The following is a 144,179-nucleotide window of genomic DNA, read 5'->3' as shown; positions in this document are numbered from 1 at the left end:
ATGTTGAAAGAACCTTGCCCTGTGAGCTAGAAAAGCTGAGAGTGAGTCCAAATTCTACCTAGTGACATTAGAAAATCATTTTAACTTCTTAGTGCTTCAAGTACCTATTTTTAAAAATAAGACATCAATATCTACACTTTATTCAGTCAATCTTTAAGAACCTACTGCATGCCAGGGGCTTAATAAATGATTCTACTCTTTCATAGCCTTATTATAAAGTTCAAACGAGAATATGAAAGTGATTTACAAATGGTAAGACAGTATACAAATGTTATGATTTGTTACTGGGTTAAGTCAGAGAAACCACCTCATAGGAAAGAAATAAAAATATGTATTTAGGGTTTCAAGTTGGAGACACATCTTGTATATAGCAGACACTAATTTCTGCATTTTTAACATGAAAGAACACGAGAGATCTTAGATGAGAGAGAATATTTTAAAAAGCAAACTACACACAGCCTTTTTGGTTTATGATCACAGAAAGGACTCATTTGTGCAATTAAAGCCAGTTCCCAAGGGAAATAGTAAACCTAAAATCAAAAGCTTAAAGATCAAGAATTTAAATCCCTGAAGTAGAACAGTTGACCCAAAATGAACCAGAAGGAAAAGTTCTAAACAAAAAATAGAGGTAAACCTAGGATTACAATAGGTCAGTTTTATTCTCATTTTAACTTTATTCCAAATGTACAGCAAATTAAAATATGAAATTCTTTAAACAGGAATAATCATAGATTTTTTAAAAATTGTTTAAAGTTAGAAAATGAATGGTTTAGACCTACAGGTCATAGAAGATAAATAGTCCATTACTTTGAAGTGTAAGTAGCTACTTCCGTTCAGCTCTGAACTTTAATTGGAATATCAAATAAGTATGTAAAATGCAAGAAACAAGCCCCAGACGGTGCAAAAATGTCTTAACAAATTCTCCCAAATTTGGCTCTGTGGGACCTAAACTAAGTTTGTAAAATAGTTTCCTCTCTCAAGTTAATTTAATGAACTTTATTTTTTTTTTTTTTTTTTTTTTTTTTTTTTTTTTTATGGACTCTGAAAAACAATCTGAGGATAATGAACTTTATTTTAATGAAGACTCCTTTCCTTTTTCATTCCAATCCTGACAAATATTTTGAATAATTTCAATTAGACATAAGGCAGTGGTGAAGACAGAATTTATTTCAAAATGGAGAGTGGAATTATGGAGGTAGTAGCTCCCCTCCCTGGACTTTGTTTGCTTTCTTCTTATAGTAAATATTTCTAATGTAAATGCAGGTGATAAACCCAACAAGAAGGTACATTATTTGTATTTCTATACATTTAACTGATGTTTAAATATTGTTTTCCAAAAGGGTGGCAATGCCAGGCATGAGATATCCTATGAATTTAGGAAACCAAGAACCATTGAATAAAGATCCAACAGAAATGTCAGCCCACTTATAAAGTTAAAATAAGATAAACTATTAGAAGGTACCCAAAGTCAATGGGACAATACCTCCAATGAGTGTCTTACAGAGAAAGGGGTTCTGGAGAATTCCATTTGAATATTAAATATCCTTATATTGACAATGTAACACAGCTTACAAGCAAAATGGCTGACATAAATAGTTTGAGTCTTTTTCAGAATGATGATAAGGCATAGCTATGTGTTCTGTCAATAAGGAAATACAGGCATATGTTCTTCCTCCAAGACAAAACAAAACAAAGTTGCAACCATCCTAATGGCAAGAAGAGGTTCATAACACCCATGGAAATTCATAAGAGGTATTGCCTTGCCTTTGGGGCTAATTAAGAACCATTCGTAGGGAATCAACCATTATTACTTTTGTTATGAATTTTTGAAATCTATTTCATTGGGTGCATGGATAAAAGTAGGGGGTATATAGAATCATCATGATGGTGATAGTAAGTAGATTAAAGAAAAGTTAGAACTCTATACCCTTAATAGTAATATCTATTTTTTTACTGATGATCTACAACATGCCTACATTTCACATGCTTTATTTTCTTCCCTCCTTACACTAGTTCTCAAGGAATATTTTTATATCTCCATTTAAAGAAAAGAAATAGGCATCCAAACTTTAAGTTACTTTCCTAAAATGAGATAACTACTAAGGGCATAGGGAAGATTTGAACCTAAGTCAGCCAAACTTCAAGACTCATGGTTTGTTGTGTTTTTTACCATATCCAGAACTGAATTCAATTTTTTCACCTATCATGTTTATAGTCTACCCTTTTCCACCTCATAAACAACTCATTATCACAAAGTAAAGGTACCCCATGACACCTTAACCAGCTCTAATGGATTTGGTCATCGATGCATGGCAGTATTTTTCCAAGTGACTGATGGATCACATGTAGCAGGTGACTGAAATGCTCTTCTACCTGCATTTCAACATAATGATTCAAAATGTATATTGTCTTATCTTTCTAATCAAGGCAGCCTCAACTTAAGGTTGAAAAAGAGTCCTGAAATCCAAAAAAGCTGGTTACTATTGAGATAAGACTAGTGAATACATTGTAGACTATCAGGTATACCAAAACACAGATGCTTTCCAAATGTTAAGTTGAAATAAGAAAAATTTTAGTCTGTGGCCATTCTTAGTAATTGGTACAAGTGAGAATAAATGAAAATTAAATATTTTGAATAATGTACTTAGTTGGGTCAGTCTCCGGTAACCAGACATGAGATAGGGCTCCAAGGGGTTTGCTGATACTTTGCTAATTTCCTTCTATATGGCTTTTATTTGGCAACAACAAGACATGGAAACAAACACATCACTTTTAAAGAAACAAAGAGATAGTTTAAACTTAAACAATGAGTAGTTAGTTACTCCACCCTTGTTTTCCATTAAGTGGATTTTTTTTTTATTTCAACATCATGGACATTAAGAGTTAGATTATTTCTCAGAGGGACATGTCCTGTCCTTGCTTATATTAAAATAGTTTTTGGTTCCAGCTAATATTGACTCATCCTCAGCAATCTTTGTGGTTCCATTTTCTAAAAGATGACCAACTATTACTTGTCCGATAACATAGGGAGGTCTATACTCTTTCAAAGAATTTTAGAAATAAGTGAAAACAGGAAATCTTTAAGCAAAAGAATCATATGGGCAAAAATTAATTCAGGGCTCTGTCCCTTCTTTTCCTATCTTTCCTCTTACTCAACTGAAAGGTTCAAATATACTGGCTATTTACGTGTTTCTTAATCCTGCCTGCACAGGAAGCAATCTAATTTGATTTTGTTTGCAAGTTGTCATTTTCCCCAAAAATAATTAGTAAAGGAAGAGGCATTTATAACAGGAGGCCAAAGGGGGATATTTTTTGGACAGAGGGAAAAGGTTGCTGGTGCCCTTCAAATCACACAACATAAAAACATAACCGTGTGAGCTCAGTCCTGAACAAAAAGGAAAATTTCTACCATAATCCTAAACTTTGCAGCTTATGTTTGAATATTAGACATCTAACTACTTGGCTGACATTTAAACATATGGCTAACATATGCCAAATTTGTTTAAAGTTGTGTCCAAAAGTTCAAATGTGGAAGATTAAAAGTCCTTATTGATGTTTTCTTATTATATTTTCCTGAAGATAAATCAGTGCCAGCATGTTCCTATGTGTGGTGGGGTGGAGGTGGGGCAGGAGAAATGAAGGAAATTTAGGTGGGGAGACAATTCTTCTTTGTTTTTCCTCCTTCCTCAGCAAATGGGAAAATAAGGCAGAACACTGAAAGCCTTGCAGTAAAACAGGTCTTTGTGGCCAGTAGAATATGTGTTTTCCATGATAGCTTAAGATAAGAGCACAGTTTATCCAGAAGAATGTAAAACTGCCCAAGTTCCATGAATGGGAGAATAGAATGGGGTGGATTTTAAAAATATATAAACAAATATTTAAAAGTGTGTCAGGTTCATTTAAAGTATTACAGTTATATTTAGCCTGTGTAGGAGCAAGTTTTCGGTAGTAGAAAAAATATTAGAAAACCAAAGATGTCACCTGTACTATAATTACATAATAGTTTGTGTTCCAACTTGTGCCTCACACTTTTTAAGAAGGCATGTATTAATTATTTAACTCTCTCAGAATAACAAGAAAGTAGCTATTTATTATCACCTCCATTTCAGAGGAAAAGATACAGACGCACTGAGAAACTAAATATTTTGACCAAGTCAGTATTGCAGAAAATTGTGGAGCTAGGATTCAAACTAAGGCAACATGGCTCCAGAGTTCATAGTCTTAGCCATATCATATTGATGTTTTGGGCTGAAGAGGGCTGAACTGATCAATCCTGCTACTATTTCTTTGAGAGAGCAGGAAACAAGTTTCATCCTTAGAAATCTAAGGATTATTTTAAATTCTTTCTATATCCTTTTATCCGTCTACCTCCATGCAGTTAAAAGATCTAAAGAACAAGATGCCACATGTAATGTATTACAAAAGAACTATATTTTATCAGCAAAGGGAAGTAGGCAGCCCCATATGAAATACAGAATGAGCTCTCCAGCATCATTAGAAAAACACACAAAAGTAGGTTGATGGAAGCAAACAGTGACTAGTGAAAATATGGTCCTCAGCCTTCTCCATTACCAGAAAAGGACAATTCCAGAAAACAGTATTAACTCATACTATAAACATTTAGCAACAAAAATTAGAGAAGATATGCTCTTAAAGTATACTAAAGAAGCATCTTCAAAATGACTTGTGTCAATGAATAAGATTACATCGTACATTTAATAAGATTACAAAGTACATTTATCAGTGGATTTTTCTTAAAAGGGATCTGAAATTGAACACAAATATTTCCTCCAATTGACATATCAACTTATTATTTGTGATGATATCTAACATTCCTGTGTTAATACCTTTCCTCCTGTCATTACCATATGACAATAATCTTGCCAAAACATCTTCTTCAAGGCTTTTCCTTCAAGCCATTCCTTTCTCCTGAAGACTTATCAGACTATATGTCTATCTTTGAAAATTGTGACATCAAATATTTATACTGCTATGTATATTGTCTGTATTTTATGTGTTACCTTGCTACCTAAAGAATAAATTTATAATGGCCCGATATTCTTACTGACTCAAACTGATATTATAAGCTTATGAAAAAGAGATACTCACATCTGTGATTTTATATCTTTATAATTACTATGAAATATTTTAAAAGGTGACCGAAGTTAGAAAGATTGATTATAAGTTAATAGCTAGAGCCCCAGGTAATGACCTTTGGTGCCACAAAGTAGATTTAAATAATTTTACAAATCACAGGGACACATTGGTACTCTTGCCAAAATACATTTAAAATATTCTCAAGGGGAATTCACATCACTTCGTATTACAGTTCTTGACCTCACATTTACTTTTTAAACCAGCACAAGGAAGCTATAGTACTTGCAATTAATACAACCTATCAGCCACTTCTCGCTGATTTTGCAGGCAGCGATTGGAGTCATGAAGCTGGCCAACAGAGGCTCTGTGGAGACTTTCAAAGACTCTACCTCAAAGCACTGGCATGTGGCCATTACAAGTTTTGAGTTTCTTAAGCCACAATCCTCCCTCAGGGGCAGAGTCACAAATATTCAGCTCATTCCACAAGCAGCAAGAATTTGTTAATCCTGCCAAGGCCCATGAGATTTCACACCTGTAGTCAAATTAGTTTTGGTTTGTGTTCTACTATAAAGTAAAAATATTTGGGTAGCTTTCAATACCTTTAGCCAAGAAAACATTATTTAGGCTACTAGACTTCAACAGCAATGGCCTGAAGGTATTAAAAATGAGAAATGGGGGTAAGGCCAAAGACAGGAGCATAGGTAGATCAGTGGAAAACCTTAGTACACAACATCTAAAATCAGTACCTAAAACCAATAACCCAGTGACACTTAATAGTGTTAATACTTAAACATCATGTGAAAAACACTTAAAGATCATAAATGACTTTTCTCTAAATATTTTAAGCATTATATTGTGTGGAAAAATATTTCCTTCACTTTGCAGTTGGGAAATAATACATCTAGAGTTATGGAAATAATAATATTAGTGCCAGGATTCAACCAAATGCTCAAAAAATGTTAAAACCCCTTTTAAGTCTTTCAGTGAGCAAATCCTTTTAATAGGGGTTAGAATTGACCTATCTTATTGGGTCTTCTACTCTGATGAAGGTCATCAATGTATCAACATGGAACTTTCAGGTGTTACCAGTTCAGATATTACTCATCAAATATTCATCAACACCAAGATAATAGCTGACATTTTGTCAATTAGGACTGTGTTCTCAACCTTTAATTTATATGAATATGTTTAATTTTCAGAACAAAGCAGAAAGTATCCCCACTCTCAGGATGGAGAAATTGAGGCATTAATGCATTAAGTAAACTTCTCAAGGTTACACATATATCAGGGCTAAGGCTTGAAGCAGTGCAATCTGACTCCAAAATGTTTGCTTTTTTAATTACCAGCCTATCCCTCCTCTGGCACTTGGAGGGCTGCAGGTAATAATCACGATAAAATTTCATCCTTGACTTATAACTAAAGATAGTAGTAAAGCCATCTTTAGACATTCCCCTTTCTTAGAACAGCTGCAAATAACAATAATTTCAATAAAGATACAACACTGACATATAAACTTTAAAAACTATGTAGCAAGTAAGTCTGAAAATAAAATAATGCTATAATTCAAACTGACCAGTGTTCTAATCCTATTTTTCTTATCAGTCTTACCAGTGTGGGCTTTTAGGAAATGATTCTACCTTTAGCTTTTGATTCTTCAATAAGATGAAAATACAGCTATTATGGTAAGAATGTAACACCTGAGTCCATGCCCTTTACAGCTCCTGGAACATGTAGAGTCTATAAATTAGTAGTGCCAGTTCTCCCATGAGGACACTAGGGTGAGGGAATGGGAGAAGAAAAAAGAAGCCTTAATTAAAATAGCATTCTTATTACTGAGAAGCCATGTTCCTTGCCTGCTTCAGGTGAAGTAAGAGCACTTGTTGTTCAGGTTCTAATTTTATTTAGGTCTGAACCCTGTTGCATTTTACAAATTCCAAGAACTTTGTAGAAACACTGATGCTAGGACCCCGAAGTCAGTCCAATTAACTCAAATTTCTGGAGAGCAGGGCTGAGCATCAGAATTTTTAAAAATGCCCCAGGAGACTGTAATTGAGGATCAAGCCTCACTTTACCACAGATCCTTCAGGTATGCCCAGGGAAGTTCCTGCAGATGTGCATGGCAGCCACAGGTGCAGTGGCTCAAGTTACTTTTCTAGCTTTGACAAGAAAGGAGTAGTAAGACTCACTGTCCCCATAAGAAAGAATAGGCACAATGATATTATAGCTAGTGGAACTCAACATGTCAGCTTTATTTATGGTTAGTCAGGTGATCATTTCTCTCCTAAAGTGCAGTGTCCTTTGGTAAGACTGACTTTAACAACATGAAAGGCCATTTTTCCCCTAATCTTAAACTGAAGACATCAAAAATACACAGGGCTGGCTTGACTTACTGATCCAGGCTAAGAAACTGAAATAGAGAAAGCAGAGACTTCATTGGCTCTTCCAGGTAAAGCCTTTATCTTTTTTTTTTTTTTTTTTTTTCCTCAAGGGCCCTAGAAGAACAAGATAAGTCAACTGCCTTTTTGACCCAGCAGTGTCATTTTCCTAGTTGTAAAGCAAAGTGCTCTATAAACTAGTAAAAAGCCATGACCCAATAAATGCACAGACTCTCATTACTCATCCTCCATCTGAACAGGAGAACAAGGATGTGAGGTAGAGGTTAACACTCTCCTATTACCCAAGTGTGATGAAAAATTGAAATATCCTCCCTTCTGGGCCAAAATAGCAATGTAGTATCATGCAGTGTCATTAAGATTCCACAAATTTTTGTTTTGTCATAGCCAGCAGACTGTATAGCCAAGCATCTTGTCAACCAAGAGTGTGAATGGCCCTCTTGGCTATCCTTCACAGGGCCATGCCATACCATGTTCAAGGTCCTGATACATTCTCCTGAAATTCATGAAATGGTCACTCAGACGTTCCCCCAAGAATGATCTGATATGGGTCAGAACAAAACATTAACTAATTCGAAGTTATGCTGTCTATACAAAAAGTCAACTTTTTTCTATGTCTCATTTCCAAAATTATGTTCAGTATTTTAATCTATTATAACTCGTGCAAGATTATAGGTGATACCCAATCACAGCATAAATATTATCTCTAAATGATACAATGTGATGAAAATTAATAACATATAGATCTTCCACGTATGAAGTTGCCAGAGAGAATTAAATTTTTAGATAGAATATCTTTCTTATGCACTAAAAAGTCAAAGTTCAAATTCTGTTTTCTCTTTAGCTCAACACAGAGGACACTCATTTAATCTGGGTTTCTTCATCAGCTGTTGCGTCCTGTGCTGTCCCCTACTGGTGCCTCTCAAATTGTTATTTCTACTCGAAAATTGTTGTGTACCTCTCTTTCCAGTCCTACTGAAAATGACATAGGCTATTATATCACTGCCCTCATCTCCATTAAATTTATAACACACAATTTTGTCCCCCATGGCCAAGTTTCTAGGAACAAAATTATTCCAGAACTCAAGACTACCCATACCTATGAAAGTGTACCAAGGCAAAAGCTTGATCCTATCTTGGAAAGAAGGGGAGACAGGAAGTATAAGAGAAAAAAGGAAAAATATATCTTGCCTTCAGTGAATCAGGATGCCATTCATTCTCTGAACAGTAGTCTGAAGCTTGCAATCTGTGAGATGAAACTCATTTCCAAGAAATCTCCCAGTGAGAGGTAAATCATCAAAATACACTTCCCCTATCTGAAGGAAAAAATATATATATATATTTATCATATGCACTGCTTTATCACTCAGAGCATTTAGACATTCCAGTCTCCACGAGCCTTCTTTTTGCCTTTTGATCCTACATATTTAAAAAGTCTTAATTTCCATTTTCCCTTTGAGCTCTATGTACTTAGCACTCTAGGCATGGAATTTGTATAAATTATTTCTCATGCAACCACTGGTGCTTCTTATAAGTAAATCTCCTCTCATCTTTAGCCTGCAGCTTCTCAAACACTGACTGCCCTTCTTTCTTTGCAGGCTTTTAATCTATTTCTGCCTCCCTGTAAGATCCCAAGGCATCCCAGCCCTCTGCTATGTTGCCTATGAATCCAGTATTCTAGGAGCAGTTTCCCCATGGACCCCACATACATGCTAGCTGGAGAAATACTCTCAGCCAATTCTAGAAATGAAGTTGCTGGTGATGCTTCCAAAGCCCATGACCTCAGAGGTGCACTGAGGTTCAGTGCTCTCCCTCCCTTTCTGAAGTTTCTAGATACATTAAAAAACTAAACAAATGAAAAAAAGAGCCAATTGTTAACTCCAGGAGAAATTAAGAGTTATACAAAAAAATGTAATCATAATGCACCAAGTGCCTCAGTGAACGATACGTGCATAGTTCTAATAATCTAAACCTAACACTGATTTAACGAAAATGTGTCCAATAAATACATTGGAATGATGGCAAAGCAGAGGTCATGAGAGCAAGATATAACACAGAGGAGAAAATCACCTCCCCAAGCAGGAAGCCATCACAAAATATCCTAACTTGAAATAAATCAAGAAATAGCCAATAAGCGTACTACTCAGAAATATGAAAGTAAATACTAGGAGCAGTAGCTAAGAATGCTGAAAAACAGTTTTCCCTGGGAAGTAGGGCTCCGGACAAGAGGGTGGATCAGGGGACTGCTCTGTGCCTATATGTATGTATGTATGTGTATGATTTGAGCCCTTGGATCTACTTGAATTTCTAAACCACCTACAGGGACTAAAATGAAAATTGAAAGTTAGGGTACAATATTATACATACCAAATTGAGGGGCCCTGTTTTTCTAATTTTTTAAAAGATTTTATTCATTTATTTATTTGAGAGAGAGAGAGAGAGAATGAGTAGAGGGGAAGGATAGAGGGAGAGGGAGAAGCAGACTCCCTGCTGAGCATGGAGCCCTACATGGGGCTCAATTCCAGGATTCCAGGATCCCATGCCCCAGGATCATGACCTGAGCCAAAGGCAGACACTTAACTGACTGAGCCACCTAGGCACACCTGACTTTTTGTTTTTGTCAAGCCACATCACATTATCACCTCAATACACAAGATGTGGAGCAGGGAGGGTTTGATAGTTAAGACCACACCCCCAAATATGTATACACTGTACATCTTAATTCTAAACAAAATAAGGACAGACTGATTACTTGGCCTCCATCTCTCCCTCATTTTTTCTTCTCTGTTGTGTGTAATTCTTCTAATTCTTGAGCACAAGAAGCTACATACACTTTTCCACTTCCATGGAGCAAAGAAATAAAAGCTATCCTGAAAACCCTATACACTTTGAGGAAACTTTACTCACTTGGGCTTCATAGTACCTTGAAGTTGGAAAGTGTTGGGGCAGGGGGCAAGAAAAAGAGATGAAGATGGGTGGTTGAATGCTCTGTGGTGGAAGATGTTTCTGGATTTGAGCAAATGGAAAACTAGCATGCCATGTTTGGAGTAGAGACGGAGGCTCCACCTTTAGAAGAGCCAAAATGCCATATGCCAACCCAACTGATAAATCATGCTGAGCCTGACAAGGACTTTTCACAAGCAAAAAATGTCTTCTTCAAAATTCTGTGTTCCACATTAAACAAGGGAGGGGAATAAAAGACCATTTCCACCTCTGGATACAGGACATAACGTTGCACCTGTTTCGCACACAACTTTGCTTTGTTGAAAATGCCCATGTTCACTAAGCTACTGCCTTTAGCTGCAGGCTGATTCCACACCCCATCCGTCCATATGACACCTCTGACTTCCATTTAATGTGCACAATTCTTACCCTTTATTGAATTCTTGTATCTATCCTTGAAGCTTTACTGATATTTATATGGTATTTTGCTGTGCCCTGGAATTGAAATTTAGATCAGGAGACTTGAAAAGAAGAAAAAGAAAGGACTGGAAAAATTAAACAGAAGAAAAGTCTAACAGAATCCTAATTTTTGAATTTGAGTGCAGGGTTGAAAAGTAAATTCGTCATGTATTTCAGCATTTAAGAAATTATTAGAAGGTGATAGCATGGGGCGCCTGGGTGGCTCAGTGGGTTAAGCCGCTGCCTTCGGCTCAGGTCATGATCTCAGAGTCCTGGGATCGAGTCCCGCATCGGGCTCTCTCCTCAGCAGAGAGCCTGCTTCCCTCTCTCTCTCTCTGCCTGCCTCTCTGCCTACTTGTGATTTCTCTCTGTCAAATAAATAAATAAAATATTTAAAAAAAAAAAAAAGAAGAAGAAGGTGATAGCATGAAGCACCTGAGCAGCTCAGTCATTAAGTGTCTGCCTTTGGCTCAGGTCCTGGGATCAAGCCCTGCATTGGGCTCTCTGCTCAGCGGGAAGCCTGCTTCTTCCTCTCCCATTCCCTTGCCTGTGTTCCCTCTTGCTCTGTCACATAATTAGAAATCTTTAAAAAAAATAAAATAAAAAAAGAAGGGGATAGCCATCAAAAATGTTTTTGTTTCATTGAATGAATACTAGAAACAACTGTAACTTGCTTTGATCCTAGATTGAATACATAACTGTTTGTTGATTTCATTTTATCTTGAAACAAACAAGGACCAAGCATCATGGTAAGCTTGCCAACATTGTCTTTCTGTCTCCAATTATCTGGTCTGTTGAGACCAGGTTTGGCCTCATTTCCGGTGATAACTTCTGCCTGGAACATTGGCATTCCCCCGTGTTCTGCTGCCTCTTGGCAGCTGGTCTCCTTCAAGCTCTCCCTGCATATATAAAATGCTAGTTATCTGAATACCTCCTAAGGATATTAATACAATTCTGTGCTTTATTCTACAATAGACATACAATATTCTCCAAAGAATAATGTAGTTTTTTGAAATTAACAATAAAATATTCAATAAAGTTAAAGATTTGTTTCAGTTTTTAGTCCTTAAGTTATACATAGCTGACGATTTATAATCACAGTTCTAGGTTCTAAGATCAAGCAGAAAAAAAATCTCTTCTCTGTAAGGTTTTTCCACCAAATTAATATATGGTTATACTCATTTGTTTCTGTTGTTTTCAATTCTCAACAATACCAAAGGATTATTTTTTTTCATTATTTAACTATATTACTATGTAAGCTATTTACATAGTTCTGACTTCAGAACTCAGTGAGGGATCTCGAAGAATTCTTGCCTTAACTCTACATTTCCTTTCATTGTTTCCTTTTGCAAACATGTATATTTTACAAATTATATATATCTTTTCCCTCTGTTTCTCTTTCTTATACAAAAAGCTAACATTCTATACATATTTTTCTGTACTTTCGTGTTTTTTTAACTTAACGATATATTTTGGAGATGAATATAATGTATAGCGATCCCTCTAATATATTTATTCCTTTTTACCACTGCATAGTAGTCCATGGTGTGATTGTGTGATGGTTATTCAACCGGTTGACTATTAATAACCATGCAAGTTGTTTTGGTCTCTCATTATTACAAATAATGCCACAATGAATAATTTTGTATATACGTCACTTTTTATTTTTGAAATTTACATTTGTGATAAATTTCCCAAAGTGAGAATCCTATGTCAAAGGAGAAACTTTAGTGGGAATTCCACTAACTATGGTCAAATTCTCCTCTATAAGAGCTGCCCCATTTTGCATTTTCACTAACAAAGTGTGAGAGTGTCTGTCTTCCTGGATCCACACCAACAGAATATTCTGTGAAACCGATGGTAAGAAACAGTATGTCACTATGGTTTTAATTTGCATTTCTCTTATGATGAGAAAGATGGAGCAACACTTTTTCATATTCATCATTCATCAGGGTCATTGCCATTCTTTTTTGAAAATTGTCTGCATTTTTGTCCATCTTTAAAATCAAGTTGTTTTTTCTTATTGAAACTTAGGATGTTGTTACATATTAGCATTTTTAGTCAACAGTTTCTCCCCAGTGTGTCATTTGTCTTTTTTTTGTTTGCTTGTTTTGCTACAAAGAAGTTTGTTTTTGTTTTAATATGACCGAATGTATCAACACTTATTGCTTCCAAATTTTAAGTCATAATTAAGAATTTTTTCCCTGTACCTTGTCAAAAAAAGGAATTCACATGTGTTTTTTTCTAGACATTGTACAATTCCATTTGTATGGTGCTACTCTTTTTGGAATTTTTCTTAGTTTGCAATCTATAATCTGGATAGAATTTTGTCTTTTTCCAAATGGCTAGCCAGTTATTGCAAAACATTTTATTAAAAAGCCTATCTTTCTGGGGCACCTGGGTGGCTCAGTTGGTTAAGCATCTGCCTTGGGTTCAGGTCATGATCTCAGGGTCCTGGGATTGAGCCCTGCATTGGGCTCCCTGCTGAGCAAAGAGTCTGCTTTTCCCTCTCCTTTTCCCTTTGCCCCTCCCCCCTGTTCCTTGCCAGAGCTCATTTTCTCCCTTACTCTCAAATAAATAAATAAGATCTTTTTTAAAAAGTCTATATTTCCATCCATGAATTTGAGTTTCCATATTTATCTTATACAGAATTACTATATTTGTGGTCTATTTTTTTTAATTTCTTTATCCTATTGCATTAGTTTTCTATGTATTCAATAATATCACACCCCCTTAATTATAGAGGCTTTATATTATGTTTTAGCATATAACAGAACTAGTCTCCCTCAAAGTATTTTTTAGGTATTTGGATTTATATACTCTTCCAAATGAGTTTTTTAATCAATTCATGTGATTTGAGAAAACAAAAACTCATTGACATATTATTAGAACTACATTAAATACATAAGTTAGAGCTGACAACTAAGTGATATTAAATTTTAAACAGGAGCTTGATATATTTGTTTAAGTCAACTTTTATGTTTTTCAGTAATATTTTAAAACTTTCTTCATGAAGAAATGGTTTACTTTCTTTATTATGAGTATAGATGGATTCTTCTCCTGGATTATATTGTCTAACTGGTTATTGTCTGTATATACAAAGGACAGGTAGATATGTGTTGTTTTTATATTCTACTTTAGTAAGTAGTAGTAGTTTTATAGTAGTTTTCCTATTGATGTGGGATTTTCAGATATATATCATCTATAGATACAGTCCGTTTTACCTTTCCTTTTACAAATCTTATGTCTTCAGTAATTTTTAACCGCCTAATTCTGTTAGTAATACTTCTGGTGCAATTTTAAATAGTAGCAAGAATAGAAGAAATTCTGTTTTGTTTCTGACTTTAGGAGGAACACGTTGGGTATTTAAAGCTTTCCTGTCAAATAAAATGCTGGCATCAGAGTGTGAATGTTATATTGTTTTACTTTTTCATCATTGATTTTATTTTAATCAGGAATCGGCATTGACGTTTGTCAAATGCATTTTCAGAATCTATGGAGATTACCATATAATTCTTCTCCTAGAAATATCAATCTACAGTTTAGATTAGTGGAACCCATAATATTAAATCATCCTTGCATTGCTGAAATAAATCTCTCTGAATCCAAAGATAGTGTATATTTAATTCTGTGTGCTTTGTGATTTTATAAGTGATTATTTTGCATCAACATTTATAAGCTAAATTAATTATTCTTTGGTGAAGTTTTCATCTGATATTGGTCTTAGTGTTATATTTACATTACAAAAGAACTTGGAATTTTTTTCCCATGTACTAGAATAGCTTAAAAAACACTGGGGCTATCTGGATTTTCATAGGTTGAGTAGATTTTCCCTATGAAATCATCTGGGTCAGTGATTTTATGTAGGGGAAGCTATTACACAACTTTCTGTATTATTTCAATAGAAATTTGTCTGCTTGGATCTGCTATATCAACTGCATTTTTAATAAAGTCTATTTTCCTAGAGACTTATTCATTTCATTAACATTTATTTGTAAAAGTACACAGAGTCAGTTATATGATAACTTAAAATTATTTAACTTTGCTATTTGTTCCCTTTTGTCAACTTATTATTGTTTTTGTGTATCTGTGCCTACTTTTTTAACTGGACTAAAAAAATACTTTCCATTTTGTTGATAATTTCATAAATATGATATTTTCTTTATTCTGTCATTTTTGTTTTTTTAACTCTTTTTTGTTGTTGTTGTTTTTATCAACCATACCCTTCTGCTTGTGCAAAGTTAATGTTGATGTTCTTCCTCTAAGCTTATGAGTTGGCGGTCTGGTTCACATATTTTTAATGAGCTATGGCTGTCTTCCACCCCAAGTCTTGCAAGAAATGTGCTCAGGAAATTGCTGTAAATTTGCAAATCTTACCTGTTGTATTTTTCTATCTTTGAAGAGTTGATTCCCTTCAACCTACATTTGGTCACTTTCCAGGTCCTTCAAATAGTTGTATTTTATTTAATATACAGATTTTATTAATGTCATCTTAGAAGAGTTCATTTGACCAAACTATTGTGCCAATGCCAAAAGCTAGAATATCTGCCTAGTTTATGGAAAAGATATTGGGAAGACTAAAAATCAAAACAAAACTATTCTGTTTTCTTTATCATACCTCCCTAAATCTCACGGACTCTGAGTTAAGCAGAAGCAAAAAGAAGTAGGTATTCTTTTTTTTTTTTTTTTTTTTTTAAAGATTTTATTTATTTATTTGTCAGAGAGAAAGTGAGTGAGATCGAGCACAGGCAGACAGAGTGGAAGGCAGAGTTAGAGGGAGGAGCAGGCTCCCTGCGGAGCAAGGAGCCGGATGTGGGACTCGATCCCAGGACGCTGGGATCATGACCTGAGCAGAAGGCAGCTGCTTAACCAACTGAGCCACCCAGGCGTCCCAGAAGTAGGTATTCTTAATGTAGTGTGATTTTCATAGGATTTTGAGAGCACATGTGAAATGATAATGGCTTGCTTTCAGGGAAATAAGATTGCCCTCTGAGCCTTAAAAAATAAAGTAAATTTACAATATATTAGAAAGTAAATAAACAAACATCTTTCTGAGAATGAAGCGCCCTGCCATGAGAAAGAAATAACTAATGATAGTAACATATATAAGAAAAATCACATAGATGTAAAAGTCTTACATAAAATAGTAAGTTCCTATTTGAACATGTTTATTATTTAAATTTTTAAAGTTTAAATCTTAAATTTTTATTGTGAACATTTTCAAACTTTTAGAAAAATAGAATACTAGGATCAGTCTCCTTCTACCTCAATGTTTTTTTATCTTTTTAATACATGATGGCAATGTAGGGTTATAACTCAGAAATATGAGGAGGTAAACATCCAAAAAAAATCTCTCAAAGTAATTCAACACATTACAGACTTAAAAGAGAAAAATATCAAAAGATTTTCTAAAATAAAGCCTGCTGTAATGTTCGAGATCTATTAATAATAAAAATTATTAGAAAATTATGGTAGAAGAGAACTTCCTTAATCTTATTATTTTCTCCCAATCATTTTTAAATATATATTTTAAATATATTTATATATTTTTTATTTAAGTATGTATTTAAATATATATAAAAATTTTTGACAAACTTTATATAAATTTAGGAGCTGGACAAGAGTCTTTGCCTTTACAAGTGATTCCTCAAAAAAGTAATGTAGGTCTTCCTAGTGAAAAAAGGCAAAAAAGAAAAACTTAATAACAAGAAGATATTATTTATTAATGATTTCATTTACAGTGAACCCCAAGAAAATTACTATATAATTTACTCTGAATTACTATAAATTACTCTGAATAGAAGTTCAGAGTGTGAACTTCCTAAGTAGAACTTACTTAATAGAAGAACCATATAGAAGAATTAATACTAATCCTCTAGTCCAGTAATAAGCAAATATATAAAATATTTTACAAAATTTGCAACTTTCCTAGTAATTAACAAAGAAAGCATAAGATGTTTATAGAGAAAATTTTTAATATTCTGTTTGAGGATATAAAACAGTATGGATGTCTATATGTGTATGGTTAACAGCAGTTCACCTCTAAAATTATTGATAAATTATACACTCCATGAAATTCTAATCAAAATCTCAGAAACTTCTGAAAGGAGGGACCTTTATAAATTAATTCAAAAGTTAATATTAGTTAATAAAAGATCCCTGCATAGCTAATACATTTTGAAAAAAAGAAGAGCAAAGGTGTTTGTGCTTAAGCAACATTACAAAGACAAATATTCAAAATTGTGGGGTGCTAGAACAAGAATAGAGAAACAGACCAGTAAAACAAGTGGAGAATTCATAAATGGATTTTTGTATACATGTAACTTTTATATGTATCTGAGAGATAACTGATAATTGTGTAGTCAAATATACATACTTATTTTTCCTCTATGGTTTGTACTTTTAGGATGTTAAGAAATAAATATATACATTTGACTACAGCAAAACTGAAATATCTCTTCAATTAAGTACATCTTAGACAAAGCAAACGGTTAGAAGACAAACGGGGGAAAGTATTTGTAATTTTTAAAACTGACAAGCGTTAATACTGAGAATTTATAAGAAACTCCTAAAATGACGAAGAAAAAATACAAAAATCCCAAAATAAAACTTAAGTACATATATTTTTAATGAGCTAGAAAGCCCAATCAAAAGATTGAGGACACCAGAATGTTCACATAGGACTGCTTGTGGTAGCAGAGTTGGAAATAATCTAACATGATCATCACTAGTGGAATGGCCAAGTCACATCTGATATATACACAGGATGGAACTGTTATTGTAGAAGTCAGAAGCCATAACTGGACTTCCTAACTTGTTGGTCATCAAGAACATAATGTTGTATGAAAAACATAAGAAAAAGAATGCAACCATAACTTTTATTTTACAGCATTAAATTTATATGTATATTAAACTGACAAAAATCACACCTCTTATTTTTCAAAGATTAAAACATGTACGGAAGGTGGATTGAAAGAACAAATGCTAAAGTGGGTGCCTACTGAGGGGATAAGGAAATGGAATTGAGCCTGGGGACTGGCAAATGAAAAAATAATAAACATCACAAAATAAACATGAAGTCTTGGAATGCTGACCATAATTATCCTGAAACTGAGGAGTGTGATCAGTTCTATTCTCCTAAAGGAAGAGAAAAATACTATTCAGTGGGTTTTTAGGAAGAGAGTCTGTAGTGGTCAGCAATAACAGCAAAAAGTAAGAAACACTGACTTTATTATTCACTTTCCAGGGATGAGAACATCCTGAAAGACTGACTCAAATGTCCCACAAAAATGCAGACTAGACTGGTACTCAGCAGGAACACACCATTTTGGCAAGGCTGCCTTGGTCTTGAGTATAATTTAAGAATGTTGGTATTAAGGGTACCTGGGTGGCTCAGTCGTTAAGCATCTGCCTTTGGCTCAGGTCATGGTCCCAGGGTCCTGGGATCAAGCGTTATGTCGGGCTCCCTGCTGGGCGGGCATGGGGTGGGGGTGGGGACCCTGCTTCTCCCTCTCCCTCTCCCCCTGCTTGTGTTCCCTCCCTCCCTGTGTCTCTCTCTGTCAAATAAATAAATAAAATCTTTTTAAAAAAGAAGAATGTTGATTTTAGTTAATTTTTTACAATACAATGTCTAAAGACACAAAATTCAGGATGAGAACCTAGATCATGATAAATTCATCAAAATGAGATTCCTTTTATCTTCCCTTATTTCCAAAATTAAGATGCTTGGATTTTTAAGAATGTTTCCTAGTCCCATTTCAATATTTATGAGGAATCTGAATTTGAACAATTAAAAATGGAATTTTCCAATAAGTTTTCATTGTTGAGGGAATCTTCAAATTAACAACAACAACCAAAAAAAGAATTATATTACCTGGATCATTGTCTGAAGTAATTCTAAATTGTTATAAGATAATAATGAAGTTGCCCTAGGAATGGATATATAAAACAAAACATGGCTCCCACCCTTACCTCCAAAATATCTCATAAAAACAAGGCATGGTATTTAAAAATCAAGTGCCTTCTTCCTTTTAATACCTTCTCAGAGTTGACATTTTAATTACACATTTGACCATTTATTATTCAGTCCTGCCAAGAATAATTTATGTGGTTCTTTGTCATTTGACATACTCACAAACTAAGGAGTCGCTGAGTTTGAAATCATCTTTCCCTTTTCCTAGAGAGAATCCCCTTGACCATGTGTGACTTGCCCTCTCAAAGAGAGGTAGAACCAAAGAACGTTCAACCCTTGTTATCTAAAGAGTATCTCCTGGGAAATACGGCACCTCAGTTCCCACCCCAGGTCTGTTGAATTAGAATATCCATTTTAGCTAAAGCCTGAGTGAATCACATGCACTTTAAAGTTTGAAAAGTCCTGGTTTCCCCAAATCTGGGCAATCATCAAAATCACAGTAGAACACTTTGAAAACATTTAGTCTTGGATCTCACCCATGGAAATTCTGATTCACTTAGTTTGGGGTGGGTCTAAATCTGTTTTTAAAACTTCCAAAGCTTGGTCAAATTCAGGAACCACTGTTGAAAATGTTTTCATCAGTAGGGCTCAAAGATTAATTCCACCAAGTGTACATAGCTGTTTGGTTGCACACGGGAAATTGCTGTCCTCTAACATGAGAGATGCCAGTGAAACTCTGAGGCACCTAACAATGTATCCTTTGGAGGTAAATATTTTGTTCGACAGAAAACTTGTAGCTAGAGATATGAAGTGATTTATTCAAAATCACATTGTTAGTTATTCTCAGACCAGGGATTAAACATAAACATCCTGCCTCAAAAATAGAGGAATCTTTCCACTATACAAGAACTCTTCTTCCCTACATATTTTACAATCATGGAGCCTAGATTAAATGTTTTCTTTTACATTTAGCGGAGCCCTAATTGTGACTGCCCTCCAGCGGGGCAGGAGTGTGAGGAGGTGGGCAGAAGACCCCACAATGAGTCTTCTCTGTTTCCTACTAAAGCCAAAAGTATACAATTTACTAAGCTCCACACTCTAAATTTGAATACTATTTTCAAAATTCATGGGGAAATAAAATCCCATAATGTCAATGTCACCACCCTACCACAACTTCTATTGTTAGATTGTCCCTTCTAGGTTTTGTATTATATACATTATATATGACATATAATGTGTGTGTGTATATATGTATATATGTGTGTGTGTATATATGTACGTATATACACACACACACATACACACATATAATACATTATATTATATACATACATATGTAATGTAATATACATATTACATTATATGTATTTACTTAGTGATAAGTACTAAAGTTTGAGCTTTAAAATGCCTCAAAATCTCCCCCACTCCAAAGCAGACTGTGGTGACTCCAAAATCACTGGATTCACACTGGTGCAGGAGGATAGCAGCAAAGGTGAGGAAAGGGAGTCTGGAGCTCACAGAGAGAACTTCCGGTCTTCAGGCAAAACTCAGATGCGGGGCGTGTCTTTCATCACAGTGACGTCAACATAATGTCTGCATAGACATTCTCCTTCTTCAGTCCTGCCCAATATTCTGTTTTACTTTGGTTTTAAAGGTCATTCAAAAGAGGTGATATTAGCATTGATTTTGATTAGTCTTCCATGTCCAGATTTTGAAAACTATGTAAAAAAAAAAAAAAAGAAAAAAAGAAAATTATGTAATTTTAACAAGAATTTGTCTTACTTGAATATTTCCTCACCCCTTCAACAACCAACCTAATATTTTTCAGGAGAAAATGTGTTCAGAAAGTGGTTTTTAAACTGCTGGCAGAGAAAAATGTGTTGGTCTTGAGTCTCCCCCATTCAGCCATCCCACTTTTTCCAGAACAATTCAGATCTATATGTTTTACTTGTGTTACACATCCATGTTAAAATTTAATAAACAGGTTTCTGTGATTTTTAAACATTTGGAGAATTGGTTTGACAATGAGGGTTTGAAGTAGTGTGTGTTAGTAAAGAGTAAGAGATAAGAAATATAGGGATATGGGAGTCTGGGTGGCTCAATGAATTAAGCCTCTGCCTTTGGCTCAAGTCATGATCTCAAGGTCCTGCACTGGGCTCTCTGCTCAGCAGGGAGCCTGCTTCTCCCCCATCTCTGCCTGCCTACTTGTGATCTCTGTGTCAAATAAATAAATAAAATCTTAAAAAAAAAAAAAAAAGAAGAAGAAGAAGAAATACAGGATAATGGGTGGCTAAGAGAAGTGTCAAATACCAGATATTTCTACGTGTTGCCATTCACAGTAACCAAAATTAGAGGTTGTCTATATCACTACTTTTCCCAATTTAAAACCTGCAGATGTATTTTTTCCCATGGGTGTTTTGCATTTTAAACTGTTTATTTCTTTTATTTCTTTTTTTTTTAAGATTTTTATTTATTAGAGAGAGAGATCACAAGTAGGCAGAGAGGCAGGCAGAGAGAGAGGGAAGCAGGATCCCCACTGAACAGAGAGCCTGATGTGAGGCCCAATCCCAAGACCCTAAGATCATGACCTGAGCCAAAGGCAGAGGCTTAACCACTTAGCCACCCAGGTGCCCCTTAAGCTATTTATTCTAATTGTAAAATTAAATAATTTGTTTCCTCATAAAATATTTTAATTATCACCAAGCAAGAGAAAATGTATGGTAAGACTCTTTCCAGTATTCCAAAACTCACATTTCCTCACAGAAGAAGTAAGACTGGCTGGGCCTGAGAGAAAATCATAAAATCTATTTGTCATAGATTCCAAATATCTGAAACTCTCTGATCCTAGTGAGAAGCAGAATTCTGGGAACTCAACAAAATCTTAGCAATCAATTCAAACATTATATAAAAGAAATAGTACATCACCACCAAATAACATTTATTCCACATACATATGCTGGTTCAATATTCAAAATTTAACCAACCTAGTTCACACAACAACTGCTAAAAAAGAGAATATAGTAAAATATCAATTAACACAGAAAAAATATTCAACATAATTCAACTTTCATTTGTAATAAAAAAAATTCCCAGTATACCAGGAATAGAGGAAGAATTTTCTAATCTCATAAAGATCATCTACAAATAACTTACAGCTAACATCATATTTAATAGTGAAAGAATGTGTCCCCATATGATCAGAAAAAAAGCCAGGGATATCCTTCCTCACAACTTTTACTTAACACAGACCTGGAAATTTTAGCCACTCTCATAATTAGGCATGAAAAAGAAACAGAAGATGTACAAATAGGAAGGAAAGAAAATGATGTCTATTTGCAAATGAAAATTCCAAAGAATCTACAAAACAAACCTCCGAAGATAGTCTAGAGAGCACAAGCAGGGGGAGTGGCAGATGGAGAGGGAGAAGGAGAAGCAGGCTCCCTGCTGAGCAAGGAGCTGGATGTGGCCCTTGGTCCCTGAGCTGAAGGCAGCTGCTTAACCAACTGAGCCACCCAGGCGTCCCAACTGTTTTTTCTGTATATTGACAATGAACAAGTAGAAACTGGAATAAAGCATGTAGTACCATTTGTAATTGCTCAAAAGAAAGTGAAATAGATAAAAATGTTACAAAATATAGTCAATCTGTAAAAATTATAAAACGCTATTTTAAAAAAATCAGGCTTAAACACTTGGAGAGGGACACCTGGGTGGCTCAGTGGGTTGAGACACTGCCTTCGGATCAGGTCATGATCCTAGGGTCCTGGGATCAAGTCCCGCATCGGGCTCCTTGCTCAGCAGGAAGCCTGCCTCTCTCTCGGCTTCTGCCTGCCTCTCTGCCTGCTTGTATGCATTCTCTCTCTCTCTTTCTAACAAATAAATAAATAAAATCTTAAAAAAAAAAACTTGGAGAGACTCTACCATGATTATGGGTTGGAATATGCCACATAGCAAATATATCAGTTCTCCACAAATTTATCTGTTTATCAACATGCTACTAAAACTTTTAATTTCATGTAGACATAGACAAATTTATTCTAAAATTTATATGGGAAGGGAAAAAGTTCTAGGCCTTTGTTTTTCAAAATAATTTTGAAAATTAGAAATAAAGTAGAGGAATCATTTTTCCTAATGTTCAGGCTTTCTACATAGCTGAAATAATTAAGAGAGTACAGTACTAACAGAAGGATACAAAGATCACTAGAATAGAGTAAAGAGCCCAGAAACTGACCTACACAAATATGTCCAATTAAATTTTGATAAATGAACAAAAACAATTCAATGCAGGAAAGATTGCTTTTTCAATAAACAGTGCTGGAACAATTGAATATTCATTGGTAAACAAATAAAGAAAAAAAACCCTTGATCTCTATCTCACATATTATACAAAAATTAACTTATATAAAAATTTAACTTATACATGGATGGGTTATGGACTTAATGTAAAATTATAAATTTTTTTCAGCTTAACTGTACTCATTATTTTTGCACCACATCCAGTGCTCCATGCAATTTGTGCCCTCTCTAATACCCACCACCTGGTTCCCCCAACCTCCCACCCCCCACCGCTTCAAATTTTTAGAAAAGAACATAGGATAATACATTTGGGACTTAGGACTACTCAAAGTGTTCTTAGACTGGACGCCAAAACACAATTCATAAGAGGAAAAAAATTGTTAAATTGGATCTAATCAAAAGAAAGAAATTTGACCTGCAAAATATCCTGTTAGAAATTAGAAGACAAAAAAAAAAAAAAATTAGAGACTAGAAATATATTTGTTAAATCCCATATTTGACAGAGGCCCTATATTCAGAAGCATATGAAAATATGCTCTACATCACTAGCAAGCAGTGAAATAAACATTAAAACCACAATGAGCTATCACCAGACACCTATTGGAATGGCTACAGTGAAAAATGGTGACAACACCAAATGCTGGTGAAGATGCGAAGAAACTGGATCTCTTAAATTTTACTGATGTGGCTAGGCAGTGATAAAGCCACTCTAGAAAGCCATCTGGCAATTGAGGGGGGAAAAGTTGAACATGAAACTGCCAAAAAGCTCAACAGTTATCTCCGGGGCATTTATTTCAGAGAAGTTAAAACTTATGTTCACATATAAACCTATGCACAAATTGGTCATAGCAGTTTTATGCATGATAGGAGAAACTAGCAAAATTCTAGTGTCTTCCAACAGCTGAATGGTTAAACAAACTGCATTACATTCATACCAAACTACTTAGAAATGAAAAGGAATGAACTATAGATACATGCAATTTGAATAAATTTCCAGAGAATTATGCTGATTAAAAAAGATCCAATTCCAAAAGGTTCATACTATGTGATTACATTTGTATAACATTCTTAAAATGGCCAAACTGTAGAGACAGAAAACAGATCGGTAGTTGCCAGGGGTTAAGAAAGAGGGAGGAGGGAGGTTAATTTCAACAAACCTTTCAACAAAGGTTAATTAAATTTTTAAAAAGAGGTCTTCTGATATGACCTCTGATGCTGAAAAATGCAACCGATTACCACACTAGGCTTCTCCATCCAAGAATAAGCATTTTCTAAGCCTACTCTTTGAGTACTTCTCTCCCACTCTTGACCTTTGCTGGAGATACTGTGAGGCAGACTGTCAGCACTCACCCACGCCCCGTATGATTGTATCACTGGAGTGAAAACCAACTAATTTCCAACTAGCTGTGGGTTTTCTCTACGGGCTAGAACCTGCATGAATCTGGCCTGAAGTGCTGAGGAATCAGTTTCCCCTTTGCACAATCTCTGCAGCCTCCCCAACCCTCACCCCTTGGAGGAGCTGACTATGAAGGACATTTTCCTCACACTCCTTGGCTAATGTGCTGCAGAACTCCTGAAATGAAGGAGAGCTTAAGGGTCAAGAAATGAGATACGTTTGGTGGGTCCAGTTCTAAGAAGTGAGGCCGTCAGAGCTTTTTCCCAATTCCAAATCCCAGGGAGTTCCCCACTAGAATTAAGATCCGGTAGCAAACAGTGGTAACTGGCTTTGATCATGCATCCTTTACTGGCTGGCTTCCCTTCCCTTTCTCAGTTTCCCACCCTCTGTTTTCTTCTGGAAAACACCACCTCCCAGTCAGACTTCTTGCACTTAAATCCTTCTGCACTTCAATCCTTGTTTGGGTCTGTTTCGGAAAAACCCCAAAACCAGGCACTTCAGTTCACAATTCTAGGAGTGAATGTTGGTGGGCTTGAGATGGTCTTTCTCCTCCGGTTTCTGCACTTCTCACTTCTGCACTTACCTGGACCCTGAACATGTGTGATATCTGAGGTCCCACTCTTTTCTTCTACTTGCTTTGGATTATGAGCCATGAGTAGAGTAGCTGTCCGAGCATTCCCGGTTCCAGTACCGTTCTCACTCCTGGATTATTAGCTCCCTGAATTTAGCCAAGACAAAGAACTTCGCTGGGTCTTGTTTTTCTTTTTTTCTTGGATAAATAAGGATAACAGTATTTGCCTTAATGCTGTCACAAATTCGTCATGAGGATAAAATGTGAAAGTAGCTGGGAAAGAATAGAGCATAATGAAATGCGAAGTCAGAACATTTGCACCTTTCTTTTCACAGGGAGACTACTCTTTGAAATCCCACTGCCCTGGTGTGACTGCTAGGAAGGAGAGAGGCGCTGAGTCATCCATTTAACCTTCTCCTTCAAGGCTTTCTCTGCCTGCCACCAACACCAAATGGCTTTTGTTAGCATTGTCAGTCTGGTTGAGTTCTATCTTGTTAGGAACATCAAGATACCGAATTCCGTTTGCACAAATCCTGGTCCAATGTCCTATCAGGTTCTGCCTGAGCCGGCAAAGGAGCTTCGGTTCTGTAAAAAGCACTTGTCTGTTCAGTTCGTTGTTTTGTGTGAATCTCTAACAAAGCCATCTGAGTTTTATGCTTTTTTCCCCTCCCCACAGTCATAACAGGGATATGTTATTTTCCCTCTTTTTTTAAATGCAGAGAGATGGGGTTGCCCAAGGCAGAGAATACTTACCAGATACCCATGTAGCTTTCCTCCTGCTGTGGCTTTAATGTAGACATAAGGAAGCTAAAGCTCTCATATAATCTGGGTTTTAAATAACTGCGACAGAAGTCTCTCACACTCCTTGGCTAATGTGCTGCAGAGCTCCTGAAATGAAGGAAAGCTTAAGGGTCAAGAAATGAGATACGTTTGGTGGGTCCGGTTCTAAGAAGTGAGGCCTTCAGAGCTTTTTCCCAATTCCAAATCCTCTGTTTCTACATTCTCTTAGAATCAGTAGTACCTATAATACCAAAGAGGCTTTTACATTATACTCTTCTTTTATAGCTGCAAGCCTTCAACAAGAGATTTAACCTTGCGAGCCTTCCTATGAAAAATGGGGCCAGTAATGATGTGCCTACCTCTTTGGCCAAATATTTAGTTCCTAGATCATAGTGGGCTTCCGGCAAATGGTCACTGCTGTTATCATTATCAGCATCATCGGTAATATTAATACTATTTTTTCAATAGTAGTTCTATGATCATTTAGGATTTTTTTCTCAGAAGATGTGTAGCTGGTGACTAATATTTTTTCTTTCTTTAAATGGCAGATTACCCATTTGCTTCCAATGACATAGAAGTACTGGCTTGCTTGAGACTCTATCCCACTCCATAGAAAGAAAAAATTTCCACTGGTATCCTGAGAATCACCAGTTCTTCCCCTGTAATGCTTGGCACGAACAGTCAATGATCAGGGAAGGTGTCTGCCTGTCTGCCTGGGTTGCACTAATACCATGTTTACTTTAGTTTCTTAAGGTTTTCGTGCTCAGTACCATCAGGTGTGTGAAAAAGCAGATGTAGATGGTAAATAAGATCATTACTTGTCTGCTTTCAAGCAACTACTTCTTAAATCTATAACTGACTTTATTTCTTTCATTAGAGGTAGTTTCAGGTTAATGGAAAAATTGAGCAGAAAGTAGAGAGTTCCCACATACTTGTGTACCGTTAAAATCAATGAAATAATAAAACAATAGTTATGAGCTACCTACAACTAAGACTCCATATGGCTAAGAAAAGTACATTCTTGGGCACCTGGGTGGCTCAGTCAGTTAAGCAGCTGCCTTCGGCTTGGGTCATGATCCCAGAGTTTCTGGATGGAGTCCCACATCAGGCTCCCAGCTCCACAGGGAGTCTGCTTCTCTCTCTGACCTTCTCCCCTCTCATGTTCTCTCTCTCCCTCTCTCAAATAAGTAAAGTCTTTAAAAGAAAAAAGGAAAAAAGATTATTATTATTATATATTATATATATATTATTATTATTATAAGATTATTATTCTTTTTAAAAAGTACATTCTCTTATTAAAAAGTTTTTAAGGGCTTATTCCAGCCAAAGGAAATAGTAAGCAATGGCACAGAAGTGAAAGCAAGGATGATAGAATCTCAAATTAAAGAGCAAGTTTGCTAAAGGATAGAATCAAAGATACTATAAATAAGAGAAGGTGCTTGAGAAGAGGACCAGGAGAGAACCCAAAAGACCCCGAGAAAGTCCTAAGAATCTAACAACACACGTAAGTCATAAAATTTCCAGTGAAGTAGGAATCACAGAAGTTTGTCCATCCATTTTGTGGATATCCTTAACACAGAAGAAAGCATTATTTTTATCAGGAATCATTCAGTGATAGGAAACCCACTAATTCGGAGGGTGTCCACAGCACTTTTCTATACACCTCTCCATCAAAAGCTACAATACTCTCCTCTCTGTACTAATCTGGGGATACATTTATTAAAATCCTAGAATTTGACAGACATCTAGGAAATATCTAATGCCAGTTTAGAGCACCTTTCTCCCCCCCCCCCCTTAAAACCTCGTAACATTCTCCAAGTCACCTTTGCCTTTCTGGTAACTAGCCATTCTATTCCTTGTATCATTAAACCATGGTTTCTTATTAACCACCCTCCAAGAGATGGCTACAGTAATAATGCTCACATAGGTTATGCTTCCTGGTTTGGGAAAATGAAAAGAGGGAGAAGTATAAAAGGGGAGGGTTAGAATCCATCCCCACAGACCAAAAACAAAGGAAAAGCAGTCTGGCATCTCAGCTGCTACCTCCTACACTACTAGATTTTACTATAATTAAGCTCTCAGCTTCCAACTCAGTATGACTGTAGTTTCCAGCGGCATTTCAGATATAGAAAGCCTAAAACACATTTCCACATATTTTTATTTATAGCTCGGTTGACAGAAAGTTTGAAAATTTGAAATGGTGTCTAACTTTCTACATAAAGAGAAGGTGGGGATAATCCCATCACTGTGCTTGTATCTATACTTTTCTCAATTAGGCACACATGGTATATTCCAATAAGAACTGAGTTAATCTCAGCTGATGTTGTTTTTCCTTTTGGCCTGGTACAAAAGTCTAGACTGCCAAGGGCAAACATGTTTAGTTATTTTTACTAGAGTTGAGCAAATAAACACTAAGTCTTGCTTAAAACTTGAGCTGATCCTCAATAGAACCTTTTAGGAAGTTCCAAGAGGTGTTGTTTTTTGACCTGGTGTTTTCACTTGTTCTCCTGTCTACTAGCCAATCCTAGTCTTAAAAAAAAAAAAAAAAAAAAAAAAATATATATATATATATATATATATATATATATACACACACACACACACATATACACATTTATACTATATATATATATACATACATTATATATAAATACATATGTATGTATGTATATATAAATTTTTTTAAAAAAGATTTTATCTGCTCCCTGTATAAATGAAATATAAGTGAGGGAAAAAAAATCCATGCTTGCTCTGTGTACAGAGTTACTGAAAATATCTATCTAACTTTTTGCCAGCAAGTATTCCTTCCACCATGGAATACAAAGAGTATGGATGTAGAATGATCTTATTACAAGATTTAAGATTTCCTTTTTGGGAAGACCTATACATGTACATCGAGATTAACAGAAATTCCTTTATATGGTAGATGCTAACAGTTGAATTTTACTCTCCAATCTACTCAGATTTAACTGTTGACGCTTGGATGCCCTCCGTAAACTGCTCCCAAGCCAGGAGTCTAGGGCTAGGTTATGAAGCATGACCTTGGTTTTTACGAACCTACATGATTCTCCCATTGGATGGATTTGACTCCCTCTACCCCCAGGTCCTCCACAGTTTTGAGCTACATGCTCTCAGCCTCTCAACTTATAGGTGAAGCACAGCTATGCAAAAATAATAATTCTGGACACTTTCGTAGGAAGCACAGTTACAAGATATATTCTCATGTATTACCTTAACACAACACTGTGAGATAATCAGATCCAGAAACAGAGACACGTTTCAAAGATGAGGAAACTAAGCGTAAAGCCGTGATCTAAAGACTAACAGGTGAGCAGAATGGAGACCAGATTCTAGGTTTTCTGACTGTCCATTGTGGTTTTTGCCTTCTGGTTATCTGTGTAAGCCCCACAGGAAAAGGCACATTGCTCTCAATATTCTGTCTTCCTTTCAGTTGTCTTTCTTTCTGCCCCTCATCCTTGTCTTCTCCTCCTCCAGTCTGCTGTGGTTCTCTGGAAGTTTCCTCTGCCTCATAATAGCCAGTTCACTTTTACTCTGTATAGCCACTTCCTACAGCTGCCTGAGCTGCTGGTTTCCTGAGCTCCAGAACATCTCATTCTCTCAGTTCTCTGCTAGGCTCTTGGAGTCAAGTCCCATGGAATGAGTAAGAGATGAGAGTCCAGTGCAATGGTTCTCAATCAGGGTGATTTTGCCCCACAGGGGAGCTTTAGCAGTGTCTGGAGATATTCTTGTGTCACTGGTTTCTAACTGGTAGAAACCAAGTGCTGCTAAACACCCTGCAATATACAGGCCAGCCCCCAAGACAAGGAATTACCTAGCCAAATGTTACTAGTGCCCCCAACACCAAGGTTGCAGCGCCTTCGCTTAGAGCGATAACACCTCCCATCCCGCCATGTCTATTACAAGCATTTACCCAGAAGAACTAGCCAATGTCAAGTCTTTTTATCACCGTGGTGGTGGGAGAAGATAACAGGCTTCAGCAGAGGAGGTGGGGGTGGTGGAAGGGGACAGTGGTGTTTTCAGTAAGGCCACAGAACCAATAACCTACTTGGACTGTGTTTACTGATAACTCTTGACACCATAAGGCCACATTAGGTTTGCAGATTTGCTCTGTGATAACATAACAGAAACTTGCTGTGAAGAGAAAGAAGAAAAACCAATGACCCCGGAGGTCTCGGTCTCCAAGACAATGAAGGTTTGTTATGGGTATGCCACACACTGGGCCTCCTGCTTCTGAAGGTGGGCTCTTGGCAAATGAGTCCCCAGGAACCATGTGAGATAAGTATGTGATGGTCAATGCCTTGAGCCTTGAGGATTAAAAGACACAAAATATCTTTAATGTAGGATCCCATGGTGAGGAGCACATGACAGACCAATTACAGAGTTTGAGTGTGAGATCCACATTCTGCCCTTACTGGATCTATCAGAGCCATTGGTCATCTAATTCCATTCCATCTGTAGAATAAGACATTAAAAAAATACATTCATTCTGGGACCGGTGCCATGCACGTTTCTAACCAACAGTGCAAAATTCCATTTCATCTCAAGGACAAAGAACAATTCGCTCTCAGCTACAGCTTCCTTTTGTCCTTCTCCGACATCAGCTTTTTTCTTGGTTCCTCCTCTCTGGCCTCACGTGGAACTAGCTTAAAGGACAGAGATGTCCTTTGACCCCACTGTCCCTCCACTTTCATGTTCATGACATACATTTACAATATTTGAGTAGGTAATCATCATTTATCACCCTTTTTTTATGATTTTTATTTTTTTTTAAGATTTTTATTTATTTATTTGACAGACAGATCACAAGTAGGCAGAGAGACAGGCAGAGAGAGAGAGGAGGAAGCAGGCTCCCTGCTGAGCAGAGAGCCCGATGCGGTGCTCTATCCCAGGAGCCTGGGATCATAACCTGAGCCGAAGACAGAGGCTTTAACCCACTGAGCCACCCAGGCGCCCCCTCTACCACATGTTTTGAAAGAACATTTTATTGAAACGTTTTACTTTCCAAGTCCGACTCTCTCAATCTCAAGAATTTCTCCCTTCCCATGGAGCCCCTCTTTGTTATCTACTTTCAGGACCCCAGTCTGAAATTTGACACTTTTCTATGCTCTCTGCTTGACCGCTTTGCAGCCTCAGCTGCTGATGTCCTTGATTTGTATCTAATTGCTTCTGTTTCTTATTGTTTCTTTCTGTATGTAACATTACAGATACCTCATTTCTTTTCCTTCCATGTGTGCTATAGGATTGGAGCTAGATGATAAAGGAAGTTCTAGTTGCCACTACATGTGGATAACTGCATTTATTTTGAACCTTTCCTCCTAATTAATGGTAACCCGCTAGTTACAGGCTAATTCGTCTGCTGAGATAAATGGGCTTGAGCTCTATTAACGTTCCTACTTTCCCCAATCAGTTTTGAGAAAAACTACATGCAGGGTGCGTGCTTGTATGTGTGTCACTATAAGAAAAAGTAGGAAATTATTTTTAGACGTTTAAAGGTGATAGAAGTTCTTTTTCTTAAATAAGATTCTGTCTGTGGGTTACCTGGGTGGATCAGCTGAGTAAGTGTCCGACTCTTAATTTCAGCTCATATCATGACGTTATGGTCCTGAGATCAGTCCCCACATCCAGCTCCACACTCAGTGCAAAGCCTGCTTGAGATTCTTTCTCCCTCTGTCCCCCCATCTTAAAAATTAATAAAACAAAAATAAATAAGATTCTGTCTGTGACATTGGCTAGTGTAGTGCATAGAACATAACACGATTTCCCCTGATTCTTCCATTCAAGATTCAAAGTACCAGGAGCATGCAAAGAAAAGCGGGATTTAGGACTGCATCAGTTTCAGTTCTCTATAGGAGTCTCTGCCAATGGCTGACCCTTATTTTTCCTCTGGCAAGGACAAATTTTTGTTTTTCTTAGAAAATCCTTTGCTGTCAGTAGTGGTAGGTATTTCAAAGAAGGAAGAAATGAAGGAAATGGAAAGAACTATGTGATAGAACATTTTCCTTGAGTTTTTCCCCATCCAAGTAGAAGAATGGGGGGATCATTTAGGATGAGAAAAATATGTGTTTTTACCTCTTTGAAGTAAACACCATGTTATTTTGTCTTCCCACAGAGCCTTGTTAAATTTCTATAACCAGTGAGTGTCAGGAAAGTATTATTATCTAGCTGTTTTTGTCCTAGAAGTCTAATAAAAATACTCTGGGGGCGCCTGGGTGGCTCAGTGGGTTAAAGCCTCTGCCTTCAACTCAGGTCATGATCCCAGGGTCCTGGGATGGAGCCCCACATCAGGCACTCTACTCAGCAGGGAGCCTGCTTCCCTTCCACTCTCTGCCCGCCTCTCTGCCTACTTGTGATCTCTGTCAAATAAAAAAGTAAAATCTTTTTAAAATACTTTGATAAGAATTTCATGTCAGAATACATATTTTTCCCTTCATAATAAATGACTGTTCAGAAAGTTAAATGAATCCACTCCATGAAAGGGTACATATGGCTTTAAACCTTTCGATGTGCTGCCCCCTAGTGAGCATTTGTTAAAAAGACAGCTCTGCCTGAGCCCTATCATGGGCACAAGCAGGGAGACCCCCTGTCAGGGGCCAGATAGGGGATGGCAGTGGCCAAGGTGGTGACCATGTGCAGCGGAGATCAGGAGACAACAGAAATCCACCAAGGGGCCTGAGACAAAAGATCAGAAACATGAAATCCAAGGAGCAAAACTGGGTGTTCAATGACTACTCATCAGAGGCATCTCTGCACTAACATTTTGCAGACTAAGCCAGGCCCAGGCCTCAGCTAGAGAGAGTCCAGTGATGACGTAGGTACTCTCTTGTGCAAACCAGGGACTGATGGAAGAAACTGAGAGGCAAAGTGCAAGAAGTTACAACTCCCCTGAGATTCACATACGCAGTCAGAATCCTGTCTGAAAGAGCTACCTGGGTACTCAAATACTCCAACCGCCCCACCTTACCATCTCCTTGTGAGTGGAATCTTCTCACCTACTTCTGGTCTTCAGACTTGCCCCACCTACACAAAAGAATTATTGCAGTAAAGAAGGAATCTGTGCCATGTTGAGGGAAGGGTTGGATTTGGGTCCCGGCAGTTAGCAGACCCAACACTGGCATTCTGCCAAACATGAGTGTGGGTAAACTGAACCATAGCTTACAAAGGATGAGAACTATGGAGGTTTGACCACCCCAATAAATACGAAATCTTTTGTTTCAGCATTCTATGGTAGCCTACAGTCCCTTTCTTGAGTGTAGAATATAGGATTAACTTCTTTAAGAATATACAAAGGTCAAGTACATTTTAGAAGGCACCTTCTAATATATCAGCACCATTCCCTTTGACATTATTGTTGTTATTATTATTCAAAACATATGAGCTATTATTTTTGAGTACCTACTATGCCTTTTTTAAAAGTTTATTTATTTTTTTAGTAATCTCTAACACCCAACATGTGGCTCAAACTCATGACTCCATCATCAAGAGTCCCCTGCTCTTCGAACTGAGCCAGCCAGGCGCCCCTACTGTGTCTTTTTTTGATCTTAATAATAACTAACCCTGGATGCACACTTAACTGTCCAAGAGACTGCTGCTAAGAGAGTTGCCCATGATTAGGAAACTGGTACATGGCAGTACTGAGAATTAAATGTTTTGTCTGACACTAAAGACACTGTGCTCTAGTTGCTTGCTTGCTTACTTTCTAACAATCATTTCCTTCTGAGACATACTTAATTCTGTTGCTCTTTGGAAGATAATTAGTAAAGTGGATGAATTAATCTGACCAAAACTAACCCTCGTCTTCTCCTGAGTAACATGGGCACTTGTTACAATGGCTTTGGAGATGACATATGGACCCAACAAGGTTGTTGGACATTTCCAATCAGCCATAAAGGAAAACTGAAACTATGACAAAATAGTAGAAGCAGTAATTCTGGGCAGATAAAAACCTTACAACTCCTCTGAAAATAAACCAATATTTATATGGACAAGTAGACCATTCCTCCTTCCTTCTTTTATTGAACCCATTGTACTGGATTAAATAGTGTTCCCCACAATTCACGTCCATCGGGGGCCTCAGAATGTGCCCTTATTTGGAAATAGGGCAATAAAGAGGCATAATTAGTTAAGAGGAGGTCATCCTGGATTAAAGTGACCCTTAGGGGGCACCTGGGTGGCTCAGTGGGTTAAGCCGCTGCCTTCGGCTCAGGTCATGATCTCAGGGTCCTGGGATCGAGTCCCACATCGGGCTCTCTGCTCAGCAGGGAGCCTGCTTCCTCCTCTCTCTCTCTCTCTCTCTCTCTCTCTGCCTGCCTCTCTGCCTACTTGTGATCTCTCTCTGACAAATAAATAAAATCTTTAAAAAAAAATAAAAATAAAATAATAAAGTGACCCTTAGATCCAATGACTGGCGTCTCTGTAAGAGAAGGAGAAGGACAGGCACCCGGGTGGCTCAGTTGGTTAAGCATCCATCCCACTCTTGATTCCAGCAGGTCAAGGTCTCTGGGTCATGAGCTTGAGCCCCTTGGAGCCTTGCACTGGCTCCACTCTGAGTGTGAAGCCTGCTTAAGATTCTCTCTCTCCCTCTGCCCTTCCCCACCAGCTCACACATGCTTGTGCATGCATGCTCTCCGTCTCTCTCTCCCTAAAAAAAGAGAGAGAGAGAGAGAGAGAGAGAGGGAGAGAGCAAGAAGGGAGAAGGAGAGGGAGATTCAGACACGGAGATGTAGAGGAGACATGAGGAACGGAGACTGGAGAGAGGCAGCTGCCTCGCATCCTACAGAGGGAGTGTAACCCTGCCAACACCTTGACTTTGGACTTCTGGCTTCCAGGATGAGAGAGAATAAATTTCCCATTTTGTGGCACTTTGCTATGACAGCCTTAGGAAATGAATCCACCCATGGTCACAAATTGGTTTAATCAGGCAGTTATCTCCTTGAACACTTGAAAAAAAGCATAAAATCTGAAAGAATGAAATAGAAGATAAGGACGTTTCAGTGGCTGTCAAAAGCACAGGAGTGAGACATCCCAAGTGGCTCAAGGACCAAAGTGGCGATCTAGGAGCTGAAAGGACAGCAGATGGAGATGGAGATGACGGGTCAAAAGTCTGATATGGCGGTGGGACCACCTGCTGTTCACTTTTGCCTGAGTTCAGGTTGATGACAGTCAGCTCTGCCCATGTCCTAAAGATCATATAGGAAAATCAGCTTGCTTATTTTACGTAAATAAAGCCAAGTTTCCCAACAAAAACATTGAATGAACTTTGATTGTGATATGCTCAGCCAAAACATACCTTTTTAGATAAATGAGTGATTTTTCAAAATAAATAAACTTCAAAAAACTGATATTCGCATGAAGGCCTTCCTTAAGTCAACATTCAATGTACGTTTATATTAGTTCTAGCCAGAAAACTCTTTCAAAACAGTATTTGTACAAACAGTTCTTTGCTTAAGGTTTCATAAAACCCTTAGTGAATACTTTTCGAGGCTCTTTAGAAAAACAAAGTTGGAGTTAAAGTTGATTGCTTTCTCAGAATAAGCAAGCAGGAGTCTTGGATGGAGTGTGGAAATGCCTTCTAGTCCCATTCATTACTAAGGAAAAAACAAAAAGACTTCATAGTTTAATAAAAGGAGCCTTGTGCCGAGAGTCAGGAGACTTCATTTGAACTACAGCCCAGGCTCTGACATTCATTTACTGTATGACTTGAAGGCAAATATGTCATCTCCTGACATCCCAAGTTCCAACTTAACTTTTTTGCTGTGTAACATTGGACAAGTTCTAACAATGCTCCACCTCGGTTTTCTCATCTATTAAATAAGGCTGACATATTCTGGTGGAGTTACGGTGAAGATAAAATGAGTTCATATGTGTAAAGCACTAAGAACAATGCCTGGCACTGAGTACCTAATATTAGCAACCACAGTAATACACGGCTTCTCGCCCTTCTAAGCCCTAAGCTTCTTGAGACTGGGAATCCTATCTTATTCATCTTGGTACCTCTCAAATACCTAGGAATATATCTCGCACACAGTAGCTGCTCAATAAATATTTGCTACTAAAACTTCAAGGACAAAGACTATATATTATCTAGCTTGTTGGGGTTGAATTCATTAATTCTTTTTTTAACCCAGTTGTCTGGGAAAAGAAAAGAGAGCATCTTTTGGGAAAACATCTGCGAGCAAAGCATTCCCGTGAGAAAATTTCTATCAGGTTGGAAAAATACTTGAAAAAATCTCCTGGTGATGGCAGAAGACTTTAGCTCTTCTAGACACCAGTCTCTGCTCTCTTAGAACAGCCTGGAACATACTCACTGTCTGGAAGAGCCTAGTTTTTCTCTAGATCCCTTCTCTTCTTTCTACTTTCCCCTTCCCAGCCCATGCCTCAACCTAGCCTCTGTCCCATTCTGCTGGTGGCCTCCTACTCCCAGGAGAACTAATAGTAAATTCTTTATTGCTTTGGCTTGTTGCTTTTAGCTCTGGAAATTGTGTGCGTTCAGGCAGTAATTATATTTCATGTGTAAATATTATCTCTAAGAGAAGAGCTAATAGCTTTTTTGTAATGCTATCTGTAATTTTGTAGCTGTTAAATTTATGTGTCAACCAGAATCTTGAAGTAAACAAAGTTTATAAATTGATTCCTTCAGAATGATGTAAGATCTTGCTAGACTCCCCTACAGCTCAGATAAGAACAACTGAATTCATCAGATAAGCCAGCAGTGAAATTAAAGTGCAACTGAACGTTCTCAGCAGTCTGAGAACTGTTAACAAATTACAATAAAACCAAACAAGTGAGTGTCAGTTCCTTTGTAAAGAAGTCAGGTTACAAGTAAGTTATGCAGCGTGGGAAACAGCCTTTAACCTTCACAGCAAAGAGTTCAAGAAGAATATCAATTACAGGGAGTACTACTGACTTCTATATAGGGTCAGTAGATGGAAATCCTTCTGGAGAAGAGGTTAATGTCCACTCTGGTGCTTGGCTGTCAGGACAGTGTCATGGTGAGGACAGGATGGTGGCAGGATCCCGTCCTCACACAGTGGGGCTCCTAAGGAAAACTGTGCAGTGGTCTTCTCGACACTAAGAACTATTAAATGTTAGCAGACATCTGCATACTTTGATAAAATTCACTTTCTCTGGAGAGGTAGCATTGTGTAATGATAAATTTGCGTAAGATCTGAGAACAGAACTTGATGGGTTTATATAAAAAACTGAGCTGGGGGACCCTGGGTGTCTCAGTCATTTGAATATCTGCCTTGGGCTCAGGTCATAATCTCAGTGTCCTGAGATAGAGTCCTTGTGAGCCAGGGACCCCAAGAGCACCACCCTCCACCCCCATAGGTCTCCACGCACACCAAGGAGTCGGCTTGTCCCTCTGTCCCTGCCCCTACTCAGGCACCCATGCACCCGCACTCTCTCTCTCTGTCTCTCTCAAATAAATAAATAAATAAATTCTTAAAAAAAAAAAACCTTGTTGGTCAAGCTGTATTAGGTTTTTGTTTTTTGTTTTCCATTTGTAAAATGGATCGTCGCTGGGAATATTAACTGAGTTAATACAACTCAAGGACCTGGCAGGCTGCAAAAGATCAAAAAGTGTTTGCCATCACATATTACTATTGTTACTATTCAGAACTATTTTATTTACACTAATGATTAGGATGATTCAATTTTGAATTATTACATTATTTAGAATTATTATTTAGCTCTCTCTTCACTCTTGCTATCTTAATTTTAGCTCAGGAACTGCCAAGCGGCCGCCACCGATTTTACTGACCTGAAGAGGCATTCTGACAACCTTCTTTCTACGACAGCCCCAGATAGGATGATTCTAAGTAGCCCTGTCAGAGGGAAAATCTCTTAAAAATAAAAAATAAATAAATAAAAGGAGCAAAGGAGAGTAAAAACAATTATAGTCCAAACAGAAAGATCATACAGTCATTTCTCCTTATCCATGATTTTGCTTTCCAGAATTTCAGTTAACTGCGGTCAGTCATGGTGCGGGAAGCAGATGAGCCTCCTTCTGAAGGTCAAGAGTAGCCCAAGGCTGCTCCCACCGCCTCTGTCACTCACCTCACTTCATCTCATCACAGCAGCCTTGGCGTCAGCTCACGGCATCACAAGAATGGTGAGTACAGGAAGACATTTCGAAAGAGGCAGCATCCACATTCACATAATTTTTATCAGTATATTGTTATACTTGTTCTATTTATTTGTTATTGTTGTTACTTTCTTACTGTGCCTCAGTTGTGTATGTCTAGGAAAAAACCTCGTGTATCTAAGGTTCCGTACTCTCCATGGTTTTAGGCACCGGGTGGGGGTCTTGGCATGAATTCCCTGCAGATAAGGGGGGCCAAGAGCACAGAACACAGCATTTCAAAGTGGCCTCTTACTACTTCAAAGGGAACAGAGGTCCGTGGGAACCCTCTGTAGTCCTTGGGGGCCCTCTATTGTTGGAAGCAGAATAAATTTAGGTCATTTTCCTCTCCTCTGAGCTGGGGCTTCTGTTTTCATCTAGTTGGATGCTTTTTCCTCAAGACTGGTTTCAGAGGGAATCATAATTCTCCCTGACCTTTTCCTCTTTGTGCTTTCTCCCCAAATTAACAAACAATGCTTTTTTATCCAATGATTTTATTACTAATTACCGTACAGTTAAAGAACGGTGCTAAAAATTTTTTTTAACAAAAAATAAAATCAGAAGCTACAGAGTTCCCAAAGTTGTGGGATGTCGGGATTTGGGGGATGTCGGGGATTTTGACTCTGAATGCCTTTCTTGGGTGGAGCACAGACCCCACTGTCCTCCAGTTTTTTCCTAAGTCTTTCCTAAGTCTTTGGAATTTACCGAAATATTATCCATTAATAAGCTTTCACCAAATCCTTCTCTTCTTGAAAACTCTTCCAAATAGGAACAAAGGTAAATAAGTTGGATTAACTAAGCTCTTCTCAAGTGAGTGACTTATACTGCAGATGACCTCCAGGCATACATTTCTCCTCTGGGGCTATCTCCATGTTCCTCCACTTCTGTACATGGAAAGGTCACTGGGTGGAGCTTATTTATTTCATGAGTCTGTTTCCATCTTTTACTCCAGTGGTTCTCAAATTTTAGTGTGTATCACAATGGCTTGGAGGGCTTGTTAAAGCCCAGAGTACTGATCCCTGTTCTCAGAGTTTCATAGTCAACGGGACTTGGGATAGGACCCGAGAAGTTGCATTTCCAACCAGCTTCCAGATGACACTGATTCTTCTGGAAGAACTCTAAGAACTTTTTTTTTTTTTTTCTAATTTGACAGACAGAGATCACAAGTAGGCAGAGAGGCAGGCAAAGAGAGGGGGAAGCAGGCTCCCCGCTGGGCAGAGAGCCTGATGCAGGGCTCGATCCCAGGACCCTGAGATCACGACCCAAGCTGAGGGCAGAGACCTCAATCCACTGAGCCACCCAAGTGCCCCTAAGAACTTTTGAATTACAGTCCTTCGGTCCTTCTCTCCTGGTTTTCCTCTTCAGCCGAATGTGGAGTGTTTTTTTGTAGAATGAAGTCAGAATCAGAGATATGCCCTGATTATTAAAAAATTATTATATATAAACTTATTAAATAACATTATATATAAAAATTTATTAAATAAGTAAAGCATGGTTATAAATAAATAAATAAATAAATAAATAGAAAGGAAGGGCGATTAGGGAGAAATCTAAACAAGACTGTATAGCTCTGTGGTCCATCGGGGTCTGAAGCCAACTTCGACACTCCATTTCCCAGCAATACATTAAAATTTATGAATATTGCTCTTTGCTAAGCTAGTGTCACTTGGATTTATGCCACTTGCCACAAAAAAAGACACAGCCAATATACTCTCAGTAAAATGCATTGTCATAGAAATGTCCACTGGAAAACATTTCTCATTGTTCCTGTAGATAATCAGAGAAGTAATTTCTCCCCATCCCTTAATCAGCTTTGTCACCAACAAATATCCATTAGCAACTTGACAAAGACTCCGTGTTTATTTATGAAGATGCGATGGTGGCCGAAGCAGATGGAAATTCTCCCAGGTGGATACAGGCGGGGAAGGCGAAGTCGAGCATATGTTTGGCAAGCCTAGCATCATCCATCCATTTATTTAATAAATATTTGTTAAACCCCAGTTCCGTGCTCCTTGCTATGCCAAATGCTGGAATGAAAACAGTGAAAAAGACGTCTTCAGGCCCGTCACTCCTCAAGTTGGGGTGACAGAAATAGGCACGACAGAGCTGGATCATTGTTCTATGGGCATCCCACCGTACCCTCGGCTCCGGAGTGAACTAACAGGGCCACCTGGCATCACGCATGCGCTCTGTCAGCCACGGCTCTGACTCAAGTTTTGAGCTGTGGTATGATGCCGCGGACACGGAGGCTCATAGATTTTAGTGCTTCAGGGAACGGGCTTTGGGCTTTGGGTAGATTTGCATTTGAGGAACTGCCCCACCATCTAGTAGTCTAGTTGGTGACACTGAACAATTATCTTCTAAGCTTCGGTGTCTCTTATTTATAAATTGGGCTATTCAGCATTGCCCATTTTAGGTCATTTTGCGGTAAGAATCGCACTGTAGCATCAAACATATACTAAATATTCGTTCAATGTTTGCTAAAGAAAATACCCCCGAATTACATAATTTTAGAAGAACAGGAAAGGAGGCCGCCATCTTCCGCTGGAAAACTATTCACAGAGCAAATGTGAAACCTCAAGTTCTAAGGACCAACGTGATGTTAAAATTAAAGAAGGAATTTTGAGTTATCAATAGCTTCATATCTGAAACTCAGAGGGACATCCTTAGACCAATACAGATGCCATATAATTTATTGAAAAATGTAAGAAATGGCATAATATCTGCTTTTGAAATGGAAAAATAATGCAACTAAAAAAAGAAGTCATGAGAGACATAAGTCCTCTGTGGTCTTCATTAATAAAACCTAGGGGAAAAGCCCCCACTAGATGACATGCAAAGGCACACTATCTGTGCTGGTGAAAGGAGGGAAAATAAAAAGGCACAATGGCAGATTTTAGACTTAGATTTGACCGAGGACTAGCTCCACCACTTTCTACTTGTTGGGAATTAAATTCTGGGCTCAAGAATTATGATAAATTCTGCCATCATAACATTTACAACACAGGTTTGTGGAGAACCAAGAGAGAAAATGTATGAAAAGTGCCTACAGTTATGCTTTGTATCTAAGAGGCACTCGGTCGGCAGAAGGAAGCCATAGAAATTGGAGAAAGAGAGAGAGAGGAATGCTTTATACCCTCTCCACAGGTCAAGCCATTCTCTCTACTGATGGCTGGAACCTTCCCACTGCAAAAAAAGGTAAACATTGCAGAATATAAGGAAATGCTGTTATTAGCCAAGCCCAGGGGCTGCTGGACCTTAGGTGACAATTCTAAGGCACAAAGCCTACTGTGGGTGTAACTGTGAGATGACACAGAATTTCAGCCACTGTAGAAGGCATTTTCTGTCCCTATGCTGGCCCCCTTCCAGGGGTCCTATTGAGCTGTTCGGGAGCTGCTGTGACTCTGACCCAGCAGGAAAGGATGGTTTCCTAGAACTGGCTTCTCAAATTCTATGTACCTGCATCCTTCTAGCCATGAACTGGCTCTAGCAGGAACAAGCAAGAGGTCTGTGGTGATTAGACCCTTCTGAAAATCACTCCAATTGTTCAATCTGAAAAAAAAAAGAAAAAAAGAAAAACTTCCGGTCTGGGGTTAGGATTATGAACCCATAGGAAGTTCTTCTCCCCTCCTATATCGTGGAAAGATATGATGATGATGTCAGAATTTATGGACCATTCATAATTTTTTTTAATGGTGTACTTTTTAAAAAAGCTGTTCTTAAGAGTAAAATATATGTTGATCCAACTGAAATATGTTAAAATGGATAAATAGAATGATGGCATTTATATTGTGTACATGCTTCCATGTATTTTATGTAGTTAAATAACCATCATCAGAAAAATATTTTTGAATTAAAACAAATCCTGCAATTATAATTAAATTGAATTTTTAAAAGTTCTGCAAGTTTGTGGTTAATTGTTAGAGCTTTAAGATACAGAGTTCGTCAGGGGACCTGGGTGGCTTGGTTGGTGGTCGACTCTTGATTTGGGCTTGGGTTACGATCTCAGGGTCCTGGGACCAGTTGTGTCAGGCTCTGCACTCAGTGAGGAGTCTGTTTGTCACTCTCCTCCCCTCTCTGGGCCTCAACCACCCTCCCTGCCCCCTGTCCCCATGTGAGTGCTCTCTCTCTCTCTCTCTCTCAAATAAAGAAAGTCTTTTAAAAAATAAATAAAATATAGAGTTTGTAGAAACACACGTAGCTTTAGGATAAATAACATAATCCATCTCTTTGTCCATTAAAGGGTAGGAAACTGGAAAACATACTAATTATTTAACAGACAGAAATAGTATAAATTAATTATAATCAATTAAGGAATTTCCTAAATAAATGTTAGAGGGTGGAAAGTGCAGAAAGGAGATATTGAGGTAGGGGATACAGAGAAAACTTCCAGAAGTTAGAACCACCGTAGGGAAAGTGCAGTAGAGGGAAGAACACAGGGATAGAGAAAGGGCCCTTGGAGCTCACCAGGCCTCTGCAGAGAAGGCACTGCTTGGCTGGTCCTCACAGCTTTGCAGAGGTAGGGGGAGTGTAGAGCGAGCTGGAGAAGGGAATGCCGCAGTGACTGCTGCCGAGAGAGCAGGGGCTGCTGGGTGTGCAGTTCACAGGAACAGGAACTTTTCTCTTTCTATCTCCTTCTATCTGCCCCAGGGCCTCCTTCTCCAGGCAGCCCCAACTGTGTTTCCCAGCCTCTCTAGCCGGCATCACAAAGCTGAGGATAGAAAGCTGGATCTGGGATAGAGCCTACCTTCATGAATCAACACAGTATCTTCTTAGCAACCTTTTCACGTAAATTGAGGCAGTCGCAAATCACACCAATGGCTTCCATGGGCACCTGAAGTTTGTAAACAAAGAACAGCATTGAGGGATGCCTGGTGGCTCAGGCGGTTAAGAATCTGCCTTCAGCTCAGGTCATGATCCTGGGATCAGGTACCGTATCAGGGTCCTTGCTCAGTGGGGACCCTGCTTCTCCCTTTAGCTGCTGCCCCCCATGCTTGTGCTCTCTCTCCCTCTCTAACAAATAAATAAATCAAATCTGTGAAAAACAAACAAACAAACAAAACCCCAAAAAACAAAAAACAAAAAACATTGCTGTGTCTAAAGTAGGGAAGCCGTTGCTCACGCCATGTTGATCTTCCCGGCCATCCATGCACACAAATAATCATCCCATTCACTTCTTCATGTATTTATTCAACAAGAAGTATTTATTAGATGTCCATTTCTAGGCACTTTTCAAGGTTCTGAGATCGTTGTAACAGTGAGTAAGACAGACAGATTCCCTGTCCCGGGGGAGCTCAAGTTCCAATGGGGTAGATGGACAGCATACACATAACCAATGGCCATAGTGCTAGGACCATGGGGGAAAGGGGTCTTCAATCCACTTCCTTTTGTTATGTGATGAACACATGAAATATTTTATAAAAATAACTCATCCCTCCAGTGCCCCTGGACTGGCATGTTACATTAACTTTCTCTCTCTCCTAAGCGATCATTCCTGCTCTCAGTAGCTCGTATGAAGCCTTCGGGCAGACAACACATCTCTGATAAAACAACAAGACCTAAGCTTTGCTGCCTCCTGGAAAAAGCCAAAGACGCACATGCCAGCTCAAGCCCGCACAGTGTGGGTGGACGCAGGGACACTCTCTTGGAGGATGTTTTAGTGCCCCACAAATACCCCCCAGTGCCTGACACGATCCTCTCCAAGAGATTTAGCTCCTGCACAGCTTATGCAGGAGAATTAACACCCAGAGATGTTTCAGGAACTTTCTTTAAAGCTTCGGTGGCAAATCACCTGTTGGTAGCTTAGTGTACAGTGAGTTGCCTCCCTAAAAGTAATGTAAGATGGTTATTCTAGCTCAGTTATATTATTACTCTGGGCAAAATAAATATTACAGATGTTTTGTTTTGCTTCCTCTAGGCACCATGACTATGAAAATATGGAGAATATTGATCAAATCTGTGTACGTGTGTGTGTGTGTGTGTGTGTTATGGTAGCTTATGTGAGGAAAAGTAACTAAGATTCCAGTATACAGTTACTGGTCCTCAATTAATTTAAACTCTATAAAACATCTGCTGGTTATATATTCTAACTGTTTATTTTAAAGAATTTTTAAGTTTATTTTTATGAGAGAGAGCACAAACAAGAGGGAGAGGGAGAAGCAGGCTCCCCATGGAGCAGGGAGCCCAATGCATGGCTCGATCCCAGGGACCTGGGATCATGACCTGAGCTGAAGGCAGACATCTAACTGATTGAGCCATCCAGATGGCCCATATGCTAACTATTTAAAGTGCTATAAACATAAATTTTATTTCCAGAGGGATTAAAAAACTCTTCTCAACCTATTCCTTCTCACATCTGACACTAACACCCATATTCTGACTCCTCTTCTCTGAGAATCTGGTAACACTAGCACTCGATTTCCTGTGGCCGTCCTTGAAGATGACCTCCAATGTGAGCATGCTGTCCTGGGGCACAACCTCATGACCTCTAGTCCCACTCAACCTGCTGCACCCACTTCCATCACCTACTGGCCTCTGAAGACATTGAGTTTTACAGACTTTATACTCTACTGAATACCTCAGAAGAGATACTAAACATCTTTCAGAACCAAAAAGGTATGGGTAATAGAATGAGGTCCTACAGGCCTCACACAGTGTTAGGTATTAACCCATTGCTTTCTGACTGTGTAGCGAAGAGGCTAAGGAGCAGGGGTGGAGGGATCATGTGAGGAGATCAGGACAGGAGTTACGTACCTGTGTTATGGAAATATCAATATCTGGAGAAGCCATCCAGTCATATTGACTGAATATCAGATTGAGGTGTGCATTCTTTAGCTGAAGGTTCATGAAACTCCTTCATGAGTTTAAGGCAACTATTGAGAGAAGGAAGATACAAAAGGGAAAGAAGACATGGAGTGAAGAAAGAGGTTAAGAGGTGTTCAGGTCATAGAACGGGGAGAAAGGTAGAGAAAAGTATATGTGTGCGTGTATGTGTATGTTTACCAGAAAACCTAGGGCAGGCCTGTAGAGCTTAGACAGAATATTGTTTCTAAGGGCCTAAGCATTGGGTGTACAAGATGTTAGATCTACAGAACGTCTGAGATTCTATTTTAAAATGGATAAGAAGGAGCATCTGGGTAGCTCGGTCATTTAAGCGTCAACTCTTGATTTTGCACAGGTCATGATCTCAGGGTCCTGGGATGGAGCCGTGTGTCACCCTCCATGCTGGGCATGCAGCCTGCTTGAGATTCTCTCTGTCCCTGCCCCCTGCTGCTCCCCCACCCAACTCGTTTTCTCTCTCACTCTCTCGAACAAGTAAAATTAATGGAATAAAATAAAATAAACAAAACAAAATAAAATGGATAAGAAAGCCAATGATTCCTTTGTCCCATAGGCCTAAATAATGGAAGAACTAAGGTGACAGGAGCCTCTATCTGATCCCTTTTCCCACTTATCTGTTTCTTTCCAGTGGACTGAGAGGGTTTTTTGTGTGTGTGTGTTTGTGTTTCCCAGACTTAAGACAGTGGCTGGCACACAACCCCTCCTCCCAGTGCCTTCCAACTTCAAGCTGATTTAAGTGTTCTCCCTTCAGTTCTAGTTTATCTGTCTCATCTGGAAGATCCCCGAGGGAAGACACACACACACACACACATACACACACACACTGTGTGTGTTATTTACTGAACACTGTGCCTAGCGCCTGACTCAGAGGAATACATTTATTGAATAGAGAAACAGACGAATATCAATCAATAGGTGATCTTGGCAAACAGCTGCGGGGAAAATCTGTAATAGGAAGCATTTATTTGTTCAGAGTATGACGCTGATTTTATGACATAATTGGGCAGACTTTGATGACTGACTCCCCAAAAGCCATTCCCCACCCCCTTCATCCTTATGGTTTCTTTGTACAAACCTGGGACTCTTTCTGGCCTCCTTTGCTTAGAGGTAACCATGTCATACAGTTCTGATCTCAAAGCAGGGGTGTGCTGGAGTGCGGACCAGAATAGGTGTTGTACTCTCCGGCTATTTTAGCCTCTTCTCCTATCTCCTTCATCTTCTCGTGAACAAGGATGTGATGACTGGTGCTAAAACATCTTGTAGTTAATGAAAAAAAAAAAAAAAAGGACCTGGAAACCCAGAGGTACCTCCTATGACATGTTTTAGCAACCCTGACATCTTTGAGCAATTGAATTGTCTCTAGCACCTACACACTTTTGATCTCCTTTCTCGTGATTAAAAAAAAAAAAAAGCAAAGGTTTTTAAAAAAAAGGTTTAAGCCAACAGATTTCCTGTTTACTTGCAGCTAATCAATAAATCTCAGGTGTTAAAGTTACCCGATTCCAGAATATAGTTTCTCTGATAAGCATGTTGTGGGGATGGGGACTCTAAATGTATTCAGAGTAACTTGGATCTTAAAGAGTGAAGTGTTAGAAACCAACGTATATTTTTTCAGGGTTCTCTACAGTCTTCAGACAATTTCCCTCCTGGGCACACACTAAGAATTAACCTATCCTGCTGGAAAACTAAAAAAAAAAAAAAGATTTAGACATGTACTTCTTTGTTTTTCTGGAATAGATGTTGAAGTCCCTTATTAAGCTCCTTCCCACTGTAGAGAATGGTCATTAAACTGGGGGGGATTTCCCTCCCTTTCCTGTTTCCCAGGGACCTTTGCATCTGTTTGATCAGCAAACAGTAAGTTTCACCCTGTCCAAAATCCACAGTCCCTCTGTATTTTCACGGTAAGACTGTCTTAGTAGGAAGTGCTTTAATACCTTGTTACAATGTTACAAAACCAATTACAGTGGTGAAAACTTCAATCATTATATTTCTATCCACTAATATCTGTCTTTCAAAAACTAATGAATATTAATAATCTATTCTTGCCATGCAGCCGCAGCAATCTGAGAGCTCCTAGATCTGAAATAGAATAAGTCAACCACTCTAAGCACTTCTCACTATGATTCTTGAATAACAAGTTATAATCCTTGAAAGGAAGCATAGAGAGTCTAACGTCTTTGTTTTACAAATGAGGAGACTGAACGACCTAATGGGAGCTGTCTTTATGTCTGTGTTCACGCTTCTATCAACTGCATCTATTTATATAAACAGAAAGGGGAAAGGATTGCTTTCCCTGCTAGACCCATCCAGTGCCCAACACAATACCTCGCTTGCACAGGAGATGCTTAATTAATGTTTATTGACTAAAGAAGTGATTCCACACATTCGATTGGGTTTTGCCTCATTCATTAGACCAGAACAGGGTGACCTTCACTGGGTCCTCCCGACTGTGCCTTGACCATTCCCATCCGCCCACCTTTCCTCCGACTGTGGTCCCACTCATGCCGGCTCATCTCCCTGCTCCTCTAGGGAGACGTCCATACTGTCTCCAGTCTTCACAGCTCTCACTCGGGCTGAAAGAGCTTAAAAGACATTCGGCTTATTTCATACAATTTGGGATTTAATTATATAATCTCTTTTTTTTTTTTTTTTTTGGATTCTTGTTTTCCTGGAAAGCTTTGTCCCTGCCATTACCATTTATATTCCTAGAAGGCAGCAACAATCTGCTATATTTTTATGTACCAAAGTGCATTTCGTGTTTCAGAACACACAGAGGCCCTCAGCCTGTCCTTGGTTTATTAATTGGAAAGAACAGAGACTATTTCCCAAGTTTCTTTGGAAATCCTTACTCAACAAAATAGTGGTGAAATAATTCCTCTGTCCTGAAACCAATATCATAAACAAATGCAGGGAAGAGCATTTTATTGTTTTGATTTTATTAAAAATCAGGAAAGCACACACTAGCACTAGTAAAATAGAACATTTTAACACCAGAGGGAATCAGGGACACCTGGGTGGTTCAGGCAGTTAAACATCTGCCTCTAGCTCAGGTCCTGATTCCAGGGTCCTGGGATCGAGTCCTGCATCAGGCTCCTTGCTCAATGGGGAGCCTGCTTCTCCCTCTGCCTGTGCTCCCCCTGGGTATTCTCTTTCTCTCTGATAGATAGATAGATAATAAAAATCAAAGGGAATCAAACTGTTCAAGAACACATGCCTTTATCTCCCATATCTCCAGAACAGACTGAAATATTTCAGAAACACACACACACACACACACACACACACACGAAGTCAAGAAAGCAGCAGGGATAGAAGCAAGAATGACCAATAGATGAGAGCTTTCAAGAAATCCCTAGAAAACAGAACATGGGTGGGAGTTTGCTGAGGGACTAGAGCAAAAAGAAGTCATACCCTGGAATGAACCTGGGGTGGGGGATACCCTCTGCCACCCTCTGCCAACCAGAATCTCAGTGGGGCTCAGGTTGAGGGATTGGTCAGGAACCTGGAAACAGACAGGTTTACTGCTGACGTCTGCAAGCTGTCTGGGAAGCTAAGACTTCTAGTGTGAAGTCAGCACCCACAGTAAAGTCTCCTTGCTCTCACTTTTGGAGAAAGTGCACCTGAGAGCCCCCTGCACAGCTTCTGGAAAACCCAGCGTCTGCCTTTGTAAACAGAACTCCCTCTCAGAATTTCCACTCAGTGGAGCCGCTATCTGAGAGCCAGTATTGGAAACCAAAATAACAATAGATGCTTTTACCAATTCCCATCCTTCGTTCTTATATATGAAGAAACAAATCTTAAGTGACCCGATATGTGAGGGGGAAAAAAGCCCAGCAGCATAAAGAAAAAAAAAAGATCAACAACAACAACAAAATCACGAAGGGGATAAAACAGAGCCCTGGTGTACAAAAAGATTTGATATCCGTGAACGGGATGGGAAGAAGCAGCAGAGACCGGTAAAGAGATTAAAAATAGGAGAGAAAAACAAACTAACAAAAAGCAAAACAACAACAACAAAACACAATAAAATGATAGGAAAAATAAAGGACAAAAATATCCAAAAATGTAAGCAAAAATGTAAGCAGAAATACAATATGAGAGAAAACAGAAGAGGACTTTGAATCTCAGAGAGAAAGAGAGCTGAGAAAATGGGGGGGGAAGAAGATTATCAAAGAAACAGCAGGGGGCAGAAAATCCCCCAAATTGAGAAAAAAACGTTTTCAACAGAGAAAGAGTCCGTTCCTGGTTGTTGAGTAGACTAAATGAAAAATCCTTATAAATTTAAGAGCACCAATGATTTAAAAAAAAAAAAAAAAAAACCACAAATGTTTCCAGGAAGGAAAACACAAGTCTGATCTGGAATTTAATCTGTTGTTTGGGACAACACAGCTATGCTACAAGCTTGGAAAACGGCCAGTCCAGATGAGTCCCAGTAGGTCAGACATCCGGTGAGGAAGTAGTCAGAGGACTTGGTCCATTATACAAAATAATCATTAAGCTAGTTAAGCTGTAAGAGTATGACAAAGACATACAGTTTTCTGTCAAAAAAAGAACAAGCAAATAAAAAAGATAATTGGAAAAACAAGAAAGAAATAAACAAAGACTTTACCAGACTTTGAGTAATGCATGACATTTAGGGGAGAGAGTCCTCTTTCTTTTCCTTTTTCTTTCTTCCTTTCTTTTTCTTTTTTCTTTCTTTCTTTCTTCCTTTTTTTTTTTTTTTTTTCCTGTGGGCTCCCCACAGAGGGCTTAGCCCAGCGTGGGGCTTGAACTCAGGACTCTGAGATCAAGAGACACCTAACCAGGGGCACCTGTGTGGCTCAGTGGGCTAAGCCTCTGCCTTCGGCTGGGGTCATGATCCCAGGGTCTTGGGATTGAGCCCCACATGGAGCCCCTCATGGAGCCCCGAATCGGGCTTTCTGCTCAGCAGGGAGCCTGCTTCCTCCTCTCTCTGCCTGCCTCTCTGCCTACTTGTGATCTCTGTCTGTCAAATAAATAAATAAAATCTTAAAAAAAACCAAAAAACAAAAAAAGAGACACCTACCCAGCCAAGCCACCCAGGTGCCCCAAGACTTCTTTTTTGTTGTTGGAAAGATGTTCCACTGAGCAGTCCAGAAACGTAGATACTGAACGAATAGAGAAGAAATGTTTATTAAGCATACTACTTGGCCTTACTTTGCGGGAGAAAAAAACTATATAGTCATAATAATGCGACTGCTGTCGATTAGTCTTGTTTTTAGGGTCAATTAACAGGAAAATATAGAAGGTTTCGTAAGGCTAGTGAACGGAATGTTCATACTAAAAGTCCTGAGAATGTAAAAGAAAAGTTGTGGCCGACAGAATGTGGAAAGGAGGAAAGAAAGTTGGAGAAAGGGGTGAAGGCACTCATCGCCTCATCTTAAATAAGTAAAGATTCAAGATAATGATGAAAGCTGATAGAAGAAATGTCACTCAAACTGTATCGATGAAAGTATAGTGATAATGAATTGAAGATCTAAAAATGTAAGTACTGAACTGAGGGAATGAGACTGCATAGGGAAGTAACCAATGATATAAGTTAGTGTCTCATCTTTTATAGCAAGGACTCTGCAAATATTGTTTAAATAAAGATATAAACTTATAATTTAAAGTTTTACTGTTAACCATGAGAAGATAAAAATAAGAGAAACAGGTGAAGAATTACCCATAGAAAGTGGAGAACAGGGCGTGTGGGTTGCTCAGTGCCTTCAGCTCAGGTCATGATCTCAGGGTCCTGGGATTGAGCCCCACATCCACATGGGCTCTCTGCTCAGCAGGGAGCCTGCTTGCCCCTCGCCCTCTGCCTGCCTCTCTGCCTCTGTGATCTCTCTCTCTCTCTCAAATGTCAAATAAATGGATAAATTCTCTTTAAAAAGACAGGGAGAACAGAAAGGGTATGATGGGCATCTTGCTATTGATAACAAGTTTTTAATTTTATTGAGTATGTATTTTTACACTGATTTTATAACAGTAATTTTGTAATAAAATAATGTGCAAAGAACCATCTCTCAGCCTCGGCCATTTCTGAACCTCATCCTATCTTTATTTACACCCCAGATCTCATCTCTGTCCAACCTGTGCCTTTAACCTGTGCCTCTTACCTCCTCCTGAGCTTGGGCTGAGCACGCCGCTTATGTATCAAAATGGCTCACCAAAAAATAAGGGTGACCCGTCATTTCATGCTCTATGCCTCATGTTGTCCTTTTGTAAGATGAGGTAATGCAGTGAATAATGCAAAGTCTGTTGCCTGTTTAACATTTCCTAAGAATATTTGTGCCCATTTATGCATTTGCTGACACTAGACTATGAAGCTAAATATCCACTAGATGGCAGTCTAAGTCCAGTTCTACAAAGAGTGTGCTTTCTTTTTTAATTCTCTTGCTGGTAGAAATTACAAAGCACAAAGAACTAAGAGCAAGATTTTGAGGAAAGGCTCAATCACGCCATAAATACCATTCAGAGACGGGCACCCTCCCCTCATCACTTCCAGCATCACTAAACCTCTCCCATAGTGAGGAGCTACATTAGAGCAGGTCTTTGACGGTCTGAACGTTAACATAATTTTCGAAATAACAATCCCCAAACTGTGTACCTCTGGTTTGGACTTCCACTCCCACTGTGGGAAATTCAATCTGCTACTCACTACCCTAACCTCTCCAGTTACTTCTGAGATCTCTGGCAGGAGTTTCATCAGCCAAACCTCTTAGCACCTTCCCTTCTGCACCGGTCAGCCTTTTCTGCCAGAGAAACAGAATGAGTAGGTTAGAAACATAAGACATTCTAATTAAGAAATTGTTGTAGGGGCGCCTGGGTGGCTCAGTGGGTTAAAGCCTCTGCCTTTGGCTCAGGTCATGATCCCAGGGTCCTGGGATCGAGCCCCCGCATCGGGCTCTCTGCTCAGCGGGGAGCGTGCTCCCCGCCCCCACACCTGCCTCTCTGCCTACTTGTGATTTCTGTCTGTCAAATGAATAAAATTAAAAATCTTTAAAAAAAAAAAGAAAGAAAGAAAGAAAGAAATTGTTGTATGTGGCTGTGGGGGCTGGCTAGGCAAGCCTGAAATATTAAGGCGGGCTGGGAACTCTGAAGCAGAAATGGGTGCTGTCATCCACAGGCCGAACTCTCCTACAGAGAAACATCAGTTCTGCTCTCAAGGCCTACAACTGACTACATCAGGCTCACCCAGGTCCTGGTGGATAATCTCCTTTATTTTAATCGATCAAATGTAGACCTTAATCACAATTACAGAGTTATCTGCCTAGCCTATTAGCTCATGTTTGATTGAATAAGTATGCACGATAGCCTTGCTCAGTTGATACGTAAAATCGGCCATCACGATTTCTTCGCTATTTTCTCTTTTTCTTGCTCAGGCTTTTTGGGGGCAATGCTGGCTGCCAAAGATGCAGATGCTGCTGGTGCTGCTCTTGCATAGTGTTTCTAGAACACTCTGAACCGCTGAAGAGACAGTTACTAAGGCTTTGAATATCCTCCTGCTCCATTGTGTTCTCAGTGCTTCTCCCAGATTTCAGGGACACCGTCCCTGACTATAGCCTCTCTTGCCTGGGTTCCAGGACACTGGGTAATCTGGGTGGGAAGAACCCAGGACATAATCTGGTACAAGCACACCATCAGCCACTAGCTCTTTTCTTTGGGGTAACCTTGAACCCCTTGCTTTCTCTAATGTTCTCTTAGAATGGGTGAATAAAGGTCTAATTCTTGGCATGGCATACAAGACACGTGGTCTGACTCCCGCTGTCTCTCCAGTCTTGTCCTGTAGTGTGTTTCTCCTGCATTCTCCCTATACTCCTCTTTTCACAGTCTTTGCTCAATTCCTTGAACTTCCAGGCTCACTCCTCCCTGGGCCTTGAAATGTGCTCTACCCTCTGCCTGGTATCTTTCCCCACATCTTTATACCCCATCATCTAGATGATGAGATTTTTTCCTTCACATCTCACTCACTTCAGTTGTCATTTCTTCGAGAATGTCTACTCTGGCTGCCTTACCTGGCTATTTCTCCATTAAATACACTTACAGTTTTATGCAGCACAGATGATCATAAACCAGGCCACAGTTGAAATTGTTTTTCTGTATGTCATCTGGTTTATTATATTTCTCCCCAACTAGAGTGTAAGTGTCACAAAGGCAAGGATCATGTCTGGTTTTGCTCTTTATTATGTCAGAAGCACAGATTATGCCTGTGCAAGAGTACTTGGCACAAATCGGTGCTCAAAATATTTGAGAAATGATGGAGTGCCTGCATGGCACAGTTGGTTAGGCGTTTGACTCTTGATTTTGGCTTAAGTCAGGATCACGGGGTCTTGGGACCAAGCCATGCATCGGGCTCTGTGATCAATGTGGAGTCTGCTTGAGATTCCCTCTCTCTCTCTCTCTGCCCCTCCCCTCACTCAGGTATGCAGTCTCTCTCTAAAATAAATAAATAAATCTTTAAAATAATGGTTAATGAATAAATCATTAGCTTTTGTATCCCTTTTTAAGACCTAACAGAGTGTATTAATTTCCTACTACAAAACTATAACAAGGCCATTAGGGCGGCCATAGCAAAGTATCACAAACAGGATAACTTATTGGGAATCTTTTCTTTCACAATTCTGAAGTCTCATATCTGAAATGAAGGTGCTGGCTAGGCCATTCTCCCTGCAAAGCCTCCAGGGAAGGATCTTTCCTTGTCTAATCCAGCTTCTGATAGTCCCAGGTGTCTCTTGGTTTATGGCAGCCTACCTTCAATCTCCATATTCGTCTATACATGGCCATCCTCCCTGTGTGTCAGTGTCTGTGACCAAAATTCCCTTCTCTTAGAAGGACAGTGGTCATGTTGGGCTATGGACCCACCTTACTTCAATATTATCTCATCTTATATCGATTACATCTACAAAGACCCTATTTTCAAGTAAGGTCACATTCAGAGGTACTGAGAATTAGGACTCTCACCTATCTTTTGGGGGGAGTAAAATTCAACCCATAAAACACAGTTTTAAAAAATAGTTGATCATGAAAATGTTCATTAAACTTGTGTAAATGTCTCCAGATTTCAAGCAGAAATGTCATCACATCATTGAATATGTTCTCTCTTTTTTTTAAAGATTTATTTATTTATTTTGGAGAGAGCAAAAGCACAAGGGGGGGAGAGGCAGAGAGAGATAACCTCAAGCCAACTCGCCCGACTTCATGCCAGTCCCTGAGCCCGGAGCCCAGTGTGGGCCTCGATCCCGCAACTCCGAGATCAATACCTGAACTGAAATCAGCAGTTCAGGCTCAGCCACCTGAGCCACCCAGGTCCCCCACATAACTGAGTATGTTCTAACTGAGGCCATATATATCTTATTCCAAGAATACCTCCAAACTACCAGGGCACTGGTCATTTATACTTGAATGTTCAATGTAGTTTAAGTCCCTTTTCATCCTGTGCTAATAGTAGGTGTAAAGAAAAGAGCTTTTCAATTTGTTAACTCCAGCATCTCAATCACAGTTCTGCTATTTTAAGCATGCTAGATTTACTCTCTTATAGTGTCATATGCTACTAACAAGACATGTATTGTGTTGTTATTCTCAGGACTAAAAGGAGGTAATCTAAATCATCAGATACATAGGAAATATTATATAAATATCCATTTCTTCTTTCATGTGTATGACAATTTTCTATTGCTTCATCTGAACACACACACACACACACACATACGGGTATTATAGGTACAGTATATGTACATGTGCTTATATAGTGTGTATATAAATATATACATTTTCTCTGTCCATGTTTGTTATGAAGAACATGGGAAAATCCATAACAGGAACTAACATCAAACCAGGAGTTATCAGCTCCCAGGTCTTCACTCAAAACCCACTCTTAGATTTTCTGTGATTCTAGTGGACGTTATTCACTGTTTCTGGACATCATATGTAAGATGAGACATCCCACTTCAAAGGGCAGATAATGAGAATAATTGAGCATAATTGGTCATATCAGACACTTAAATGGGAGACAAAATTGGCCACCACAATGTTTTCTTAAGAATGTTTGAGAGTATTAGTAAAAATGTTGAGCAATAGATACATAAAGGCCAAAACCAGAAATTTGGTGAGTTAACTCCACAATTAATTATACCCAATGCCCTTCCCTCTACCACAGATGGAATATTAAATAGAGTTAAAAATAGAGCTAATAATAGAGCCAAAACTGAAAGCTAATGTGCTCCAAAACATTGTGGTCTTTAATAGAAAACAATATGTTCATTTACTCTACGGAGGTGTTTAAAAGCATAGATCAATAGAATTCTGCTAAGCCAGTGAAGGATATGCAAGCAAGGTGCTAGTAGATATGCCTTTAATTGAAATTTCTCAAGAAGTTTCTTGATTTTTAGGAAGAGAGACAGTGTATGTAGAAGTTTCAGCTGAATTTACAACATTGATCCTACAGACATCTAGGTCAGCATAGTATTTTGTCACTTTTGCCAGGTGACCTCTCATGGATACAAGGTGAATGTGAAAGAGACTGCCTTTGGGCTAAGATAGGAATGTTAGGGCCAGAGTATTTTAGTTCATTATTTATTCATTAATTCAACAAATATCTATCGAATGCTGACTGTCTGTCTGACTTCATGCCAGTCACTGAGAACACAGCTGAGAATAATACTTCAAGGTCACTGTCCTCACAGAGTTTACGTGCTAAATTTTGGGGGAAAAGACACTACAGCTGCAGTCTAAAGGATGAGCTGGGAGGGGTGAGAACCGAAGGATTATTTGAAGGTTGTTGTAATAATTCATCCAGAAGATGACGGAAATGAAGAGCAATGGCATATTCACCCAAATTACTACTCTTCCTAACTTCACTTCTCACCCGCTTCATACACATAATCTCCCAGTACTCGTATAGCTGATGACTCCCTTTGGTGTGATCTCCTATCGAACTTTGTCCCTGTGCTAAGCGATAAGCACCTTAAGAGCAAGAGATTCATAATAATAATAACAAAGACAATAACAATCATACTGTGATCACTGAACATTTACTATGAGCTCAATACTACACTCTTATCTCATATGACCTTCAAAAAAACACTCCCATCAAATATCCCATCGAAAAAACACTTCCATCAAATGCAATTTTCTCTTCTTTATAGATGAGAAAGTGCATTTGGAGAGGCAACCCATTTATCTCTGTGGTTCCAGAGCTTTGGGTCTTACCCATAATAAGTCTCCAAAATTGTCAAGAAACGGGTTTATTGAATTGATAGAACCAAAGCATACTACTTGCTTCTGTTTCCGGTTCTGATTCCTCCCGTCCTTGCTTGCATCTTACAACTTTCTACCATGACATCATTGAGGTCAAAAACATTATCTCAAGTTGAGGGGATTGGAAAATAAAAAGATATATACATATATAGATATAGATATATAGATACAGATGTATTCTTTTGGCAAACGTCATCTCATTTTCAAAAAATAACTTAGTCTACTCAAGTTCAGCACTATTTTTGGTCCAACATTTTGTAAACAGACATAATACCTTTCAAGAAATAATAAAGGAAGTCCTTCACTTGAGAACAAAAAGACACTAAACAGCCACACAGAAGCATAAAAAAATATAAAGCTTATTGGTAATAGTAAATATATAGACAAAGAATATTGTAATATTGTAATATTGTAATAGTGGTATGTTAATCACTTTTTAAAAAAGACTTTATTTGAAGAGAGAGAGATCACAAGCAGGGGGAGAAGGGTAGAGGGAAAAGCAGACTCCTCACTGAGCAGGGAGCTCCATGTGGACTCAATCCCAGGACTCTGGCATCATGAAGATCATGACCTGAGCCAAAGGCAGATGCTTACTGCTTACGCAACTGAGTCACCCAGGTGCCCTATGTTAACCACCTTCATTCTAGTTTAGAAGTTAAAAAACAAAAGCAGAAAGAAACTATAACTATAAAAATATATTCAAGGATCCATAATATAAAAAGATGTAATTTGTGACACCAATAACCTAGAAAAGAAGAGCAAAAGTGTAGAGTATTTGTATACCATTGAAATTTTTATCAGCTTAAAATACATTGTTATCATGATAAGATGCTTTATGAAAATAACATACTAACTAGAAAAAAAATTACCTATAGATGATGGGCAGAAGAAAATGAGAAAGGAATCAAAGCATATGACTACGTAAAATTGATGAAATACAAAAGAAGACAGCAAGAGAGGAAGATAGGAACAAAAAAGATACAAGACAGACAAAAAACATTTAATAAAAAAGCAATAATAAGTCCTTCCTTATCAATAATGAAAGTGGATTGAATTCTCCAGCCTAAAGACATAGAGTGACTGAATGGGAAAAAAAAATAAAATATCCTATGTTCATGGATTAGAAAACTTAATATTGTTAAAAGGTATGTAGTATGCAAAGCAACCTATAAATTCAATACAATCTTTATGAAAATCTCAATAGTCTTTTTGACAGAAATATAAAAAATAACCCCAAATTCATAAAGAATCACAAAAGTCCCCAAATAGCCAAAATTATCTTAAAAAAGGGCAAAGCTGGAGACCCCAGACTTCCCGATTTGAAAACATATTTCAAAGCCACAATTATCAAAACAGTGTAGTACTGGCATAACCACAGACATATAGATCAATGGAACAGACTAGAATGTAAAATGTAAACTCATACATATACAGTCAAATGATCAATAAGGGTGTCATGCTTCACAACGCGGAAAAGACAGTCTCTTCAAAACACACAAATGAGATTACTTCATACCTGTTAGAATAACCATTAAAAAAAATAAACAACCAAGTAAAACAAAATAAAACAGAAAATCAGTGTTGGCAAGGTTGTAGAGAAATTGGAAGCCTCGTGCACTTTTGTTGGAATGTAAAATGGTCCATCTCCTATGGAAAACCCTATAACAGTTCCTCAAAAAATAAAAAAAGAAAATGGACCTATCACTGGATCCAGCAATTCCACATCTGGGTATATACCCCAAATATTTGAATCAGGATCTCAAAGAGATATTTGCACCCCCATGTTTATTTGCAGCATTATTCAAAATAGCTAGAAGGTAGAAACAAGCTAAATGTCCATTGATAGATGAATGAAGAAAACAGAGCAGATACATCCAATGAAATATTATTCAGTCATGAAAAAGAAGACAATATTGTCATATGCTACAACATGGATAAAATTTGAGGATATTATGGTAAGTCAAATATGTCAGTCACAGAAAGACAAATACTGCATGATTCCATTTATATTAAATAGAATGGAGGTTACCAGGCGCTGGGGAGAATGGGAAGTTGTTAGTTAATAGGTATAGTTTCAGTCATACAAGGTGAGATGTTTCTAGGGATCTGCTGTACAACATTGTGCTTATAGTTAACAATATTGTACATAAAAATTTAAGAGAGTATATTTCACGTTTTTTTAAAGCCACAATAAAAATAATTCCAAGATAATTTTTCAGAGGGTTCATGTGCAGGATGAGAGTGGGAGGAGCTAGACAAGCTGATTTTTAAATTATAAATGAAAAAATAAATATACAATAATATCCAGAAAATGTATAACAAATAATCATACTGAGACAATGAAAGTTTTGTCAGATCTTACGACATAGTCTGAAGCTGGTATCTGTTTAAAAATGGACAGATCAGTGTAAAATGACAGAAATAGAGCCACTGTGATGAACGTAGAGATTCAATAAAGTAGTGGGAACACAGATTGTGAAATAAATAAATTCTCTTGGGATATATAGCTCTTTACCTGGGAAAAATATTCTCTGCAACAATAACTTTCAAATGAATCTGAGATTTAAAGGAAAGAAATGAAAGAAAAATTGGGAGAAAATGTAAAAGCTTTTTTTTTTTTTTCAAATTTGGAAGGGGAAAACCTAAGTAAAACAAAAATACACAGAAGTCATTAAAATTTATAAATATGACTACATAAAATCTAAAACACCTACATGATAAAAAAATAATATAAATGAATATAAAAAACTAAGAAACCAAATAGGAAAAGAAAATTACTACACATAAAAAACAAGTATTTTCTTTCAGCCAGATAGAGAGATTGACAGTTAGCTAGAGATGAGTATTTTACAGTTCAGTACAAAGATCAAACATCTTATCAGAGAATAGGCAAAGCATATAAGAAGGCAATTCATAAAGATGTAAAATTGATTTTTTCATAAATGTGATTTTAAAACATGAAAACCTGCTCAATCTCAGGCAAAATAAAAATTTAGTAATATTATATGTAGACAAGAGTGTTAGGAAAAGTGTGTGTATATAGATAGGTAGATGGATAGATAGATATCTATTCAGATAGATAGATTTTATATATAGAGAGAGAGAACATAAAAATGTACAGACATGGGGCAATCCCCCGCATAAGAAGGTGACCAAGCGGGGCACCTGGGTGGCTCAGTGTGTTAAAGGCTCTGCCTTCGGCTCAGGTCATGATCTCAGGGTCCTGGGCTGGAGCCCCGCATCAGGCTCTCTGCTCAGCAGGGAACCTGCTTCCCCTTCTCTTCCAGCCTCTCTGCCTACTTGTGATCTCTGTCTGTCAAATAAATAAAAAACTCTTAAAAAAAAAAAAAAGAAAAGAAAAGAAGGAGAATAAGAAGGTGACCAAGCAGGTATGGAACAGTGACTACGGTACGTGATCGTCATGCAAAGGGAAAGATGCATGCACGTAAGATCATCTCTGGCCGTATTCACACCAGACTAGTAACAGGGATTGCCTGAGAATGGGCGGGAGACAGAGGGCAGTGGGTGAAAATGAGATTTACCTTGTTCCCGTGTATATTCTTCTAATGTTTATCTTGAGGCACAAATAAGCATGCACTTAATACACATAAATACCCATGGAGTACAACAACTGAAACAGGTCAGTGAATGGGGACAAATTCAGAACGAGCTCCATGGATTTACAAGTTTTCTGATAGAGATGGTCTTCCAAGGGTCCATGAGGTGCTCGTTCATTACAGCAGGTGGTAGTATTATACGTGAAAAGAACTGGGGACTCAGTGCCTTAGATCTTCTGGCCAGAAAGAGAATGGTTTTTCATGGTTGAAATGTGCTCAGGTCTATTTGGTTTCTAGAATTATATACTGCAAGGAACCTTGCCTCCTTTGGTATTTAGTCCAATATCTTTGCTCTATTTTCAAACACTGAGCCCAAGATGTCCAGCAGATCGTAGGCAACACAGCCGGGCAGAACTCACCCCTCCTGATTGTTTGGCTGTAAAGGCATGGTGAGACTGATGTGGATTTATGTTTTAAGTTTACGATTCTTGTTTTAAACTCGAGTTTCCATCAGTCTGACTCTGCCCTTAAAAAGTAAGAGGAGAGTCAAATAACTCATTTGGAGTTGCAGAAAGCATTATGCTATTTTATACAAGCACGCAATTTTGGTGGCCTATGCCTTTCCCTCTGGCCTCTTCTAAAATATAAGTCCTTTTCGGTTTCTCTCTTTAAAACAATGCAGGGTTATATTTGCTCAGTTGTCATAATATTAGCTGCTGTGCTGATCAGTCTCGAGTGACTGGTTTTCCTCTTGTGCAGAATCTTAGTCTAACTGATTATCTTTCTCTATGTGTGTTTTCCCCTCACTTCTTTAGTTGTTGAGAAAATACTTTCCTTCCTTTCCTCAGTTTATGGTGATTCTTGTTTTTCTCATTGTGCAAAGGAAAAAAAAAATAGAGGCAAACTGCACAGTTTCAATTGTTTAATAACAGCTGCATTTGTTTAGCTGCGGTGGGGCCCTCTGGAGGAGAATTTTCTCCTTACACGTGATTTTCTGCTCCGATGGTAATCTCCTAAACTCTAGAATGAGGGTTGGTGCTTATGTCACCAACACCACCAACCCCAACTTCTATCCAATAATGTGAACAAATAGAAAAGGGGTGGAGAAGGAAGGAAGGACACTGTCTCCCCTGCTGGGACAAAGCTCTCTCCTTCCCCCTCATCCCCCCCCCCCCATTTCAGTCAAAGGAGGAAGATGAGGACAGGGAGAGACATAGGCTACAGAGGAAGGGTGACCACCACTCGAGACAATGGCAAGAGGTTCACCTGGGAGTCATGGTGCCTGTTTGGTTCTACATTTCTTGGAACTGCTTCAGTCTAACACTTACATTCTAAACTCTCTGACATTCTGTGCAATTTAAGAAGCATTTAAACTGGGTTAGGTCTGAAGTCGTGAGGCATGTCTATTCTATCAATCTAAGAGCCGGGACACCCAAATCTTAGTTCCTGTTCTCACATCTATTGCATACGTTATGAGGGGCACATGGACCCTATGTCAGCACCCAGACCCACCCATCGGTCTGGGTGGCAACGGGAATTTTCTAATTCCTAATGTTCCCATCATAGCCTGGGACCACATCTGTGTTTTCAAACTGACACAACTTTAAAAGAATACCCTGGAGCCCCTCTTGTGGAAAATAAAAGATTTGGGATCTCACCCCTGCAGAACTTTATTCAGAAAATCTGGAATGGAACCACATTCTGTGTTTTTCTCAAGAAATCCTCAGTGGTTATTATCATCAAGAAAGTGTCAGAACATTTCCACAAATTCTCCAAACCCTTAAATACTAGAACTTCCTCTTGTGATTGTTCTCTTTTGTCTGTTGTGTTCTCCTATCTGACGTTGCCCTTCCTCTCCCTCCACAGGTTTCACACATGCCCGGGCTTATTTCCCAATTCCAACTAACAATCGCCGGTGGACAAATGACATCCGCTCTTGCTTCCTGTGCCCCTCCGGATCGTCCCCATTTGTCCCTTCGCATCCACTCTCGACCCTTCGCCACCTGATCCCGGCTGTTGGAAGTGAACCGAAGACCAGAGAAATGGGCTCCTTTGTCTTCTGACTTCCAACTGAGTTTATCCAATGGGAGGCATCAACAGGAGAGTAGAGAATGGGAGAAGAAGAACACTGAGTTGTCGATGAGCCTCTTCCCCACCCCCTCCCAATGACTCACAGGATCACTGTGGGCTGATCACTGTGATCACTGTGGCCCTTCTGGGGGCCTTTCTTATAGAGAAGACATACTGGGATTCCAGTCAGGTGTAAGGTTGGAAACATTGTAGCCCCAACAGTGTGGCTAGCCCCAAGTTACTGTCCTACCTTTTATAGATACACTTTAACCTTTCCCAAGTTTCTTTTAGCTTACTCTTTCTTTCTTTCTTTCTTTCTTTCTTTCTTTCTTTCTTTCTTTCTTTCTTTCTTTCTTTCTTTCTTTCTTTCTTTCTTTTTAAGTAAGCTCTATACCCAATGTGGGGCTTGAACTTAAGACCCCAAAGTCAAGGGTCACATGTTCTACTGACTGAGCCAGTGAGGCACCCCTACCCCAAGCCTTTTTAAATAGTCCCTTTGTTGGGGCACCTGGGTGGCTCAGTGGGTTAAGCCTCAGGGTCCTGGGATTGAGCCCTGCATCGGGCTCTCTGCTCAGCAGGGAGCCCGCTTCCCTCTCTGTCTGCCTCTCTGCCTACTTGTGATCTCTGTCTGTCAAATAAATAAATAAATAAATCTTAAAAAAGAAAATAGTCCCTTTGTTTAAACTTCTTCAGTTACTGAGTGTGGCTCTCTGCTGCCAGGACTTTGATGGGGACCATGATTTACCTTTATCTCTTTCCTAGGTGCCATTTATATAAGAAGGGCTTTCTTGTTTCTTATTAGAAATAAAAAAAAAAATGGTAGATGTAGAATTAGAAATGGAAAGAATAGGATTCTGGGATTTGAATAGCTTTCAATTTATCTGTTCCAGTGTACCGCCAAATGCCAGAATACTTCATAAAATATATCTACTTCATCCTGATCATTACAACTTCTCAAATATTTGCTGGTAATGATCATTTCCCCCCTCTAGGCTAAATATTATCCATTCCTTCAACAGTTCTTCATGTAGCAGGGTTTCTAGGTCTTTCTCCAGCCTGGCCATTGAGTATGTTTCTCTGGGTGCATCTTAAAATGTTTAGAGAAACATTTGCAAAGTAAGCCAAATGTGGACCAAAGTCTCACCTAGTTGGACAAGAACCAGGACCTCCATCACCAAGAGGCATATGGGAATGAAAGAGGCTCAACCCAGGGCCCTGGCTATCAAATGGAACCACCACCGGACAGAAAACAGGGACATGGGCAGAGGTTGGAGTCCCTCCTGGAGGGGGAGGCACACGTCCAGGCTTCTCTTCCTGCGCGTCACTGTTCTACTCTTGAATTTATATTTTATTTTTTCTTCTGTACTTTTTCTTTTTGCTAAGAGGTGGGGGTGGGGGGACAGAAATGGAACTCTAATCAGGCGAAGAATTAAAAAAAAAAAAAATAGGAGTGCTTTAAATTCCCATGGTCTGGAAATCCACAGTCTCCTTTCCCCACACTAATCTAGATGCCTTCCTTGGGCTTCTAGTCTTCTGGCTAGAGGTCAGTAGGTCATTTGTGCAAAACGGTGTGGAGCCTATAGCACAAGACATTTTCTTGAGTGTGAGCTCCTTGAATTCTCTTACTTAGACTCTGCAGGCCTCAATACCATGGAATTATCACCACCTCAAACCTTATATTATCTGATTCAGGCAACCTAGAGGATCCAAAGGGAGAAAACTTTGTCCCAAATTACAGAGTAACTTACTGGTCAAGTCAGGATTGGAACCCAGATCTCTTTCCTCTCTATAATCCTGCCTCTCCTTTCAGTTAATTTACTCCATTCTTTCACCACAGATTACAAAACTGAAATGAAGAAATTAATATAGCCGGTACCCAAAGCATCCAAGTCAGACAGAGGCAGGCTTTGAATTGCACAATTGCCTTGAAAGTATTGAGGAAAGATAGCTATGTACACATTACATTTGACACAACCTCCACGGTGAAGCAACCCATCATTTTATCTAGAGGGTTCAACCACCTGTCCTTTGCATCTAAGTTTAAACTTTCTAGCACCTAAATCTTTTCAATCAGCTGAGACAAGGCAGGGAGAGGAAGGCTCACATTATCAGATTCCTGAGTTTGAATCTCCAGTCTTCCATCAAACATAAGGCTGTCCAATTTGTACAAGCTGCTTAGGACCTCAGGGATGACCCAGTTCCATAAAATTAAGACCCAGAACGTGCACGATTCACAAAGTTACAAAGCAGAATCAGGGCTTGACTCTTCCTCCCACGCTCTTTCATATGCCCTGTGCTTGTTTCTTTGTTTAATTGGCTTTCAGAACAGGGTATCAGATATTTGCATACAGCATTTACTATAGCTGCGTCATCAGATTCAAGGTCAGTATGTCCTTTATTAAATGAGAAGGGGAAGGGAGTGACATAAATGTTATCTTTAAAAGCTGCTACTAACTACAGGGAATGACTTTAAATAGATTTGAAGGACTTCACAAATAAACAACATTTAGAGAACTATGGATGAATTCTAAGCAGCTGATAAGAAAAGGTGGTCAAGTTTGAAATGATTGAACAAGTCTATCTGCATCCACTATTCTGAGCTGAACTATATGGCAGGAGAGGGTCTGACGCTAAGAGAGCTCTTTGCAGCAATTTAGGGGAAATGACTGTCAGCGGAAGAAACCACTTCCTAACAGCTGAATTTCAAGACTCTGGCAGATCAATAGGGCAAAAGGAATTAAAACTACAGCAGCTGCTGTTGAGAATGGCAGAACCTCTGGTGCCTCAGATGATCCCAAACTGAGCAAGCTCATGCAGTTCCAAGTGGCTGAATGCCTCCCAGGGACAAATCACCGTGATGTCTGCAAGAGAGGGAAGAAGAGCTTGTAAGCCAGCCTCACTGACCCTGCCCCCCAGAGCCTTGAGAAGCCTTCTTGTGCTCCAGAAGACATCCTTTGGCTGGAGACACCTCACTCCTCTCTCCCATTCATTGTCTCAGTAACCAGAAAGTTACCTATAATTGCCCTTAGCCCAGGAAGGATTAGATGACTGCCTAATTAATCCCTTGCACAGTTCTGATGCCCACCACCCCAGGTAGGTATCTCCATTGGTTTCATTCTGTAGCTCTTTGGAGAGGTGACCCAAGGCTTTTGACTGGAGCTAGCATGAGGGGGTGCAGGTCACTGATCAAACAGGTCTCCTCAAAGCACAATGACTATGGAAAGAACACAAGTGGAATTCTAGTCAGGCCAAGAGTTAAAATGAGAAATAGAAGCATTTTAAATTCCCATGATCTGGAAATCCACTGCCTTCTTACTCCCTGCCCATTCAGATGCATTCCTTGGGCTTCTCTGACTCACTCTTTAGTTCCTTTAGATTTTGAAATGCCTAATATATCCAGTTGCATACTGAGAAGTAATCTCAAGGCATCTACTAATCCAATTTTTTGCTTCAGGCAATAAAATATTATTATCCCTGAATTACAGAGAAGCTGACTGGAACCCAAAGAGATTAAATACCTACCAAAAGAAAAAAAAAATCAGAGTTATAGAGATGGGATTAAAACCAAGCCAAAGATCTCAGATCTCCCCTCAGTATAAAGCTCTTTCTAGTGTTCCAAATACGTTGGCAGAGTTAAGCATATCCTCCAGAGCCCAAAGGAAATCTGCTGGTCTTATGTAGTCTGGCCAAAATACAGAAGCAGTTGATTTAGGAGAATAGCAAATGAGCTTTAGAAAATAGCTGGAAAATGTATTTGAGCTCCCAGGAGTGACATTTGACTGTAAAAAGCAAATACACTAAGAACTGCCTGGTAAGGACACTGATTACTAATCACACCATTTATCAAAAGTGTATTGGACAAGTTGAAAATACCTTCACTCAAAAACCTGCACAATGGGGCACCTGGGTGGCTCCATTGGTTAAGCATCTGCCTTCAGCTCAGGTATTGGAATTGAGTCTCACATCGGGCTCTCTGCTCATTGGGAAGTCTACTTCTCCCTCTCCTCACCACCCTCCTCTCAAGCTCTGTCACTTGCTATTTCTCTAAAAAATAAATAAATAAAAATATTTTAAAAAATACAAAAAATACAAACTCTCACAGTGGTGTTTATAGCAGAATTATTTATACTTGTGAAAATTTGGAAGCAACAAAATGTCTAATTTTTGTTTTAGATTTTATTTATTTATTCGACCTACAGAGGTCACAAGTAGGCAGAGAAGCAGGCAGAGAGAGAGGAGGAAGCAGGCTCCCTGCTGAGCAGAGAGCCTGATGCGGGACTCAATCACGACCTGAGCTGAGGGCAGAGGCTTTAACCCACTGAGCCATCCAGGCGCCCCAACAATTTGTCTTTTAATAGGATAAGCAAATTGTGATACAGCCATAGAATAAAATATTATTCTGTGGTTAAAAAAAAAAAAGAACTATCCAGCCATATAGGACGTGGAGGAAACTTATGTGAATAAATATTGCTAAGTGAAAGAAGCCAGGCTATAAATCTATAGACTGTATACTTCTAACCATATGACAATCTGGAAAAGGCAAAATTTTTTTGAAAGTAAAATGATTTGTGGTTATCAAGAGTTTGTGGAGGGTGGGAGAAAGGATGAGCAGGTAGAACATGGGGGATTTTTAAGACCTCTATTCTATATGTACCTGTAGTTATGGAAACACAACACTGTGCATTTGTCAAAACTGGACGACACAAAGAATGGATCCTAATATAAGCTATGAATGCTCACTAATAATAATGTTCCCAACACCGGCTCATCATTTACAACAAATGCACCACACCAATGCAAGATGCTGATAATAGGGGAAGCTACGTACAGGCGTATGCAGGAGCTCTACACTTCCTGCTTAAGGTCTCTGCAAACTCAAAATAGCTCTATTTTTTAGAGCTATTTTTTAGAGTTTAGTATTTTTAAAGGGAAGAGCCAGTCATTTTCATTCATTATCCAACAAATCCAATTATTCTAGCTAACTGAAAAATCTTGGATTGGGTACATTTGGTGTGTAGGCCCTGTTCTGGGTGCCAGAGCATCTGTGAAAAGAGGACGGTGGTTAGAGAGTGCGTTGTCTGGTAGAGTGAAAAAGTTCTCCAGGCTCCTCCCTTGCTTCCAATACCTCACTCTGCGGCCTCCTACTGTAGCTTCATTCCTCTTTGTCTCAGATTTCTCTTCTGAAGAAATGATGAAGTTGGGATAGACAAACGCTGAGAATCTTTGTACCATGAAAGTCTACAACTTGATGTCCTCAAGCATTGTTTAACAGAACAAGAGGATTTAGTATCTTTGGGCCTTAGCTTGATTTCTATTAGAGTTTTTGCCTCAGGGCACATATGTATTTACTGAGGTGATTAAACTAACCCCCACACTTCTATGTCTTCAAGGATCTGCTTGCTGCCTTAGCTATTTCACTGCCCTTTGAGGCCTAAAGAATGGATAGTGGTGAAATTCCAAGTGAAAGTCCACAGTCTTGGGAGGCTCACCTGTTCCTAGCCCCTCCATGCCTGGAATGTCATCTCCAAACCTATAGAGAGAAAAAGAAAAATTAGCTGACATCAGAGTGAAAGGATCCTGAAATGTCTCCTACTGACAGCTTCCTGACTAAGGGGGCAGGAAGAGGTTTAAGTTTTTGTCTTTGAGAAATATTTTATTTGCATTGACCTAGGGAAAAGACAAAGTGACTCAGGCTGGTTTCAGACAGTGTGTCTCTGTGGTGAGATTTGCCCCTCATAAAAATCTAGTCTAAGACTACTGAGAGCTAACTAGAACTATCCCTGGGGAAATTTAGTCAAGCTCCACTTTTAAAAATAGAAAATAGAATGGAAGCTCCTGGGTGATTCAGTAGGTTGGGTGTCTGCCTTCAGCTCAGGTCATGATCCCAAAGTTCTGGGACAGAGTCTCACATCAGGCTGCCTGCTCAGCAGGGAGCCTGCTTCTCCTTCTTCTGCTGCTTTCCCTGCTTGTGCTCTCTTGAGCTCTCTGTCAAATAAATAAATAAATAAAATCTTAAAAGGAAGAAAGGAAGGAAAGAAGGAAGGAAGGAAGGAAGAAATTGGAATGAAAACACAGTATGAAAGACATTAAAATGATTAATTCATCTATTTGGTTAGCAGTACAAAAGCATTTATCAAGCATTTACTATGTGCCAGGCATTGTATTAAACATAGAGAATTAAGAAAAAAATGAATTTTCTCTGAGGAAGTTCAATCTCAGAGAACAGATGTAAATAAATAAATGTAATGTAAAACAATACAGGTTATCGCAGCTGAATGTATGAAATGCAGACATGGAAGTCATGATCACATTTGTCTAAGAGAGTCAGTAATGGCTTCAAAAGAGAAATTAACATATGAATATATGTTAAAGAATAAATTGGATTTTGCCAAGAAGAGAAAGAGAAAAATAAAGAATTGAAGACTTAACATTTGAAGCCATAAAAATAAACTCTGCGTTCTGGAAATGGCCTGTGTTTTAGTATTCCAAATTAAACCACAGGGTGTACTGGTGAAGAGGAGTGGTCAAGAAAAGTCTGGAAGGTCAAGTCAAAGGTTGCTATGACCGGCTCCATTTGTCGTTTTAAATGTCACCACAGCCTGGGGGGTGAGAGAGAAAGCATCCCGGGGCTAAAAACTAATTGATTCAGTAAAGACTGTGGTAGAGAGGAAAATAGAGGATGGGGTAGAAATCTTTCTAAGTCTATTTAATATTGGGAGCATTAATTTCTCAAAATCAAAGCAGGCTTGTGGGGGAAAAAATAGAAAGTCTTTTTCATTTTGGTCTTACCCTTTAACACCTTTCTTAGGAGGCTTGCTTTTGAATTGGCGAGTCTGTCTCTGCTTAAACTTGGGGGGCCCCTTGCGTGGGGTAGTGGGACCCTGGTTTGAAGCTGGAGGAGCCAGAGTAGTGTTGTCGCTCATTCTGATGTCATTGAGTGTCTGATGGTTCTCTTTCAGGTTCCTTAGATGATGAGAGGGGAAAAAAAAAAGATTCTTCAGGGTACAGGGACCATTGCTTCTTAGACCCTCACTGGAAAAGTCAGAAAAGCTCAGGACTTCATCTTGTCTCAAAAGGGAAGAATCAATCATTTTTTAAAGAGATTTTCAAGAAAATATGGTATAAATCAATCACTCAATGTAGTGGAATGCAGACTGACAACAGATAGATTACAAACGAAAAATCTAGATAGATGTGTTGTTTCAATAAATTATCACGAGCTTTCCATGTGAATCTATTATGATAAGTACTTCCCATTCTGTGATCATCATCTGTGAAGACAGAACAATGGACTGAATGCTATCTATAGTCTTTACAGCACTGATATGTTCTTTAAGTTTAATATATTTTCCACCCTACTACACAATAGCCTGACTCTTAATGTTTATTGCCTCACATTTTATGGGCTTTTTATTTTACAGTACCTAACACTGTTTAAGCCTTGTGTAATCAAGATACTCCTCTCCTAGTTCTGGGAGATAACAAGGAGAGCTCTGAACCAGGGACACTAACACCCGTGTAGTATGAGATACATCCCAGTACACACACACACACAAGAAAATCAATGGAGGATGATTCAGGAGTAGGTTTATGCTTTAACTCCATATTCAGACATGAGGTTCTTTAATCACCCATTTCTCTGAAATATTCAACATTTTCTCCTATCCAAATCATGGACTTATCCAATATGATTTTCACAGACTTTGATTTTAGCCGTAGAAACGTACATTGTCATTCTTCAAGTACAAATAGGGATGTCTTAACAAGATAAATTTTAAAAGTAAATATGCTAAGCTAAAGGATGACTTTTCTTCTTTCTCCTTTCTATCACAAAAGTTGATAATACTTCTCCTAGGAAGGAAGAGTCTAAAAAGCTCCAAAGAACTTCAAAGTACCCCTAATCTCTTACCCTGAGCCAAACACTTCCATGCTCTGCTACCTGGAAGATTTATTTATTTATATGATCTATAAATTATAGACTTATGCTAATATTCTTAGCTTCAACTCTCCCTGACTATCTTGGACCCATGCTAATTATCTTCCTCTTTCTCCACCACACTGAACATGCCTCAAATTTTATATTGTATGACTTCAAGTTCATCAACTTTTTCTTATTACTTTCAAAATCAATTTAAATTATTATCCTGGCCTAAGAGATATTTATTTCCTTTTCATCTTTTCCTCAATTACTATTTTCATTTTCTCCTGCTAGTTCTCAACTTTTTCCATAGAAACGCATTGACTAATCTGTGAGTGGGTACCAGGGATGGCAAACCTGGCCAGGTTTACTTGCTTATGCCACGGATCTTGTCTTATTTCCCCACTGGAATGTGCTCCAGTGGGCTTATTTTTCCATTTTTGTTCATTTCTGTCAAAACCTAGAATAGTGCCTGGCACATAGCAGATGTGCTGTATATATTTGTCTAATCGTTGAATAAATAAATGGAAACATTGAACTACTACCTCGAACTTTGGGTGATGAGAGCCAGACCCTGCGATTTCTCCACCAAACCATAAAGAAGGCATAAGTTGGTCTTCACTTCACAAAGCTCTCAGTGGCTTTAGGAAATGGGCTGCCTGTTTGTCTGTTCACTGAATCCAGTTCTTGTGCTGTGGCCCCTCTCTCGCCCTGGTAAACATGCAAAGATTGTGTCTCTTCCAAGTGTGGTTGGGACCATGGAAACTGCTACTGGGCAGCCAAGAGTAGCATTGTTCTCTGAGTTTATACCAGTAGCTGGCACATCCCGGCTCTGACAAAGCCACAGAGGAAAACTAGAGAATTTCTCTCCAATCAAGATTTTTGGACTTCTCAATTCTTTCAAAATAGTAAGAAAGCCCAAATTTTCCTTCTCTCATCTGGGGAGTTTACTAGATTAGGATTACCATATTTAACAAATAAGAATGCAGGACACCCAGTTAAATTAGAATTTCAGATAAATAACAAATGGGGTTTTATTATAAGTATATTCTAAATAGTTCATGGTACATACTTATACAAGAAAAATGGGGTTTTTATTATAAGTATATTCTAAATAGTTCATGGTACATATTTATACAAGAAAAATTATTTGTTATTTATCTGAAATTCTAATTTTATTGTGTGTCTTCTACTTTGATCTAGCAGTTCTATCTAGGACTCCACTGTGTCAGATCTAGGGTCTATAATATGAGGGTTTAAGGTAAACTAATCAGTCGTATTACCCTGTGGGGGCAATGCAATGTAAAGACTATGTGTTTTAGATTCAAATAGATAGTTTCAAATCCCTGCTCCACAAAAACTGTCTATGTGACCTTGGATAAATTGCATAACTTGTCTGGACCTCATTCCATCTATGAAATTAATCAAATATACCTTCTTTTTAGAGCTATGGAGAAAAGTAAAAGGCATAATATAAATAAGTGTTTGGTGCAAAGTGCTCAAAAAAATAATAACTATGTAATAGACCTTTTAGGAAGCCAACAAACAAATCTGTGATTGGGACACAGGTTCACCTGCCCTTCCTATACACTTTCTCCTGGGCGAACGGTTGAAGAGCCCTTGTCACATACCAGAGAGATGACTGTCACCAGCACTTGCTGGGTCATCTTCTGTATCCCTCCAATACCCTATTAATTTATGACTGGTCTTGAAATTCTGCCGTAAGCTTGGATTCCCTTGACATCCCCAAAAGCAGCCCCAAAGAACTTAAAAATCACACTGGACTTCCATCTTTCCTTGATTATACTTCCCCTTTTCTCTTGTAAATTTCTTTTGCATATTTATATATGTGATTTTGAAGTCGCAGGCTCAGATGACATTCCCGTTCCTCTCTAGGTATGTATGATGCATTATATAAAGGCATTCTCTTACAAAAGCATTATAGAACAGTTGCCTCATTCGTCCCTGGATCCTCCTGATCCTCAGGGTTTGCACCATGGGTAAAAACTTTGTATTTATTATGCATTTCATGTATAATATTTCATTTTTGAGTAGATAGGACAATCTAACTCGTAGAGTGTTTCTGTCATGGATGTGTCCTCCAGTTCTCCCTGTAAAACCATTTGGGAGGAACAGAGCAAATATAACCCTTCCCTGCCTTGGAAGTTAATCTTGTCCATGCTGCATATCACCAGAGACTAAACTTATCCTGGCCATGCTTTCCTAGGAATTAAAAGGGCATCCCCAGGCTAAATAATCCTCCATCCAGTGTCAGACTTGCTTTCAGCTGTAGGAAGAAGATGTTTCCCATTTTTGTCTTCCAAAAGTGCCAAGAAATTCATTCATTCCTTTGTGAGATGGAATGGCTTCCCCTTCCCCTTTTGAAGAGTAGAAACTGTTTTCTGCAGAAGGAAGTGGATTCAGCAGAGCAGTACGTCAAAGCACAGTTTTGTAAGGAATCAGGGTTAGTGTCACCTTGGATGCAAGGCAGCAGAGTTCAGAGTAAGAAGCTAAGGAGGATGATCATCCATAAACCCCAGCTAAGGCAGAGCAGTATCAGAAGGTCCTGAGTCAGGATCTCTGATGCTGGTATCATCACCCCCAGACTTCCAGGTCTCCCCTTCTTGGCATAGATATAGGCAAATAGACAATTCTATTGTTGGGGGGCTAAGAGAAGGGGTGAGGAGGAGATAGGTGCAGGAGTGGTCTCCCTGCACTGATGGGGTTGGGCCAATAAATATCACCAGGGTCCTGCTGAGGCAGAGAGAATCAAATAATCTGGAGAGCCAAGGAAGACCCTAACCAAAGCCATGAAAAGACAAAATATATATCGCAAGTATCTTCATTCGGATTGGAACAAACAGACACTTTGGCCTCAGGGGGAGAAGGCTAAGCCACCCACACAGCACTGGGGTCATTCTGACTGCCTTTTGACTCTCTTTCTCCTTATCCTCACACTCTCATGTCCCCCCTTTTGTATTTTGGTCTCTTTCATGGACATCCTGGGAGTAAAGAACTGTTTGCTCTGTGGTCACTTAGTGCCCCAGATCCCTCCTTTCCCAGAAAACTGGGAGCCACAAAAAAGAAGGAGTCAGTGTGGGGTTCTTTCAAAATGAGTTGAGTAATCAAGTTTTGCAGCAACCTCTCAATAACCAAGTTTCACTTATTAGCTGGCTGCATGACATTATAAGGCAGTTTGGATGTATTTCCTTCATGTTTTTTTCCCAGTTTCATTCCCGGCCCCAGCCCAGGCCCGCTGGTTCAGTGTGCTTTCATCCATTTCTTTATTTTAGAGCCAGATCAACCCTCCACCACCCACAAAGCCTTTCAATTAAAACCTACTTAAACACCAGAAGTTGAGAAATACTCACAGAGTTGAATGTTGCTCCCATAAACCGCCCAGTCACCCTCTTCAAAGCAGTTGAATAAAGGATCTATGCCTCCTGATTTATCTCCCTGTAATACCCACATGCCTCGTAATCCCACTGTTAGGAGCTTAGAGCACCAACCCACGTACAAAGAAGTTCAGAGAATAAAGGGTGAGACTGGGACAGGCTTAGGAGGTTTCCGACAAGTGAAATACTCTCACAAAACTGACTTGGGCACTCTCCTGTCAATCAGTAGGTGTTGAAACTACAAATGCACACAACGTGCTGATATCCAGGGGCATATTCGTGGTTTGTGAATCTCTTGTCTTCCTCCATTCCCACCACTGTCCTTGTTGTCTCCCATTCCATCCGGTTCCCTGACATACACACACCCCACCCCAGGCATAAGTCAATCCCCACCACACAAGCATCATGTCATAATTCTTATGGGAATCTAGATAACTGGAAAGATAAACGAAATCATAGTGTCCCGTGCTGCAGTGGGGACACTGGGATGCTGATTGTGTGAGCAATGACATTGAAAAGTATACGATCTCTCTCCCTAATAAGTTCTGGATATATTTCCTCAGTAAGATAGAACCGCAAATCAAAACTGACACAAAATTCAGTGGTACTTGACAGAGAAAGAGCCCAACGTATAGCTGATAACTATTAACTGATGGCATTTATTTGAAAATTGATTGCTGAATCTTCCATATCAAAGGCTTCAGAGCACAGGGCTCGGCTACAATTCAACTCATTGGTACCCTTGGCTGCAGTCTTTCCATTACGTTGAGCCACTAGTATTAATTTGTACATCACTTTATATAGACCTTAGTCCATAGGCTAGCATCATTAAGTTCTTTTGAAAAATTTGTCATAGAGAAATAAAGTGATTTACTCCAGACTGTGTATAAAGTTAGTAGTGGAGCCAGGATCATGGCCTAAATCTGGAAACACCTTGCATATTCTGCTATCTTTCTATTATATTATAGCAAAGCAGAATAGACCGAGATGCACATGTTGCTGGTCTCTCTCGTGCCTTGCCAGTGAATTGTAATGTGCCCTCCCTAAATTGTTACTTGTTAGAGAATAAGGTTATAGAGGAAGAAGGTCAATTTATCCTTCCCAGGCAAGGATAGATTCTTAACTGACAGCCCCAAGCAGATTATGTGGGCAGCTAAAAAGCTTATTTTTTTTTAATGAAAAAATAATAATAACCTTGGTCTTCACCAAAATTAGAGGAATTTTGAAGCAGCAAATGCAGTGCAGAGCCAGTAGAATATTTAGTGTCTGGATGAGTCTTTCCATTCCCACCTCTGGTCTCCATTACAATTCAGACCTCCTCTACTCTTAGAAGGCACATAGATATTGAGATTCTTATCTGTGAAACCCTCACCCATTCTCTATTTCTTTGCTGAAGGACTACAACTCATACAGGCAGTGAAAAGAGCAATAAGCCAAATGCTCTAGAGTGTTCTTACTCAAAATGTACAAGCGTCCATATCACCCGAGCGCTTGTTAGAAATACAGGACCTCAGGGCCTGCTCCAGACTCACTGACCCAGAAGTTGCATTTTAACAAGGTTTCAAGGTGATTTGTTTGCACAGTACTGTTGTAGACCCATGTGCAGGCTTGATCTCACCACATCTCTGCTATGTGACAAGAATGCCACCTCCTCCAGCCTCAGTTTCTTCATGTCATATACCAAAATGTGCCAAGGTTCTCAATTTTTTCCATCCCAATGCACTTGAGAAAGATAAACCACCTTCATTGGTAACAGGATTTGTAACCAGTGATTCTCACTGAGGAAGGAGGAGGGTGTTGTACCATTACACTTCTTTCCCAGGGAAAGCCAGAAGAATGGAATGTGAGGAATGAGATGTACGACCAAGTATATAGTTGGAAAAACTCTTCTAAAGTGATTTTAGGGGCACCTGGGTTGCTCAGAGGGTTAAGCCTCTGCCTTTGGCTCAGGTCATGATCTCAGGGTCCTGGGATCAAGCCCCGCATTGGGCTCTCTGCTCAGCGGGGAGCCTGTTTCGCCCTCTCTCTCTGCCTGCCTCTCTGCCTACTTGTGATCTCTGTCTGTCAAATAAATAAATAAAAACTTTTAAAAAGATAAAGTGATTCTAATTTAGCTCTCAAGGATTTATGATTAGAAAATCCTCTAATTGCTTTAATGACTTAAAAATTTATTTTCCATCCAGTTTTGGACCAAGATGGAGTAGATATGCTTCTCCCCATTCCTGTGTTAAGTACAGCTAAAATTCCTAAATATTATATATAGAACAAACATAAGAGTATTTTAAAAGGTCAAGAGAAGAAGAGAGACCAAATAGGGAATTTAGTGCTCTAGGAACAATGTGGCAGTAAATTCCTTGAGCTCTCTTTTAGTTTTGTATATCCTGCACTAGAGGGAAGAGAGGCAGCAACCGAGAAACACAAACAGGAGCAGATAAAAAAAAAAATCCTCTCGGGCCCCTGGGTGGCTCAGTGGGTTAAGCCATTGCCTTCAGCTTGGTCATGATCTTAGGGTCCTGGGATCGAGCCCTACATTGGGCTCTCTGCTCAGCGAGGAGCCTCCTTCCCCCTCTCTCTCTGCCAGTGTCTCTGCTTACTTGTGATCTCTGTCTGTCAAATAAATAAATACAATCTTTAAAAAAAAAAAAAAACTCTCAAAAAGCCTAGTCTTTCTAGACAAATGACCAGAAAAAGATGTAATCTAGTAAGACAGAAAAAAATTAGACAAAAATCACCTTATGCCATGGGGAAAAATCCAACATCTTTTTTTGGGAAAAAAAGGCCAGTTTCAAACCCATCAGCATGGGTTGAGCGTCGAGACTTCCATCCAGGCCCAGCTATAATTAGGTAACCCTACCCCACCCCCACCTAAGTAGTATCAGAGAAGGCCACATAGGGATCTTAGACTTTCATTCCAACCAGTGTTAACCAGGCACCCTCTTCCTTCTTACCAGAATGGTGTCAGAAGAAACCAAGTGGGGAATTTTCACCACTATTCAGCAATAACTAGGTACCTAAAGAAGAACAAAATGAACATTTTAGACTAATACAATAACAAACACAAAAATTCAATGAATGGGCTTGACAACAGAAAGAAGACAAAAGAAAGAATCAGTGAACCTGAAACTAGAACAGTAGAAATTACCCCATCTGATTAAAAGAGAGAAAATAAATAGAAAAGAAGGAGGAGGAGGCAGAAAAGGAGAAGAAAGAGAAGAAGAAGACGACGATGATGATGACAACAGAACAACAACAGCCACCCGAGAACTTGGAAACTAAAAGATCTAACATTCATGTCATCAGAGTTCCAGGAGAGGAGAAAAGGATGAGGCTAAAATGTACTTGAAAAAATAGGCTGAAAATTTCCTAAATTTGATGAAAGACAAAAGCCTATGGAATCAAGAAGCTATCGAACCCCAATGGGACAAACCCAAAGAAATCTACGCCAAAGCATATCATAATCAAGTGACGAAACTAACGACAAAACAAATTTTGAAAGCAATTTAAAAATATATATATACTACCTTACCTAGAGGTGAAAAAATGAAATGATGGAGGATTTTTCATCAGAAACCATGGGGCCAGAAGAAAGTAGCACAACATTTTTAAAGTCCTGATAAAAATAGAACTGTCACCTCTGAATTTATCCTTCAGGAGCGAAGGGAAATAAAGACATCCTAATAAAGAAAGACTAAGACAATCTATCACCAGAAAACCTACACTAAAAGAATGACAAAGGAAGTTCTTCAAACAGAAAGGAAATGATAATTTAAAAAAAAGAAATTTTTGAACTTCTAGAAAGAAAAAAAAAATGAAAAAAGAGGAAGTGTGGGATACAAGGGGATGTGTGGAAGACAGGAAACTCAACCACATTCGGCTGGGCTTGTGGAGACCTAAAAATCGTTCAAGACTCTGTGGAGTTCTAGAGATCTGGTCAGTTTGCATCTTCAGGGACTGTACCCATTGTTTTCTGTTCCAAGTGGTTGTTCTTTCTGTTTCTCTACTACTCCTGCTGCCACTGAGTCTTAGAGGATTTGAGTAGCCAGGCTAACCACCAGGAAGTACACACTGCCTCTGGGAGACAGAAGAGTTCTACCAATTTACTTAATTGGTGACTTGCTAGCCTCTTCAGGGCTGACTCTTGATCAGTTATCTATCTCTGATCAGACAACCAGGTAGTGAAGTCACATGGCTCTGAAAAAGATGATTGATGATCAAGAAATTCCTGTGGATGCCCCTTGGTTGCCCTGGACACTCCAAGATTTCAGAGGCATAAGAAATAAAGCCAGCAGAAACATTGCTAGGAAAAGAAAAAGAATTATTGGTATATGTGATGACATCAATGAATAGGAAGCACATTTTACTAAGTGAGAGAATCCAGAGTTGAAAGGCTCTAATGGTATCTGATTTAATTAATGACATTCCAAAAAGGAAAAACTATGAGGTTGGAGAACTAATCGGTGGTGGCCAGGGATTGAGAGAAGTTGACTGCTTGTAAAGGGACAAGGCGAGGGATTTTAAATGGTGGTGGGATTATTTGGTATCATGATTGTAGTGGGAGATCTGTAACTCCCAGGATTTTTACTGTATGCAAATTTAAGAACGAAATATCATAAAAACGCTTCTAAAAATTATGTTTCATATTTCTATAATCCTTGGTTCTTGATACTTTCTGACAGATGGGAAAGTATTATTAATCACATACAGAGAGTTAAAGGGCAGGCACTAAGTAATTAGAAAGTAATCAAAATTTTAGCTGTCCAATAAGCTCCTTACACAAGCACTAATCTCTAATCCTTCTTTAGTGTTTCTTAAAATACCTTTGAGTAGGAAGACACACATCAGAGACACATTTCCTCTACACTTGGATTCTCCTAGACCAGGATTCCCACTCTGATGAAGACACAGTGGACCCCAGAGAGGAATCCCCTAAATGTGAAGAAGGAAGGTACAAGGCTCTCCCCCATCTTCTCCTAATGTCCAGTAATATTTATGCCTTTTCCAGAACAACATTGTTAATCTTGAAAAAAAAATAACCTATTAATTAAAAATACAATACTTCCTTTCAGAAAATAGGAAGTGGGAACAGTACTAAACTCATTTAATTAAGCCAGTTTTACCCTCATAAAATATTTTAACACTAAAACCAAAGACAATAAAAAGGAAAAATACTGACCAATCTCTCATAAATTTAGATGTAAAAATTCTTTTTTTTAAAAGATTTTTTTTAATTTATTTGACAGAGATAGACAACAAGAGAGGGAACACAGGCAGGGAGGAACAGGAGAGGGAGAAACAGGCTTCCTACTGAACAGGTAGCATGATGCGGGGACCCTGAGATCATGACCTGAGCCAAAGGCACAGGCTTAACAACTGAGCCACTCAGGTGTCCCTAGATGTAAAAATCTTTATCTTTAATGAAATAATAGCAAATCAAATACAGGAATGTAAAAAAATAATAATACACCATGATCAAGTGAGATTAATTCCATGTATGCAAGACTATTTAAAGCCTAATCAACTAACATAACGCATTATATCAACAGCCTAAAGAAGAAAAATAACATAACCATATCAATTGATATAGAAATGCACAGAAAATGCATTTTGCAAAAACCAGTGCGCATTTATGATAACTCTCAGCAAACTAGAAATAAAACTCAACTCAAAAAAAAATCTTCAAAATAAACCAGCCAACCAAACAAATAAAAAAACCCCTACAGTTTACTTCATACTTAATTGTAAAAGACTGACTGCTTTTTCTCTAGGTCAGGGACAATTCAAGGATTTGTGCTCTCATCGGTTTTATTCAACATGGTACTGAAAGTTCTGGCCAATGCAATCAGGCATGAAGAAAATAGAAAGCATATAATTTGGAAATGAGGAATGAAGCCACTCCTATTTACAGATGATATGATTATCTACATAGAAAAACCTTAAGGAATCTTCATTTTAAAACTATGCTATAACTAATAAGTGAGTTTAGCAAGGTTGAAGTATATTAGACTAATACAGAAAAATCAATTGCATTTATACATAACAATGAATAAATGAAAACTAAAACTTAAAAAGTAACATCATTCACAATTGCTCTAAAAAAATGAAATACTTGGGTGTAAATCTAACAAAGCATGCACAAGACTTGTATGATTAAAAACTACAAATTCTGATTTCTAAAAACATTTTATGATTTTATTTATTTATTTGACACAGAGAGAGAGATCACAAGTAGGCAGAGAGGCAGGCAGGGAAAGAGGGGGAAGCAGGCTCCCTGCTGAGCAGAGAGCCCAATGTGGGTCTCAATCCCAGGACCCTGGGATCATGACCTGAGCCAAAGGCAGAGGCTTAACCCACTGAGCCACCCAGGTGCCCCTAAAGACATTTTTAAAAGAGAGAATGAGTAAGCACGAGCAGGACGAGCAGCAGGCAAAGAAGCAGGCTCCCCATTGAGCAAGGACCCTGATGCAGGACTCAATCCCTGAACCCTGGAACATGACCTGCGCTGAAGGCAGACACTTTACTGATTGCCACTGAGGCACCCTACAAAATCTAATTCAAAAGAAATCAAAGCAGACCTAAACAGTTGAAAAAACATACCGTGCTTATGGATTACAGCACTCAACATAATAAAGATATCAATTCTCACTAAACTGATCCATATTTATTAAAATTTCTATCAAAATTCCAGCAAGGTTTTCTGTAGACATAGAAAAGTTTATTCTAAAATGCATGGCCAAAACAAATATCAAAAGAAAAAAGTAGGGTGGGAGTGAATGACTCTTCCTAATGTTAAAGCGTACTACATAGCTACGGTAGTCAAAACAGTATGGTATGGACTGAGTAATAGATACACAGACCAGTGAAACAAAGCAAAGAGCTCAAATGGAGATCCACAAAATATGTCCCATTAACTTGTGACAAAGGTACAAACGTAATTAACTGGAAGGGGGTCAGCCTGTTCGACAAATGGTGCTGGAGAATGAACATCTAAATCCTGGACAAATGAGGCTGAGCGTTGACATTTTGTCCATGGACATCAGAAATAAAATAAAACAAAACAAAACGGAACCAAAAAAGTGAATCTTACACCTCACACTTTATGTACCTAAAATTCCACACCTCACTGCCACACACTGCATGAAAACTAGCTTAATGTGTATCACAGACTTAAAGGTGCAAAATAAATCTATAAAGATTTAGGGGAAAAAACTAGGAGAAAATCTTCAGGGCCTAAGTCCTTCAGGACTAAGCAAACATGTCTTAGACGTGCCAGCAAAATTACTTAACAGGGAAATCTGATATACTTGACCTCATCAAAATTAAAACTTTCAGTCTGAAAAACCCTGTTAAGAGAATAAAGAGAACAATATGCTGGGAGCAAATATTTGCAAATTACACACCCAACGAAGGATTTGCCTCTAGAATATACAAAGAACTCTCAAAACTCAATATTCAAAAGGCAAACATGCCAGTTAGAAAATGGGCCAAAAAATACAAATAAACATTTCACTGTAAGAGAATATACAGATGGCAATAAGGACATAAATAGATGTTTTCCATAATCCTCCATTAGGGAAACACAAATTAAAGCCACAATGAGGAAATGAATCAAGTATGGCTCTCCGGGAGGAGAGCATTCCTGTAGAGACAACACCTGCTGAAATGGGAACCTACTTCTCCTGTAAGGATTAGCAGGGGACAGAGAACAAAAGAGAAGGGAGAGGAGTCTGGAGTGGTGCAAGGGGCACCAGTTATCGAATAACATAAAAATTACCTCAAAATTTGGCAGCTTCTAAAAGTAAACATCTGTTACATCCCATGGTTTCTGAGGGTCCATTCAGGAGTCCTGAAGCTAGGTGGTTCCTGGTCCGTCTTTCACGAGGCGACAGCCAGCCTGCTGGGACTGGTGGGAGGATTCACTTCCTACATAGTTCACTCGCACAGCTGTTAGCCGAATCCTCATTTCTCACCATGTAGACCACACTGCATTGTCACTCAGAAGTCACTTTAGTGTCCCTATGCCATGACACCTAGCTTTCCTCAGAACTGCAGATCCAAGAGATCAAGAGAGAAGGCACGATGTCTTTTATAACATAATCTCAGAACTGACATAGCATTCAGTTCATGCCACACTTCTGCCGTGCTCTATTGGTCCCAAAGACCAAGCCTGATACAGTCTGATTAGGGTTGATAGCAGGATCATTGGAGCCATCTTGGAGATTGATTACCATAATGAGCCCACCTACAGACCACAGCAAATGTTTCCATTTTATTGTAGATGGGTTAAAGGTCCCCTAGAAGTTTCAGATGTAAGGAATGATCTGGTCACGAGTGTGCTTCTTACTCTGACTACTCTGAGGAGAGTAAAGCATGGAGCTATTACAAAAGTGGATAGAACAGAGACTGTTCTAAAAGTATCTGAAGGCATGGTGATGGTAGGGCTAGCCTGCTAGCAGAGGAGATGAGAAGTAATCAACAGGTTATATTTGAAAATAGAGCTTGCATAAGATGGAATTTTCCTAGATGTCAGCAACTTCTCTTTTTATACTCTCTTGGGGTGGTCTCATCCATTTATGTGGTTTAAGATGGTGTTTCTCAAACGTCACAACTTACTTGCAGAGTGTTTTAAAGCAGATTCCTGACTCCAGCCCTAGAGATTCTGATAGCGTGGGTCTGGCGCTGTCCTGATAATTTGCATTTCTAACAAATTCCTGTGTGAATTCCATCTGCGGAGCCACAGACCACACTTTGGGAAACCTGGTTGAAACTACTAACCATAACCTGATGATTCAGTAGTTTAGAGTTGAAATTCAGGATTATATATCTTTCTGTCAAAAATCACCTCCTAGAAGGGAGACAAACCATAAGTGACTCTTAATCTCACAAAACAAACTGAGGGTTGCTGGGGGGAGGGGGGTTGGGAGAAGGGGGTGGGATTATGGACATTGGGGAGGGTATGTGCTTTGGTGAGTGCTGTGAAGTGTGTAAACCTGGCGATTTACAGACCTGTACCCCTGGGGATAAAAATATATTATATGTTTATAAAAAATAAAAATTAAAAAAAAAAATCACCTCCTAGAAATGGAATGATTGTTTTCAAACTCAACATGTCCAAACTTGAGTCATAACCTCCCCGAAGACATCTGTCTTTTCTTTCGTATTTTCCAAATCAGTCGGGCATACTACCACGGATCCTGTCATTCTTGCAGAAATCGGTTAAGTCCTCCCTCCGCCCCCTCCTCATTCTTCACATCCCTCCAATCACCAAGTCATGCGGACTCCACCTGAGTATTTCTTAGAGCTGACCCCCTCTGTCTATCCCTACTATGAACGCTGCTCTAGTTCAGGCCTGAACAGTCTCCAAACTGGTTTTGTTGCCATCAAACCCATCAACACAGCTACCAGAGTAAACTATAGAGCAAAACACAAAACTCTGCATGTGTCTCCTTTACTTTCAATAGCTCTCCATCGCTGACAGGATCAAGATCAAGTTCCTTATTTGCATAGCATGAGAGGTCTGCTGTGATGAGGACCCTGTGCCTGTCCTGCTCAGGCACATTTATTATCCTTATCTAATGTTCACTTTGAAGTCCAGCAACCTCGAGATGCTCCTTTGTAATTCCCTGCGCACACCACACCATTGTAGGACACTATGCCCTCGCTCATGGTTTCCCTCTCCTCAAATGCCTTCTCCTCCACCTCCAACCCTTCCCATGTCAAGTAGCTCTCCTTTGTAGACTTAGCGTTGGAATCGCTTCCTCCAAGAAGCCTTTCTTGATGTCCTTACTAACTTCTCTTGATACCTCCTGTACATTTCTTTTCCTAAGCACACACAAAAGATTTAATTTGTTTATTTCTGTCCTCCTCATTACATTGGTAGCAACATTCTAGGACTGTGCCTTGGAAGTGGGTTTATCTCTGACCTTGTGCGCAGGTCCTGGAATATAGCTGGGTGGGAATTCTTAAGAGCTTGTTGAATTTGGAAATGAACCTTTATGCCAAGGCCACGAACCCCATCAGAGTGTAGTTCAATATGTCATATATAGTGTATATATTTACATATATACATTTACATATATACACATATATATGACATATTGAATTACATTTATCATATATATATGATATAGATTCCTTTCTTATATATGACACAGAAAAATTGGTCTCAGTGACCCCTATGGATACATGATTATACTCATGGAATACCATTCGTTCTTCCCCAAGGCAACATACTAACCAGAGGAAAGAGACGGAATGGGGGTGCAGAATGTGGTCATTTCTATCTTATTTAGACAGATACATAACTACTCGAGAACTTTCCTCAATTTCTTGCACTATTCAGCAAAGTATCATGCTAGCTGCTCCAAGGAATATAAGACAATTAAGACACAGCCCTTTCCTCACACATTTTATATTTGGATGGAGAAATAACTCTACTATTCAGAAAATAATCACGTAACACAAAATAGTGCCTACTAAAGTCCTAAATTATATTGTACAAATAGTGCATGCTCTAGCTCAGAAAAAATATAACACCCTTGTCCTGGATCAATGCTGGAAAGAAGAAGAAGGTAGGTGCCTGGGTGGCTCATTTGGCTAAGCGTCTCTTTTTGGCTCAGGGCATGATCCCAGGGTCCTGGGATGGAGCCCCGCATCAGGCTCCCTGCTCTGCAAGGAGCCTACTTCTTCCTCTCATTCTGCCTGCCGCTCTCCCTGCCTGTGCTTGCTCTCTCCCTGTAAAATAAATAAAATCTTAAAAAAGAAAAAGAAGGTACTATATAAGGTATATATGTATTTGAGATGTGTGTAAGCTGATTGTGAGCACATAGATGAAAATAACTCGCTCTTAGTCAATTTCATATGTGGTCTGCAGTAATAAGCATCAGAATATCCTGTGGAATTGATGATGGTGATGCTTTTCTTTTTTCTTTTTTTTTTTTAAAGATTTTATTTATTTATTTGACAGAGAGAAATCACAAGTAGATGGAAAGGCAGGCAGAGAGAGAGAGTGAGAGAGGGAAGCAGGCTCCCTGCTGAGCAGAGAGCTCGATGCGGGACTCGATCCTAGGACCCTGAGATCATGACCTGAGCCGAAGGCAGCGGCTTAACCCACTGAGTCACCCAGGCGCCCTGGTGATGCTTTTCTTAACCTCGATCATTTATTGAGTACTGAGCACCCTGCTGGACACTTACTCATACATCATTTCCAACCCTCTCCGATGCTGAAGGTTGATGTGCCTCTTTTACAGATGGGCAAACTGAGGCTCCAAGAAAAAAAAAAAAAAACCATGGCCCAGGGATACACTGATGGGAAGACACAGAGCCAGGACATCTGTCTAACTGTAGCTCCCCCCTCCCCACCCCCAGCCCGCTTTTGGTGCCCGGTGGATACATTTCAGAATGCACAGCTTTCAGGGTGGAAAGTCTTCTCTGAGAGTTTGTTGTCTCAACTTGGAGCCTCAAAGAAATATGTCTGTGCAAAAAGGGGAAGTGTTAACAGTCGGCTTCGGTCTTTTGTCACTTTTTGAGGTTCACGGCAAAGGCACCGCCCCATGGAAGAGTTGTCCAGAATTTACCTTTCAGTCATATGCTTGTAACAACAAAGATAAACTGGAAAATATTTCAAAGTTTTGATGATTGTTCTGGAAACTCTCATGTAGGTTTCCAAGTACTGTGGCTTTCATTTGGCAGCACAGGACTAAAAGGTCCTTGGAGTAAGAGCTTCCTTGCAACCATGACAGGCATTGTCCTGCATCTGAAGAAGCTTAAATATGAGGGAGTCTGGGGACATAACACATCTTTGTCAGCATGGGCTGGAAGCAGAGTGTCTCTCCTCATGGGTCTCTTCAAAGAGTCTCTTCGTCTGTTCCCTCTGCTGATAAATACAGGTGCACAGTGAATAGTGATGGAGGAAAGATGAGAAATGGGAATTTCGGGGCATCCCTCCCCTGACTGTGATGTCAGGAAGTACTTTAGGAAAACAGGGTAGTTGTCCTCCAACTTATGGAAAGCCCATGGCTGTATCATCAAGAAGAGACTTTCAACGAGCAATTCTTAATCCTTTCGAGGTCATGGACTCCTTTTCCAGAAGTTATGAATGCTCTCCCCTCCCCCAATAAATACACACATACTGCACACATACCTAGCGATGTTACAGACATTTTCCTTCCAGGGTCCGTGCCCAATGCAGTGCATTGAGAAAAATTGTGGAGACACGTTGGGCTTGACAGGAGAAGAGAAAAAAAAAAAAAAAAAAAAGCCTTGTTTGACTAGTGACATCTTCCCTAATAGCATGGGAAAGGGGGAGTGGAATGTGGACTATGAATCTACCATTCCCAATTTTTAAATCCCCTTTGTTCTAAAGAATTTATTTTTACCTATGTTATTTTTTCATTGTCCCCCCTAGAACATAACTGCCACAAGAGAGTTCATATAAATAAGTGTTCATATAAATAAGCTTTTTTTTTTAATTGACAGCAGCTATGGAGTTTATGAAATCAATGTGACTGGACTACTTAGGAACTGCTTGTTCCTTTAAAGTGTTTTGTAGTCTACTGCTGTTTCGCTGGTGCCTAGAACAGTCGCTGAAAAAATAAAGGTGCTCCGCGAATGTTATTGAGAGAAGAAATGCATCCCCTCTTGGGAGCACCAGGTTACAAAATTTACTCTCTCCCATGTGAATTCGTGTTTGCTTTGATTTAAAATATGGCCAGATACATTCAAGGGCTATCTTCTGTCTTAGCATTTTAGGAAATTTACAAACGAAGTCTGTATTGGGTTTTCAGGACTTTTGCTAAATTTAATTATATAGTGTTTTTTTAATTTGCCTAGATTCATCTCTTTTCTCCCACCAAATAACCATACTCTCAACTGTTTCAGTTCCCATGACTAAAGATATATTTGGTGGCATCAATTTACGAAATAAAGGGAACAAGATGCAGCACGTTCAAATGACAGCAAAATAAATGTCAGTTTCTCCAACTATATTTGCTTAATTAGTCAGCTCTACACATATCGAAACAATGTAAATATGAAATATGCAAGTATTCATATAAATAAGCTTTTTTTTTTTAATTGACAGCAGCTATGGAGTTTATGAAATCAATGTGACTGGACTACTTAGGAACTGCTTGTTCCTTTAAAGTGTTTAAATATGGCCCCTGTAACTTGTTCCCATTTAAATGACTTCACAAACCATTTCTCTAAATAGGGTACGAAGTCAGTTTTCGTACTTGTTAAATTACCACAAATTCTGTGTTACAAGACTGTGAATTAATGAAGTCTTAAGCTATTTTGTAATCCTCATCCCTAGGTTTAATTGAAAACAGTGCTTTACTTCTTTTTTAATTAAAAAAGTAGTGAAAACTACAAGTAACATTTGATTGTGCTGCAGTGCAAAGCTACATTTTGAAATCATAACCAACAAAACTCCAAAAAACCTGTTTGAGGGCCAAGATTATGCAGTTAACATTTATAATTCCTTAACACTCTGCATTGGCTGCCAGCAAACTTTCAAGATATCTGGCCGATAAGAAAGCTGGCAGAGACCACATAAGAACAGAAGTCAGTGATACGAAGTAAAGCTCGTGCGAATTTACTGCTGCTGGTTTTCGGCTACTTGCCTCAGTTAAGTTTATGCACTGCAATGACTTAATTTGTTTCAACATATCTGCACAATGATCCTCAATGCTCAGAGGCTATGGCCTCGATGCCCATGCACCAGCACTCGCGCATACCCACGTTCACACTCACACGGGCGGTCGTGCTCACACCTGTGCCATTACTTGACAAGAACACTGTTTAGTTGACTGATCAAGAAATACGCAGTGCAAAGGCACAGGATTTGAGACAGCCCAGGGTTTCCTCTTCTAGTAGGTTTAAAACATTTTTTTTTCCTCACTAACTTCCTTCCTGTTCTAACTGCCAGAACTCAGAAGTCAGAGTGAGAGACAGAGGCACCCCAGAGAGCCGTGAGCCACTGAATGTAAGTTGAAATACCTCGGGGTGGGGGAGGTTATAGGTGGGCACAGGCAAATGCAGGCGATCTCTCAACCAGGCGACGACCCTCTCCAGCTTATTTTTTTAGATTATCTTTGAAATGGATAAAAAAGTACAAAGGAGGCGGTAAGAGCAGTTTGCAAAGAAGGGGAAGTCAGAGCAGGGAATCTTAGCAATGACTCAGGGGAGAGAGCTCAGAGAAGGAGGGGAGGGCGCGCCCTGCAGCAGCCTGGGGATGAGATCCTGAGTGTGTGGGAAAAGGGCCATGAGTGTAACTCCTGAGGAGTGCCCGGAGGGGTTTCCTACAAGGTAGGGGTGGGCATCCAGCCAAGTTCAGAAGTGAAAAGACTGTGGACCCAAACTGGTGTGGAACATGCTAGTAGATGAAGGGTTGCTGCTGGGGTGGAGATATGCGGTTTCCTGTTTTTAAGTAGATGTAAAGAGACTGATTGAAAGGAAAAAAGATAAAGACTCAAAGCTGTCAAACATTAAACTGTTTTCCCCTAAAGAATTTTTCTGGTGGATATAAGAGAAATGCATAGTGAAAGCCTTCCTTCAAGTACTATGGGATTTAACAATCAAAGGGGAGGTAATGGTAGAACACGTTGTTATTTACTCATTTGTCACAGTGGAATCAATTTCTACCACTAACAAAAACCACTTATTAAATTCCTACAGTCAGGGGCATCTGAGTGGCTCAGTCAGTTAAGCATCTGCCTTTGGCTTGGGTCATGATCCCCGGGTCCTGGGATCGAGTCCCGAGCCTGCTTCTCCCTCTGCCTGCTGCTCCCCTTGCTTGTGCTTTTTCTCTCACTCTGTCTCTGTCTCTCCCTCTCTGGCAAATAAATAAATATCTTAAATATATCGGGGCGCCTGGGTGGCTCAGTGGATTAAGCCGCTGCCTTCGGCTCGGGTCATGATCTCAGGGTCCTGGGATCGGGTCCCGCATCGAGCTCTCTGCTCGGCAGGGAGCTTGCTTCCCTCTCTCTCTCTCTCTGGCTGCCTCTCTGTCTACTTGTGATTTCTCTCTGTCAAATAAGTAAATCTTTAAAAAAAATATATCTTAAATATAAATAATAATAATATATATATATATAAATTCCTGCAGTCAGATGGGCAGAAAGTTCATTCCTGTTGTTGCTAAAAAAAAAAAAAAAAAAAAACTTTACATCCAAGAGGACTAAAAGCAGAGAAGGCATCATCAAATAATTTATTAAGAGATAGGTTCTACGAGATAGGTTCTACAAAAATCCAATTAGCCCCGCTAGGATATCTGAACCACGCGCCTTCAAATTGTCAAGGACTGAATTTGGCAACCATTAGAAGTGCCTTAGGCATGATCTGAAATTCTTCCCTTCAGAGGTGGCCCCAGTCAGCATGTTCTATGAAGCTAGTCTGTTATTACACTCTAGACTTAGGGCTACTTGTGGCCTGGGTCCGATCGCGCCCTTGCTGTTCTTCCATGCACAGTCCAGGAAGGCAGACTGCTCTCCCAGAGAGATCCGCCCCATAGTCACCCTTTCACATAGAGACAAAGAGTCACCGAAATCAGCATTAGCATATTGGAGCCTCCCTGGAGGAATCTTCAAGCAAGGGAAATCCAGAGTTTGGTGCCCAGGCAGACATCGCAGATCTTTGCCATCACTTTGTTTTATTAAGTGTACAAGGAAACGTCCCTCCCAAATCCAAATGTGACACCACCGTAGTAATAAGATCATCTTACTCTTTTGTGAGATGGGCAGAGAGTTCTGAGAGAAGAGTTCCTTCTCCATTCAGGATGCTCGGACCTGGCATGTGTGGAATCGCCGTGCTCCAGCTGAACCAAAGCTGATGGACACATTCGGGCACATTCCAGGGATGGGGGTTTAGTCCTTGCTTATTTGGGAGAGCATGAATTGGTCCCTAGGGAAGTAGGCTGGGAGCAACATGGAGGTTCTGTTGTCAGTGGGAGGTCACCACAGTGAAGTCATTCTGATGGGAAGATGAGCCCAGGCCAATTTATGGGAGCACAATACAGTACAAACTTCAGCTAGCAGGGACTAGAAACAAAGCAGATAAAGAAAAAGAACCGACATCCATTGAGTACCTTCTCTATGTCGGGCCTGGTGGTAGAAACTTTTCCAGTTTGAATCCTGAGAGGACAGTAAGGCTCAGAAGTGTTCAATTAGTTGACTAAAGTCACCAAAAAAAGAAAAAAAAAAAAAAAAGAACCAACAGCTTCAATGCCTTAGAAGGACATTTTAAGAAATGTCCCGGGGTGGTGGGGGGGGCGGATTTTCTCTAATGCCACATTCTGGGCGTCCTTATTCATAGGCAGTGTTATGCTGTCCGGGACCCTGGATGAGAGGCCATGCCCAGGGGTGGCTCTCATGTTGAGCCTGCTACTTCAACGTTTATCCCTTTAGTAAGCACTTCCCCAGTTGCTCTGGGCCATGTCACACTCTGGTGTCCACAGCCAGAGCTGGTACAAATTCACCTGAACTTTCTTCTCAGCACACGCGGTTACAAATCGTGTCTTTACCCCTTTTCATGCTGAATTTAAGACTTCTGTGACTGTCTCAAGTTATGGCAGTCTAGTCTTCTGCTTAATAATGGCTTCCTTGCTGCAGTTTTTATCGAGGATTATTTAAAATAAATATTTGTGAAAATACCCAGCATGGTTAACTTCACAGGGCAGACACCCAGCAAGGTTGAATGGGGCCACCGAGTTCTCTCTCCTTTTGCATAGAAATCTGGGTTAGAAGAGTATATTGTGAGTGTGCCAGGAAGAAAGAATGTCTCGTTGCTCCCACCCAGGGAAATGTTGAAGAATTCTGCTTCTAGTCATGTGTATCATTCTCTGGATTGATTTTAATGTCTATTTTATCTAACAAGACACCATCCTCTCAGGCACTGAGTTGGTTCTCCTCATTCAGCTTTGCTCTTTCAGATGGTCTTCACAGAGCTAACAGGGTAGAGAGCAGCCCCAAGGAGCCCAAGAGGCATCAACCCTCCATGTTGCTAAGGAACACTGAGAAACCACAGAGGACTCCAGAACCAAGAAAGCTTCTGGTGTCCCGAGGGATCAACTTGAAGTCCCCAGATAAGCCCAGTCACCAGGCAGGCAGCAAAGGACCCAAATCCTTGACTGGCTCTGACATGTCGGCCATCCTTCAGGGATGGCCCAGCACTCCACAGCCCACTATCTAGAGCTACAGCCCCAGGTTTAGTGAAAGTGGGATGTATCCTTGTCAGCAGGGAGAGGACATTGACAGGATGACAGAGAATACTAATGCTTGCATCAGCACTTCTCTGATGGAAATCCCCCTACTACTGGTACTTCCATATTTTGCTGTCCCTTTGTTATCTCCACCTCTTCTCTCTCATATTCATGACCTGTGCATCTAGAAGGATCATCTAGCAACTTTGGAACATGAGATCGGTCTCCACATAATTTTGCTCCAGAGCCAAAGGATATTCTCTCCATTGGCTGCGCCTGTTGTCTTTTGTCATTTCTCGTCATTCGCGGACTCAACTCTGGCTTCAATTAGGAAAGGGAACAATAAATAGAATCTAAAATTAAGTTGTTCATGAGGAAGCTTTTTAAAGAAACATAATAGTGATATTCCCATTTTAAGCTTGATTCAGTTAATAAACAGTTCTCGCAATTCCCAGAACTTCTTGTGTCTTCCGTACTCCTCAAAGAAACAAAATCTATTTTTAAGATGGAAGGAGTGGACGTTGTCAACACTGCAGCACCAAGGGAAAGCATTCAGTGCCCAGGGAGCCAGTTACCTCACTTCACAGAAGTTGTGCGAAAGGACACTCGTCCCACAGGGCAGGGAGCAGAGGAAGAGAACGGGTAGTTTAGTGAACATCTACTATCGGCCAGCATCGTCTGAGAACTTTTCATGTGTTTCCTCCAACTCTTCAACCCCATGAAGAGAGATCATTATTTCCACATTACTGGTGGAAAATCTGGGGCTCGGGGAGGCAGATCATTTGCTTAGTTAGGTCCTGTAATAAGGCAAAGCAGAACCACATTGTGAATCTCTGGCCCACCAGACTCCAAGTCCAGATCCTAGTAGGCCTTGAAAATCACCTTTCTTTGAAGTAGCCAGGTGATCTGTTTTATCTAAACTCAAGAGTTTCACCTTTTCTTACCCTCCACTTCTTTGGAACTGAATCACTGAGCCAGACAAGGGTGCTCTATCCTGAGATCGGTGCAAATTCTTAAGTTCGGTATCTTGAACATTTCACTGGATTTGCAAGCAAAACCACCATTCTGTACTATGGCATAGTCATGTCACAAGTAACTTGTCCTAATTTAATGTGGCATTTTAATTGAGCCTGAGAGGATTAAGTTCCTATCTCAGCACACCTCGTGCTTACACTGCCTGCCTGCCTAGCAAACAGGAGGGTGTGAGGGGTTCACTGTGAAAATTCATCTGTGGAGGCATCTGTGAAGCAGGAGATAAAGATAATGAGTAGTAAGCACACACACACACACATGCAACCAATATGTACTTTGGGTCTTGATGGAGTGCACACTAACCTTATTCAACACATAATTCTTGAGTCTCCATTTCACTTTTACTGTGTCAAATAACCAATGTCAAAATGACCTCCAAGCAAACAAAACACCTCTGCTCTTTGTGGAACAGTGGGTGAGCTGCAGAGGAAGGTGAGAAAAGGCCAGCTAGAATGTTCTGCACAGATGAACTGGGTTCTCCCCAACCCCACCTCCACTTCCTCTTTTCTTTTCTCATTTCAGAGGCTTCTTTAAATAAAGGAGCATTCGAGTCATTGAATTAGGAAGAGGCCTCAGAGGTCCTTCTAAGGCAATGATTTCATTTTGCAGAGGACAAAACTGGAGTGCAGAGAGGTTCAGGGACTTGTGCAAGGGTACACGGAACAGAGTGGCCCTGAAACCCTTTCTATGTGATGCCTCCCTGCCTCCAAGCCTGCAGAGGCTTGCAAAGAAGCATATTTCCTACTACCTGTGCACCCTCAGGATAGATTCCCAATATGACTAATGGGTTCTATAATTTCATTTTTACTTCTTACTTAAGACAGCTGGAGCAACAGAGCATAGCACCTGCAAGCCAGACAAGATGGCGGAGATGGCAATTCTGCTCCTTATGCAATAGGTCTTCTTCCGCAAGCTTCTCATCTGAGCTTCAGCTTCCTAACCTGTAGAAGAGCATGATGACCCTGCCTGCCCCCAAGGCTGTAGTGAGGAGTGATGAGCTAGTCCTAAGGACAGCATTTAGCGTTATGTATGATAACTATTATAATTATCATCATCATTGCTCTTTGGATGATACTCGAAGGTAGTTGTAGAATTTCCATAAAATGCCCATTCTCCCTTTTCTAGGCATATGCCACTGTAAAATGAGGGGATAAAGAGAGAAGACTGATATGTGTGGTCAGTATACACATAGTTTACATGTATATTTATATATTCACATGTATAACACACACATAGTTTGGGAAATCATTATCAAACTCCGTAAGCCATGATGGCTGAGGCATTGGCAGAATCCATGGTTCCTCAGAGATGAACTGTGAAATTAAAAATGCTGTTCTTTTGGGACTTTAGACAAATTTGAGATAATGAAACAAAAATTGGGTAAGTCTCTTCTGTACACAAGTGAAATAAGGTAATTGAATGCGTGCAACTCAGCTGATGCATGTCCGTAGGGCAGAACGAATCTACAGATGGAGAACTTAGAAAGGGAAAGCACCTAGAGGTGGTCTGCTCCAACCCCCAAACCTCAAGATAAGGAGAATAAGCACTACAGTGGGTAAACCAGTTGCTCAGGGTGTGACAGCTGATTAGTAGCCAAGCCAGAACCAACACCTGTGCATGGTGAGAACTAGTTCAATGAAGAGATAATTATCCAAAATCAGGTAGATTGACCTCAGAACTCTTTCCCTCAAGAGCTGTGCCCTACGCACCTTTGCTACTCTGCCAGGCTGAGTGTTCATATTCTCTCAAATACAGATGTTACCTGATATCTCCTGCTTTTTCATATCTAGCATTTGGGGTTTGATAGACATGATCCTTGGCTGGAAGCTAGTTTGGGTCACTGATGCTGCCAGGCCTCCAAAAGGAAAAAGCTTCCACTGTAACAGTCAACTCTCTGCTTCATGTTTCCAAGAAGTCACAGTTTCAAGGTCATGTTTCTAATCTTGGACTCTAGTAAAGTCTATGAGCCTCTGGATTGCATAAAGCATCTCATGGACATATTCTTTTTTTCCTTTTATGATGATTGTGACTTTCACCAGATCTTTAAAAAGATGTGTAATTTCCAAAAAGATTAAGAATCATCAGTCAAACCATGGTGGTTGTCCATCCCACAGCTCCTTCTCCACTTTGGAGAGTAACTTAATTATCAGTAAGTGGTAAAGCACTGAGCCTTATAAAGAGCAGGTTCTCACCAAGTATTATGCTTTAAAGAAACTTTCCTTGAGAATTGCTTTTCCAGTTCCTTATTTGTTGTATTACTATGTTTTCATCTTTTTCTCATCTGCTTTCCAGATTGAGCTGGTTTGGGGTCATTTGGCTTCATATCATTTTTTCATATGCTATATATTTAAATCAAATTATTTTAATGTGGTCTTGAATTTCCTTCTCTTTACTGCAACAATTTTATATAGAATCTCATGTTATCTTCTGCTTTTACCTGTCTTTTAAATAAATTTATATTTCACTTGTATGAACCAATTATTGTATATCTGTTTCTAATGAATCAAGGAAATTTAGAATTGACAGAAGTCTCAGAATTACTAATAAGCATATCAAGATCTAGATGACTGAGAAATTGACTTGCCAATGATCCCACAGATGTTGTTGAATCCTGTCTTAGATCATGTCTTTGTCTTTTTCTCCCCCTTTTTCTCCCTATCTTTCTCTCTCACTATCCTTTCAAAATTGAAATTTCAGGGTGCAAAATAACAATTTCCTGCAGGTTATGGAAATCACTGTCAACTAGGTAATGGGTGGGTGTGATGTTATCTTCTGATGGTCAGACTTCAAGCAGATGACTTGTTAGAACCAAGCAATATATTCCAGAGAGTCCTAAGAGGGTAAAGACATCCTCATGTACAGATAGGTTTCCTGATGATCTGTTCACACATATTTTTTTGAAGATTTTATTTATTTATTTGAAAGAGAAGTAGGAGGAGGAAGAGAGCAGGAGGGAGAGAGACAAGAAGATTCTGCACTGAACGTGGAGCCAGACGTAAGGCTCGATCCCAGGATCCTGACATCATAATCTGAGCCAAAACTAAGAGTCAGACACTTAACTGAGTCACTCAGGCATCCCTGTCTACATATATGTTGTGTGATGTCCACTCTGGGTATCTGGTCAGATTCCTGGGTGTCACCAAAGGAGAACCTCTCTCTTCTGACTAATCTCATCTGGCTGCTCTTCATCTGCCCCTTAATGATTGTCCTCAAGCTACCCACAACCCATTGCATTCTTTATTATTTCTTCATTATTTTTCCAACCAGTTCATTCACTTTCCCTGAGTGTTGTTTGGAATATGAGTTGAGCTGGTCATGATGTTTATTATGCTGTTCTTGAGAGGCTCAGTTATGAATGGTGTTGAGTTTTCTGCTGAGACAAGAGTTGCCATAGGAACAAACCTGCATGCTTCCTTCCTGCACAGGAAGTGGACCTGGGCATTGCAATGCTATTTGCAGACTTGATCAAGCTCATGGTGTTTGGCTTGTTATTTTGTTAGAAGAGGATTGATGAGCCAAGAGATAGCATTTCTTTTTACTCTCTGTTTTTTCCTTCTTTTTCTGTTAAAATTGTTTTTGTTTGACTTTACTTCCAAATTATTTTTCTTTCTGATGCCAGTGATGGAAACTTTGAAACTCAAAACCACAGCTGATTTTGGCCAGAGATAGCTTCACCCCCTGGGGGACTTGACAGAGGTTTGCAGAGTCATTGAAGATGAGATGTGCTAGATATTGTCTAGAGTTGTGCCACTTAGGAACAATGTAGTCTTTAACCAAAGGCAGGGAGGACACTCTTGAGGGAGGACTACAGGAAATCAGGAAATTATCTCCTTGCCCAAATACCTCCCATGTTTCCCCAAATAGCTCCATTACTGCAAGCCACAGTCCTGAAATTCTTTCAGTAGAGACTTCTTCCTCTTTATTAAGACACTGCAATTCATCCAGCTATGAAAATTTGGGCATTTCTCTTAACCTCTGAGTTTTAGTTTTCTTGATAATTCCATAATGGGTTAGAATATCTCACCTCTATGGTTTCATTCTGCTCTGAAAATCTCTGACTATACATGGCCTAAAATGAGTAATTTTTAAACCCATTATTCAGTCACTAACAAGTGTGAATCATTTTATTAGAATCTCCCCTCAATATTTTAACACACAGCAAGTAAATGTAGATAATGAGAGAAGAAGACAGACTCCAGGGTATGCCAAGGTGAGGACTTAGAGCATAAAATAACTAGTCTTCTGACAAGGGTAGGGAGATACCAAAAGGGAAAGGGACCAGAAAAGGGAAATCAGTGATAGATAAAAGTAAAATAAAGACAGGCTAACGCTTCCCATTTTGTCTGAAGGAATTTAAAGAGTCTTTTGTTATTTTTATGTCATTTCAAAGGAACAGAAGATCTTTAGATATAAAGACAAATAAACCATGAGGGTTTATAAAATTCCTAAACTATTCAATTATGGGAGATTCAAGAGAAGCCCAGAACCTAGTGCCTGCTGCCCTCAGGGATTTATTAGCACTGTTGGATGGGAACCGTTCAGACACCTCAGGCAGGTATCATGGCAGTCTACAGCATTGCATGACTTACCTTTGAAGTATCTCAGGAGTTCAGGGAAGGATTCAGTTAATGGGAAGAAGCCAACCATTTCTTTGGTTCCATGTGTTTTGAGACCATCACAACAGGGATGGTACAATGCTAAGAACTTGGACACTAGAGGAATGGCTGGATTTAGACTGTAGTTATTCCTATAATTGTTTGAACTGGGGCTATCTGTTCATTATTTGGGACTGTTTGTGTTAATGTTGTTTCATTTGTACATTATTCACAAATGAGCTATTTCTTTCTGGTCCGTTTATTCGGTGAATAAGAGTTAATTGGCCACAGTACAGAGAAATTCAGGAAGGTCAGAGAAAAGACTAATGGCATTATATGCTCATTGCATGAAAAATAAAGAGATTAAACTAGGAAAAAATATCCTGGAAAATCACTGACGATTACAGAAGCCCATTATGGCCAGGATGGTGCTACCAGCAGCCCCACAAACCTTTTCCATATCCACTGACTTTTGACTAATGGACTATCATCCTCTCTCTCTCTCTCTCTCTCTCTCTGAAATAGATCACAATGACTGAAAAGGATGCAGAAACACACCTGGAGGAAGATGTTGATGAGCTGGACAGCAAGCTCAATTACAAGCCTCCACCTCAGAAGTCCCTGAAAGAACTACAGGAGATGGACAAAGATGATGAAAGTCTAATCAAGTATAAGAAAACACTCCTGGGGGATGGCCCTGTGGTGGCAGGTGTGTGGAGAGGCATGGGGGGCAGGTGGAAGGCATACATTTCAGCAACTCAGGAGCAGGTGCAGAAGAAAGACTACCCAGGGCTAAGCAAGTGAGGCACAATCTCTATATGCCGCATAAAGTTACAGACCATAGGATGAAGTATTTTGGGGAGATACAGCACAAGTCAGCATGGAAATAGGCAAAAATTACATATGGGGATGATTTAGAGAGAACCCCAGACTCCCACTTAGAATTGTATTCTCTCCACGCTCTCACATTTTCTCTCCTTCCTCTTTCTCTTCCTTACTCCTCCCTTGCCTATCCATTTATCTCTTCCACAGACACAACAACAGACTAAGATAGAGAGGGGCAGTGCCATTGAGCAGAGGAACTTGACCACAGCCACCCAGGAAATGTTTGCTGCTGATAACAAGGTGGACCTCTGAGTCCCAGAAGCAGAACTAGCACTACTCTAATTTATAAGGCCATCGAGACCAGCATGGGGAACCTTTCTATTTCCACTCCAGACAGAGATACCACTTTTCTTCTTATGTTCCCGCTCTCCCACTTAAAATGTCCACATACACTGTACCCACGTGTCTCTTCCCTAGGCTTACATTCTTTTTTGAATCCTGCAGACCCAACAGCTCCCAATGTCACGGTCACCCGGCTTACCCTAGTTTGTGAGAGCGCCCCAGGACCCATCACCATGGACCTCACTGGTAAGTGGGCACAACTGTTCTGTTCCAAGGGGCCTAGTGATATCACAGGGAAAACTTAGTCTCTGCCCCTCTCCTGGCAAAAGGAAGCACTAGTAAGGGGAATCCCAGATACAAAAATGCTGAGACCAGTTCACAAATCATTGCTCTCCTGGTACACAGTATTTACCACACTTGATGAAAAGCCCACTCTCTGTCTTTATTTAACTGAAGACGGGGCAGTCATAAGTAGTGGGTCTATTTACTTGTATCATCAGATTTACCTCTGATTTTTATCTCCATGCAGCAACAGAGGAGTTATTATTCATGTAAAATGACTGTGATGGAAATATTACAAAGCAAGTTGTATACTTCTGAAATGTAATATTTATACATTTTAAACATCAGATACTATTGATCTTATATCAACTAGAGAAATTCTATGAAGGCAAGAAGCCATCTAAAAATATTTTAATTAGTGCTGGGAATTCCACTATTAAATACATACTAGTTTAGCTTAAAGCTCTGATTCTTGTGGAAGGGACTTCCCTCACTAAACATGTACAAATTAAGATGTTATTTCCTGGGGTGCCTGGGTGGCTCAGTCGATTAAGCGTCTGCCTTCGGAGTCCTGGGATTGAGCCCTGTGTGGGGCTCCCTGCTCACCCGGAGCCTGCTCCTCCCTCCCTTCCACTCCCCCTGTTTGTACTCTCTCTCTCTCTGCGCCTCCCCCCCAAAAAAATTTTATTTCTTTTCCCCTTATTGTGACAATGGTCAAGTCCTTTCCTGACACTTGAATCTTGAGGAGATAGAGCTGAGAAGGTGGGAATTATAGGGGAAATCTGTATCCGAGAGGAATGAGGAAAAGGGCCGCAGAGTCAAGAGGTTGGAGGCATCCATGGCAGCAATTCAGGGAAAAAAAAAATGATTTCTGGATTCAAAAGGTGAATTCATGAGACAGAGCGAATGTGACTCCAGAGGGTAAGCTCAGCAGCTAGGTGATTCCCCTCTCACAGCGCACATCCACTCTTTACCTTATATGGCTTTATTTGTCTGAAGAAGGAAATCAGAGGCTGAGAAGACACACTTCCCCTTCAACTGAAATCATTACAGCAGACACAAATTCACCTACCCCCACATTCTAGCATCTCTCTAGGAGAATACCTCTCTCTCTCTCTCTTTCTCTCACCAGGACTCAGGCCTCTTCCTGTGTGAAATTGTGTAACGCTAGCAGGTACAACCGTTAATTTGTGAGATGAGGTCTGAATTAGCGCTCAGGAAATCTAAGGGCCTGACCACATTGCAGGGAAAACTCAGTCTCCTTCACTTTCCTACCATCAGGATGCCCAAATTTGGTTTTCTGTCACCAAGAAGTTCCTGAGGTGAATCCCAGCATAAACACACACACACACACACACACACACACACAATACACATATAGTTTGTGTAGAAAATATATAGTATATATTATAAGTGTATAATATCATACATACTATATGTATATAGTGTGTATATGTACACAAATATGCATTATATATACATATAATAAACATATAATCATATACAAAATATATATTATATACATATAATATACATACATACTATATACATAGTGTGTGCATGTATATATATACACACACAGAATATATGTGTATATAATACACATAATATATACTGTATATAAAAATATATGGCATATTATATACATACTATATGCACATAGTGTATGTGTAGATATATAGATGTAGATATACTTCACACACATATATATGGCATGAAGCACATGCACAGAGCTATACAAAACACACACACATGCAGAAACACACACATACATTCACCCCAGAATGTCAGATGATACAGGATCACACTTGGAGAAGAACAGAGAGTGATTACCTCTCTAAGCAGAATACAAGAATTAGAGTCAGATCCTGGTGGATGGAGCTAGAAAATCCTAAAGCTTTTATCACTTAAGAGACTTTCCTTAAGAAAAATAATATGAGATTACATATGCAAATATAAAGTACAAAAGTGAATATATATTTAGAATGTTAAAAGGGAGCCAAAACAGGTAAATTTTTTAAAGCTAGGAAATGGCACAAACATCACCAAATCTACAAGAACAAATAGCTAGTGCTCTTACATAATATTTTTCTTTATTTATTGAGGGGTAGGGACACATTCTTTAATCATCTTTTTGTTTGGCCATGTATGTCATATCATTTTCAACAGAGTAAATAGAAAGGTAATTTAGATTTTCCTCTAGGGTGGCTGATTAAAACTTGTTTTTATTATTGACAATTTGAAAAGACATTGTCAGGGCGGCTGGTTGAGCACACACCCCTCAGACATGATTTGTCATGATTTCAAGCCCATGCTGGGCATGGAAACTACTTTTTTAAAAAAAGAAAGACATTGTCATGCATAACTCGTTGCTGATAATACCTTGTATATTTTAGGGTTGTCATCAAATTTGGGGGAGAAAGTGCTATCCCAGTTTTTTTCATATATACCTGTAAGATTTCAGGCATTGCAAGTATGTGTGTGTGTGTGTGAGAGTCTGTATGTATGTGTGCGTGTGTGTGCACACGTGTGTGTGTGTGTGTGTGTGTGTGTGTGTGTGTAAACTCTAATATTTTTTGAATTAAGGGCCATGTGGACCATGTTATTCTGACAGGCGCAGCAAACAGCTCTGGAGTTTAAACTCCCATCATCTCCTTGTGTTTCTCCTTCTGAGGAGAATAAACTCTTTCTAAATCTACTTCTACAGGGGATCTTGAAGCTCTCAAAAAAGAAACTTTTGTGCTAAAGGAGGGTGTTGAATACAGAGTCAAAATTCACTTCAAAGTAAGTATCTTGCCACATATGTTTTTATAAAGTCTGCATTCTTCCTATAATCAGAGAAAGAAAAAATCAAACGTCTTGCATTATCATGTTGTCACAGTTTTTGTTTCTTTTTTTTCCTCTGGATCTGGACTGCCCTCTCCCCAACTCTGAGCTCTATCTTTTGAGGCCCACCCCTGCTTCATGCCTTTTCCCTACCAGGACCGTCTCCTGAACTCTCCGTGGATCACTTAGCCAACAGAACCCCTCTTTCTACGAACTCCGAAAGCTCCCAACCATAAGCACACCCTGCTTTATATTGTACCATTTTTGCCATTTCTTCCTTGTACTGCCCAAGTACCCCGAGAAAGGGGAAGATTATATTCTCTTCTTTCCAACATTTTACACAAAACTTTGTAAGTGATATTTTGTGAATATGTGAAATTAACATATTAACATATTAACATTTCATTCCTGTGAAATTAACACAGGAATGAATCGATTAATAGTAAGAAAGAGAACCATTAGAGCCTCAGTTCTAAATGCTCAGTGAGGATATATATCCAGAGAGTGTGGGCCGTGGTCAACAACGGGGAATTACAATTATAGTTTTGGAAAGAGCAAGACTAAACAGGAGATAAATTGACATATAATGAATACACACATACCCCAGTGAGCAGCCAAAAGCAAAAAGAAAAATAATCTTGGCTGAAACCCAGTAAGTCAGAAATGTACTGTTTGCTCTTAATTGCCTGTATTTGCCTTGGTTGCCCTTCTCGGCCATATCCTTCAAGGTGCTTCAGGGCCACCAAGGAAGACCCCATCTGCCCTCTGTGTCTGAACACTGGGCTCTTCTTTGCCCCTAGTGCAGGGTTGATTCAGGATCTAGGAACAATCCCTATATATCACACATAAATAGGCCTCAAAATAATTTCATTCTGAAAATTTTTATTGATGCCTACTCTGTAATACATACTGAGCTACGCTTCACTTGCTTGTTTTCTATATATTTATTATTGAAGCCCCTGAGCGTTTGATGTTGCATCCAAATATGCCTAGAATTATATGCAAGGCATTGTATCTAAATAAGCTTAGAATGCATTACGCATTAGCTGAATTTTTAATTATTAATGCTACTACCTTAATTTATCATTCTGGTAAGCCGGTTTGTACCAAGTGAAACAGAAGAGGTAAATTTTAATGGGAATAAGAACAGAAGGAAATGTCTGGAGCATGGGCTTCAGCTATGGGTGGGAAGGCCGAAGAGAATGCAGTGGTCGGTATTACATGCAGGGTGATGGAGGAGGGGGCACAGAAAGGGGTTTTCAAGTCCTATCTGCTGCAGAGGCTTAACATTTTCTCACACAAGAGAAAAACCACTCTCTCTGTGTAACCCACACAAAGTTTAACCAACCTGTCCCAGCATGGAGCTACCATTAGCAGAAACGCCAACCCCAAACTGGAAATAACTGAGAGGCAATTTAAATCTTTAGTGACATCTGTTGAAAAACACCCAAGAAGGTTTGTTTTATAACCACAGGAACACATTCTAAGATCCTCTTGCATCCTCTCTTTCTGAACTGTGCTCCGTGTTCTTCTCTTTCTCCGCCCCCCTCCTCCAAAAGCTTCATGGTTCTCTCCAAAACCTGGGATGTCCACCTTTCTGGTTTGTTCACCTTTTCCTTCTGCCTCCCAAGGAAATGTAATATCTTTGACTTCCACAGGCTTCTTCCTCCTGGGATGAGGGGAAGCAATGGGGAGGGACTTTCAGATGGAGGAAGAGAATATTCGTATTTTTCTCTTACCCATCTCAAATACATTTATATTAAATGAACCCTCAGGGTACCCAGGTGACTCAATAGATTAAGCATCCAACTCTTGATTTCAGCTCAGATCAGGACCTCAGGGTCCTGAGATCAAGCCCCATGTCAAATCCCAGGCTGGACATGGAGCCTGCTTAAGATTCTCTCCCTCTGATACCACCTTACACCAGTTAGAATGGCAAAAAAATGACAAGGCAATAAACAACAAGTGTTGAAGAGGTGGAGAAAAGAGAAACCTCTTACACTGTTGATGGGAATGCAAGGCGGTACAGCCACTTTGGAAAACAGTGTGGAGGTTTCTCGAAAAGTTAAAAATAGAACTCCCCTATGACCCAGTGATTGTCCTACTGGGTATTTACCCCAAAGATACAGATGTAGTGAAAAGAAGGGCTACATAGACCCCAATGTCCATAACAGCAATGTTCACAATAGCCACACTGTGGAAAGAGACAAGATGCCCTTCAACAGACAAATGGATAAAGATGTGGTCCATATGCATTTGGAATATTACACAGCCATCACAAAGGATGAATACCCAACTTTTGTATCAACATGGACGGGACTGGAGGAGATTATGCTGAGTGAAATAAGTCAAGCAGAGAAAGTCAATTATCATATGGTTCCGCTTTATTTGTGGACCATAAGGAATAGCATGGAGGTCATCAGGAGAAGGAAGGAAAAAATGAAGGGGGGGAATCAGAGGGGGAGATGAATCACAAGAGACTATGGAGTCTGGGAAACAAACTGAGGGTTTTAGAAGGGAGGTGGGTGAAGGGATGGGTATTAAGGAGGGTATGGATTGCACAGAGCACTGGGTATTACACACAAACAATGAATCATAGAACAATACATCAAAAACTAATGATGGACTGTATGGTGACTAACATAATTTAAAAAAAAAAAAAGATTCTTTCCCTCTTCCTCTGCCCCTCCCAATTCTATAAATAAATAAATCCCTCTATGGAACAGCAGAAAAACAGCGGACTCTGATTTGAAGTCCTTATTGCTGAGTAGCAATCACCATTCCTATTTTTCAGACTTTTTGCTACCAGACCACATCTCCCCTGAGGCCCAAAGGAAGAGCTTAGAGACTTCTAGAAAAATGCATTCACTTTTTTCTATAGGCATGAGCCACATCTGGCAGAGCGGTCAAAAAGTTTGGGTGTCATTTTTAGCACCATTTCTTCAATGAAGCTATTTTCATTCTGCTTTTGACAGATGCATACCATAGATTCTATGGAGTGACAGTCTCAAACCTTAGCTGGCCGTGCTCACTGCTGTGACGCCTTATCGCCAACACAATGAAATATAGCACTGAGAAATCGGTTTAATTACTCTGTCCGAGACAAAAAGGCAGCCATAATTACTGTGGGGAGAAATTATTTAAAGATGCTTTCATTCTTCATCTTGGAGAACAATTCACCAGGCTTTCCATCTACTGACACAATGTCCACTTTGTTTGTATAAACACGAGCACTGTATAAAATTAATGGACAACAAGTTCAGTCCTAGGTACAATGAATCATGGAAAAACAAAGTGCTTGGCTGTGTATATTTGAAAGGCTTGGGGAAGTGGTGACATCTCAGAAAACATCTGTAAAGAACAGCCATCCAAAATGCTTGCCAGACACAAGTGGATTTCACCCATTATTTATTTGCAGGGAGGATGTTTCTGTGGGGCAGAACCTCCTCATCTTTAGACTCCAATCTCAGCAACATTAGGGGCACAACCCTCTTGTAGACATGATTTTCCATTACAGCTTTGCTCCTTGTTGTTTGTTTTTCATGCTAGGTGGATCATTTCTGAGGTTAGGGCTTTTGGGCACTCACAGAACATTTTCCATTGGTACCTTTGTAGCTTTTCCTAAAACAGGGATGGTGTTCTGGCCAGTAGTATTGGGAAGGGGAGGCTCAAGACCGTTCTTTGGACCTTTAGAGGAAGGAGAATTGTAATGAAGAATATCGAGACAGTGTTTTATTTAAGCACCCCCTTCCCCCCCCAAGAAAACAGCACAGTATTCAATGATTAAAACCAGGTTGGCAATGTTGACTCTTGGGACCTCCTCTCTCTAATCTCGGTTTCGCTGCCCACACTAAATGATAATAGTAACACTTACTCTGAACTAAATCTTAACCTTCTTTCATCCTCAAAGAAGACTCAGCTAGATAGGGTAAGCATGAAAGAAAAGGGAGAAATGAGAGACCGTTTTTAATCTGAATTGCTTGGATCTTTCCCACCTACAGGTGAACAGGGATATTGTGTCGGGTCTGAAATATGTTCAGCATACCTACCGGACTGGGGTGAAAGGTAAGGGACCCACACTTCACACTGTCCCAAACTCTGTCCCCCACTGATACTTAAACTTCTTCTTTTTAAAAATTTTAGTCACAGACTCATTTAAGAACCTGACAAAAAGCTTTGGACTTTCCCCCTAGGAAAGAGCACACGTATACTTCTGTCTAGACACTAATGGCAAATCCTACATTCAGAGATCTAGTTTAGACTGGGTCAGCCACTAACCTTTAGCCTTAGGCCTCTGTGATTTATTATTCACAAAGGGGAAGAGTAACCAAGATAAATTTGGATAAAAATGGAGTCTATTAAAAAAACTCTCAAAAGTTAAAAAAAAAAAGTAGTTCAGAGGTATAAACCTAAGGGTCAGCAAAATCCAAGACTGGAAGTTTCTATGGTTCTATCCAGTGGTGTGTGTGTTTTGGGGGAATAAGAGTTGGAAGTAGCATGTGGGCAGATGTGGATTGATGATGGGGGAGCAAGGAGCAGCACCTAATTTTTAAAACAAAGAAACAGAATTCTTTCTAAAATTAAGAAAAGCTATGAGGGAGACATAACACAGCATTATCTGGTCGTCAGTTGCTCTTGACAAGTTGTACCTAAACTGTATGTGCCTTGGGGAACTGCCTTCAGTTTCCTTCCAACGCTACGGGCAGAGTCAAATGAAACTTGGAAAGGTGATGGAAGTACTGGTACATTTCCCTTTGACCTTGGGGGCTCTCTTCTTCCAGAGGTGGGAAACAGTGAGGCATAGGTCAGTTCCCCCAAATTAATAAGCAAAGGGTTTGAGGGGAAATTGTTGGACAAATTTGCATGACTTGGGCAACCACTCAATTACTCAAATCCCGCAGAAGGTTGTTGACCTGTAAGATCCTAACCGGTCTTTCCAGGACCAAGTCTCATTGAAAAAAACAGTTCAATTTCCTGTTTTCCTTTGGGTATAGAGATTATGTTGCCTCCCTTAGTCAAGAGGATAATGATATGTCTGTAGCTGTTCCTCCAAACTTACTCACAATATTTAACAGCCAACTACACATTGCCTGCCTGTCCCTCCTCCTGCCCACCTTTAGTTATACTTTCTAATGCCCTCTTTTTCTTAATATATGTCCCAGTTATTCACCTATTAATAACTTTGGTTGGCTATTTTCAACATTCGTCCCAGTTCTTCACTTTTTTTTTTTAAAACCAAATTATCGATTTCCCCTTTCTATGCAATTCTTCCATCCATGATTTCTGTTTATTCTAATCACCGGCTGTTACCTCACCTCCCCAACTGATATGTTCATAGAATGATAGTTTATAGGTAGGAAGTCCTTAACATTCATTATATAGAGAAAGAAACAGAGGCCCAGAAATATCATATCGATGTAAGTGGTTGCAGAGATGAGATCAGAATTCAGGTCTCAATTAATGAGGGATTTTTTAACAAGATTTTTATTTATTTAACAGAGAGAGAGAGAGGAAACAAAAGCAGGGGGAGTGGGAGAGAGAGAAGTAGGCTTCCTGCTGAGCTGGGAGCCCACATGGAGCTGGATCCCAGAACCCTGGGATCATGACCTGAGCGAAAGACAGAAGCCTAACGACTGAGCCACGCAGGTGCCCATAATGAGGAATTTTTTAATGGTATAACCTGCTATAGCTCCATAATAGAAGAGTCTTGATCCCCATAGACTTAAGGTGCTAATTTCCCAACTTTCCTGATAGCAACAGCTGTGAGGCTTCCTAAAAGCACTGATTCTTGGGGCACCTGGTGACCCAGTCGGTGAAGCTCCTGTTTTTAGTTCATGTCATGATCCCTGGGGTCCTGGGATAGAGCCCCTGTATTGGGCTCCCTGCTCAGCGAGGAGTCTGCATCTCCCTCTCCCCCTGACCCTCTGGTTGCTTGTGCTCTTTCTTGCTCACACTCTTTCTCTCTCAAATTAACAAATAAAATCATAAATAAAAAACAAAATAAAATAAAAACACTGACTCTTGACACTGCCTGTAGCGGATTACTGATCCATAGTTTCTGAGAGCGAAACTGTATTATTAAATGGCACGCCAATAAAACACACACACACACACACACACATACATATATATTTTTTTAAAGGTAAAAAAAAAGATGCCCAGATACATCTGTTGTTTAGCCCGGTTTGGAAACTATGGCTTTTAGTTTTGGTCACTGTAGGCTGTGCTCCAAATTTTCCAGTTTTCTGTGTTTGCTTTTCCTCTGTCAGATGCTTACCCTAATGAACTTGTCTTTCTTCCTAGTGGACAAAGCAACATTTATGGTTGGCAGTTACGGGCCTCGGCCAGAGGAGTATGAGTTCCTGACTCCAACTGAGGAGGCTCCCAAGGGCATGCTGGCCCGAGGCACTTACCACAACAAGTCCTTCTTCACCGACGATGACAAGCACGACCACCTTACCTGGGAGTGGAACCTGTCCATTAAGAAGGAGTGGACAGAATGAGCACATCCACCCATCCCTCTCCCTACCTCGCCATCCAGAAGTACCCTCTCAGTCACGTTCACCACCCTGGCCCTCCTCCCTGTTCACAGCTGGATCCCTTCCCCAATGCGCCCCACATTCTATTACCAACACATCTTATCCTGCAGTGTCTCAAGTGGTCCCTAGCACAAGAAGCTTAAAACCCAGGCTTTAATCCTGCCCATTCCTTCTGGGCCCCCATTAAGGCCAGTTCTTCAAAATTCTTCATTTCAATACCTAGTCATTTAATATTTCCTTCTACCTTTCCCATTGGAGCAGCTAGAGGCCAGGAAATAGGCAAACCATCATTAACAATCCTTTTGCCTTGGGTTACAGTAGCTCATTCCCACCCCTGGATTCTTCTGTGGCTGCTGCTGGCTCAGTGAAGGTCCCTAATCATGTTCCCCACCAGTGGAGGTTCTTCTTTTCTGGGAGACTGTAAACAGCATAAGAGAGTAAATAAAACAATTATATGATCTGACTGAGACCCTCTTTTCCCTGCTTTCTTCCTTCGAACAAATATGATAACTAGACTGTTTACCTTTGTGAGTTTCCTAAGAGGGCATGTGGGCTGGACACAGCAGAAAAGGTATTTACATCACTGGAAACAGTGATGAGCAGCAGATATTCAGAATATGAGTAGTAGAAATCTTGAGTTATTTCACCTTGTAATAGTTCCACATGGAACTTTCTCCCAAGCTTGAGACCTCTGTAACCCAAGGCCTATGGAAATCCCAACCCTGATATCCAAGGGCATCTGTGGGCTAAATCAGACACCACCTCTTTCCTGCTTATGATTTTTCAGCGTAATCCCATCACCTGGAGAATAAGATCCTATACTTTTTATATAATACCCCTTACAATCTGGCCTAAATTCAATTACTAATAGTTCTCTCACACATTACATTTCATCTCCATGTTTGGCTCTTTACACAAAACTCTCAGTCCACCTTTGTTGCCTGACAACAGCCTATTTATAGAGGACTTTGCTTACACATCCGCTGTAGGAAGAAAACCTTCACTAAACCCCACCACTGTCTTAAATGTCCTGAAGTCTGTATTCTCATAGTATCCTATGGGTTTCTCAATTTTTAGTCATGTCTTGTTTTATATTTATGATCCACTTGTCCATCTCTCACACTAACAGTCTAAGCTGGGACAGGCTGGATTGGATCTTACTTACCTTTGTATCCCTAGTGCTTAGATCAATACCTGCAAATATTTCCTTTTTTTTTTTTTTTTTAATCCATATGAATAGACTCCACTTTCTTCTTCTGGTTGGTTATGTTTTGAGATCCTGTCACAGAATTTGGTCTTTTATCTCAAAAGTTGAAGGTTCCCAGAGAGCCAGCTGCACAGTTCCCAGAACACTAACAACACCACAGCCAATTACCAGGAGTGGGCTGCCCTGAGTTGGTCTCCCAAAAGACAAAGTCCAGGGCTTGGAGAAGGAGCAGGGAAAGAACAATGGAAGCTGACCAACCCAGACTCCTATTTCTATTATTTCTTTTCACATGGCTACTGTCCCCAGAAGTTGCTGCAGAAGTTCAGGAATCATCAGGTAAAAGAAAAAGCACTTGGGTGACCATACGGTGAAAATGTTATTAGGGGAAGGGAAGGGAACATGGGAGTGCCCTGGGTCCTTTTGCTCCAAACAAAGAACATTTCCAGGAAATGTAAAATGGATAAAGACCTGTGTTGCCCAGTGGAGAAAAAAGAAATCTAGGGTTGTCCTTCAGAGAGAAACCATAAGGTGGGGACACCCTCCATATGTTAGTAAAACAATAAGGCTTTGGGATAATGGCAGTGCCCCCAGAGACCGTCATCTCTTTGGCCTTGGTATAGAGAGAAAAAGTAGAGATGCCCTCAGCATTTAGAACTCCTCCTCTCCCATACCTTCTGCTTCTCTCTCTCTCTTCCCTCTCTAGATGGTTCTGCTGCTTCTCAGAAACCCGTGTCACTCACAGATGTTCCAGCAACCATGGAATTCATTGCTGCTGCTGAGGTGGCCATCATTGGTTTCTTCCAGGTTTGTCCCTGTTTCTGTTCCCATAAAGAACCAGGAGCTTCCTGGCCCAGAGCAGCCATAACAGTCACCTGCTGGCCAGATGATCCTGCACTAGAAGTCAAGGGGTACAGAGTCTGTACCTCTCAATCGAGACCTCTCAATTTCAAGACATTCCCCGCCTCTGAATTATGTCTTTCTCATACTTGCTTCAGGAGTTCTGAGGTTCCTCATTATGGGAGTGCTCTGAATCTTAAATCTGTATCGGGACTGCTGAGGCAGGAATCAGAGTAAATCCAGCTTCTATCCTCAGGCCACACAGTAGCCAATGGTTAATCTCTGTCTAAAGTCTTACCAAATAGGGAGTCCCTCATCCTTCTATCTCTCCATTTGTTCTGAAATGCTGAGAAAGGATGACCTTTTGAATATTGAAGGCATTAGCCGCCATCGGAATTCCAGATGGGCTTCCTGGCTAATGAAAGCAGCCATACATGAAAGGGCACCACTCCGGCATTTTTATCTTTCTTTGAAGGTAATATCTGGTTATTCTCATTGATCAAGCCCTTGCTCTTATTGCAGACCTTCTTATCCATTTCCATTAATTAGGTACAACGCACCATCACCCTAGCGATTTTGGATACACAGCCGGAAATGGCTGCAATGACATGCAGGTGGGGAGGAAGGCGGGGAGCCCATTTCTTAACAATGAGAAATCGGAGCTGGAGACTGCAACAGCCACCCTCGGGAAGGCAATGAAAGTGGGAATGGAGGAATTTGCAATAACTTAAGCAGCCACCAGATGCCGTTGGTCATTTGATCCATGAGTAATTCCACACTAAGGAGAATTAAAAGGGGGGGGGAGGAGCCTAGATTAGCACTAGTTCATAGCCTCGAATGAACTCCATACACCATCTCCAAGGAGCAAGATACCAACTCCCTCTGCTTGACCCCAGAGGCAAGGCTAGTCAGTGTCTTTTCTTTTTTGCACTTCCCCTCCTTGAGGCCAGAAAGATGTCAGGAAAGGATATGCTCCCTCCTGTTCATTGCCTGGAGCTGCTCTGGGCAAAGGTCCTCTGACAGCAGGGAAAATGATGCCAGCTTGTCAAGGAAGGGCTGGAATCCTTACTCAGATGTGGCTTCCCTGCTCCCTCCTGCAGGGCTTTCTAGAGTCGGAACAGCACAGGAATAGTATCTTCACGGGCACTATCTCAGGCTTAATGCAGGGAAAGGTGACTATTCTTCCACATCCCACACAAATCTTTGTTAATAAAACCTCTAGGCTTCCATTTTAATTTCCTTTATGCTTTTTTTTTTTTTTTTTTTCTTCTTCTTCCTTTTTGGCCCTTTGACAGCACCTATTTCTTATTTTTGCATTTCTTCTTTCCTCCACAAATTGTTCCCAAAACTTTTGCCTACTCGGGTGGTCAATGATAATGTAGGCAAACTTTGCAGGCCTATATAATTTGTGGGCCCCTCTCTGCTAATAAATTACAAGCTTTATGATAAGGACAGACAGAAGTTTCAGGCTGAGCTACAGTTTTGTAGCTACCTATTAGCCCACTCAGCCTGGAAAATTCAACAGTCCCACTGTGAATTGAGCCTGCAGTCTTGGAGGTAAGTGCTGTTTCATCTGATTCGAAATCAAGTCTATGATTTTTTTTTTTTATGAGTAAGCACATTTATTCTCTATTTCTCTCCTCTCCAACATAATCCTGTGGGGTTTTTTTTCTTCTTCTTCTTGTTCTTAGGATTTAGAAATACCAGCAGTGTCCCTATTCCATAGTATGGTGCAAAACTTCCAAGACGTGTCCTTTGGAATCAGCACCGATTCTGAAGTTCTGGCCCACTACAACATCACCGGGAACACCATTTCCCTCTTTCGCATGGTAAGTTGGGTGGACTGCTGGAGCTTTCTTTCTGTTTTTCCTTCGGTTATGGATTTATGAACTATTAAGGGCAAAGAGCCCTTAATACTAATGAGGGTGCCAGGGACCAAGGAATCAGGGACAACAATGACAAAGATGGTGGCTCCCCTGAAGTTTCCCAAACAGGTGCTGTCATGAGGTGGAAGGAGGACTAGACTGATTGTCAAGAGGTAGGATTGCAACATGGTTTTGTCACTGACCAGACAAGTGACTTGCACAAGTCACTTGACATTTTTTAGCTTCAATTCCTTCATCTGTAAAATAAAAGAGTTTGACCGTGTCATCTCTAAGGTCATCTTGAGCTCAAAAATTTTATATTTTTATATCCTTGCGTGTTCACATACATTTACCAAACATGTATTAAACAACCACTGTGCCCTCTGCAAGATACTGAAAATAAAACATGTTAAATATGTTCTCTGTTCTCATAGGTCTTAAACTATAGTTGAGAATGTAAACATAGTTTACAAGTATCTACAATGCAAGTCGTTAAAAGGATAAATGAAATGTAGGGATTTTGGCAAAAAAAAAAAATGATGAAGGAGACAACTGAACTGGGATTTAAGGGAAAGATAAAATTTGGACAAAATAGAGAATTCGTGTCCAAGGTGGGAATAACATCAAACTTAGGAAACAGTGATCAAGCCAGTTTGACTGGATCTCAGGGTAAGTGTTTAGAGAAAATAAATATAAGAAGTTTGATTGAAACCATATTATGGAGAAATGTGAATACCAGGTTAGTGGGTTTACATTTAATTTGGTTGGCACTGCAAAGCCCTTAAAGCCTTTGGATCCAGGAGTAACATGAGCAGGAATGTGTTTTAGCAAGATGATTTTGGCAGTGATGGCTAGGATGATGGATTGTTAAGCAAAAACACAGGAGTCTAGAGGACTTTTGTTAGGCTGACAAAATCAACCATGTACTAAAGCTCGGAGCAGTAGAGTGGGGACAAAAGAAAGAGAAGAAAACGGGGACCTGGGTGGCTTAGTTGGTTAAGCTCCCGCCTTAGGCTCAGGTCATGATCTCGGGTTCCTGGGATCAAGTTCCACATCAGGCTTCCTGCTCAGTGGGAAGTCAGCTTCTCCCTCCCCACTGTCCCTACTCCCTCCCCTCCTCCTGCTCCTCCCTTTGCTCTCTCCTCCTTCCTCTTCTTCCTCCTCCCTCCTGCTCATGAATGTACAAGCACACTCACATACTCTCTCTCTTTCAAATAAATAAATAAAATCATTTTTAAAAAATTAAAAAAACAAGAAAGTTAAAAAAAAAAAAAAAAGAAGGCAGGTCCTGCTAATGGTCAAACATGAAATTTCTGGATAGGAGGCAAAGTTTAAAGCCGGAGTATGTAGGAATAGTGGGGGCATATACAAAAATAGGGATTTCTGATGCCTTATTAGTTGTAAAATGTGTATTGTTGGTGGAATATTAAGATAAAGATGTATGGAATCTACTGGAAATGCAAAATTGGGACGAAAGATAAAGTTATCAAGATCTCTGTACAGTCCTTCCCCTTCTAGCTTCCATCCTATATATTTCAATTCTCATCCATATCTCTTTTAAATGTATTTTATATTCAGTGCCTCCATTTTCTTCAAGCTCTTAAATACCCTGCTATCTGACCTATGCCCCAGACTCCATTAAAACTGCTTTGTTCCAGGGCACCTGGGTGGCTCAGTGGGTTAAGCCTCTGCCTTCAGCTCAGGTCATGATCTCAGGGTCCTAGGATTGAGTCCCGCATCTGGCTCTCTGCTCAGCAGGGAGCCTGCTTCCTCCTCTCTCTCTCTCTGCCTGCCTCTCTGCCTACTTGTGATCTCTGTCTGTCAAATAAATAAATAAAATCTTTGGGGGGAAAAAAAAACTGCTTTGTTCCAGTCAGCATGGCTTCTATATTTCCAAACCCAATGAACACGCTTTAAGTCTTATCTAGGTAAACGTCTCTGCCATATTTGACATTATTGATTATCTCTTTAACATTCTTTCTTTCCTTAACTCCTAGGAACCTACTTCTGGTCTTCTTTTCTTAGTCTCCTTGAGACCTCTGTCTCCATATACACTGCTCTCTGACCCCAGTGCTCTCCCCAGTCTGGATTATAGAATTCATGTTCCATAGAAGCCCAAACTATTTTGTTTACTACTTCAATGACAGAACCTTAAAAAAGTGTCAGTCATGCAGCAGGTGACCATTGTTTGTTGAGTGAATCAATGAATGAATGAATGTATTTTCCTTAGATAATACAGTTCTTTTTGTTTGACTATTATGTGTCTGCTGAGGATCTGAAATGTTTTATCTCTAGCCTGGGACCTCTCTCATGATTCAAATGCTTGTTGTATATAACTATTTGGGATATTTTCTTTCAGCATTACAGCTCTAACATGTTCAAAACTGAATTTATGATCTGTACCTGCTGAGTTACGCTCTTTCCTTTAAAATACTTTTATTGAATGGCTATGTTCATCTGGTTTAATTTTTGCCAGTTGTACCTCAAATCTAATTGAAGCTATATTCCCCTTCACTCTTTCTACTTCATTCCTCATTTAGGCTCCTAGCATCTTTGGCATAAACCATTTCAATAGCTTCTTAATTATCTCCCTTTGCTACTTCGAATCCAATTTCTAGATTGGTATCACAATGAAGTATTTAAAATGCAAAGTGGACCACAACACTCCCTTCCTAAAAGCTCTTCAATATTCTCCATTTCTTACAGAATAAAACCAAGATATTTAATGGCACATATAGTCTTTTATGACCTGGCCACTACCTGCTTCTCTAGTCCCTTTTCTAGCACATTCCCATGGTAGGTTTTACCCTACCAGAGAGTGATGATACAATTCCATGACTTCACACAGGCCCCTCCGTAGCATGCCACCACCCTGACTGCCACCACCCCTGTGACTTAGCTTCCAGCAGCGAACTTCTCAGATTCCGCTGAGGCATTGCATCCTTCACGATGCCTCTGTGGAATCTTTAAATCAGCCTACCTGTGCCTCTGTACTTCTGTATCTCTATTTACATTTACCACTTTAAAGCACATGTTACGTTTCTCCGTGTCTGTCTCACCTAACAGTGACATTAGACCATGAGTTATCCAAGGGCAGGGACCACGACTCACTCACATTCGTACTCCAGAGCTCCACCATATGCCTCTGGTCATGAAGACACTCAGAAGGCTTGAGAAACTGACTCACCACCCAAAGTCCATCTGAGTCCCTAATCCTTTGCCCACCTGGACGGTAGCTGCAGGTCGTTCTTTCCACCATTGTGAAATAGGATTAAACCAAGCTCTTTGGTGAAAAGCTTTGGTTAGGCAGGTATGGAAGGTTAGACTAATGCCTTTCACGTGACTGCTGAAACCCTGGGAGTAACCCTTCCATAGGAAAATGCTAATCAGCTACACGTCCACAAGTTCTTTTCCCAGTTTGCTGTTTATAAATCTCACAAAGGCCTGATATAAAAGTCTTAGTACTAAAAAAAAATATTTAATTAAAAATTTTAAAAGAATAAAGAAAGAAGTCTTCATGCTACCAAGATACACAAGTGAGGAAGAGAAACCGGTGCGGTTGCTTCCAATGTCTCTACTGTTTTTTCGATCTCTAATGGGTTCATTAGCCTGGCTTTCAGTGTATTCTTTATAAAGGCCTGTTGATGACTTCCCAGGGCTGCTACAGGTCTTTAGCAACAGTTTTTTGTTTACCACTAGTGTCGGACCTACTCTGAATGAACTCCTGGGAACCCCGTGGATGAGATCATTGATGTACCATACCAAAACCAAACACACCAGCTCCTGCCCTATTCCATTGGCTTGGTCTGGGAGAGGTTCAACTTATGCCAAGCCAGCTTTTAGATAAACGTACCTTTCTCAGTTTACACTTTCAAAACTTTAGTCCGTATTCTAACAGAATTATTATTTAGGAGTTTCGAATTACTTTTTCTTTTTCTTTTCTTTTTTTCAAGGAACATCAACCAAAACTATTTTTTAAACTGGGAAATGTGAGCCTGTTGCGAGTATCTTCATCTTAGATGTACAGTCCCTTCTGTATGTTTTGTTTCTTTGTTTTTAATTTTTTTTAAGATTTTATTTATTTATTTGACAGACAGAGATCACAAGTAGGCAGAGAGGCAGGCAGAGAGAGAGAGGAAGAGAAGCAGGCTTCCGCTGAGCAGAGAGCCCAATGTGGGGTTCCATCCCAGGACCCTGAGATCATGACCTGAGCCGAAGGCAGAGGCTTAACCCACTGAGCCACCCAGGCTCCCTGTTTCTTTGTTTTTAGTGCCTAACTTATGATAACACTGTGCTAGGTGTTTTTCAGTGTTCTACCATTTAATTCTCAGAAGAATCTGATGAAATAATTATTATTATTCCTGCATTATCAGTAAGAACACTAAAGCTCCGTATTCTGTATTCTCACAACTATGGAATAAACTGACGTCTGATTCATACCCAGCTTTGCTGTCTCCAAAACACTCCATTTCTATGATACTGTAGTGACTTTCTGAAGTACTTAAGCCTGACGAAAACCTTTCTTTTTACTCCTAGATTCTATCAGGCTCGTTCTCCAGCCTATTTATTTAAACCTTCTCCTAAACCATTTCTCTATCCCCCCCTGGAACTACTTAAACCCTAGGATTATTTCTCAGGATTTAATCTAGACATTACATATTTTGGCAAAGAAATCTCAGGATGTAGACAGAGAATTTTCAATTGTAAGAACATATTTAGAGATAAGCTGAAATCACAATAAGTGGAAAAACAGTAAGACTGTAATGAGATGACATGACTGGATGCTTTGAACTGTTAGAGCAGGGGCACCTGGGTGGCTCAGTGGGTTGAGCCTCTGCCTTCGGTTCAGGTCGTGATCTGAGAGTCCTGGGATAGAGCCCCACATCGGGATCTCTGCTTGGTGGGGATCCTGCTTCCTCCTCTCTCTCTGCCTGCCTCTCTGCCTACTTGTGATCCCTCTCTTTCAAATAAATAATTAAATACAATCTTTAAAAAAAAAAAAAAAGAAAGAAAGGTTAGAGCAATATGAAGCCAGCAAATGCTATATTCTATATATATAATGCTAAATGCTATATATATCATCCTACAGAAATAGTGCGGGCCAACTATATAAATGGGATCAGAAAAAATTTAAGTCAGTGAAACAATAATAAGTTGTGTATGACAACCTGTTGGGTGTGTACGACAGCTTGTCTTTTGTGCATGTGACTACAGGTAGACCGTCTACCCTGACAGCACCCTCATTGTTGCCTCAATGGAGATGTAATCCTGGGTTGAATAAACCACGAGCCTGTTCTAAAATGGAATCTCAGATATTATTTGAATGTTTATCCTGCTTTGGGTTTCCTCAATCACCTCTATTTTAAGAAATATAATTAGCCTCACTCTGACCCAGTGGGATAGTAATGGAAACACAGTGAAGGCATTCTTTCATTCCTTGGACAGTTATGTGCTGGATTCCTATTATAAGAAATGCACCTTGCCAAACAAAGAGAATCAAAAGGAACTAGTGCGTAAAAATAAGCTAATAAATGTTAGAAGTGAGATCTATCAAATTATTAAGTATTTTTTCTCAAGTATATGTATTACCAAATATATGGTGAGCTAAGCAGTTTGTAAAAACAAACCCAGGAACATGAGGGTATTTGTCTCACAAATGATTTCTCAGTGCTATTCAAGACATTTAATACTATAACTGTGGTGTAAACTAAGATGACTTTAATACATTTTATGAAAAACTGGGTACTTAATTAGAGAAATACATAGGAATTCAGAGGAATATTGCTGAACAGGAAAAACTAACCTATTGTAATGATACAGTGTCTAAAACATAAAATAGCCCACTTCAAATACTCTTGGGAAGATTCAAAATTATATTTTAAGGTGGCAACCCCTCTGGTTTACTTTTTCTGTTTTTCTTCTGGTACCTCTTTTCTTGGGGAGAGAAAGAATATGATATCTCAAGTAAAATTCTTTCCAAAAACTGGAAAAATATGTAAAAAAAAAAATTTTTCCCCAGCTCTTGGTTTCAGGGTCGGATTTTCTGTCCACTGCATTATGCAAATAATTCCCTTTACAGAAGGGAGGTTTCCTGTTCAAATGTTGTTTCCAGGAACCCTACACATGAATGTTCCAGAGTTTATTAGTTTAAGACATGGTGAACTAATCTGCCATGTTTCGTTAAAAGAAGCACTACAAACTGGAGAGACTTCAGAAGACTGGTTTTTATTAAAACTCTTTGCTACTTAGAGAATGTTATCACCCCTTAATATCCTTGGCCTCCAATATACTGCATTCCTGAAGTCCAGAAACACCTGGAGTGGCGGGCACTTCCTGTTCTCCCAGTTCTGGGAAATGGTGAGGGACTGCCTGGAAAAGAGCAGAGAGGGAGGGGCTCCTGGCCGCAGCACAACTCGGTTAGCTGAGACGCGGCCACGAGGCCTGCAAGTTCCTAGACAAATAATCAGGAAGTATTTAGACACATGAAATATTAAAAAGGTCCCCGGTTGGGATTATAATAATGATGATTTTGATGTTTGCAATTAGCAAAGCCTTAAGTGTGAAGGATACATGCCAGCTGGCAAAGCAGCAGCAAAGAGACTGCTCATTCTCTTTCTCTCCTGACTGTTACTGACTTGAGGAGGAGGATGGGAGGGGAGAGGTCGGGCAGAGACGCCACTAGGAAGACTTTTCTCTTGTTTTGCTATTTCTGCCGCAAGCCTTCTGCTCAGAACTTTGTGAATATTAAAACAATTACATATACAAAGGGAGTTCACATTTTTTAAAGATTTTATTTATTTATTTGACAGAGAGAGAGATCACAAATGGGCAAGCAGAGAGAGAGGGGGAAGCGGGCTCCCTGCTGAGCAGAGAGCCCAAAGCAGGGCTCGATCCCAGGACCCTGAGATGATGACCTGAGCCCAAGGCAGAGGCTTAACCCACTGAGCCATCCAGGCACCCCAGGAGTTCACATTTTAAAATATTCCATTGTTTTGATGATTTTTTTCAAAATTCTTTTGAAGTACATTTTTTTGCACCTCAACATTTATTTGTTTTATAACTTTGAGTTGAAAAGAACAGTCATAAAGTAATTACTCTTTTTAAAATATTTTATTTATTTATTTGAGAGAGAGTGTGAGAGAGAGAGAGTACGACCAGGGTGAGGGGCAGAGGAAGAGGGAGAAGCAGACTCCCCGCTGAGCAGGGAGCCTGATGGGGACTCCATCTCCGAACTCTGGGACAATAACCCGACCCAAAGGCAGAGGCCTAACTGACAGGTGCCCCAAAATAAAGTGATTAAATTGCTATTTGAGTGGGGGTGCCTGGGTGGCTCAGTTGGTTAAATGACTGCCTTCGGCTCCAGTCATGATCCAAGAGTCCCGGGATCAAGTCCTGCATAGGACTCCCAGCTTCTTGGGGAGTCTGCTTCTCCCTTTGACCTTCTCCCCTCTCAAATAATTTATTCACAAATGTATTTTAAGAGAATGACTGGGTATATCAAGAAGTAATATTGTTAACCATAGAGTGCGTTGGGCTTCTTAAAGGTGCATATTGCTTGAACAAAAGAAGAGAAAAATAGGCAATGGGAATCATCTTGGGAATGATGATAATGAACAATATCAGATTCCTACAGTTTAGTGACTTCAATTTATCTATGCCTGAATTCCCTCCTACATAAACTATAATGAGACTTACCTCTGACTTTGTTGGGTAGATTGGGAGAAAGTATCTTGGGGCCAAAAGGATGGTTCTAAGGGAAGATCAGACTGGGTAGGACCTATACTAGATAGCAGATCTAAGGGAAAGCGGTTGAGATGTCCAAGTGTTGGTGGCCCAGTGATCTCAAACTATTTTAGGCAACAGAACCATTCAGGAGCTAACATTTGTAGGCATAGTTTCTATGGGTGATAGAAGCATTATCTTGTGCCTTTATGGGCCTGAGTAGATTGGAGGAGGGGAATGGAAAACTCTAGAACAATGATGGACAATATGAAGTTTTATGTTTTAATATATCTGAATGTGGTGGAAAGGTAGCTCTAAAATGCAAATATGGGATAATGGACTAGGTAACTAGGTAACCCTTCCACCAAAAGCGATTTATTTTAAAAGGTGGTGGGTGGGTTTGGAGAAATAGCAAAAGAGAGAGAAATGTCTAGAGTAAGATCTAGAAAAGATGAAAACCCAAAAAGAAAGTCTTGCAGTGGGACTGTTTTTTGTCTGGGGGTCTTTTCCTACCAATTCTTGAAGCAATCAAGAGACTAAGAAGTTTATTCGTTTTTTGAGATCTTCAAAGAGCCAGAAAAGTAAATGGTGAAATCCAGAGCCCAGAAATGGAAGTAGGAGGTAGATTTAGTAAAACACCCTTTGCCTCACTTTGGACCCTAGAGGGCAGTACCCTAAGGACAAGGATGTACCATAAGTAAATCAGCCCTCGCAGAGTCTGCAATGGATTTAAATCATCTCAGTCCCTGAAATTAGATTAAGATGACCATATATGAATATATAAATTATAAATACCCATACATACGTGCATATATGCAGACACACATATACCTCTACACATACATAATTATACATGTATCATATATACAATCTACCCTTAGCCATGCCATAGTATAATAGCTGAAAGTCAAAGAAAAAGAGTAGGGTAAAAAGTCAAAGGGTAATACTAAATTTCACAGATAACTTCTCAGTGGAAAGAAAGGAATGCTACATATAAAGAATTAAAAGAATTATATCTTGCAAAAACTGAAAGAAAGTAACTGTCAACTTAGAATTCTACCTCCAGCAAAAATAGCCTTCAAAAATAAAGCGGGAATGATGATATTTTAAGCAACCACACTGAAAGACTATGCCACCCAATAGATGTTACTCATACTAAAAGTCATTCTCTGGGCAGAGGGCAAAACATCCCCGATGGGAGCTCAAAAGTGCAGAAAGAAGTGACGAGAAACTGAAATATAAGTGTGCATGAGTGCAAATGTATACTGACTATATGACAATAATAATAACATCTTGTGAGATTTAGAATTAAAATGTGCTATAATAATCACTGGTAAGTCTTCAGTATGGAATCAGGGAATGGAGTTGGAAGGAGGAAACCTGTATTAGAATGTTCTAATGTCTGCATTGTCCAAAAGGAGACAAAATTACCAGTTAAAGTTAGATTCGGATACCTAAAGAATGCATGTTGTATACTGTGTGCTGGTGAACCTCAAGAGTGACTCTGGCATGTGTAACTTCTAAGCCAACGGAAGAAAAGAAGGAATAATATAAAGTGCTCCATCAATTCAAAGTAGTCCAGAAATGAAAGAAAGTGGGATTTGGAACAGGCAGAAATAAGAAATGCTGATGGAATTAAATGTATGAGTAATTATATAAATATAATGCCATCAAAAGGCAAGGAAGACTGGATTAAAAAATACAACTCTGTGCTTTTTACAAAAGACAGATCATTTTTAAACACAGGAACACATTTAAAATATCTAGGTTAGTTTAAAATAAAGGGATAAACCCTATGATCCAGCAAGTGCACTACTAGGTATTTACACAAAAGATGCAAAATTACAGACTCAAAGGGGTACATGCACCTCAATGTCTGTAGCAACATTATCAACAAGAGCCAAACTATGGAGTGAGCCCAAGCGTCCATGGACTGATAAATGGATAAGGAAGAGGTGGTATATATATATCACAATGTGCTATTACTCAGTCATCAAAAAGACTGAAATCTTGCCATTTGCAATGATGTGGTTAGAGCCCAAGTGTATTATACTAAGTGAAATAAGTCAGTCAGAGCAAGACAATACCATATAATTTCACTCATATGTGGAATGTAAGAAACAAGACAGATGAACATATGGGAAGGGGAGGAAGGGAGAGAGAGAAACAAACCATATGAGACTTTTAATGATAGAGAACAAACTGAGGGTTGATGGAGGGACATAGGTGGGAGATGGACTAAATGGATGATAGGGATTAAGAAGGGCATTTGTTTTTTTTTTTTTTTAAGATTTTATTTATTTTATTTGACAGAGAGATCACAAGTAGGCAGAGAGGCAGGCAGAGACAGAGGGGGAAGCAGGCTCCCTGCTGAGCAGAGGGCCCGATGTGGGGCTCGATCCCAGGACACTGAGATCATGACCTCAGCCGAAGGCATCAGCTTAATCCACTGAGCCACCCAGGTGCCCCTAAGAAGGGCATTTGTGATGAGCCCTGGGGTATTAAATGTAAGTGATGAATCACTAAATTCTACTTCTGATATCCAATATTACACTGTATATTAACTAACTAGAATTTAAATTAAAAAATTTTTTTTAAATTCCTACCTAAATTTTTTTTTAAAGTGAAAGAATAGAGCTATAACATGCAAATACTTCCAAAAGAAAGCTGATTTAACATATAAATGCCAGACAAAGTAGTCTTTCAGGCAACAAGAGATAAAGAACAATATTTTATAATGAAACATATTTCAGTTTGGCCAGAAGATGTAACAATTCTAAATTTGCATTCATCTAATACATGGCCTGAGAATATGTAAGCAGAAACTGACAGAATTATTTTTTAAATGGTTAAATTCACAATGAAAATGGGAGATTTTAATACTACTCTCTTGATAGAATAAACTAGCTAAACATATCAGTAAGAATACAGAAAATTTGAAGTACAAAATTAACCAAGTGAGCTGCTAGTATATACAGAATAGTGTATTTGAAAGCTGCAGAATATACATAATTTTAAGGACATTTATAACATATAAAGAAGTTGACAAATGATATAAGTAAAATGTAGAAATTAATAACAAGATTAAATTAAGAAGCATACTTCTAAATAGCCAATAGTTTAGAGAAGTAAGAACAGGAATTGAAAAACCTTTTGGACTGAATGATAAGAAATCTAGACATAAAATTAATGGATGCATTTATAGCCCTGTAAGGGGGAAATGTGTAGATTTTAATGTACAGTTTAGAAAAGGAAAATGATAAAAATCAAGGCTCTAAGCATCCATTTTATAGTGAGAAAAATGAGGTCCAGGTGGATTTCCTATCCATTGGAAAAGATAAAATAGTAATGTTTCTGGGAGATAATATAAGAGAATATATTCATGACCCTGGTGCAGTCTAAGATTTTTAAATAAAACAAAACAAAAACACATACCAGCTATAAGGGAAGTGATTGATAGCTTCAACTACATTGAAACCACCTTCTGTTTATGAGCAATAACATAAATTCCCAGTGAGGAAAGATAATGCAATATAGAAGCAACATAGGGCCCACATATAAAATATATTTTTTAAAAAATCTTCAAACCAGCAAGAAAAAGAGAGACACTCAATAGAAAAATAGGCAATTGATTTGTATAGACACTTTGTAAAAGAGAATATACAAGTGGTTACCCAGGGAAATAAAATTAAAACCACAATAAGAGACACCTGGGTGGCTCAGTCAGTTAAGTGTCTGCTTTTGGCTCAGGTCATGATCCCAAGGGTCCTAAGATCGAGCCCCAAATTGGGCTTCGTGCTCAGCCAGGAGTCTGCTTCTCCCTCTGTTTCTGCCCCTTCTCCCCACTCATGCTCTCTCTCTTGCTTGCTCTTTCTCTCTCTCAAATAAATAAATAAAATCTTTAAAAATCACACACACAGTAAGACACCACCCCATATTGACCAAAATGAATACAATTAGAAAAGCTGATTATAGCAAATGTTGGCAAGGTTGTGGAACCATGGGAGCTTTCAAGCAATACAGGTGCAAGCATAAATTATTATCTACTTGAGAGAACAGTTTGGCATTTTTAGTTAGTTGAAAATATGAATGCCCTCTAATCAAAAATCCCAGTCCAAGGTGTGTGGTCAACAGATATTTACCATGAACAAGAGTGTTCACTGAAGCATTATTTCAATAATCAGAAACTGGAAACAGCCTAACTATCCATCAGTAGTAAATGAATAAATATTGCATATTTATACAATGGGACACTATATAGTAAGGAAAATGAACAAATTTCAGATGCATGCAGACACACGGATGACTCCTAAACAGAATGTTAAACAAAGAAATGAGGTACACATACCAAAAACACACTGTTTGTTTCCACTTACATAAACTTTAATAAAGAAAACTGAACCATAGGATCAAAAGATGCATCTTTAAGTGGCAAAGCTATAAAGGGAGGATTGAAAATGGTGTCCATTAAAGTCAAGAAATGGTCATGTTTGGCAAAAAAAAGAGAGATAGACCAAGAGCAGATTATGGTTTAGAAGGGAAGACAGAGGGCCTCAGGGATTCTGGCAATATTCTATTTCTTTACCCACACTGTTTGCCCTATAATGATTTTTACAACCTGATTTTTTAAATATTTTCCATTTTGTGTTTTTTTCTATATGTGTGTATTATTTCACATTAAAAGGATACATGCATACATACCTCTCTGCATACATACATAAAATCTGATTATGCAAGCGGATCCTCTTGCCTTCCGGTTAGACTTTAATCTATTTACCTCAGCTTCAACGCCAGAAGTTTACCCCAGCCTACCCCACTAAACTTGTCTCTCTCCTACTCACACTTAACATCTACTGTTACAGTCATAGCAAACTAACTGCAGCTTCCAGAACATGGCAGCTCGCACCTTTCTGCCTTTTGCAAATACTGTTTTTTAATTTACAATTCCCTCCCCATCCTCACTCACCTGACTTTGCAAGAGTTGCTTCTTCCTGGAAGTTTTCTTCTCTTCCTGTAGGTGACATATGGGCCTGCAATTCCCCTGTGATGACATTTCTGTTCACTTCTTTGATTCCCACAGGACAGTGTTCTTTGAAAGCAGAGAATATTTCGTATGTACCTTTATGTCTTTTGAGCCTTAGTCAGTGCCTGATGTGTGGTAGATGGTCTAGAAATATTTACCAACGAATGAATAAAAACAACAGTGACAGTTTTATCCTTTCTGTGTTACCCAGGTGGATAATGAAAAACTGGATTTAGAGAGCAAAGACATTGAAAGCATTGATGCCACCAAATTAAGCCGTTTCATTGAGATCAACAGCCTCCACTTGGTGACAGAGTACAACCCTGTGGTAAGCAATAGCACTTGTCTCCAGACCCTTAAGTTCCTGTGTCACAGAGGGTACTTGTCTCCATAGTAGAGATCCCTTCCTCCAGGAGTTCTAATCCTTTGACCAGTAGCTGCCATTATTGTCGTTTATGTTGCTATCCTTACTACTACCCTTTATGCTTGACGGAGTTGTCCCTACTCAAAAAAGAAAGAAACGGAGTTTAAAAACTTTAATACCCAGGAACGCCTGGGTGGCTCAGTTGGTTAAGCAGCTGCCTTCGGCTCAGGTCATGATCCCAGCGTCCTGGGATCGAGTCCCACATCGGGCTCCTTGCTCCGCAGGGAGCCTGCTTCTCCCTCTGACTCTGCCTTCCACTCTGTCTGCCTATGCTCGCTCTCGCTCGCTCTCTCTCTGACAAATAAATAAATAAAATCTTTAAAAAAAAAAAAAAAAAACTTTAATACCCATCAGGGGGTGCCTGGATGCCTCACTTGGTTGGATATCCGGGTCTTGGTTGCCGCTGAGATTGTGATCTCATGGGTTATGGGATTGAGTCCCCCACATCTGGCTCTAAGCTCAGCATGTCTGCTGAGGATTCTCTCTCTCTCTCTCTGAGTCTGCTTGGGATTCTCTCTCCCTCCCACATGTGCTTTCTCTCTCTCTCTCTCTCTCTCTCTCTCTCTAATAAGCAAGTAAGTGTTTTGGAAGGAAGGAAGGAAGGGCGGACCCTTAAATACCCATCAGACGACTAGTAAGAAAGCGAGCCAGAATGCAAAGTCAAGATGACCGATTCAAAAACGTCTGAGTTTTGCTGCCTGGGAGGGCTCACTAAAGGCAACTCATCCAAGCCATCCTCGAGACCACACTTTTCAACAAAATCGCAATCTCTGCTGAAGGTCCACGTTTTTCCAAAAGCACCCAAGACCAATACATTGGCAAAATACAATGAAAGTAAATTAATAGACAAAATGTTAAAAAATAAGGCCCACTGATCACATATTTGGATGTCACCGCAATGTAACATTCTGTAAAAACTTGTAAAACCTTCCCCTACCTGCTAGTGGACCAGTAACTGACAGCTCCGGGCCTGGTACCTCCTGCGCATGCCTAGACCCTCCCCGCGGTGGCTTTCTCTCTAGGTTGGTCCTCTTCCGGTGTTGCGCGCTGCGTGCAAACTGGGCCAAGGCGAGGATCCACCTGTTCTGATCATCTTCTGCTCTTCTAACGCTCTACAGCCTCTACAGGTACTTTCTGTGCCCAGTGTTTTACATTCCCTGGGGCAGATCGTAAAGTGATAGAATATTCATTTCCACCAGCTTCCTCAGTTCAGAAATGCTGTACGTTCTCTACTAATATGACTTGAGAATGCACGTCTTGACTTTGAGAACTCCCAAAGCTATTTGCCCGTTTTATAGAGGAGCACATTTAAGATCCAAGTGACGTGTCTGGGATCCCGTAGTAAGCAGGAAAGGCACCGTGGAAGGCAGGCAGTTTCGCTTATGCATTAGTTTCTATTGTCTATTTCCATCTTCTAGGAGAAGAAATCAGGGTTCCGAAAAGTGGCCTAACTTCCTCAGGGCCATATGACGAGCTGTTCAAACTTCAGACACAGCCCTTTGCACTTGTCCCTGCTTTTTTTTAATGACTCGTCTGTCTGACTGAATCCTGTGGTTTTTCCTTTGCCCCACACAGCCTTCAATGGGAAACACCCCTTTTCCTGTTGACTAAATTTTTGTCCACCTCTCACACCACATTTGTCTTCATGGAGTGGTGACTCCATTTCCACTTTTGCTAAGATTCCAAACACATGCACCCCAGCGGTGTTGGCAGCAATAATCAGTCATTTTTCTCCTAGACTGTCATCTTTCTCATGATTATGTCTGTAGAGGTCAGAGTTCCTGGGTTTCTGGCCCCAGGGTCCTGGAGTTCTGCACACAAATGAAGGTAGGGGCGAGGACTGGTCTTCCTGAGCTCTTAGGACCGGGCTGTCTCGTCTCTTACAAAATACTGACACTGTTTTTAAAATCCACATTAATAGTGAAGGCAAATCACATCAAGAAGAAAATAGGTAAGAATTTCTTAAGAGAAGCAAGTCCAACTTTTACTGTGACTTTTTCATTTCCCAAAAATGATATTTTTCCCATTTGGAGCCCTGCCCCCACTACCATAGCTATTTCTTACCTGCTGATGATGCAGAGGTTTGCACAGTGACAATGATGAGGCAGAATTCATGACCTTGTATTAAGCTGGCTCTATGCTATTTTTTTAAAAGATTTATTTATAAATTTGGTTGGGGGAGTGGGGCAGGGGCAGAGAGGGAGAGAGAGAGAGAAAGAGTCTTAAGCAGACACTACACTAAGCATGGAGCCCAATGCAGGGCTTGATCCCACAATCCTGAGATCACAACGTGAGTTAAAACAAAGAGTCAAAAACTCAACTGACTGAGTCCCCCAGGCACCCCCACCCCCAGCTGTATACTCTGAATGCATACACTCAATACTTGGTTTCAGGGCGTAAAAATTAGACTGTGTCTATTAAGATTAAATTACTCACTTCTGATTAAAAATTCAATTTAATTTAATTTAAAAATTTAAAATTTAAAAAATATTTTAAATTATTATATTAAATTAAAATTAAATGCCTTCTGCTAAGACAGCTATACCTTTTGACTCCTTAGCTTTGATTTCTTGAATTCCCAAAAATACCCTCCATCTCTGCCATGGGAGGACAGATGCATCCCGTACATTTTAGTAGCAGGACTTAGTAAAACAAGAGATGGCTGTTTAACATTCGGTCTCCCAAATTTACAATCTAAGCACTGGCTTTGAACTCCAGGAGAAACTTTGGGAAAGAACTCATTGAACCCTCCTGCCTACAGGTTGGCCAATAGAGCTGGATCACTACAGAGCAGCGTGTAGCTTCCAGAAGCCTACCTAGCTGCTGCCTTTCCCATCATCCTGGAACTCCGTCTTGACAGTTCATTAATCTTCTGCACTCTCCCTCTTCCCGTACACATGCCAGTTTTACAGCAGCACTTTCTGCATTTAGGAGGGAGAAGTGGGGAGCGATGGGATTTGTTTAAAACAGAGACACATGAAACAAGCCAGTGCCGTTGTTTCACGCTCTCTCCTCATCCTGGCTCCCCTTCATCACCAACAACTTCACAGGAAATCACCCTCTCTCATCAGCAAATAAAGGGCCGATGCTTCTGGTCTCCTGAAGGGCTTATCTTTTTGCAAGGTTTGAGGTAGACAGCTTCCGGTGGAGTCGGTTTAGATGGGGTGTTGCAATGAGCTATATGCATAAGGCATATCCTGATGGTGGAGAGCCTGGACTCTGGAGCCAGACTGCCTGGTGTGACTCCCAGGCAGTCTGGCTCCAGAGTGACTAGGAGAGTTTGTGCCTCGGTTTCCTCATTGATAAACCTGAAACTTTGAGGATTCCATTAGTTATATATAAAGACCCAGAAACAGTGCCCAGCACTTGAAAAGCATTCAAAGGTGTATGTGATGGCTCTTGGAACAGGAAGAGGGACTGATAAAAGTAACCAAAGTGTGCATTGGTGTATTCATTGTCCATTGATGTTTAACAGCTTGCTTCCAATGTATCAGCTTAGAACAGTAAAAGTTGATTCTCTCCCACAGTTTCTGTTGGTTAGCAATTTGGGAGTGGCTAGGTTAGGGGCTTCTGATCTTGAGGCTCCTGCCATCCTGGGTCAGAGAGGCAGTCATCTGCAGGTTTGACAGGAGCTAGGCGATCCACTTCCGGAGGCTGCTAAGTTAGAGCTGGCTGTCAGTGGGAGGTCTTAGCATTGTGCTTTCTGGGGCTCTTCACAAGACTGCTTGATGTCTCACACTGGGACTGGCTTTCCCCAGAGTGCATTACAGAAGAGAGAATAAGCAGAATAAGGCGGAAGCTCCTACATCACCTATGACTTAACCTTGGAAGTCACGCGCCATCGTGTCTGCAATATCCCTGTGGTTATTCCGCTCAGCCTTATCCAGTGTGAGCAGTAGGGAGCTACACAGTGGCATGAGAGCCAGAGACTGAGACCTTCTGATGGCCAAGTTGGAGGCCAGTTACCATTTGTGTTATGGGTGGACAGCTCTCATTCATATTTCTGCCTACTTATTTACTGGGTTGCTACTTATGTGTGTTTTTTTTTCTCATTGTCTCTTTCATTCTACTATAATACACTTCAATTTGCCAGACAGCAGTTGGTCTATTTAATAGCATGATCCAGATTCATCTTTTACTGATGATGAACAAGGCCTCCCCAGAGTATGAAGAAAGTCTGCACAGATACCAGAAGGCAGCCAAGCTCTTCCAGGGAAAGGTAAGTCTGAGATGGGAGATACCCTTCTAAGTACTCAGTACCAGGACAGAGGACACTGAAAAGGGGAAGATGGGTCCAGGGAAATTAGGTAAATGAGGAAAGTGAGTATGTTTAAGAGATAACAAAGTAAGAATGGGGACATAATGAATCACACTACTCTGATTTAAAATTAAGGGTCGGGGGGTGGGAGGTGGGGGTACCAGGTGGTGGGTATTATAGAGGGCACATATTGCGTGGAGCACTGGGTGTGGTGAAAAAATAATGATACCGTTATGCTGAAAATAAATAAATGAAAAAAAAATAAAATAATAAAACAAAATTAAGGGTCTATTTTATACTGTTAAAGACCTATATAACCATATTTTCCCTTGGTGGGAAGTCTACATTTTTTTCCTGCATTGAGAAGTGGAGAGAAAAATAGAGATCTGAAAATAAAAATCCCCTATTGGCCACAATGTATTTATTCTTTGCCATAACTTCTTAAAGTTTTAGACTCAGGACTTATTTCTCATGTAAAGCACCTATCACGTACCCGGTGTCTACTAGATATCCAATAAGTATTTAGTTCTGCTCCTTCTCTACCTTGTGCAGCTCTATTTGGTATCACTGAAATAATAAACCTTCGACCGCCTCAAAGCCACTTCATTAAACTGGAACTTTTCAATGTTGACAAGTGTCTGGTAGTAACATAAACTGGCTTTCAGGTGACTGTTACTCTAACATGGGAAGTTTTCAGTGTTTCTGAATGCAAATCATCTTCTAACAACATTCTAAAGGTTTCTATTTGGCGTAGAAGGTTTGATTTAATTATGTTAAATAGTTGACATTTATCAGGCATTTACCAAATGCTGAAAACCGTGCTGGACATATTAAATGGATCCTCTCCTTTAATCTCCCCCAACAAAAGCCTGTTTTGCCAGTGAGAATACTGAGTCTCAGAGAAGCTGAGTAACGTGCCAAAGTCACACAGCTAGAGAGTACCAGAAGCGAAATTTAAAATGCATTATCTGCTTCCAACCATTAGGCTATACTTGCATATTTAGCTAATCACTAAAGCTGTTTCCAATTCTGTGTTCTTAAAATTAAATAAACCTGATCAAAGGGATAAAATACCAAAGCAGAGAAACTCATTAAAGAAGAAGAAACTCATTAAATTATAGGGCACAGACCACAAGTTCAATCAGTGTAAACAGCAACAATTATGAGGTGTCTCTTTCTCCTCTGGACCTCAGATTTTTTTTCCCCTTTCAAACCTCTCCAACTGCAGATTCTTTTTATTCTGGTGGACAGTGGTGTGAAGGCCAATGGGAAGGTGATCTCATTTTTCAAACTAAATGAGTCTCAACTGCCCGCTTTGGCAATTTACCGGACTCAGGATGAGGCGTGGGATACACTGGCCATTACAGAACTTTCTGTGGAGCGTGTGCAAAACTTTTGTGATGGATTCCTCAAAGGGAAACGTCTGGTAAGTGGAGACTTCAGGTACAGCAAGCTGAGTTTTCCTCTCTGTGTCCTCTTATTTCCTGTTAAGTAAAAAGTCTTTGAGCTTTACTGGTTTTTTTTTTTTTTAATTTGTTTGTTTCTTTATTTATTTATCTATTTGACAGAGAAAGAGAGAGAGAGAGAGAGATCACAAGTAGGCAGAGAGGCAGGCAGAGAGAGAGGAGGAAGCAGGCTCCCTGCTGAGCAGCGAGCCTGATGTGGGGCTTGATCCCAGGACCCTGAGATCATGACCTGAGCTGAAGGCAGAGGCTTAATCCACTGAGCCACCCAGGCGCCCCGAGCTTTACTGGTTTTGATTAAGAGCAACAGTACATGGGGATATACGGCGGAGAGGATCGGGATGCTTGCCAGGGTAGAGTCGTGAGAACAGAACTACACATGCGTCTTTGAAAACATCTCGCATATTCGAAGGAGCTAAATTTGGGGTTTTACCATTCTGTTGACATTATTAATGGGAAACAACCCAAATTCCTATATACTAGAGTTCATGAGATAAAAATTAAGGATGGATTTAGGGCTTCCAGGAGTCATTAAATAGCTCAGTTTGCTAACCTCGGAGCTCAAAACCAAGCGTGGGTTCCAAATCTAAGTAACAGTGTCATGATGTTTTTCAGAGAGAAAATCATGCATCAGAAGAAAAGACTCCAAAGGTGGAACTCTGATCTCTCCCTGATACTTCTGCATACTACCAAGTATTTACATGAAATTAAAAAAAAAGGCAACTCGAACCTCAGAGACAAGAAACGACAGGATCACCAAGCCTTATACACACACATATGCACACACACACACAGCTCTCTGGGTTTTTGTTTTTCCTTAAAATCTCATTTATCTCCTTATCCTTTCTTTTAAATTGTCTACACTCTCTCACCACCCATCCCGTCGTCTTCTACGTATTCACATTGTGTAGTCCCATACTGAATGGCACCTTTAACAGACCTCCTGTGATACCTCTTTGAATGGGAGACATTTCTGGAGAAGGTTTTTCTGATTTGTCACTTCCTATTGAGTCTGCACACTGCACAGGTCTTACATGCACCATAGATTCTGTCCTTTTATGGTTAGTAATGGGTAGAAAACTCTCTTCCTAAGCACATGTCCCTTTCTAACTCAAGGCCAGGAACAAAAGGACAGTTTTAAACACCTTTCTGGAATTGTCTTTTTGCCAGAGTCAAATGATGTTTCCAAGTCTCCAAACTCAGCAGAAACAGGCTATGTAAAAAAAACCCTATGCTTGTTTAGCGTTCCTAACTCCCATGTAAATCAACAATTGCCCAGTGAATAAAAAGCAATAATGTTATAGGAGAAGACTGGCATCTCTTTGCAGGCTGAACCTTTGGTAAATACCCAGCTGCCCAATTAAGCAGTAGGTATCTCCCGCTTTGGCACCCACTGTTTAGTGTCCGGCCACGAGCCACTAATGTGTTATTGTTAACTTCGTGGGTGGGAAGGGAGGTGGGTAGAGACCATCCTGCGTGAGGATTGGTATAAATGTGGCGATTGAAAGAGCTGGGAATCAACTTAGGTCAAAGGTTGGGGACTAGGTAAGGAAGGGGCCACTTGGTGCTGGAGCCGGCTGGGGCTAAGGGTGGATTATTGCAGGTGCGGTGGGTAGGGCAGCCTATGTGAAGGACAGGGAGAGTCTGGCCAGCCTCTCTGGCCCCCAGGCTGTTACTGTCAACACACAGACACTACATTGTTCCCAGGAGGCCCTTGGCTCTGAAGGAAAGAGCCTAAGTGCGGAAGAGCTGAAAAAAAAACAGTGTATACCTAAGGACTAGTCCAAGGGACGAACAGGGAGTGAAAGACTTAGTTGTTTCTTTCTGCGGGGAAAACTCCACAGCCTCTGAGCTGGGAGTGGGCAGCTGGCAGAGGCTGTAAAGCTGGAGTGCATGGCACACCTCTCAGCAACAGGAGAGTGGTACACTGTGGGGAGGCCATCCAGCCCATCCTCGGGGCTGCAGGAAACCACTAGTCTCTCGCTGGAGGCTACAAAATAGTCCTAGGGTAGGCACATCCCAGAAGCCTCCCTTTGATCCTGAGAACCAGTGCTCTTGACATTTACAGTCAGGAAATTCTTCCTGATACCCAGAGGAGGTCCTCTGGCCACACAGACTCGTTTCTTCTCACCTGTTGCCCATGGAGATTCGTAACAGGGGCCAATCACCGCCATCTCCAAGCGACACCTCTAGTGCTTGCCAGTTGCCCTTGACCTCCTGATTCGTCTTCTTTTCTCCATACCGCCAGCCCAGCTCGGCAGCCAGCTTATTTCCAAGTCACTTGATTGGCTTTCTTATTTTTCTCTCTTCCCTCTTTCTCAACTTTCCTTTTTCCTTCTCATTTTTTTTTTGTTTGTTTGTTTAAAATGGAGGATTTTAAACCACTATAGGAATTTGGCAGAGGTTAAAAGACAAATTCCCAAGAGTTATATTTTGTTCCACATTGGGTTGATTTGTCAAGTATTTTCTTTAAAGTATTTCCCCCAATAACTATGGTCAACACTGACCATGTCTTTATAGGGCATTTTGCTGCTTGATGACATGTGATAGCAACTTGATTACATACTGCCTTTTTTTTCTTATTTTTATCTTTATTGTATTGAATTGAATTGTTCCTTCAGTCTGTGGGTCCCCAAAACTACAGGATAGTTTTGCCTGTCTTCTTCACAGCCAATCTGTTCTTTGTAGCTCTGATGATTCATGACCAAAGAATGGAACTCTTACAGAAAGAAGAGATATCTAAAGTTTCTCATTCATTCACTAGATATCAGATTTAGGATTGTAAAGTGCTTCAATTTCTAGATCTTCTCTATCTTCGAGAAATATCTTTCCTAAGATTCTACCTTCATTTCTCCAAGGCCATGTTATTGTTGAAATACCTAGGTATATCTTAACTACTTTTCACTACGGACTCATTTTTTTTAAAGATTTTATTTATTTATTTGACAGAGATCACAAGTAGGTAGAGTGACAGGCACAGAGAGAGAGGAAAGGAAGCAGGCTCCCTGCGAAGCAGAGAGACCAATGCAGGGCTCGATCCCAGGACCCTGGGATCATGACCTGAACTAAAGGCAGAAGCTTTAACACTGAGCCACCCAGGCGCCCCTGGACTCATTTTTTAAAGTATGAAGAAATTAACATACTTTTCTTTATGGTGTGAAGGAAGCCATGATGTTCTACAACAGAACTTTGTAAAAGATACTGAAGGATTTGGAAGACTTTGATAGAAGGCATAGAAACAGGGCACGATTCAGAGAAATCCCAGGAAAATTGATGTTTGAGTCTCATCTCTTCCGTGTATGTGGTTTTGTGACCTTGGAAAACACTGTCTTTGAATTTCAGTTCATTGAAGATAATAAAATGACAAGATTTTTTTAAGATCCGAAGTTGATAATACATATGAAATAAAGTCTGTCATTACCTTTATTTTTTTAACTTAATACTACACTGCCTTCTCTGGGTAGTAGCTATTTCTATAGAATATCAGAACTTCTAGAAAAAGAGAGGCTTCCCTCAGTAGAGGCCTCACACTTGGGGTTAGAGAAGTATTTGATACAACTATTTTAATGTTTAATTAATTTACTTAAATTTAACTAATATTTATTTAATAAATAAGTTTACTTATTTAGTAATGATATAACTAATTTAACTTAATTAGGTTTTATTGTTACTCAGACATGGTGAGGCCAACAGATCAGGAGGCAATTGACATTGAAAAGATAGTTTGTTACTGTTTCCAAGAGGAAAGACCGTGTCATATTTTGGGGAACCACCAGGATTTGTCAGGAGTCAGAAGGAGCAAAGGGAAAATATAAATGAGAGCCTTTATTGTGCTTTCTGTGGGAAGGAACAGGCAAGACCAGGTAAGCAGGCTTAAGATTGGCTGCTTTGAATAATATCAGCAGGCTCTGGGGCAGAGGAGCTGTCCTTAGTTGTCTGGACACTGGCCCTGGGGTATTTAGAGCAGGTGCATAGTGGCTCAGAATGTAAAAGCCCAGTGAGATCTTAGTTAAAGAAGGTTTTGGGGATATGAGCTCTGGCTTGGTTGCAATTGGCCAGCCTTAGGAAGAGCAATCTCTCCAGGGTCTACAAGGCCCCAGATGTCAAGGCATCAGAAACATATGGTTAACACAATACTCAAACACCCCTCTGTCATGGGACTCCTCTCCCGACTCACCTAGTTTGGTCCTGCTCCAAAGGAAGGCATGTTGTTTTCTTCAGGCCCCGGTTAATACACATTTTCCTTGGGTGGGTGGGGGCTAGGTGGGTACTAAGTGGTATATTATGAGGGAACAGTTTATTGATTCATATTCTCATCCATTTATTTAAATAATTACTAATCAATTATAAGTGTGCCAAACAAAATTGCCTCCTAAATGAGCAAAGTTAGCCTTGGGTGAAGATGCGGTAGAAGGGGGCATTTCAGTTTCAGTGACAACAAGGGGCAGCCGGAGGCCATCAGCCTGACCGTGGGTCACAGTCAGGGAACAACAGAACAGGGAAAGCTGGACGAAGAAGAGAGTCACTGTGGAGAGGGGTGGACAGGAGGCTGGAAACAAACCACAGAAGTCTCAAAGTTAGGGGAAGAGTAGCCACAAGGAAAATAGTTGACTGCAAAGGGAAAGAGGCTCATCATGGACAAACTATTTCACAATGACTTTGGAACCAGCCCTATTTATTTTACCTTTCTGAAAATATCTGGTTTTCTAAGCAAAGAAAAATAAAACAGGGAGTGGGATGTATCAGACCCATGCCCCTAATTACAGCACTTTTACATTTCGAGAGAAGAGAAAAAAGTGGAAGTCAAACCCTCGTTTTCATTTGAACCTTTGGGGAACAGGTATTCTAGAATCAAACAAATGAATGTTAAAGTCCTGCTCATAGAAGTTGGAACGAGAGTGCCCCTCTTTCAAATGATTTCCACAAGAGGCCAGTGTGTCCTTTTCTTTCCATTCTGTCATTGCTCCCATGGGTTTGACAATGAAATGTCTGAGTTACATCGGGAGTAAAGGTAAGGAGGGGAGAGTGAGGACAGGGCTTAGGTTACTTGTACAGGTTATGAAAAGTGTAAAATCCAGACATTAATGTTTCATTGTCCAGGCAGTTTCACTAGTCTTTTTTTAATTGAAGAATAATTGACATACAAAAATATCGTTTCAGTCTCAGGCATACAACATCATGATTTGATATTTATATACATCATAAAATGGTCACCATGATAATTCTACTTATCATCTGTCACCATACAGTTATTATAATATTATTAACTGTATTCCTTATGTTGTACCTTACATCCCATATCTTATTCATTTTCTAACTGGAAGATTATGCCTCATAATCCCCTCCACCTATCTTGTCCATCCTTCGCATCTATTCCATCCTTCAGATTCAGAGAAATGAAATTGAATGGTATTGGTTTCTCTCTGCCTGACATATTTCACTTACCCAATACCCATTAAGTCTATCCATGCTATTGTAAGTTGCAATATTTCATTCTTTTTTAATGTTTGAGTAATATTCCATTATATATATACCGTTTTTTTTAAGATTTTTATTTATTTATTTGACACAGAGATCACAAGTAGGCAGAGATGCAGGCAGAGAGAGAGAGGAGGAAGCAGGCTCCCTGCTGAGCAGAGAGCCCGATGTGGAGCTTGATCCCAGGACCCTGAGATCATGACCCAAGCTGAAGGCGGAGGCTTTAACCCACTGAGCCACCCAGGTGCCCCTATACCATGTTTTCTTTACCCATTCATCTATCCATGGACAACTGGGCTACTTCCATATCTTGGCTTCTGCAAATAACATTGCAGTGAATATAGGGGTGCATATGTCTTTTCAAATAAGCGCTCTTATTTTCTTCAGATTAATACCTAGAAGTAGAATTGCTAGCTTGTAGGGTAACTTTATTTTTAATTTTCTGAGGAACCACCATTCTATTTTCCATAGTGGCTACACCAACTTACATTCCCACTAACAATGCACGAAGGTTCCCTTTTCTCCACATCCTCCCCAACACTTGTTATTTTGGTTGCACTCAGTCTTAATAGCAGGATGCAATTTCTACATTAGGCCCACTGGTCTTAATATGGGAACATGGTGTTAGCCTAGGCTTGAGGAAGACAAAATAGACAAGATATGACATAATTCTAACCGTGGTGAAGTAAGAATTTTAAAATTCACAAACATGTTGTGTCAGAGGTTATGTTTCCCAGGAAGAAGACTCTGAGACTAAATTTCCTTGTGGGAAGTTTATTGGAGAGTATTCTTGGGATTGTGGGAAATGAAGAAAGTAGGATTGGGAGGAAAAGTTGGGCTATGACATAGTCACAATGAAGGTTCAGATTACCCCATTAGGGATATTTAGTGCTGAGGTGTCCTTGCTTGGAGTTGTCTCAGATTAGAGAATGGGGACCAGGCTTTTTTACCCTTATCCTTTTCCTGCTCCTTCCTCCCTCTGCCACATCAACCTTCTTGCTAATAATTACTACCCCGCAGTCCATCCTTTATAACTTTCCTACCAATTCATGGTCTCTGTCTCTACTTCTTGCTCCATCTTCACCTCATCTGAGAAAGTTGCTCCAGGTCACCACATGGGGAAGAGATTGAAGGGGTTGAGTTATGCATCAGGGCTGCCCAAAGGAGTATGATCAGGGAAGGAAGTATGGAAGGAAGTGGTATCCATTGAACAGTGTATTGAACATCGTGGCCCTGTCCTGAAGTCTCTACACTACATCAAGATCAGGAGACTCTCACTGGTCCCAAAGGGCATTCAACCACACTTGGGCAAACATGCCACAGAATGAGTAACTCTCACTCCACCACACTTGGGCAAACATGCCACAGAATGAAGATAGGAAATAATTACTTGTGGTCTAACTCCTTAGACCTGCAGCCTCTCTTGGATTGACTCATTCTGGTCACTCCACATGCTCTTTTCCTTCGATGCCACAAACGATATGCCAGGGCTGGAGAAGGGAAGAGAGGGGAGGACTTCCAGGGTCAACAAGTGGAAATATTGGGCGTTCGCAGCAGGCAGGTAGTTTGTGGGAAGGTATTTACATGATTGTGAAACTATGGCAAACATAAGAATGGTAATGTTGTTTTGTAGGATGCGGGCAAAGGGTCAAAGAGCCACTGCTCTCTTGGGGCCAGTTGGTGTTTAGGAAAGACCGGTAGCCAGTGAGTTTAAGGCTGGATATAATTATGGAAGCCAGACCAAGTGTTAAAATGGCAGTTTACTAAGGGCTATAGTTTTAGAACTGTCATCAGCTTATGACCTTCTAGTTCTCCTTCTACCTTCTCATTTTCGAATTTGCTAAATTATAGAATATTCAAGTCCACCAGGGTTTCCTGAAGGAGAAAATTCACCATTTTCCAATCTGTGTGAGTTTAATTATATCTTCGTGTCTTAGCATAATGATTTCTGGAAAGCTCAAGTCACAAAACACAATTTCCACATAGTTCTCAAATGTTTGGGTTTAAGCACAGTGTTTTCAAGTTCCAAGAAGAGATAGAAATTTCAAGAATAAACTTAAAAGGACTTTGTCATGAGATAACTAATGAATGAAGGAGGAAAGCTGTGATAACCATCAAGCATGATCTTAAAAAGGAAGCATTGGGAAGAGGCCATATATTAGTTACAGTTCTTAGTCACCAAACAGAATACAACCCAAACCACAGCAAAAGCTGTTTTGTTTGCAGAGCTAATAATAATTTCTCATGCACCTCGATGAATTCTTGGCCATGTTTCTGTAAAGGACACCTCCCTTAAATAAACAGATTCCAAAAAATCTATCAAGATTAAAGCCTTCATTTTTTCTCCTTAAGAGAGGGCAAGCATCTAAGATTGGAGCAAAGTAGCCATCATTGTAGGAAAGAGAAGAAATGTCAAGGGAATGGGAAATCTAAGGAAAAAGTCATTTCTCCAAGCAACTGTCTCTTCCATCAGTTCTCTGCTCTGTACTTCAGAGACTGTTACAAGGTTTCATTTATTTAAGACATCTAGTCTTTTAGAATGTGTCATAGGAAAATGTCCATGAGAGGAGTCCAGCATGGTATACAGTTCATCCCAAAATGCCCAATGAAAGGATCTGCCTCTTTAGACAGGAAGAGTTAAGTTTTAAAGAACGGGAACCCCCCCAAAAAGGGGCATATGCGTTCCAAATGCCACTCATCTCTTCAAAATTAGCCCAATGTGTTGAAGCAAATTAACTAGAAGCATCTTCTATAAAAATGAACGTAGGAGCACAGGTACCTCCCAGTGTTGATGTATTGTACAACTTCTCTAAATCAAACTAATGGAGGAATGGGGGGAGAGTGTGGCCCTACTCTTAGGAAAACTGAAACAGTTCCGACGTCTCTATTAAATTTAGCATGTCCCCTTGGGAACGTCTCTGTGTCTCATTTTTCCCTTTCCCATCGTTTTCCCTCACTTTCCCATTCCATTAACATGTGAAGTGGAGTTAATTTTAACTTTCTGTCTCCTTGCAAATAGAGAGCAAAGATAACATGAAGTGAGGAATGGGGAAGCGTTCTGATTTGTAAAAATACACACTGACTCTGGCCTGGACCCAGAAACTCTTCTGAGCAAACGAGCTACAACCCTCCATGCACACCTGCATGGGATGCTGAAGCACCACTAAGGACAGACCCACAGGGCTGAGGAGAGGGGAGGAAGCTGGACAACCGCCCACACAGTCTATCCGTTAATACAGTCAACTCTAAATTTCTGCTCACACGTGTGCCAGCTGAACTGTCTCCACATTCATCTTCCCAACCCAGAAGAGCCAAAATGGAATCTCCTCGTTTGCAGGAACCATCCGGTAGTGTAGCGACGCACTGTTCTAATCTAATGCTATTCGGGGGTGGGAGGCCATCTGACGCCTCAGAGTCTCCTTGTCCTCCATCACAGAAAAAAACGCGAAGAAAATGGCCATAAAGTTTCTTTTCAACTCCAGTACTTGGGGTTTTGAAAATTGGAGGAAAAGAATGGCAGAACTGACCAGTTCATGTCCCGGGCGTCAGGCCAGACATTCTACCTCGCCATTGTCTCCTCATAATGAAAATAACTTTGGTTCAGTTAAGGCCAATGCAGCCTCAATCTCCCACTGGTTTGAAAATCAGTCACTAGACTCAACTCAAAAGCAGCTGATTCTATTTCTGTCTAACTTTCGGTGCCAAAGCTCAACCCCCAGTTTGTTTGGTTTTAATAAATTTATTCTGTTGTTGCGGACATTGTGTAAAATGGAAAAAAACAAGTCTAGACTGGTTTGAGTTCAGGAAGTTAGGGGAGGGTCTCTTTATTAAAAATAAACATCCTCTTTCTTGTTTCTTTTTCACTCTTTTCTCACAAATATGCTCCTAAAGCTTTTGGAATCCGAGCTCCACTGCGTGATTATTGCCCCAGATCCCTGAAGAACCCCTGACCGCTTCATGAATAAGAGCTCCAAGAATACAAGAAGGTCTTAAGGGAAGTTAGCAGTAATAAAATTTGGACAGGACAAGAAATTAATTAACTGAACGCTGGTAGGATCTTTTATCTTCCTTTTATAAAAGCTGGCACATTCATCCCAGTGAGTGAGACCCATTTTTATCTTCATCTCCCACTCTATGTTTTTGGCACTCACTAGCCTTCTAGCTTTAACTAAGGATGCTGGTCTTTATCATTTCCTGTCCCAGGTTCTATCGTGAGATCCAGGATTGGGTTCAGCCCCTTCTTTTCCACCTTTTAGGGGTTTTCCTTTCCTTATGAGTCTGTCTCTTCCTTTTCTCCCCATGAATTTTGTGCAGTGTTATTAAAATATAGGGGTTTATGATTAGTGAGGTTCACAAGTGACTTGCAAAAGACATCATACTAATAATCATTTCTTTAAAAAAACACAAACAAATATTTTATTTATTTATCAGGGAGAGAGAATGAAAGAGTGGTGGGCAGAGGGAGAAGCAGGCTCTCCAGTGAGCAAGGAGCCCAACATGGGACTTGACCCCAGGACCCTGGGATCATGACCTGAGCTGAAGGCAGACAGCTAACTGACTGAGCCACCCAGGAGTCCCACTAATAATTATTTCTAGTTCTTCAGCAAACATTTGGAAGGGCCTTGTAGAAGGTAATATATCCTGATCGTTAAGTGCACAGGCTCTCTGACACACACTTCACAAGCTTTCTTTGCTTTTCCTCCCCACCCTTTCCTAGTTTGTACTAAGGTACTAGGTATTCATTCTACATAGAATATCCACTGCACCTTCCCTGACTGGCAACCCCTCGTTAGCCACCTAGGGCCACACTCAGATGGTTCTTTCTGGAGGTCCCCTTGGGCCTAAGGGCTCCCCATGTACATGATACAGGGGTATATCAACTAATACAGCAGTGATCATATCTTATTGCCACTATTATTGACATATATGTCTTTCTTTTCAAAACATATAGCATAGGTACACCTGGGTAGCACAAGTCAGTTAAGGGCCAGACTTGTGATTTCAGCTCAGCCCCTGGTCTCAGATTGTAGGATGGAGCCCTGAGTCAGTCTCTACATCCAGCATGGAGTCTGCTTGAGATTCTTTCTCCTTCTCCCTCTACCCCTCCTGCTTGTGCTGTCTTTCTCAAATAAAAATAAATAAATAAGCTTATACCATACATGGAGAAGTCATTACAAAGTTTAGCTATCTCTCGGATTCATCCAAAAACCTGTTGTCAATCATTTCTTTCCACCACATCTATGCTAATCTGAAAAATACATGAGCATGTGGCAGTGACCGGTCAGAACGAGACTGCACAGAGCTTGTCTTTTCAGTGTAGAAAACGAAGTTGCCTCCAAGAATAAATTTGCTGGAACGTGCTGATTTTCTTCTCTTAGAAAACTCTCTCTCTCTCTCCCTATACGTATATATTTCCTCCACCCCCTATCCTCCTGAGGAAGACCATACAGATTAGCCCCTGCTAGACAAGTTAACTTTTTGGAATTTAACTATTTACCTAAGAGCTTTTGGAAAATTATACATATAAGCTAGACATTTTACTGATCGAAAATTAAATCAGGGAGGTGGGAGGAAGTATTGAAGTATGATATAAGAAAACTTTTTTGTTTTTTGAAGTAAATGTGGACAAGAAAAAGGAAAAAAAAAAAGAAAAAATAAAAAAAGAAAAGAAAAATGAAAAATGAAAACCAAAAAAGAAAAATGACATTGGAGGTTTTCCCATGCGAAATGAGGAGACACAAAACGTGGTCCTCTTCTGCTTCTCTTTCTATCTATCAGCTTATCTTTCTCTCTCTCTGGTTTCTGGGTCTACTGGCTTGACAGATGGCCACAGAAGCCCTAGGAGATGGGTCACATAAACTCTGTAACCAACAATTCAGGTTAACCAATTCAACAGATATTCAAAGGCAGTCTAGAATAATGGAAAACTCAAATCTGAATTTTGGTCTCAGCTTCAGTGTTCACTCGTTCTTTGAGGAGGTTAGCCTTTCCAAACCCAGAATGGGGATAACATACATACCTGGGAGGGTTTTTATGAAAATTAGAAATAATATAGGTGAAGTATCTCGAATATACTAAATAACAAGTATTATTATTATTACTAAATAATCTCTACACCCAATGTGGGACTCAAACCCACAACTGCAAGATCAAAAAAAAAAAAAAAAAGAAAGAAAGAAAGAAAGAAAGAAAGAAAGTGTCACATGTTGTATAAACTGAATCAGTCACTCATTATTATGAGTGACTGGCTCACTCACTTATTATTATCACTCACCTATTATCATTATTATTACAAAGTATATAAAACAACATAAGTAAAACATGATTCTTACTCTCAGAAAGGTTTATAAGCAATAAAGCCAGAAAAAAATTTCAGAAAAGCTTTCTGAAAATGTTGAAGAAATGAGAGCAAATTCTTAAAAACACAAAGAAGGTTGCAAAATTTACCCCCCAAAACAAACATACTGCAATGACTTGGCATTTTTATTGGGAAATAGGTTTTTGCTTGGTCATTCTCAGGCTAATTAAAAACTATATCAGTGATCACACACCACATGGGACTTGGACTGGTCCAAAGGAAACAGACAAGATTTAGATAGACAGAGGGAGAGGAAAGCATTCTAAAAGATAGGAGTGGTGTGCAGCAAAGGGACACAGGTGTCTGAGATGATCCTGAGCCTTCAAACACAGCCCAGTCACTGTGGGAGAAAATTTGCCACCCTTGCTTTATTCAGGGTTCCATTCTGGAACTTTTCTTTTACTCTCATATCCTTGCCCAAGGCTCAGAAACCTACAGTTGATCTCTTAACCGGTTGCTACATTTTCCATGTACAACCCAGAACTCAACCCTGGGACACATTTAATATTGTTCCTCTGGTTCTATCCCATGCCTTCCCTTTCCTTGATAGTAACTTGAACTTGACCAATAAATAGCTTGAACTTTAACTTGACCAATAGATTACTCAGCCTGATCCCATGAGGCTATTACAGCCAGGATTCATGCCGACTATTTGGTCCCCAGAGAGGGAATGGAAAAAGACATGGAAAATACAAGATATTTGCAAATTAATTTGACTGAGGCAAAGCATTTAGGAAGAAGAGTGGGTAAAACGTTGGCAAAATCTTTTACAGAATTATAGAGTTCTTTCCACACTGCTTCTCTCATGAAACACTTCTTGTTTGCCAAATTATATTAGCTGAGAAGGCCCATGGCCCACCAAAGGCTAAGTGACAGACTAAAACTTTGGTTCTTAGGTTATGCCAGGTCACTTGAACTGTGTAGCCAAAGTCAACCTCTCCAAAGAGGGAAGGGCTTTCTCTTGTCTTCTTACAGAGGAGTATTTATGGTCATAATCATGTTTTTTTTTTTTTTTTACAACAAACCCAATAATAAGCCATCATTAAAAAAATGATTTAGCAGTGTGACTTGGTCAAACAACAAATATGTATCAAACGCCTACTCTAAGCAAATCATCCCAATGAACTTGTGTGTTTAAACCCTCTCTGTGTAACTCTATTTGTTGATATTGTACAATATATTTATTGTTTGGTTTTATTACTATAACCTATGAAGGAGATAGGAAATAGTAAGCAAAAGGATTTGACAGTATTTATCTCCTTCATTCATTCCTGGGTAACAAGCACCTTGTTCTGTGGAGGAGAGCAGCTGGGAACACATTTAGGGAGAGATATATTTTTCACTTATTTTGAAAAATAAATGTGTTTCTTTTATATGGGCTAATGACTCCCAAATTTGCATTTGCAGATCAGATACTGAACACCAACTGCATGCTCTACATTTCTATCTAGAGATCACAAAAACATCTCAACTCATTTTCATTTCACTTTAAGACTGTGAACTGCTTTAGATCAGCAACCCTGTATAATCCAGAAACAAAGGACCCAGTGCTTTTGTGCCACACTTTACCTCTACATTACTGGTTCAACCTTACCTTCTAAGCAACTTTATATCCCTCCTTCTTTCCTTCTTTTCAATATCATCTTAGATAAAGTTACCATCACCCAGGACTGGGCTACGACAATGGCCCCCCGAACTGTTCTTCCTACATTACCTCTTGCCCCTTTTCAATCTATTCCGTATTTGGCAGCCAGAGTCATGTTTTTGAAACAATATTTTATTATGTCTCCCTCCTCCTTCTTAAAGTTCTTCAGTGGTTTTCAATTAGCTTTAAAACCTAAAAATTTTAGGGGGCCCCTGGATGGCACAGTGGGTTAAATATCCAACTCTTGGTTTTGGGTCAGGTTGTGATCTCAGAGTCATGGAATCAAACCCCATATCAGGCTCTGTTTTCAGCAAGGTGACTGCTTGAAATTCTCTCTCCCTCTCCCTCTGCCTCTCCCCATCATGTACTCTCTCTCAAATAAATAAATAAATCTTTAAAACAAATTTTTTAAATGCTAGATCTTTGGTATTTTCACATAGTCCTCCTAATTCCCAAGTCTTGTGGTTTTATTTTTCAGTTTTATTGAGGTATGATTGACAAATAAAAATTTTATATATTTGGGTTGTACAATGTGTTTTAAACTTGTCCAAGATGATGACTTAAATGTACATTGTGAAATGATTACCATAGTCAATTAACATATCTATAACCTCACATAGCTACCTGTGTGTGTGTGTGTGTGTGTGTGTGTGTGTGTGAGTGTGTGTGTGTGTGCAGTGAGTACACTTGAGATCTTGTGTCTTTGAACACAGAAAGCCTCATTCTACCTTACAATGTATACAGTGACTGTACCTCAGTTTTTCTCCTCCTGTTTTTACTACCCCCTTTATAAATTTAACTCTTATTTATACCTTAAATTGCAGACCAAACATTCTCCTTCAAGCAATTTTTTCCTAACCTCCTAAATCAAGTCTGGATCCATTGTCACATACTTTCCTAATTGAAGTATTTTTCCTTCATAATATTTATTAAAGTTTATAATTATGCATTTCCTGATTATCTGGTTCAAAGACTCCATGTCCCACAGGGTAGGAACATTAGCATAGCTCCACACTGCAATAAGCATGTGTTAGGAGTAGATGGGGTGAGCTAACCCAAAGGAACATTCAATATAAAGAAGTGAGCTATAGATCATGCTGTAAATAGGTGTAGACCCTCAAAGTAATCCTATTTCTTCCATTTCTTCTTAGCATTTATCACTAGCTCCTATGAAATTATTTACTTACTTTTAATTAGTTCACTGTTTGTTCCCTCTGCTACCGAGACCTACACATAGTA

General features: G+C 39.8%; 3 protein-coding genes and 2 long non-coding RNA genes across 9 annotated transcripts; 3 read left to right on the top strand and 2 right to left on the bottom strand.

Annotated features, from left to right (window-relative positions):
- The first annotated feature begins 37,759 nt into the window (after positions 1-37,759).
- LOC309870183 lies at positions 37,760-63,412 on the top strand. Its single transcript, XR_014314533.1, has 2 exons — positions 37,760-37,977; positions 61,509-63,412. It is a non-coding gene; the product is annotated as an uncharacterized lncRNA (long non-coding RNA).
- A 676-nt stretch (positions 63,413-64,088) lies between these two features.
- PDE6H (phosphodiesterase 6H) lies at positions 64,089-81,471 on the bottom strand. Of its 4 annotated transcripts, none has more exons than XM_082742375.1 (4): positions 80,797-81,471; positions 68,502-68,675; positions 67,202-67,242; positions 64,089-64,573 (listed from the first exon to the last, which is right to left on the bottom strand). In XM_082742375.1, exons 1-4 carry the CDS (start codon positions 80,826-80,828, stop codon positions 64,497-64,499), a joined length of 324 nt encoding a protein of 107 aa, XP_082598501.1. In that variant the 5' UTR covers positions 80,829-81,471; the 3' UTR covers positions 64,089-64,496. The 4 variants fall into 4 exon arrangements, with proteins under 4 accessions (XP_082598501.1, XP_082598500.1, XP_082598503.1 ...); XM_082742374.1 differs by lacking the exon at positions 80,797-81,471 and adding an exon at positions 76,552-77,148; XM_082742377.1 differs by lacking the exon at positions 80,797-81,471 and adding an exon at positions 73,002-73,225.
- On the top strand, positions 70,418-107,123 carry ARHGDIB (Rho GDP dissociation inhibitor beta). Its single transcript, XM_082742378.1, has 7 exons — positions 70,418-70,538; positions 86,950-87,006; positions 96,372-96,555; positions 97,176-97,259; positions 100,003-100,079; positions 104,123-104,186; positions 106,425-107,123. The coding sequence occupies exons 3-7, from the start codon at positions 96,378-96,380 to the stop codon at positions 106,622-106,624; spliced, it is 603 nt and encodes a 200-aa protein (XP_082598504.1). The 5' UTR covers positions 70,418-70,538; positions 86,950-87,006; positions 96,372-96,377; the 3' UTR covers positions 106,625-107,123.
- LOC309870182 lies at positions 100,115-127,823 on the bottom strand. The gene is made up of 3 exons (XR_014314532.1): positions 124,676-127,823; positions 123,258-123,380; positions 100,115-103,808 (listed from the first exon to the last, which is right to left on the bottom strand). It is a non-coding gene; the product is annotated as an uncharacterized lncRNA (long non-coding RNA).
- On the top strand, positions 107,214-130,760 carry ERP27 (endoplasmic reticulum protein 27). 2 transcript variants are annotated; one of them, XM_082742373.1, is made up of 7 exons: positions 107,225-108,203; positions 108,571-108,671; positions 110,396-110,533; positions 123,526-123,642; positions 127,832-127,957; positions 129,225-129,422; positions 130,075-130,760. In XM_082742373.1, exons 1-7 carry the CDS (start codon positions 108,110-108,112, stop codon positions 130,120-130,122), a joined length of 822 nt encoding a protein of 273 aa, XP_082598499.1. In that variant the 5' UTR covers positions 107,225-108,109; the 3' UTR covers positions 130,123-130,760. The 2 variants fall into 2 exon arrangements, with proteins under 2 accessions (XP_082598498.1, XP_082598499.1); XM_082742372.1 differs by lacking the exon at positions 130,075-130,760 and having other exon boundaries at positions 107,214-108,203; positions 129,225-129,494.
- Positions 130,761-144,179: the final 13,419 nt, after the last annotated feature.

Source organism: Mustela nivalis, assembly GCF_964662115.1.
Source record: "Mustela nivalis genome assembly, chromosome: 7".
In the NCBI taxonomy this organism is placed as follows: Eukaryota; Metazoa; Chordata; class Mammalia; order Carnivora; family Mustelidae; genus Mustela; species Mustela nivalis.
Note: the sequence above shows the minus strand (reverse complement) of the source record. Positions and strands in the feature narration are given on the sequence as shown.

Excerpts from the sequence above, each read along its gene's own strand:
- PDE6H (XM_082742374.1), bottom strand. The coding sequence starts at position 76,967 with ATGCAAACTGACCAGATCTCTAGAACTCCACAGAGTCTTGAACGATTT. Across the intron at positions 68,676-76,551 it reads TTTCATTTTTTCACCTCTAG|GAACCTGAAAGAGAACCATC; the intron begins GTAAGGTAGTAT and ends TCATCATCTAAG. Across the intron at positions 64,574-67,201 it reads CATGGAGGGGCTAGGAACAG|ACATCACGGTGATTTGTCCC; the intron begins GTGAGCCTCCCA and ends CCTCTCTTGCAG.
- ARHGDIB (XM_082742378.1), top strand. The coding sequence starts at position 96,378 with ATGACTGAAAAGGATGCAGAAACACACCTGGAGGAAGATGTTGATGAG. Across the intron at positions 97,260-100,002 it reads CATCACCATGGACCTCACTG|GGGATCTTGAAGCTCTCAAA; the intron begins GTAAGTGGGCAC and ends CTACTTCTACAG. Across the intron at positions 104,187-106,424 it reads CTACCGGACTGGGGTGAAAG|TGGACAAAGCAACATTTATG; the intron begins GTAAGGGACCCA and ends CTTTCTTCCTAG.
- ERP27 (XM_082742372.1), top strand. The coding sequence starts at position 108,110 with ATGGAAGCTGACCAACCCAGACTCCTATTTCTATTATTTCTTTTCACA. Across the intron at positions 108,672-110,395 it reads CCATCATTGGTTTCTTCCAG|GATTTAGAAATACCAGCAGT; the intron begins GTTTGTCCCTGT and ends TCTTGTTCTTAG. Across the intron at positions 123,643-127,831 it reads TGACAGAGTACAACCCTGTG|ACAGCAGTTGGTCTATTTAA; the intron begins GTAAGCAATAGC and ends TCAATTTGCCAG.